We start from the raw sequence: 144179 nt of genomic DNA, 5'->3' as shown, positions 1-144179 counted from the left end.
TTTTGACATGGTTTTGTAGAGGAAAAAAGCCAGTGCTTGATCAGGGATGGGCCGCGCGCGAACAGATGTCACCATTGTCGCACCTTGTGCGGCACAATCGGAGCCAAATTCAGCCTCCCGCTCGGCGTTCAGAGAGGCATAGCTCGAAATTACATTCGTCAATCCGAACAGGAGTGGACGCGTTTGAGAGGACAAGCGCTCAGCCATATCGTATAGTTATAATCCACCAAATGCATAGTTACGCTCACGAGGCGTCATAAGAAGGGTGCGATTTCCTGCGGAAGTTCGACGGTTGCTCGATTACGCCGCCTTCGTGTTGGACCCGCTGTATTCGGAAATAGTGCGGAGCGACTCGTGCCGCAAGACAGAAGGAAGCGAATTCGCACCCACCACCTTTGACCTCGACGGGACCACTGTACGATCAGGGAGCGAGTTTGAGGGCATGATTAGGCCGTAGGCGTCCTCGGCTAGCTGTGTCATAAGTTAACCGCGTAAAGGCTTTGAAATGCGGAAATAAATGTCATTTGTGGATTTGGCTACGTCGTTTCTGTACCCTAGTGACCACATACACCCTCCAGCAACACGCGCATGATGTGGCTCTGGCAACAGTGTTCACGCCAAACTTCTCAAGATTTTGCAAGTTTTCTTTCGTGAAATATATTTCAATACTTACACAAACAAACATGCTAGATGATGCTGAATTGGTGGATGTGGGGAGAATGTAAAGAAGTGGAACTGAAGAAACAAAGCACAAAAAGAATCAACGTCTCTTGCCATTTGTCTCCATGTACGAAGAACTTCCAAGAAATCGACATTGCTTCACTAGGCCTCTCTTGCTAGAAGCATAAAGTTTAGAGAACCTAGAGCATTATGGCGTACAGTTTTCAACAAGAATTATTTGTGAGAGCTCTGCCATTGCAAATTGTTCAGCTAATGGGCAGTGACAGCTGGTGCGTGAGTTTGTCTCATCTTCGTATTTGTGGCTTCAAACGCTATTTTGACGTAATGCGTCACCTTTTATCTTTCAGTTAAGCACTGATATTAATTTAAATAGGGCAAGGCAATGAGCCTGTTAAGGAGGACAGCGAGGAAATAAGGAGAGAAGGCAGGGATGTTAGACAGAAATGCGTCTGGTTGGCTACGCTATTCTGGTGGACAGGAAAGAGGGAACAAAAAGACAAGACGACAAAGAGAGGAAGGGGAGTGGGAGGGAAGCCGCGGTGAGCTCGCGCACGCACGCGGAGGGCCTGGGCGAGTCAAAGACATGCCCATAGGCCAGTCGCCGTCAAAAAAGACAAAAGTGCCTTCGCTGCTTTGTTGGCTGACGAGCAATGTATGCCCTTCAAGAAGCACCTGCATAGACAACGGCCGATCGTCCATTCATCGCAATGCGATAGATTATGTTCGTGCTTCCGACTGAAATCGATGATCATGGCACAATAAATGTTCGATCTTCTCTTACACGCCGCAGACTACGCCTGTTAAGGCGTGCGTAATCATTGAATACTGCGGCATTTCCAATGTAATATGTCGTTGAAGATAATCCTAATGGCAAATTCCCCAAACCGTTTAAAGCCAGAAGGACGAACTTTAGGCAATTCCGTGTGGTACTACTCGTCATGTCTAATGAACCTCTGTTTCCAAAGGGCCGGAATGGCCGCTTATAGCATTTGTAAGAAACTCTATGCATTTTGAGACCTCACTCCGACGGACGCGTTCCCACACGGATCGCAGTGATTATTACACCTGAAGTGGCCTGAGACATCCGCAATCATCGGCAATGTTCTGGCACCGAGCACATAAGAGCATTGTAGAATCGGTTTGCAAGCCCAGGTGGTGTGGAAGGATGTCGAAAACCTGGCGTTAAAAGTGGTACACGCAGAAAAAAAAAGAACATCAGTCAACGATTTACTAACAAAAATATTACCGCAGAACTCATCTCACGAAGACTATCGATGGTAATGCGGTTAGCATACGAGCCACTTAGCGACACACCGTATTCAAGTAGCTCTGGCTACATGCCACATACTCCCCACCCCCCTCCAATATCGCCACGCTTTGCTGCAAAGTTTTCCCCATCAGCACAGCGGAATCACGGTGACTATATGACGCCGAAGCAGTGACCACGATGGTATCACAAAAAAAAAGGGAACGACGTTGACGGAACGACAAAAGGCGGCATGACGATGACGGCACGACGACGGTGAGATGACGATTCGTAATTCGTGTTAAGACAGACACACAAGATGAACAGGAGCACAGACGATTTCTATTGTGTGTCTGTCTCTTTTAACTGCCGTGCTGTATTTCAATTCCGCTATTCCAACTGGCTCCAACGCAAGTCTTAATCGACGGTCCTAAAATGATGACAATGGTATAACTCTAACGACAGCGCGACGACCACGACATCAGAACAGTGGTAATGGTGACGACTGTATGACGACGGTGGCGTGTCGACGACTGTATCACGAAGCCTGTATGAAGACGACGGCCTGACGAGAGGCGGACGACGAAGATGGAGTGAAGACAACGCAACGTGCTCGACGACCTGTCACGACCACTAGCGTATGAATTGTGGCCCCCAAGCTTACTAGACAACTTGGGCCACTGGGTCGGCGAAAGGGTGATACAGCGAAAGTCGAATCACCTTCTTAAATTACATGATAAAAGTTTGAAAAGAGTACAGGAAAGGAAGGAAGCACGATATTTCTGAAGTGCTTCATGTGGGGAACATTGGGTAGCCGAAAACATACCCTAATGTGCATCACCTCTTCGGGAGCAAACAACCGGAAGCAAACAACCGGGAGCAAACAATCCAGGAGCAAGCAAACAACCGGGCGCAATCAATCCGGGAGCAAACAACCGAAAATAAAGCTAAAGCACCTCCTTTGTTTTCGCAATCAGAGTATGCCAACAGTTCTGGTGTCCTGCAGCGATGGCAAACAATGAACAGTGCTAAATGCATGCACGCAAAGACCCTTTTTTCGGGATGTATTGCATATTACCGCAGCTAAATTATTGAACTTACTATTTACCAGGCTTGTTCCCGTGAAAAGGCGCGATATTCACTTTACGCAAGGGCCGTTAATTTCCAAAGGTTAACGAAACTGCAAAGCACACTTCCACCCAGAAATCGCATTACGCGAAACGGGTCGTATTTGTTCCGCTATATCACTTAGAGCCCTTACGTGCACTTAATCTTACAGCAAAAAGCAGAATACTATTTCATGAATTGATAGGAAGAATGTCTTAGATTCACTGGGAGCATGTTGAAAAGCAAATAACACGTGTGATTATTATTTCTACAGTTTTCCCGAAATTTTCATTTAGTGATAGACATGGTTCATGTGACATCCATTTTGTAAGTGAAAAAAAAAGAACGATCGGAAGGATAAGCTTTCGCATCAATTAAAACAAGAGTTCCCTTGAGGTGTTCAAATATCTCATCACCCTGGGTTCGCATTTGATGCAAAAGAAAGGGTGCAAGCTTGTAACAAACTGATGTTTGTGGTATATCTTTCTAATATTTTTTTGTTTTTCAAATGAAGCTTCTAACAAGATTAGGTTTATTCTGACCAGGACGATTATCGGTTAATATCAGTCAGCAAAAAATATTTCGGTTGCACAGTGAACACTAACCGTGTAATATTTTGGGACACTGCCAATAATTAGTAGTTCGTGGATGATGGTCTGAGGCATAAGAAATATTCAGATTCTTTTTTTCCTGCTAAAACAATCTTCTTTGTGGAAAGAGTAAGCTTGGATTCGATTTTTCTGCCACACGAACTGTATCATGAACTTTTTGTCACGTAATCTTAAACTATCAACCGTGCATGGTTGGTGGATCTTATCTGAAACCAGCCCACTATGAATCTTCTCTGCCATAAGAAACTGTACTCACCAATGTTGCCTACATGGTCATGGTGTGTGGCATCTAGTGCTGAAAACGCGCGGTGACATCTGCATTTTAAAGAGTTTCCGGCAAAAAAATGCGAAGGAAATTCGGGATCTGGTGTCCATAGGCGCCGAGCGGCCGTCGAAAGGCACCAGGGGCGTGCGCGCGGAGGTAGGATGGATGCTATGAGCGTCCCCTTTGGAACGGTGTGGTGGGTTGCGCCACCATGCTCTTGGTATTATATTGCCTAATGTTCTACCTATCTTAAAAAAAAGAAAAGAAAAAGGAAAAACAACGAAGAATTCCTATCACCAAATTTTATTAATCTCTATTGGGAAATTTGTTTCATTCGCCACCGTTGTTGGTCGTTTCTCTACTTTTCTTCTATCAATACTCCAATCGCCTCTTACTAATCTCTTTTGCGGACATGCTTTCTTTTGCCCAGCTCTTGCGAAACCAAAGAGCTTCAAGGAAACCAGAGGTGCCTAAATTGACCGCTGGGCATATATGTTCACTTTACAATAAAACATGCTCCATCGTTTCCTTACCTTTACCGCAGCAAGCACATCGTTTTTCTTCCTTGTTGTATCTTGATTTTTAAGGGCGTGCTGTAAGGCATCCTGATCTCGCTTCGGGAAGTAATCAGCTTTCATTTGAGTTATCATAATTTGCTTCTTTGCTGATTTCCTTTTTCATAGCAGGTTTCTTTTCCATTGCCAACACCCATGAGATTATCTCAGCCTCTCTGACTTTCCGCTTGACGTTCTTTGTTGCCATGTTGCTCACCATACCGGTCGCACAGTTGCTGTAAGCTTCCTACTTCTTTTCCTCCTCTCTAAATCAATGTTTTTCTTGTACAAATATCTGAACGCTCTACCGGCCCATATAGTTTTTTGCATATTCCTCAGTCGTTCTTCATAATCAATTCCGCTCTGAGATTCCCTCACTTAAAAATTTTCCCAGCCCATATCACCATGCCCAGCTTCATTTGTAGTCTTCCTGTAAGCGCCCAATGCGAGGTGTCCCATTTACCTTTGGTTGCCATTGAGTCGTGATTGTACCCCTGATTTTATTTATTTATTTATTCAGTTACCTCACAGGCTTCCGAAGAAGTATTGCGTGAGGGGAGGATACAGGGAATTAACAAAAAAGAAAGAATAAAGAAGAAATAATACATTGTTAGGGAGCCAACATGAAAGAAAAAAATATCTAACAATATAAATAACGCAATAAATGAAACAAAACGACTGTGTGAAGTAGAAAAAAAGGAGTACCAAGAAAGTATACAAATAGTAGCTGGTGAACATGAAAGAACAAGTCTATAAAAATGTTAAAGCAATACAAAGCAAACATCCAAACAAAACAACCAAAAAGTATACAACTTCACTAAAAGTTTTTACTTAGGTGCTCAGTAAGGTTTAGTTGTGATGAATTATGGAATATGCATAAGCGTGCTTTGGAGGATACAGGGTCAAGAATGTCAACTATATCATTTGGTAGGTTATTCCAATGCTGAATGGCACGTGGTAACGCGGAAAAATTGAAAGCATTGGTTCGGCCAGAAATTCGCTGAAAACTAAGGTGATTATGCAGACGCCCAGATGCACGAGGTGGACGAGTGAGCGGTAGGGCGGACGGGCGCGTGCTATGGACTATTTTGTGAAATAGACAAATCAATGCTATGGTTCTTCGGGGTTCAAAGGATGGGAAGGATAAAGATGACTTAATGTTAGTCACGCTATAGAGTCGCGGTGATAATCTCTGACAATGAAGCCGTCGGCGCGGTTTTGGACTGATTCGAGAGTCGCGATTAGGTAAGCTTGATGAGAAGACCAGACAGGGGCTGCAAATTCCAGTTGTGGCCTTACGAAAGCTTGATAGGCGATTTGACTGGTGAGGCAGGAGGATCACGCTGGTTACATTTAAAATAACCAAGTGTACGTGATGTTTAGCAGTTATTTTTTCGATGTGCGCAGACCGTGACAGGTAAGGTGTAAGGAGAATGCCGAGGTACTTGTATGAGTTGGTGCGTGCGATGGGGTTCTTATCAAGTGAGTAATTGAAAGCGGAAAATGTCTTTTTGCGGGTGAACGTGATTAGTTCGCATTTATTAGTCTTTAGGGCCATTTGCCAAGAAGAGCACCAGTTAGTAATACGGTCAAGATCTCGTTGGAGAGCGACGTAACCGGAAGGTGAGCAGATTTGACGATAAGTCACACAATCATCTGCGAACAAGCGAATGGGTGACGTTATTTCGGATGGCAGGTTTTTAATATAGATAGGAAAAAGTAATGGTCCGAGTACGCATCCTTGTGGTACACCAGATGTTACATCGCTGATACTGGAAATAAAGTTATCGACGTCGGTGAATTGCTTACGGAACGACAAGAAATTTCTAATCCAAGATAGTGTTAGGGAATCGATGTTTAAGCATGAAAGTTTAGCTACGAGACGGCAATGAGCAACGTCATTGAAAGTCTGAGCGAAGTGTATGACCGCATTTCCAAAAGTAAACCGCATTTCCGCAAAAGTAACAACCGCATTTCCAAAAGTAAGTCCTGGAACCATTACACCTTTGCGCATACCCCGAAGCACCTCGTACCTATTGTATCCCCATAGCGCTCTTTGTTTCATTATGGCCGCATTTCTCTTCCCCTTTCCTGTTATTGTTTTTTCCTGTGTTTCCATATATCTAGTGCCTTCGTTTATCCATACACCAAGCTATTTATATTCTTTTGCGCCAAGTATTTTCTGGCCCTTTATTGACACTGTTTTTATTATATATCATCATGCGTGATTTTTAAACGCTAAATTTCAGACAAATTCTCGTATTCCTGTCCACAGATTCAAGCACAACACTGCACATCACTTTGATCATCAGCTATCCACACAATGCCGCCCGCATAAAACCAGAAAGCTGCGGCTCTACTACTGTACCCGCCTGTCTCCATGAGAGATTAAACCCGATATTACTTCCTTCTAGCGCCCCCTCCATCCTCACCATGTACATCATAAACAGCAGTGGGGATAAAGGGCACCCCTGCCTCACTCCCTTGTTATCAACTTCTCATCCAGCTCCTCATCCCTTCCCATTCAACGCAAACAGTATTTTCTTGGCAAATCCCTCTCAAAACTGTAGACAGTGGTCACCTATCCCTTCCCCTTCCAGAATATACCACAAAATGTTGCGGATTACGTTATCACAGGCTGCGGTAGCAGACTCCTTTCTTCCTGGATATTTCAACTGCGCAAGGACAAATAAGTAATAATCCACATGATTGTCGATTCTGAAGCCATACTGAAGTTCTCCCAATATGCCATTATTCTCTACCCATGCTTGCAGCTTTAATCTAATCCCCTGCATTGCTAACCTTTATATTACCGATGTAATGTTCCACGGTCTCTATGAGTCAATTATATCGTTTTCTCCATTACCTAAATAAATTAAAATGATTTTACTTTCTCGCCAACTATAGTTTCTGCTGCTGCTTTCAACAGAGCTTCCTTACTTTTTTGTTCTATTTCAGTAATCAGCCAAACGCGAACCTCGTCTAGCCCTGTGGCTGGGCGCTTAAGAATTTTCTCTTGGCTTTCTTCCAGTTGAAATTTATCAGCACCAGTTTCTTTCCATCTGGTTCTCTTTCATGCTCCCTTTTTTTCTCCACAAGTACAACCTCGTCAATGCCTTGGATAGATTCGGCTGTTATTTTTTTATGTAAATTAACGTCACATCCCCTCCCCGCTTCTTTCCATCTTTGTCCAAGATATTTTGTCGTATTGTTCCAGACTTCTTGCCTAATAACTTTATGTGGTTCGAAAGTATTCTAAGTGCGGCCTTACTTTTCTCACGTATTTCTTACAATCAACGTTCACTTGCACCTTTTATTTTTGCTTCAACCAGTATTTGAACCATATATTTCGTCTAGCGGTATATTTCCCATTTCCTGGCTACTTCATCCTGAGGCAACTGCGCCTTTTTTTGCTTGCCTTTGCTCTCGGTGTGCTCTCTGTCGTTCGGCGATCTCTTCAAGTTTCTACATGTTCCACCACCTCTTCAGTTTCTTTTTCTCCTTTCCAACGAGCGTGTTGCTTCTCCTTCCGTATTTCTGTCGTTATTAGACTTCTATATACAATACAATACAGTTTTGTTCGCCCGTTTTTTCATACACATGAATCTGCTGGTCAGCCTGAGCACATAGCGCTTGTCGCCAGACCTGGCAGCTGGTGGATACATCAACAATTACAAGGCTGAATGATATACAGTACCAAGACCAGATAGCAGGATCCCGTCCTGCGCGACATAAAAAAGATATAGAAATAATGAAAAAAATTAATTAAATAATGGGGTTTACGTGCCATAACCACTCTCTGATTATGAGGCACGCCGCAGTGGAGGACTCCGGAAATTTCGACCACCTGGAGTTCTTTAACGTGCACCTAAATCTAAGCAAATGGGTGTTTTCGCATTTCGCCCCCATCGAAATGCGGCCGCCGTGGCCGGGATTCGATCACGTAACCTCGTGCTCAGCAGCCCAACACCATAGGCACTGAAGAACCACGGCAGGTTGAAATAATGAAAGGAATCGATAAACAGGAAAGCAAGTATAACTTGACAAGCTGCGATAAATAGACTAGACTCATGACGTAAGAGTAAACATGGAACGGATCATGACCCTGAAGCCCCACAGAATTGTCATTCGTGTATTTTTAATAAGCACCACTTTCTGATCTTTTTCACCAGTGTTGTTCTTTTTACAATATTGCATAAACCGTCACTGAGATCATTATAGAAGCTCAGCCTATCCCACTCGTTGCTTGGCCATTTGCAAACTTTTTTTCCTCGACCCTTCGGACTATACTTGTTATTTGTTCAGCGTTCAAATTTGAACTGACCATTTTTCGTTCCTTGCTCTCTTTCCCAACTACATATCCCATTCTCAAAATGATGCGTTTATGGTCATTCCCTATGCTGCTATACCCTTCCTCGTCAATGAACATTTCTCCCAACTTATCGTAAACCTCCTTTGTCATCAGACAGTAATAAATGGTCAATTGTCGGTTTCCTGCTTCCCACGTGGTCTACCCATCACACTTAGGCGCTGTATTCATGATTACGTGGTTAGGCAGCTCACAAAGGTCTAGCACTGACTTCTCTTTGTTATCCATATAGGCATCTAGATTGTATATGTGGGCCTTCATGTCACCTATTAGTATAATTTCGTAGCCGTTCACGAAACCTCGAATATCATCACTTATGTAATCCACTAGCTCTTGATTCTTCTCTCTACTATTATTTCGGGTCCAAAAATGCGTTTCACTCAGCCAAGTTTTCTTTTCACTCATTTTTCATAATAACAGAAAATGCTCTTGACATTTTAAGTTTACTCTTTTCCATTTGGCTCGCTGATGGATGAGCATTCCGAATTCCCCTCCCTTTCTTTGCGACTTAGTTCTGTTGCACCCTTATCAAACATGATTCTCAATCACTGGCAGCTCTTCCGAGTCTGAAATATCCGTTTTTGTAACCGCATACACCCCTATTTGTTCCCCTATCTCTACCCACTTTTCTTTCTTCTGCCGCCCTGCAGTTTTATGCAGTCTACTGCATGACGACCTCTCTTTCTTGTTTTCCTCTTGTTGATGTTACTGACGGCGATGGTACCCTGAGGTTTCCTTAGGAGACGTTCTTCATTATTACCTACCCTTGCCTCCTGAGCGCCCAGGGGGTACCCAAAAAGCAACGGCGCGACCAGGAATTCGTCAGCCCACTTCTCGTCCAAGCATGGGATTGAAGTGGATCCAGTCTCGTTGAAAGCCACCATAGCTTCCCTGATTACTTGTACAACCTCGAACCCTTTATCTCGGCTCACTCCTAATATAGCCTCATTTGCAGCCACAGCAACTCTTTGTAATTTAGTGTCCCATAAAGGCTCCTCCTGCACCGTGCACACCGCAATCTGCGCTTGAGGGTACATATGGCGCAAGTCGCCTACCCCGTTCGTCAGGCACTGTGCTAGTCCTTCCCCCTTTTCTGTCTAACACGTCACTTAGCCCGTCTGCTACGACTGCAAGGTTGCGTCCGCGGGCATTTTCCGCCAACTTTTCTTTTGCTAACTCAATGACAGCGCCCAGTGTCCGCCCTCGAAATTTCCCTACTGCCACTCTCTCGTCGCCTTTCACCCTCTCCACAATGGGCGCGTGCCAACGACGTGTTGGCGAACAGCACCACGCATGAAGCAGACGACGGGACGAAAGCGCCTCACGGTGCTTCCAGTGGTTGCTGACGGCGGGTTCGGGGACCTGACGTGCCGCAAAACGCATTTTCTTGTGTCTGCTTTTGAAAAACGTCGGCACTTGTACGAAGCAGGCCACACTCGTTGCACCACATAATTCATATAATGGACAACTAGCGCAAATAGCGTTGCAAATGCGCCTCGCCCGCAGTGCTCACCGCGGTAAGCTAAGAGGTGGAGCTCCAGCATTTATGTTCCATATATGTTATTTCTCTGTGCAAGTTAACATTGTCACGTAGTTAGTTATTCATGTAAATAGTGGAAGACCACAAAAAATTCACCGACGATGTATGATAAATTTATTTATTTATTTATTTAAAATACCTTACAGGCCCATTTAAAGGCATTGGGTAAGGGGGGACACAAAGTAAGTGTTTCAACAGGAGTAAATAATATAAACATGAATACAGGCTTTCACAAGATAAGTAAAGCGAAGTTCAATAAATGTTTGTCTAGGCTAAGCTTTAGAGAGCGTAAACACAGTAATATACTCATGCTCACAAAAATGTAAAAAGACAAGTGTGAAAAACAGCGAAGGAAAGCAGGTCAATAACATCCTTATACAATGTTTCTACAGGAAATTCAGCAATGCTTCGCGAAAAGCGTCACGATCTGTTATGCTCGCAATGTTATCAGGAAGGCTGTTCCATACGGTTATGACACGTGGCAGTGCTGATGCGTTAAATGACAGTGTATTACCGAATATGCGCATGAAACTATGGCTATTGTTAAGGCGACGTGACGTGCGCGCTGGTACTTCAAGCGGCAACACATGAGCTCGATTACCATGGACGTATCTATGGAAAAGGCAAAGAAGACTTATCGTGCGACGAGTTTCAAATGACTGGAGCGAAATATCTGCTTTGATCTTGGTCACGCTGCAAGTTCTGTCGTAGTTACTTGTGATGAAGCGCAATGCCCTGTTCTGAATTTTTTCTAGCATATCAACTAAATAATTTTGATGTGGTGACCATACTGATGACGCAAATTCTAACTGTGGGAGAACAAAAGTCTGATATGCTAATTTACGAACTGTAGCAGGGGATTTACGCAAGTTCTGTCGAAGATAACCCAGAGTTTTCGAAGCTTTTGCGCAGATAGCCGTTATATGTGTACTCCAGGAAAGATGAGTTGTGAGTTCAATGCCAAGGTACTTGTAGGACAATGTCGGAGGTACGGCGGTGTTATTTAGGACGTAGGAAAAGTGAGAGTTTGAATGTTTATGCGAGAAGGACATAACTTTACATTTGTCTGAGTTCAGGGTCATCTGCCACGTACTGCACCAGAAACTGACAAGGTTAAGGTCGTTCTGCAATACTAAATGGTCATCAGATGTTTTTATTGTACGGTATAAAATGCAATCGTCGGCGAAAAGCCTTATCTGCGATGATATGTTTTGTGGAAGGTCATTAATGAAAATTAAGAAAAGAAGAGGACCAAGGACACTGCCTTGCGGTACGCCAGATGTAACGTCAGAAGTAAATGTATAAAATATATACCATTGGCTATGCACCCGGATCCTAATCCCTGGGCAAAGGCGGCCAACCTCCTTAGGCAAATACCTGTGATCAGCGACAGGTCAGCTTTGAGGATGCCGCCTCTTGTAAGGGATGTAGGGCTTTCACCACAGTCTCAGTCGATGATCGGCGAAGAATCACCAATGCTTCCTCAGTGCGGACAAGTGGTTCGGAAATTCCTGAACAAATGGCTATTGCACTAGCCCTGCTGGATAGCTCACGGGATGTTTTCTATAGCGTTTGAAGGTCTGTAGTTTGCGCATTTTAAAAAAGGCACTGTTTCCGAAGAGGCCCTCAGACTTTTGGGGGGCAAGGAAATCACGCACCACTTCATTTATTGGTTTCCCTCACATCAAGGTCAGATAGAGGGTGCTCCTCCCAACCTCAATGAGTCGGCTCACGGCGCTGAGCGCGAACTTGTCCACCACGCTACCCACGACCAATCTAAAGACGACTCCAGAGAGAGCAAGGAGGTGACCCTTACCTGCGACGAGATTAATAAAAGCTACTACCTAAGCCGTAGAGCCTACATCGTTCCTCATCCGCGAATCAACACAGCTCAAGCACTAACGCTCCGTCTGCTGGAAACGAGTACGTATCCCAATCCGTCGCTCTTACGCACAATCTATCCGGATACTTACACCGATGATACTTGCCGTGATTACGAATAGCCACGTTAGAACACATGCTCTGGCGGTGTGCCCGGTCACGCTCTATCATCGATAACAGCTCGGCCAGATAGGAGGCAGTCTTCCGCAGCCTTCTGCTGGCTTATCAACTCTGGGCTGTCCAGAAGGCCGACAATGCGGCCGAGAGGCTTGGCCTTCCGGTTACCATGTGGGAGCAGGCCGCTCTGCGATGACTTACAATCTGCAAGACCTCAATAAAATTTTAAAGCGAGAGCTTTACTGGCCGAGAAGTTCGATTTCGCCATCGCCGTGCAGCGAGGAGGCAGAGGACGTCACACCGCGTTCCTCGTAACACGCGTTCCTCGTCGTTGCGTTCGCCTCCGCTCGCTTCGTCAGCTGCGTCGCATGACCGATAACATGTCGAAGGATGGAAAAGGAGAGCTCGCGTGCGCCGCAACCACAGTTGTGGCGGCAGTATGGACGGCGACAATTCTTATCAGCAGAAGGCAGCCTGGAATCGACATCGGAACGACATGAAGAGGAAACGAATCGCCCAGGAAACACACAAACAGGGCGCCGTACGACTGGCTAAACGCCGCAATAAAGCTAGACAAACAGACTAACCTAGACTTGCGATCAAGATTAACCAAGGCTAACCATGCAATGCCTTAGCTTTCGCTACGTGTAACCTGACATAGCCGAGCAAAGCCACTGTTCGTCCTCAACGTATACGGCGCTCCACATGAAGTCCCGAAGCTCGATGCGCTTTTTCGTGCAAATTAGGGTCGGCGTCGTCGTTGTTTTTTTTCCGACTCTCAAAAAGTACTTTCTTGCCAAAAATTACCTTCAACATCCCGTTTGTGCTCTTTAAGGGCTTTGAATGGGAAATATTGAGCTAAGAAGTCTTCGCTGCTACTGAAGCAATGCATGAAGGCTGTTCTGGTTTTCTGGCTATTCATACACTGCCGAAGTACTTCTCAGAAGACTGCAAAGATTGCCAGAGTGACTTCGGTTGTTATGCGCGATAACGTGTTGGCGTGTAAGTGTTTCGCTGGGCTCCAGTGTCACTGCAGGTGCTTGATAGCCGCAGACATGGACGGTGTGACAACACCTCTTAACAGACATAGCAGTGCGATGACGCCAACTACAGTCGAGCATCGCTATATAGAGCAGAATCATGTGTTCTTGTCTGAGGAGCGCGACCTTAACAGGAAGTGACACATTCGGAGACCCCAAGAACTTCGTTATAAAGGCGTTCGACAGCATTACACTTATTTGACACCACTGGCGCGTATAAGTCACGTCGCACATAGCACGAGCTAAAGCACTTGTGTGCGCTGTAGCTTCCTTTTGGCTACCAGAATTGACTTTTTTCCTTGCGTCACGAGAGGGGGTGTGTCGGTCTGTCCCATTCTCCTCTCGTGGCAGCTAACCCTTTGGGACACTGTGTTAAACTACACCCCGTCTTCGAGGCGGCCTCTCATTCCGCAGTCCTTTTCTGGTGGCTTAACGCTACGAAGATGCTGCCAGACATTGTACCGCCTTCGGTTTCGGCCCAGGTTGTACCGTTTCCTCTTGGAGTAAAAAATTCGGCTACGATTACGACATTTCCTAAAGCAAAATCTATACGTGTTTTTGTTTCATCTGCGATGGCGTTGCAGTAGCCATGGCGGAAGTAGGTAGACGCGTTCCAGCAGAGTTCTGCAAAGGGTTGAACTCGGGCGTCGGGCCTAGCAGGGGCCGACTGTACCGGTGAACAGGAGTTTCGACGAACGAAGGTGATTCCGATTTCGAGGTATGGCTCCGCGAAGGGGTGCCGAGCATGAGGCAATCCTACCCCGCACCTCCACCAGTGTCGCAGCCTATAGTAGGAGACGGGAAAGCCGGTGTAGAGGACGTATGAAAGCATTTTATCAGAGCAGTCAACGCGACGTGGTTGTCGTGTCTGTTTTTCTTCTCGCGCGCAACTTCAGCATCGTTCTCATCGCCTGTCACATACCCGCGGCTACCATATAGGTTGTGGCAATATCACTTTGTTTTTTAGCTAGCAACACAATGGATGGATGGATGCATGGATGTTATGAGCGTTCCCTTTGGAACGGGGCGGTGGGTTGCGCCACGAAGCTCTTGCTACTATACTGCCTAATATCCTACCTAGGTTAAACAATGAAAAAGAAAAAAAAAAAACACTATGAACTACCACGCCCAAATTTTCTGATACCCTATTGCGAACTGTGCTTTTGTACGTCTCCGTCTTTTGTCGTTTCCCTACTTTTATTCCACCAATCCTCCAATCGCCTCTTACTAATGTCTATGGCGGACATGTTTGCTTTGCCACTACTCCCGCTGAACCCAAGGGCTTTAAGGAGGCCAGTGGTGTCTAAATCGACCGCTGGGTAGAAGTCTTCACATTCTAATAAAACATGCTCCGTCGTTTCCCTAGCTTTACCGCAGCAAGCACATGTTTCTTCGTCCTGCTTATATCTCGCTTTATAGGTGCGTGTTCTAAGGCATCCCGATCTCGCTTCGAAAAGTAATGAGCTTCCCTTTGAGTTATCATAAATGGTTTCTTTCCTGATTTCGTTTTTTCCTCTTAGGTAGTCACTCGTGGCAGCTTTCTTTTCCATTGCCGTCACCCATGAGATTAATTCAGCCGCTCTGACTTTCCCCTTGAGCTTCTTTGTTGCTGTGTTGCCCACCCCGCAGGCCGCAGACTTGCTGGTAAGCTTCCTAGTTCTTTTCCTCCACTGTGAATCAATGTTTTTCCTGTACAGATATCTGAACACTGTCCAAGCCCATTCACTTTCTTCCATATTCCTCAGCCGTTCTTCATACTCAATTTTACTGCGAGCTTCCCTCACTTCAAAACTAGTCCAGCCCATATCACCCTGCTGAGCTTTATTTGTAGTCTTCCCGTGAGCGCCCAATGCGAGGCGACCTACTGACCTTTGGTTCCCGTCGAGTCCTGATTGTACCCCTGATTTAAAGCAAACAACCGCATTTCCAAATGTAAGTCCTGGTACCATTACACCTTTGCACAGCGTCTTGAACTAAAGCGCCGTCTGGTGGCTCCCCAACTTTCGTTTTTGCGTCTTTTGCGGCCTTATAAATCCTCCTATTGGGGTAAGTGTGGCTTCTTTTTGCTCGACTTATTCACTCCCGCCCCCTCATCTTTAGCGTCCCCTTAAGAAGCACCAAGACGTCAAAATTAATGAAGTACCTTGCACAATGGCGTCTCGCATAAACTACACCCGTACAAAAACAATATTGAGAAGGCATTGAATTATTATTGGTCAATGTTGATTTTTTCATTGATGAATTGTGGAAATTTTGTTGGAGAATTGTTGGGCTGATTCTTGAGTGGCCTTGAATATTGGCCACTGAAATTTAATTGGGACACCATTGGGTGTCTCAATGTTGAATAATTGTTACCATTGAAATTCCATTGCGCTTAGACGGCTCCTTGTGTTCATTTTGGGGAATCATTTTTGGGTTACCATTGATAATGCATTGAACTGACATTGTGGTAGTTCTGTTGACCTGTTGTTGAGTCATTGTTGTCACAGCACTCAAAAGTGCGTTGTGGCTCAGTTGAGATGGCATTGAGATTTCAGAAGTGGCCATTGAAATATGAATGACATTTCGTTGGGCTAGTGGATTTTTATTCATATTATAAAGGAGGTTTATTCGGGTCCGCAGCGACCGCCGGTTCTACGATGAACCGAGCACAGTCCCCGAGCTCGAGCTTCTGCTGCGCGCTTGATGCTGCCGATGCTGCTGACTGCGCGCCCGTTCGTCATCTTCCTTACAATGGCCCCGCGGAAATAAAGGAGCCATCCTGGCGACTTAGTTTTCTGGAAGGACTGTAGAATCGTGATACGGCTTGAGACGCTGAACGTGAACGACTTCGCGGTTACGACGTCGCATGTCGGACGGCGGCGTTAGCGGCTCAACCAGGTAATTAACGGTTGATGTTCTCTCGAGAACGCGGTATGGACCGTCGTACTTCGGAAGGAGCTTTGAAGCGAGCCCAGGCGTGCGGTGTGGCACTAACAACCAGACGAGAGCGCCCGGGAGAAAAGTGGGAGTCGAGTTCTGGGCATCGTGAACGACTTTTTGGCGGTGCTGGTCGTCCGAGGTGAATCGGCGGGCAAGCTGCCGACATTCCTCTGCTTGTCTGGCGGCTTCCGAGATCGGCAGGCATTCGGATGGGTCCGGCCGGTAGGGCCGAATGGTGTCGATGGTGTGCGAAGGATGACGGCAGTAAAGAAGGTAAAATGGTGAGAATCCGGTAGTGGCCTGAGTCGCGGTGTTGTAGGCGTAGGTGACAAACGGAAGAACTAGGTCCCAATTAGAGTGATCAGGTGAGACATACATGGCGAGCATGTCACCAAGAGTTCGATTAAAGCGTTCCGTGGTACCGTTAGTCTGTGGGTGATAAGCAGTGCATTTACGATGAACAATAGCGCATTCAGCAAGCAGTTGTTCGATGACTTCAGATAAGAAGGCGCGGCCTCTATCGCTTAAAAGTTCACGTGGACCCCCATGACGAAGGAGAAATCGGCAAAGTAGGAAATTGGCGACCTCCTGCGCTGTAGCATTTGGTAGAGCAGCAGTCCCTGAATAACGGGTTAAGTGGTCTACCGCAACGATTATCCACCTGTTGCCGGCAGGAGTCAACGGAAGTGGCCCGCAGAGATCTATGCCCACGCGATCAATGGGTCGGGATGGGCATTGTAAAGGCTGGAGTTTACCGGCGGAGTTGTGCGGTGGCGCTTTCCGGCGTTGGCACTCATGACAAGAGCGGACGAACTTTCGAACGAAATTATACATTCCGCGCCAGTAATAGCGGTGTCGAAGTCTTTCGTAGGTCTTGAAGACTCCCGCATGGCCACACTGAGGGTCGACGTGGAACGAGGAGCAGAGCTCTGATCGCAAGATTCGCGGAATGACGAGTAACCAGGTGCGTCCCTCTGGGGCATAGTTGCGTCGATATAGTAGCTGGTCGCGAATCGCAAAATGAGGCACTTGGCACCGAATCGTGCGTGACGCTGGAACTTTCAACGTATCCGAGAGAAGGTCGAGCAGAGATGCAGTCCAGGGATCATTACGCTGTGCAGCAGCGATAGTGTCAACGTCCAGAGAGGATAATGTGCACTCGCAGGGGGAGTCGTGACTGGCCTTCGGGAGAAGCGGTGATCGGGATAGCGCGTCAGCGTCGGAGTGCTTTCGCCCGGAACGGTACACCACGTGGATGTCGTATTCTTGGATTCGCAATGCCCAGCGGGCAAGGCGCCCCATGGATCTTTGAGCGTCGACAGCCAACACAGTGCGTGGTGGTCGGTCACTCAAAAGATCGGCCGTATAAATATGGGCGAAACTTGCCAAGCGCCCACGCAATGGCCAAACACTCCTTTTCGGTAACGCTGTAATTGGTCTCCGCCTTGGTTAACGTGCGACTCGCGTATGCGACGACGTATTCTGGGTGGCCAGGTTGACGCTGTGCCAACACAGCGCCAAGGCCTACACCGCTTGCATCGGTATGGATTTCGGTTGGCGCTTGTGGGACAAAATGGCGAAGAATGGGTGGCGTCGTGAGAAGACGGCGCAAGGTTGTGAAGGCGTCGTCACACTCTGGAGACCATGATGAGATATCTCTGGCGCCACCAAGGAGCTGCGTGAGAGGCGATATAATTGACGCAAAGTTTCGAACGAATCGCCGGAAGTAAGAGCAGAGTCCGATAAAACTGCGTAGCTCTTTCATAGTAGCAGGTTTTGGGAACGCAGTAACAGCCCGTAGCTTCTCGGGATCCGGGCGAATGCCCTCCTTTGACACGACATGGCCTAAAATTGTTAGCTGAGGAACAGCAAATCGACACTTCTTCAAGTTAAGTTGCAACCCGGCGTTGGTCAAGCAAGTGAGTACGTGCTGGAGGCGGAGCAGGTGGGTTGGGAAATCAGGGGCGAACACTATAATGTCGTCAAGATAGCAAAGACATATTTTCCATTTGAGGCCACGTAGTACATTATCCATCATTCTTTCGAACGTAGCAGGCGCGTTGCAAAGTCCGAAAGGCATGACGGTGAATTCATACAAGCCGTTTGGTGTAACGAAGGCAGTTTTCGGGCGATCGGCCTCTGCCATCGGAACCTGCCAGTAGCCTGACCGCAAATCCAGCGAAGAAAAGAACTCGGCTCCCTGCAAACAGTCCAGGGAATCATCGATGCGTGGTAATGGGTAGACGTCCTTCAGCGTGATCTTGTTCAACCGTCGAAAGTGAACACAGAAGCGGATGGAACCGTCTTTCTTTGTGACGAGGACCACGGGAAAGGCCTATGGGCTTTGGGAAGGTTGAATGACGCCTCGACGGAGCATGTCATCGACCTGGTCTGCAATGACGCGACGTTCCGTAGCGGACACGCGATATGGTCTTTGTCGCAGGGGTGAGTGAGTGCCAGTGTCGATATAATGCTTGACTGTCGATGCACAGCCAAGGGAGGTTTGCGCAACGTCGAAAGAAAGGCGGAAGTGCTGAAGGATTGCGACAAGTTGAGATCGCTGCGAAGGCGTCAGATCTTCGGCGATGAATGGGCTGAACACACCAGTCGATGTTGAGTCTGGTACGGAGAGTGCACTCAGTTCATGGGCAGCAGTAGAAGACACTTCGTCGAGGACAGAGACAATTCGTGTGGAATCGACCGACTCGACGTAACCAAGGCATTCGCGGCGGAGCAGTGATAGCGGCGATGAAAGATGATTGATAATGGGCATCGCGCTCACACCGGCGGCAAGGTCAAGAGCTGCAAAGGGCAAAGGAAGCGCTTTTCGGGTGACAAAGTGATGAGAGAGCATGAAGACCGTCCCATCGGATATGGTACTACAGAAGACTGGTACGAATGCTGACGAGCACGGGGGGATACAGGTGTCTTCTGTCACAATTCTAGCGGCAGGATGAGCAGCGACCGAGGCCAGGTCACCAAGGTGGAAAAGTTCAATCTCAGCCCGAGCGCAATTGATGATGGCATTGTGGCGTGAGAGAAAATCCCATCCTAGAATAACGGCGTGGGAGCACGATGAAAGAACTATGAATTCAATCGTGTACAAAACGTCCTGTATGATCACACGGGCAGTACAAGCAGCGGTAGGGCGAATGGGTTGAGCACTCGCCGTTCGGAGCGACAATCCAGACAGAGACGTCGTCACTTTACGAAGCGAACGGCAAAACCTGGCATCCATAACTGAAATAGCGGCACCGGTATCGACTAAGGCGACTGTAGCGACATCTTCGATAAACACATCAATGACATTGGCAGGAAAAGGAGGAGGACTTCGGCATGTCAACACTTGCGCAGTTCTTGCCTCAGGAACTGCGTCGTCTAGTTTCCCTCTTCGTTAGAGACGGGTCGTCGACGCATAGGGGAAAGCGATCGACGACGTGGGGAGGGTGAAAGGAGGCGTTCGAAGCGAGGACGGCGATCAGTCGGGCAGCAAGCTGGTGATGGGCCGAAGGGTGCGTAAGGCGCATTTGCATCAGGCGGTACATAGGGCACTCGGCGATCGTCGTGGAACGCCTGTGGTCGGCGGCGGCAGAACCTTGCGACATGACCGGGACACCTACATGCGAAGCATATAGGGCGATTGTCCGGCGTACGCCACGGGTTAGCGACGGCAGTGGTGGTCCAGGGGACGGGAGGGGGAGGGTGGTGCACAGGCTGCTGGAAGCGACGCACGGGCACACTGCGAGGGGCCATTGCAGCAACCGTAGCATAAGTGACTGGTGTAGTCACGACATCCTGCTGGTGAACAGCCGGCAGCGCTTCCGCGACCTCTTCATGGATCACGTTACGGATGTGAGACGGCAAAGTGCTGGCAGACTCCTGAGTTACGGACACCAGAGATAGCTGTCGTGCGACTTCTTCGCGGATGAAATCCTTGATTTGCGTTATCAGGGAGGCTTGTTCTGGGCCGGTGGTAAGGCTGCAGAGTGATTCGCATTTGGTGTGGGATGTCGCCTTGTAAGAGCTCGCTGCTTACGCAATTCATCATTGCTCTGGCACAAGCTGATGACGTCGCCAACAGTGCGCGGGTCCTTGGCCAGAAACATTTGGAACGCGCCATCGTCGATTCCCTTCATGACGTGCTTGATCTTTTCCGCTTCCGTCATGGCAGCGTTCACGCGCCTGCACAAATCGAGAACGTCTTCTATATAGCTGGTGAATGTCTCACCCGTGTCCTGTGCGCGTGTACGCAAACACTGCTCGGCTCGGAGTTTCCTGACGGCGGGTCGGTCAAATACTTCTGTAATGGACGTCTTGAGCGCCGACCACGTTCGGATATCCCTTTCATGATTTCTGAACCAGAGACTGGCCACGCCCGCGAGGTAGAATGAGACGTAAGCCAGCTTGTCCGAGTTATTCCATTTGTTGTGAACGCTCACCCGTTCGTAGGACGACAGCCACTCTTCAACGTCGTTGTCGTCGGTTCCGCTGAAAATGGGAGGCTCCCGCTGGCGAACGGTGCCAGCGCAAAGGACGGGTGGCGATGCAAGAGTCTGCTGGTCGGCGTCCGGCAAGGCGGAGGGTAGCATCCGAGAACGGAGTTCCAGGATGGTAGAGTGGAACGTTACCCAGCACGGCTCCACCACTTATAAAGGAGGTTTATTCGGGTTCGCAGCGACCGCCGGTTCTACGATGCACCGAGCACAGTCCCCGAGCTCGAGCTTCTGCTGCGCGCTTGATGCTGCCGATGCTGCTGACTGCGCGCACGTTCGTCATCTTCCTTACAATATATTGAAATTGCTTTGCTATTCACACTTGCATGCCCTGGTGCCTGCTCATAACTTTCACAAACAAAAGCAAAGGAGAGACTGATCAATTTTAAGTACCTTTATTTACACTAAAGATGCGTGCCCATGAAACATTATTACAGTACATAAGGCACCACTACATCGAACCTGGAGACATAGGCTAGTACCTACAGCACTCTTAACAGTGTAAATACATCTAAAAAAACCTATACATATGAATTAAATCAAAACGATCATTGTGGTCTTCCCTTGCGACTTAAGTTTATGACTAGAAGGCAAAGCGACTCAAAAGGCAGGGCTTAAGCATACCCTTTTAACAACCAACTTGAACACATGAACCCTTGAAGCTGCTTGCGAGTGAACACACACATCTGAATACGTTACATTAAAATGTTTCGCACACTATCCCATCACAGGAACAGTTACGGCTGATTGTGAGAAGGCAAAATAACAGACTTGAAACAAATGACTTCACGTAAATATATACAAGATTTAGCACACGTCTTTGACCACGATTAAAATTTAATGAAATACCAAAGTAGACTTTTCTCAACTTTTTGTCTTCAAGATCTATATATTTTCAGGTTGCCCAATAATTTTATAAAATAACATCACTCAACTTAGCTATAAATTGATGAGACATCTATTAGAAAGTTGTCTGGCATGGTGAACACCTGAATCATGTTTCTGACGAGCGAGGTTTGCAAGAACAGTACACCATTTGTATATATTAAAGTGAGGTACAGAAGTGTTTGTTGGTGGTATTTCCTAAATTTAGTGAGCTCATTTTCAATTAATTTTTCTGGACTTGCACAAAAGCTACTTAAAGCACTTTTTGGGGCCGTTTTCACTATACCCAGCAACTAAGTGGTACCTCAGTCAATAAAAAGCTAAGGCAAGGCTAATGCCTTGAACGATAAGAGAAAACATAATTATTTAGCACAGAAAATTGGTAGTAACACACGGTTAACACAATTCCAAAAAGCCAAATAGATGGTCACCTGCACTTGCAATATCAAGTACCCCAGAAATCGTCATAAAGGATGGGAAAAGGTTTCAATGACTGGACAGCCAGATTGGTGAGAAAGTGAAAAACGCAAATAAATGCATGTACGAAAAACCAATGACCTCAATTGCGCAGGTAAAATGTTATTAAAATGCTACCAGAATTTTAATGAATAAAATACATAAATGTTGCAAGAAAATTGGGACAAAGGAGTAACAAAGACGGAGGGAGATACAGCACCCGTGTTGAAAAGAAATTTCAAGTGATATACATGCATATTTAGGCTCAAGACAATTTTTTCTCCAATATTTACAAAAAGAGCCCATGCACTGACGGCATAAAAGAAGGTTCCTGCGCCTGGAGAATGCAGCACAGTACACAGCAGCGTCATGAGAACCGAAAACTAGAGCTTAGTATGTTTAAAACGTACGAATACTTACATACCTACAGGCTTGTGACATGTCATGCCTTGAATGGATGAAATTCATAAATCTCACACAAATGAAGTTACCATCACTCTTACTGGCTTCCTCAGGGGACCCCTTAAAGTTGAACTAGAAGAATGTACATCAGTGTTAAAAACAGAGAAGACCATATAGCGTTCTTCCTGAAATAAACAGCGCAAATATTTCATGTATCAATTCTATGGACACTTCGCCAATTCGGTGTACATTTATGTTTGACAACCACCCAAACACAGACGAAAAGGACGAATTAAGGTAGGAACACACATGAACGCTGACTCAACTAGACGTTTATTCGTGAAGACAAAGATTTTAAACACATTGGCCAGCTTCACAAAAAAAAGCCATGGATGCGCAGCAGAAACAGCCCGGCAGAACAAAAAAGGACCGAAAGACATGTCCTGTAGAACAAACATGCGCGTCAAAAGCAAAAAAAAAACACATGAAAGCTGATAGGTTTGTCCTGTAAGTGATATTAACGTGAAATACTGCAGCAACTCTTTCCCACTAAGGGTCACAGAAATCTTGCTTATGAATTTTTCTTCGTTATAAATAAATAATTCTTCCATAAGTCCTCTTGTGTTCTAGTCTTTGTGATGAAACAACCGTTCTTTCTGCTCTATACCTCAACACCATAGGAGTTCCAGAAGCAATATTTATTGATCACAAACGAAACAAATGCATAACCAAGTTATCTGTTGCCCTTAGTGGGAAAAACTTGCAGTTCTCAAGAGTATTTCTCGTTGGGTAGTATCACTCATCGGACAAATATTTCGCTTTTTCGAAAAATTTGTCCGATAGTTCTCGTTTTTCACGCACGTTTATTCTACGACATGGCTTTCTCATATATTTTTTTTCTTGTCGCTCGTGGCTGTTTCTGCCACGCATGCACGGCTCTTCACCTTTGTCAAGTTGACCAGCGTCTTTAATACCCCTGTCTTCAAAAATAAACTTAGCTGAACTTGCGCTCGTGTGTGCTTTTATTTTATTTATTTATTTACCCACAGCGCCACAGTGGCATTACAGTGGGGGGGGGGGGTTGTACAAAAGAAAAAAATATTACAAGGGCAGTCACAATGACAATGCAAACACTTCATTGTCAGTAATATTAACAAGAAATGAAGATAAAGCATTCCATTCTCGAAAAGTGTGAGGAAAAAACGACATCTTGAACATTTCGGCTCTTGACCTGAGTTCACGCACTTTATGATTATGATCAACCCGCTCGGATCTATAGTGTGGATGAAAAATGTACTTCTCCCTAGGAATAGCAATCTTATCGTAATATATGTTATGAAAAAATTTAAGCCTTAGCTTTCTTCTTCTTACTTCAAGGGGTTCCCATTATAATTACTGTTTTATGCCAGACACACTAATGTATCTACTATAATTCCCAGAAACACAGTGGGCCGCTAAGTTCTGGATTCTTTCTAATTTTTGTCTGTCGGTCTTTGTCGGTGGATCCCATACAGTACAAGCATATTCCGACGAGGACCTAATATACTTTTTAAATAGTAAATCCTTAGAGTCTTGCGGAAACATTCTCATGTTACGGCGCAAAAAACCCAACATTTTGCATGCTTTCCCAGCAACATAATGAACATGTCGATGCCAACATAGTTTTGAGGTGATGTACACACCTAAATACTTATATTCGAGAACAGTTTCCAATAAGTGGCCGTTTATGTTATAGACGTAATTAGGTACATTCTTTTTCCTCGTGAAACACATGTGCACTGTTTTTTGCAAATTTATATTCATATGCCACTGTTCGCACCACCGGTGCAATGTATTTAGGTCTTCCTGCAAAGCAAGCGAATCCTGGGAATTTTTCACTTCTCTGTAGACTACAAAGTCATCAACGAAGAGTCGCATGTGGGAAGTAATATTCTCTGATGTCATTATTGAACACAAGAAAAAGCAACGGTCCCAAAACTGATCCCTGTGGGACGCCCGACGTGACGGAAGTTACGTTTGATTTGGCTCCGTGTATTGTGACATACTGACACCTTAAACTTAAATATTCCCTAATCCATTCAACAACCTTCTCATTCACATTTAAACAGCGCAACTTGTGGACTAAGAGACCATGATCTACTACGTCAAAAGCCTTTTTAAAATCTATTTTAAAATCTTTAAAACCTACCTATTTCGTCGTCCGTCGTCCGCCTCTGTTCGCGCTGCTGTTTCCAGTACGCACGTATCACTTGGTTAGGCTGGTAAACATTCTCGCAAACAATAGGAAATACCTCCCTAAAAAGGTAGCCCGCCTTTCACTACTAAAAGCCAGAGCAAATCGAAAGTAAGCCTTCAGAGCGTCCATGCGGCAGCTAGTACACCACAGTGCAGCGCAAAAAATAGTTAAAAATCCCACTTGATGGAGAATGGAAACAGAGATGCGAGTTTGCTAGTGAATCAGCACATATCAACGGGTGTCTCTTGCACGACGCCAAGCTGCTCTTGACGTAGAACACTTTAGCATCTTGGCATTTGCTGCATGTGTAAGGAGTGAATGCGGACAGAAAATGAGATTGCGCGGATTCAGAATCTGCCACACACTGCACATAACTACGCACAAAATAGAAGTACACACTATACTGGCAAGTAAAGATTTGCGACTCTTTACGAGTGCTGTCTCGAAAAGGAAGAAATGGGTCACTACGGTAAATGTTAGCTAAGACACGCAGAGCGATGTTTCACAGCGGGGATAAATATTCCCGGCTCTCTCGCAGAACCAAAGAGCACGCGACAGTGCCTAGCCGATACCAAGCAGATATCGAATCTTTGGGTAGAAGTCCAGCAGCTGGAATGACCTAAAGATACGCCGAGAGTGATGCGAGCGTGAGCGTGCCTGTACGAGTGAGAACATGCACTGCTTCTTTGAAACTAGCCGCTCCGGCGTGTCTCCGATCATCCCACGCGATTTGTGTGCAGAACGTCGCGTACACGCTCTTGCGCGTTTTGCACGGTAGCGTCTGCGCAGTGAGCTAGCTTCAAGGCAAGGGACACAACATTAGGGTCGTTGGTGCCGAAGAACCGGCATAGTTCACTTGATCGCGGCAAAAAAAAAAAAAAAAACTACAAGATCATCGGTCGAGACATCTACCCTGGAGCATGGAACAGATTCCTTTTATTAGAACTACAATGGCGTTTCGGATAACGTAGTGCAATGCGAAAGGGCTAATTCAAAGCCTTGATGACCTTACTAAACTAATATTTAAACATAAGCCTAAGCTATTTTTGAGTCCAAGAGACGCATATAAACTCTACCCAATCAAACTTCCTCCATTGATAGGCCAACTTCTGAAAACACCGTGACGATGACATTGCCTCATTGGCTGGAGTGTCAATCATTGTACAGACATGTCACTTATAATCCACAACTTAAGGCGTCCCTCGAGACAGCAGCTATACAAGTAATTCTAAATGATAGATTGGTTACAGTTTCTTCTGGTGAGCTTTAATCTAAATGCGTATTGATAAAATATTAGTTTATTGCTGTTGAGTTAAATGCTCAGCGATTCGTAGGGAGACTCTCGGTGCGATGCGACAGGTAAACGCATGGAGCAAGGTGTCGTAACCTTCGGTGAATGGTTAATAAATAAAGAAGAGACCACCTGTTGCAATGTATCGCAAAATTCATATTCTTCTATTGATTCAGCGCTTGGTTCGATATGGCTCCTTCCCTACTTGTATAGGAATGTTATAAAATCATTTTCGGCAATGACCAATTCACAGTAGCGTCTACTATATTGCAGCAACACACCTCTCCTCCGCATGTTCCTATATTGAAGCGAGCTTGGGCCACTTGGTCGTATTTTAAACAATCAACATGCTTAATTAGTTCTTTGATAAGCGAACTTAGCATAGATGACGCATTGTCATACCTTAGCACTTTCATTACTGACGTATTAAAACAGGTCATTGTGCAAGCGAATGGCAATACATGCAAAAATGAGGAAATGAGGACTGCGAAAAGGCGCGACAAAAAACAAACAAATCAAAGCATGGAGCTCACTTCATCGACACCCAAGCACGTATAATTTCATCGGATTGAAGAAAGTAAGTGAAATTGCAGGCCGACGCAAGGGCAAACTGGAGAACAATCTGGCGCTGTTTCTCTCTGGCAAATGTCCTGCACACACGAGATACAAGTATGGCATGGTTTAACAGGCTTACAATAGCAGGAAACTCATCTGGAAATCATGCTGAATGGCTGAGGAGGGAGCTTAAAAGACCAGGAATATGCTCTGGGTTAACACTTCGAGCACGTGTCTAGCACTCTGGCGAAAATTCAGCCATCTTTACCTTTCCGCAAGCTCTATTACAGCTTCCCTAACCTACAAAAAAACACTCCCGCAGCCCCCGGCACATTCATTTTGCCACGTTTTCAACTGGCTTACTTGTGCATTAATTAACTAAGGCTTTTATTGAATCGTCTCTACACCCTGCATTTGAATCATCGAGAGAGAGAGAGAGAGAACATTATTCAACGCCCTTGCTTGGGTCAAGGGAGACAGGCGGCCGGGAGGCTAGCCCCACCGGAGCCTCCCTTCCTCAGCTGGAGGCCAGAACTTGAGTCTTGGCGGCACCGTCGGCCAGGTGGACTAGCCAGATTTGATCTCCGGGCATTGGCTGAGCAGTATGTCTGCCCTTGTTTTCTCATTTCATCATTTTGTGTATCAACTCAATTCAGTGGTGCTGAGTGTGAAACATAATTTATGACTTTGTTGTCATCATTCCGAAGGATAGCAACCTGGCTTCAGTGTCCGCGGTCTGGCACCTGTTCTTCATTCGTAGGGTAGCACATGGCTAAACATAGAAACAAGAGAAACGCGTCTCACATGACCAGGAGCAGTGGATTAACTCCAAGCAAAGGCCAAATAGGGATTCACGAAGTCTCATCCATATCGAAAGACAATTCAGGGTGAGAGCTTGCAATTGCTGTATTTTTTAACGGATGCTTTTTTAGCAAACCATCCCGGACTTCGTTGTTGATCCTGGCCTCTGCTGTGCTACGGAAAAGTCACGTGCTTCACGGCGCTTCGCACGCGCGCACAGTGCAGTTTCCATCACGCCACGAGCACACTGATGAACCGAGAAAAAATGACAGTCAGCCTTACATCAGACATTAAAAATTAAATTATGGGGTTTTACGTGCCAAAACCACTTTCTGATTATGAGGCACGCCGTAGTGGAGGGCTCCGGAAATTTCGACCACCTGGGGTTATTTAACGTGCACCTAAATCTAAGTACACGGGTGTTTTCGCATTTCGCCCCCATCGAAATGCGGCCGCCGTGGCCGGGATTCGATCCCGCGACTTCGTGCTCAGCACATCAGACATTACAGTCTCATACTTTACCCTGTACATACCTGTCCTTACACAATGCCGACATGTGCACTGGGTGGGCATAATTTTCTATTCCTTTACTTATTTTTAACCGCGAGTAGGCACATCATTCTAGACTGCTTCCGATCAAGATTTGTTACCACGTAAAAAATAAATCTTTAGCGAAGATAATTTTTATGAGCGTCGCCGCGTTTGCGTGTGCGCGGCGTGAAGTACTTTCAACTTTAATGTTACAGCTGTGCGGAGGGATTAGGCTTAAGTTTTCAACATAGCAAATTTAGCGGCAAAACATGAATCTAAATAAAGTGCCCCTTTTGAGACACACACAGTTGAAAAAAAGGAAAACCTAATTTGTGTTTCTACACTTTAGAGAACGCATGCTTTGTCTGAAAGGTAAGCTCTTCCTGGAAAGGCCGCTCATATGAGAACGGGGTGAAAGGCATCACTGAGGCAGTAACAACGAATTTTACTGGAAGGACAACGTTTCCTACCAGTATATTTCGTTGTTTTAGCTTTCTTACGATGCATCAACGTGAATATAGAGCACCTTGCGATACGACGCGAGCAAGCTCGTCGTTTGAGCGCACTTCAAAAGCTGTCTCCCCAAAGAGGGCATTTACTGATGCGGTCCTTCGATTCTCACCGCAAACGACCACATTGAAGAATGCTCGCTAAGTGTACATGTAGGTTCACTTCTTGAGGCTAATGTATTACAGTTCCCGCGTTTAGTCAACTTCGATGCTCTGTCAGCTCCAGATGCCGATAGAACTTCCTTGTCTTGTCCGCGATAGCACAAGCATTTATTTTCAAATTTTTCTTCTACGGCAGCTGCGTCTGTCAAGCATTAAACTTGTACCATAAGATACCATTCAGAAATGTGGTCCTGTGTGCACGGTTCGGACAACTACATTTTGCAATTCCGTTCAGGATTATCTCTCTGATGATATGGAGAGATTATGATTGTCTAGTAGAATAATGTGGTGACGCAGACACGTGGGGAACGACCATTCCTTACGCAGGATTTTTGCAATTCAAGCAGCAGTGCCTGGTGGATCGCGACGCAAATTGACGGCAGGGCCTGTCTTACTAGAAAAGGAAATTCTGGCAGCCACAACCTATATTACTTTCTGCAGCGAAACCGGTGACCGCTCTAATGTGGTGCCAGCTGGTCAGGTGTGCAGCAGGAACGACACGGTGGTTGTGAATGAAATATTCTATTATATTGAAGTAACGTCGCTTGCACGTTAGGGCCAACTATCTTTTACGTTCGGTTATTAATTCCGATTCCAGTGCGGCAACACAGGTTTGAGATGTCTGAGCGGCATGACTGCAAGAGGCCTCGGGGGGCTTCTGCTTATGTTCCTCGAACACGGTTGGGTGGAAAAGATTTTTCGGTTGAGGCATTTTTGCAAGAAAGTGTCATGTAGCATTAAGTGAAGGCTCTATACACAGCCCAAAGCACACTGAAGCAAGCAGTAGCAAGCCTGTGCTAACAGAGAGCACTGGCGTCACTTATACGTGCCTTGGATGTCTAACGTCAATCGTCCCTTGGATAGCTACACACCAAGGGCTAACGCCAATGTCTACAATATGCCCACGTGGAAGAAAATGTTCAGTCGAGAAAGCATGTCTAGAGGGGATCTTTCAAGCATTAAAAGATTCCGCGATGTTTCGCGGCACCTCGGGCACTACCTGGGCGCTTGGCGAAGACGGTCCGACAGCTGGCAGGAAAACGATGCTACGCTGGATAGGAAGGCACAGAAACCAACATTGGCTAACTTCAGCTGTCTATTCGGGCAACCCTGTTGCTGCTTTATAACGCACGGACATAAGAGCAAACGGAGCACGACAACGCACTGTGCACTAAAACCAGGTAAAAGCAATCGAGCTATGACAGTTACGCAACTCTTTCTATGCAAACGGGTTTCTCGCGTGGCATTTACTGTCTACCACGCTCCTCCCATGTATAATCGCGCTCTGTACTACCTCCCGATGCCGTTTGCACGACAGCAACAGGAGCGCAAAGAAACAAGATGAACTTCGATTTGAAATACACGGACCACACATCACGGGTCTCCTAATGGCAAGATACCTTCGTCAAATACCAACTAACTAGTTAAAGAATGGCTTCTACCCTTACGGAATATACAGTGGGGCAAGAGACACCTGCAAAGCACGGCCACGGATTCCTATAACGCTGCACTTCCTGACGCACACACGGAGAGAGCATAGCATCAGGTCAGGAGGCATATTTACCCATTAGCAAAATCGGCGGGTTTTCGGCCGCATCGGGATGTCAACTCCCTAACTCTGGCGTGCGAGCTGAGTACAGGAGGCCTCAATCATTTTGTATCGCTAAAGAGCTGTACAGGAGAGAAATTAGCAGCCCTTCAACTTTTACTACTGGGAATGGATATGTTCACTTCGCATATACAGCCGTAATTTGGCTTAAAAAATCAAGGAAAAGACTTCTTGATTCATCTCGTATAAACGTTGAGTCGGCTTCTGTTCATTCTACGCATTCACTAATTGGGCCACAACTGCCCACACGTCCCGGGGAAGGCTTAGCACTTCTGCTGATTGTGGCACGATGCGCCCTGGTTCGTGAACAAGGGAGGGCTCGAGGCACCCTCCGTTAGACGGACGCTCCACAGCATGGTGGTGATGAACGATGACTGACCGCCGAGCAGCTGTGCTCGTCGGTGTTTATTGCAGTGTCGTTACCATTGTTGCCTACCAAGCCTGGCAGGCCACGAAGCCTGGCGGGCCATCGAAGATTATGCCCGAGGGAGCGTCACATGCTTGTTACATCTCCTTACCCCCAGTTTGTTTATCGATAACAAACGCCCAAGTTCAAAGTGCGAGGCTGTGCCTCCCTCCTTGCCGGGTCGACGGTGCCTGCTACCCAGGCGAGTAACGGTCCGGTGGCGTCCACCGTCGAGTACTCCACCTGGGCACCGGCGTTGGCGGGCCGGGTGTGGCAACGCCTGGTGCTGCCTGAGCCAGCTTCCCTCCATCCGGAGGGCTCGTAGTGGTCGGTCTTGTGAGTGGTGCCGGACTTCACACGGGCCCGACGGGCGCCGCACCACTGGCAACGTTTGCCGCCTCCGAAATGGGCGGTGCTCCGCTGGAAGCGACTGGTGTTGGCGCTAGTCCTACAGGCTGAAACTCTGAAGTGGCAGTCGAGGTTGCTGGTCAGGTCCTGAGATGAGGCCTGACATGGTCGGCGTGTCTGTTCCATGTAGCCCCATCTGGCACGCGGACGAGGAGGGATGAGGCGCTGGCAGGAGACGCCACCTCTCCGGCAGACCAGGGAGGGCCAAGACGGAAGTTTCTGGTGAAAACTGGAGCTGCCGATTCCGGCAAAGGCCCGGGATGGCACCCTTGGTCTTCTCCACGCCAGGATGACTCGCTCGCAGCAACTGCAGGACCCTGTACCGGAGACTGTGGGATCACCATCCCGGAACCCCACAGTAGGCAGCCCTGCTGCAATCTCAGCTCAGCGGCCTTGTGGCTAAAGGCCTGCTGAACCAAATCCTCCCCACAGAACACTGCCTTGACCACCTGAGACAGGACTGGGTCCCGGCTGGTCGCTTGCGATACCGCAGACCTGGAGAGCACCTCCGGTTACGTGTGTTCCAACATGAACACTTCAGCAGATTCCGGAACAGCATGAGGCACCTCTGGCAGGGCCAGGCGGCTCAGGGCATCAGCATGTCCCAGGACCTTTCTCGGATGGTAAACCAGCTGTGAACTGTAAGCCGCGAGCCTCAAGGCCCCGCGCACCCCCTTGATGAAGTGATGCATGCACAGGAACCGACGTGATGCATGCGCAGGAACTGCGTTGTCGGGCTCCAGCAGCCCCAACAGCACCTTGTTGTCCGTGACTCCCTCGAACTTCCGGCACCACAGATACTAAAGGAAACGTTAGGCACCGAACATGAGGGCCGAACCTTCTTTGTCCAGCTGGCTGTAACGTAGCTCTGCAGCATGAAGCCGACGAGAATCAAACGACACAGGGCGTTCCTGGCCATCCCTGTCCCGGTGTGCCAGGACAGCTGCCATGCCGTACGGCGACGCTTCTACGGTCAGGACGACACGCTTGGCGGGATCGAATTGTACCAGCACTGGAGACTTCATTAGCTCCTTGCTGCACTGGAAGGCCCGGTCCTGCTCCTTCCTCCAGATCCTTTGCTGACCATCTCAAAGTAGAAGATGGAGCGGCTGTAGATGCTCCGATCGATTTGGCAGGAAACTATTGTAGAAGTTGACAAGACCGAGGTAGCTCTGAAGGTCCTTGTTCTGGGGCTTAGGTGCCTTGAGCACAGCAACAACTTTGCGGGGAGCCCGGGCTAGGCAAGCCTGGGAAATGACATGTCCCAAGTACTCAACACTGGGGGCCAGGAAAATGCACTTTTCCAGCTTGAGCTTGAGGCCCGCGTCCGGCAATTGTGCCAGGACGTTGTGTAGATGGTCACGGTCGTCGCTGCCAGTAACCAGGATGTCATCCAAGTACACCGCCAGTTTTCTCATGCCCCTGAAGAGTTTGTACATCTCGCTCTGAAATATGGCTGGGGCTGAGGCCACGCCAAAAGGTGAGCGGGTGTACTAAAAGAGCCCCAAAGTTGTCGATATTGTGACACTTCCCGGAGGCATCATGGAGCACCCGCTGCTGGTAAGCATCTCTGAGGTCGAGCTTGGAAAACTTCTGTCCACTATACAATGCTGACAAAAGATCTTCCATCCGGGGCAACGGGTACTTCTCGATGGTATCGACGGGGTTGATGCCAACCTTGAAATCCCTACAGATCCTGACACTTCCGTCGCGTTTGAGGACTTGCACGATGGGAGCAGTCCATTCAGACCTCTTGACGGGCACCAGGATGCCCTCTCGCCGTAACCATTGCAGCTCCTAGGGGACCCCGTCCTTCAGGGTGGATGGCAGTGGGCGAGGCTTGAAAAAACGTGGCTGAGCTCCCTCAGGTGCATAAGTGCCAGCCGTAGTGCTGGCGGATGTGCCCACCCCTGGCTCGAACAGGCACTTGAACTCGGTCAGTACACTTCACTACACTACATACAAGCTGGCTTCCTGGTACTCTGGCATACGAACGCCCAGTGCATGAATCCATTTTCGGCCCAGCAGCGTCGGCGACGACCCCTTGGTTAAGTAAAGGGGAAGGGTTGCCTCCCTGTCGCCAAAGCGAAGGCTAACTTGTGCCTGACCCTGCACTTGGGAGAGCTGCCCGTTGGAGCTGCGCTGCATCACTCCCGAAGCCTCCACGGACACACCGGGGAAAGTGCGCCTGAAGACTTTCCCGGTCATGACCGAGACGCTGACCTCTGTGTCCAGCTCCACGGAAATGGGGTACCCGCACATTTTAATGGTCAGCATGTGCGGCGGCACAGGCGACGGTACAAAGCCTGCGTGCCACATGTCGAAAATAGCCTTGTCTTCGGCCGCTACGTGGAGCCTGGCCACGGAAGACCTTGAGCCTGCCGCCGCATGCGCCCGCCGCGTACCTTTGCGACGGCTACCCTGGCCACGCGCTTGTGTGGCACCTGGGCTTGAACCAGGAGGCTGTTGGCTGTTCGTCCTCCCCCTTTGGCATACTCGTGACAGGTGTCCAGTTATCCCGCACGTGAAGCATTGTGCTTGAGAGAACTGGCACCGTGAGGGCGAGTGGGCACCACCACGGCAACCGCAGGTACTGCCCTTTGTCGCCAACTTCTTGACCGCAGCTTCTTCCGACAGTGAGCCATTGGCACGGGCAATCTCGCCCGCGTCCTTGGCGGCAGCTTCCATTGCAAGCACTGCCTTCACGGCGTCGTCCAGCGAGGGGTCGGGAAGCTCCAGGAGTCGCGTCTGCATGGCGGGGTTGATGACGCCGCTGATGAAACGGTCCCGGAGCAGCGAGACCAGTTGGTCCCCGAAGGCGCAAGCACTCGCTAACCCTCGTAGCGCATCAACGAACGGCCCGAGGGTCTCTCGTTCCCGGTGGCTGTGGTTGTTGAAGCGGAACTGCCCCATTAGGGTGGACGGTGCTGGGTTGAAATACGTGCGCAGTATGGCGAGGAGCTCACTCAGCGTTTTCTCATGCGGCGTGGCTGGCTTGAGAAGGTCGAGCAGGAGACTGAAGACTCGAGTCCCGCAGCTGGACAGGAAAATGTCGCAGTTTGGCCTGGGGGTATCGTTTGCCCGGAAAAACACGTGGACTTGTTCCTGGTAAATTGGCCAGGCGGACCCATCTATACAGCGGCATGGCGGCAGCAACGGGGAGCATAGTTTCGCCGCTCGCGACGGCGAGGGACGATCGGTGGGTACACGTCGCCACCCTCGTCGTCAGTGTCACGATCCGCCCGGGTTCGCGAACACGGGTGGGCTCGAGGCACCCTCTGTTAGATGGACGCTCCGCAGTGTGGTGGTGATGAACGATGACTGACCGCCGAGCAGTTGTGCTTGTCGGTGTTTATTGCGGTGCCGTTACCAATGTTGCCTACCGAAGCTGGCGGGCAATTGAGGATTATGCCCGAGGGGGCGTCACATGCTTCTTACAAAAGAAAACAGCAATAACTACATGTACGTGTCTTTCCGTATTTGGCTGGGTGAGGGCTTTAGTTAAAGTTGCTTTTGGGATTAAATATTAGTAGAGCACGCGTCACTGGGGCGCCTCTTCTAGTGTTAGAATATTAGCACTTTAGCGTCGACATAGTGGCGCACTCTATCGTCTGTTTTATCCAGATGGACTTTACAATTTCATTCGATTTGCCCATATGCCCAACGACTTATTGGTTCCCTTTCGTCTTTGACACACAATGCGCATGCGCGATCATTAAACAGCGCTCTGTATCAGAAAGACGCTAGTACTCCGGAGTGTCAGCATCAGCCATGACTGAAGAACGAAATGGTGGACAGACGCCTCCAGCGTTTACCTTCATCGACGAAGCAACCGCGGGTACAAGCCGTGAAGGCGGTGAGGCTGCTTCAGGCACTTCCGACGATTACACTACGTGAGTATTCCCGCTTGTGAAATTCTTGTTGGATATTGTCAGCCGCAGAAACAACCCGGAATAGAGACTTCAAAAGCTATTCATTTCCTCCCACATCGAAGGGGGCGTTTTCTAGAACAACTTGCAGTCAGCGTAGTTGCCGCTGTTTATGGTCATGGTAAAGTGAAGTGGTTCCACAGGAAGCAAATGTCTTTATCTGTATATATGTATATATATATATATATATATATATATATAGAATGCGTTTGATAACCGCATCACACACTTGTAGCAGTAGCACATTGCCTCGTATGTTGCGCTGCTTAGCTCGACATCACGGGTAATGTTCCTGGCGCAATGACCTTTCACCAGTGATTGTGATGTGCAAATAACGCACCGATACTTTCGTTTAGGTGCACATTACGTAAACTCAGGTGGTTAAATTTATTTCCGAGATTCCTCCAAGACGCTGTCATAGCGAGGTCGAGGTTTTCAAATGTGAAACCCAAGGATATAAATAAACAGAGCAGTACGTTACTCTTCCTTTGGCGTTCGAGTGAGCATAGTACAGGAGGCTCAGGAGAGATCACAGAAATAGTGCAATTTACACAAAACGCAAAAAAATAATTGTGTGACCAAGAGAGAAATTCTTGCTCTTATGTGTTTTTCAGGAAATACTAAAGGTGTGATTGAGCAAAAACGCCATATGGTTTTAAATGAGCACTGTGTTGATTTTTACGGCATGTTCGGATCAATCGAAAGGTACCGAGTGCCGCGATAACCGCGTCATTTTGGCGCAACTGCGAACAGCCGTGTTGACAGAGCGTGCGAACGTAATCGACAAATGAGCGTAATGAGCCGAGTACGTAATGAGCGAAACTTGTTTCGATCATTTGGGTCATGTGTCAAACCTCTTGTCAATGTAATAACTTTATGGCGTTTGTACATATGCCTTGTCATCTGCCCTTCCTGCTCGGACCACATGAGGCCTGCAGTATTACGTAAACAAAAAAAAATAAAAGAAATGGCGAGAACAGTTCCCGACTGCCAATCCTAAGATGCGTGGTCGCAGTCTAGGAGAGCTGTTGCGGACGTGGTTGGGCGACCGATTCGGCTGACTGGCGCGGCCCCTGTACGAGAGCTAATAAAACGGAGCCAAACCTAAGATAACCTTGCTTTACAAAAAGCATAATTTTAAGCCATTGTGCAACGTCCACGCTCGCCACTTATGGCGCGGCCGTTTTGTCGCAATGTGTATGGCTAGCGTTTTCCAGTTGACTCGCATGACGTCGTAGAGCTATACGCACGTAGTCTAAAATGAGCGCCTCAGAGGGAATGGCAGTGCGCAAGTCTCCTGTCATCATGAAACAAGTACAATAATTGCGATAAAGAGTATCAGTCCCTGCTTAGAACAACCCGTCGTAACTTCGTCAGTCATGACCGGTCTACTCTGTTGACCAATAATTCTCATCGATTTTCGCGCATCATCAATCCGAGTTCCTATCCTGATGTCGTAATTATTAATGCCGACACACAACCAGTCACTGAAACTGAGTGTTCGCAGTTTCTGAACGATGCATTGTCATCAGTGTTCACCCATGAAGGTATAACTTACTCGCCAATATTAGAGCCATTGCCTAACATTTCCATCCCAGAAATTTTCATCCGTGAATGTGGCATTCCTGCCCTGTTCAATAACCTCAAAGTTACTACTAGCTCTGATCACCTTGGTTACAATAATAAGATACTTAAAAACGCTTCTCTTAACATTTTTCATGTGTTATCACCCCTGTTTTCAGAATCGTTATCATCTGGCTGCATTCCTCATGACTGGCGAATAGCCAAAGTAATACCAATTTTTAAATCGGGTGATTGGTCTGTTCCGCTTAACTTTGCAACATATGCAAACTTCTCGAGCATGTGATACATACACAAGTCATCAACTACCTAGGAGAACATATGATTTTGAAGTACCAGCACGCTTTTCGCAGAGGTCATTTATGCGACACTCAACTCGCCGGATTCACTAACTACATATTTTCAGCATTGAACGAAGAATTCCAAAGTTGACGCAGTGTTTCGTGACTTCTCGAAAGTTTTTGATGGCGTTCCTTATCACAGTCTCCTAATGAAATTAACACACTTAAATATCCACCCACATGTTCTTGCATGGATAAAAGATTTCCTCTCCAACAGACAACAATTCACCTCTGCTAATGAATGTAACTCCTCTTCTGTTCCTTTAACATCTGGGGTCCCCCAGGGCAGCGTACTTGGTCCCCTATTTCTCCTAATTTTTATTAATGATCTACCTGAATGTGTCTCATCTCGAATTCAATTATTCGCAGATCATTGTGTTATATATCATAATATTAATGCTGACGCTGACCGCCTTTCCCTGCAGATAGATCTTGATGCAGTGACTGCTTGGTGCTCCTCGTGGATTGTCTTCAAATACGTCTAGAACCAAGCTAATGTAATTTGCCAACCATTCCACCCGACTTCGTACCGCCTACTTTCTCAATAATACTAACGTAGAACTTGCGCCAACTTAAAAGTACCTTGGCCTTCATCTTCAGTCTGATTTCACTTGGCATTCCCATATTAACACCGTCTTAGCATCAGCTAACCGAGAATTCGGTCTTCTTAAGCGTAACCCGCACCTTCACACTTAAAAAAAACTTGCTTATCTCATGCTGATCCGCCCGAAAATTGAATATGCTTCTGCCATATAGGATCCCGATCAAGCATACATTATCAACAACATTGAATCTCTGCAAAATCGTGCTGTTCGCTTCATCTTTTCCGATTATTGACGCTTTACCAGCGTCACATCTATAAAACAAAGTGCCCAGTTGGAACCACTATGACGTCAACGCCAGTTTGCTCGCCGAACCTTATTTCATAAACTTTATCACCATTCCACGCTTCACGATGACTTCTTTTCACCACCTCCTGCAATCTTCCCGCGCCTTGATCACGCTAACAAAGTAAAACGCATAACGTGCCCCTCATCACTCTACGCAAGGTCATTTATTCTTCGCAATTTATTAGAATGTAATAACATACCATAACGCATAGCTACTAAAGTTAACTTGCTATCTTTCGAAACCTTGTTGCAAGAAAACGGTTAGTGGTAGCAGATTAGTTAGTGCTTATTGTTATATGTACATATTAACATATTGTGTAAAAAAGCTCTTGTGATTGAATGAATTAATGCATATACCCCCTGTTCATGCCTATTTATTTTATGTTAATTGTGTCTGTGTTTATGTCATGTAGTTTTATTTCTTGTGTATATTTCATGTTTGTGTCCCCCCCACTATGTAATACCCTCGCATGAGGGCCCTTAGGGGTAATGTAAATAAATAAATAAATGAATAAATAAATATCTCGTAATCTTGCAACTTAGCACTTTCTTAACTTGTTTCTAGCATCATGTGTTGCCTTCACATATTTCTTGCTTGATGTCATGATTTAAGAAATTGCGCAATAATATAGTGTGCAGTTCACCTTATGCCAGCCAGCAAGGGATCATTTTCATAAAATGATTCCTTACAGGTATTACCTTCAATAACGAAATAGCAGTTTCCCTGTTGCAAATTCAGTTTTCTAAAAACATTCTTCAGATGTCTTCGGCTCTACCTGGAAGCACAAAGTCAAAGGCCAATACGTATGCCTGATTCTAGCATTTGTGACGGATACATCAATGATGCGTGGGAGGCGTTGAACAGCCGGACCGATGCTACTGACGTCAATGGTATGTACGGCATGGCCTTTAACCATCGGTACCACTCGCGAAGATAGTTAACAACGCACAGAGGAGGCAGAATTTCCATCGATCATGACGGCGGTGCCTTTATTGGTCGTACGGACAACTTATTAGCGTCACCATGTCGGTTACGACTTATGCAGTCAGCGTGAAATTAATGCAGATGAACTGAGCGTTTATAGAGATAACACTATGCATGTTCTACATGGCTCAAGTTTCGAATCAATTCATTTTCACCGCGATGAATTCATACGTAATTGCAATCGATGTTTCTCGATTTTCTTCGATTTCGTGTTGGAATGGGGTCGAAGTACCAAGCTTCGCAATGTGTAGTAAGCCAACCGCGTGTTTGACTTTTCGCGTTTAATGCTTGCTAAAGGAGCCTGTCGTACAAGGACCCTTTGCCAGGCGCCATTGCAAATAAAATTTACGCGCTGGAAATCGCCAATGCGCCGTCAATGGAACGTTTTGGTAAGACAATTTTTGTAGCGCATGCGTTATGGGAGACGATTCATGACATCGAGCTGCCTTGATACTGTGCCATGAACAGGCGGCTGTCACGGTCTACAGACATTCTCCCGCTCTGCCTCGAATGGCATCCTCAAGAGGCGTTCCTCCCTTGCCTTCTCCCATACCGGAGCTATGGCCCTACTTCATGTCAACGTGATGATTCCCGCCCCCTTTCTTATTTCTATACATCTTTCACATATGGCACATCCATTTTTGCGTATTCTGTCATTGGGTGATCAACCAAATTCCCGTGCAGTGGTCGGTACCGTTGCAAGCAGTTCGCATTGAACCGATGAATTTGTTCGTGGGATCTTGGCCGGCTCTCCCAAAGCGCGGCTCCTTTCAGAGGAAGGGAACGGGGCCTACCGTGGAACATTGCAGCTGTCTCCTGCCGCGCAGCCGCTTATACATTGGAGACGCGGTAGCCACCACTTATTCTACCAGCCTCGCTTATGTATTTACAACAGCTAAACCTGGTGAGGGTACCTTTAAAACGACTCTCTGTCTGCCTTACGGATTACCAGCTACGCCATATTAGTACTCTGCAAAACATGCGCTTATTACATTTAACGCAGCGTGCCGAGATTGCTGCTGTTGCATCGTCTAATGACACTGTCTTGTGCACTTGTAATTCTGCAAGTCTTTCCCATCTTCTCAGATGCCAGCAACACTACCCTCACATATGCGCATTGGGAGACCTATCTTAGTTTGTGTGATAGTTATCGAAGGGTTGCAGAGCACCTACGCCATTTCTTTATTATGAGTTGTTAAACATGCTCTGCTAACTGTAAATGCATTCCTAGGAACTTCAGCTACAGACGTATGTAAATATATGCATGGAATAGCCAGGCTTTTAGAGAATAGTCCGCTATCAGTTTGAGCTTGCATCTGTCACATCAAGACAAGGTTTTCCTGGGCATACTTCTAGCTTCAATGCAGTTGTGCCCTTGTCCTGTCGCCTTTTCCTTTATACACGACCCGATTAGGCTGTCTACGGCTAGCAATGAATAGGCGGTATGGAAAACGTGCCCGGGCACTTTTGCACACGACCCATTGACCTATATAATATGGTTGTTGATATCGGGGTACAAAGTAATGAACGTGCCAACATGCTGGTTGGTGACATCATTCGCCAGTCATCCTTTCGCTGCACCCCCAAGCTTTCGAAACAATTTCCTTTTCTATAGGAAGCTTCGGCACCGGGACATTCCAGATTTTCCTACTCAACTTGTAAAATGCATAAATGTCTTGACCAAAAACTCTTAGACTGACATGAACGATGTTTGTTGCATTTGAGAAAGTTCTAGCTACTGTAGTCCGGGAATCATATATATAGGGCTTGGATGGTATGCAGAAATTTCCGGAAATTGACATGTTTCTAAAAATTTGAAACACCGTTTGCAATTTAGTATCTCTACTCCTAAAACAAATATCGCAGTCCTGTGAACCGATTGGTTTAGAATATCTAAAGCGGCCAATTTTTATTTATGAATTACCAATTTACAGAAATGAAAAATGTTTCCAAGCGTTTTTCAAATGTAGGAGCTACAACATTCTGGTAAATTTCAGACCGGTATTACCTTTGTCGATTTACGAGTATAATCGTTCTTTTCAGAATTATGGTATCGTTTTTATTGCTCAATTAGAGTTGAAAGCTCGATGTTCTTCTTTATATATTTTGGCTGAATCAGTAATCTTTAGACGGACGGTCACAGCTAATCATGAAGTTTGTTTACGGCAGCCACAAGATTTCATCGTTTTCATTCACATTCGATTGCCTCCATCAAAGTTGCTGCAAGTGTGACAGAGAAAAACAATATCCCTACTCCCAAGTACTTAGACAGAAGCCTCCGCGCTGAAGTTTTCTTTTGCACGTTACTAACTAAGCAGCTTTACATCAACGAGAACGCGTCCCTCTCGGTAAAGGCAAGTTTGGTCAGTGCCAACGCCTCCTTATTGAATTTATCAAGCGTTTCATTGCGATCTTGGTGCATCATGGAATACGCTTCTTGCTGGAAATTAGAAGCAGAGATTTGACCTGTGTAGCGCAAAAAAAATTGAGACGTCTTTTCCTTAGAACGCTGTTGTGTTCTATTCATCATCATCATCATCAGCCTGGCTACGCCCAATGCAGGGCAAAGGCCTCTCCCATACTTCTCCGACAACCCCGGTCATGTACTAGTTGTGGCCATGTCGTCCCTGCAAACTTTTTAATCTCATCCGCCCACCTAACTTTCTGCCGCCGCCTGCTACGCTTCCCTTACCTTGGAATCCAGTCCGTAACCTTTAATGACCATCGGTTGTCTTCCCTCCTCATTACATCTGATGTCAAGATGTCATTACCTCACGTTTGTTCCCTAACCCAATCTGCTCTTTTCTTATCCCTTAACGTTACACCTACCATTCTTCTTTCCATAGCTCGTTGCGTCGTCCTCAATTTGAGTAGAACCCTTTTCGTAAGCCTCCAGGTTTCTGCCCCGTAGGTGAGTACTGGTAAGACACAGCTGTTATACACTTTTCTCTTCAGGGATAACGACAACCTACTGTTCTTGATCTGAGAATGCCTGCCAAACGCACCTCAGGCCATTCTTATTCTTCTGATTATTTCCGTCTCATGATCCGGATCCGGCGTCACTACCTGCCCTAAGCAGATGTATTCCCTTACCACTTCCAGTGCCTCGCTACCTATTGTAAATTGCTGTTCTCTTCCGAGACTGTTAAACATTACTTTAGTTTTCTGCAGATTAATTTTTAGACCTACTCTTCTGCTTTGCCTGTCTAGGTCAGTGAGCATGCATTGCAATTGGTACCCTGAGGGAAGCAAGGCAATATCATCAGCGACTCGCAAGTTACTAAGGCATTCTCCACTAACTTTTATCCCCAATTCTCCCCAATCCTGGTCTCGGAATACCTCCTGTAAGCACGCTGTGAATAGCATTGGAAAGATCGTATCTCCCTGCCTGACGCCTTTCTTTATTGGGATTTTGTTGCTTTCTTTATGGAGGACTACCGTGGCTGTGGAGCCGCTATAGATATCTTTCAGTATTTTTACCTACGGCTCGTCTACATCCTGATTCCGTAATGCCTCCATGACTGCTGAGGTTTCGTCAGAATTGAACGCTTTCTCGTAATTAATGAAAGCGATATATAAGGTTATATTCCGCACATTTCTCTATCACCTGATTGATAGCGTGAATGTAGTCTATTGTTGAGTAGCCTTTACGGAATCCTGCCTGGTCCTTTGCTTGACAGAAGTCTAAGGTGTTCCTGATTCTATTTGCGATTACCTTAGCAAATACTTTATAGGCAACGGGCAGTAAGCTGATCGGTCTATAATTTTTCAAGTCTTTGGCGTCCCCTTCCTTATGGATTAGGATTATGTTAGCGTTCTTCCAAGATTGCGGTACCCTCGAGGTCACAAGGCATTGTTTATACAGGGTGGCCAGTTTCTCTAGAACAATCTGTCCACCATCCTTCAACCAATCGGCGGTTACCTGATCCTCCCCAGCTGCCTTCCCCCTCTGCATATCTCCCTAGGCTTTCTTTACTTCTTCCGGCGTTATCTGTGGGATTTCGAATTCATCTACACTATTTTCTCTTCCATTATCGTCGTGGGTGCCACTGGTACTGTATAAATATCTACAGAACTCCTCAGCCACTTGAACTACCTCATCCATATTAGTAATGATATTGCCGGCTTTGTCTCTTAACGCATAAATCTGATTCTTCCCAATTCCTAGTTTCTTCTTCACTGCTTTTAGGCTTAACTACAGCGTATTCCTTTTCAGAAAAAAAATCCACATTTTATAAATTTTACCGTGCTTGGCCCTTTCGTCCATACGAATCTCTTGTTTGCACTTGGCACCTAATTTTAGAATTTCTGAAAGAAAAAGTATTGTATACGCAAACACAGCCGCCAGCTTTCCCTAACATTAAAGCTCAACTAAAACGTTTTGCATGCCACCATTTTTCAGCGCTCAATTTTTTTGCTCTTTGAATTAGCTTTGCACAGCGGTGAGTGAACACCTCTTCTGTTTTTTCGTGCCATGCAGATGCCACTGACAGCGGAAGCACCAATTACGCACCTGCAGTAACCACCGACAGGACCGATCACGCGAGGCCCAGTACGAGTCGTGCTGGCATCGAGAAAGTATCGTCCACTACGAAAGACATCGCGAGGTGAGCCAACATTTCGAAATATTTCTTGACATGAAACAACCTAGCCATTTAGGGAACTGCGACAGCAACCATACCGCTCACGCCGGACCTTATCCTACATAATAAATAGAAAAATAGCTCATAACTATAAAAGCAACTGAAAACAACTGCGCCGAAGGCGTGTGAAAACGCTTCAAGGACGCCTTATGACGCTTTAGAGACTCCTGAAGACGCTGGAAGGATACGTGGAGATGTTTAAAATAAGCATGAAGACGTTTCTGAGAAGTGTGGATACACGTTTAACAGACGTGCGGTGATGGTTCGCAGACATAGGGGAGACGTTTCGCAGAGGCATGGAGACGTTTAAAGGGCGCGTTCGGACGTTCTATGGATGCGTGAGGACGCTTGAAGGATGCGGGAAACCGCTTCTCATTTCTCCATACCATAGGGTATGCTGACGCGGCGTGTAAACAGGCAGTTCTGCAGCAGCTTCGCAGACGAGTGCAGCCAATGTTGGGCAAGCAGCCCCTTCGGCGGGTGCAGCCAGCGTTGCTCCACCTTCCAAGAAGAGCCCATCAACTTCTAGGTTCCTTGCATTTAAAGATATTGTCACTCAAGGGTCGATGTTGCCAAGGACCGCTTACAAGAAGGTCGCTGAATACGATTCCTAGTCGAACGGCGCCACCGTTTCACTTGGAGTCGTGTAACCCACACAAACCCTGCGTCATATGGAACGAAAAAAACTTTGTAAACTAAGTAAGCTGTCTTATATTTCACACGAAGTACAAACGTCTTCGGCAATATGTACTCACAAATATTTCAGATGAATGTAAAGGGACGTCTACGCAATCTAGATGATTTTAAAGAACTTATTTAAAACTTAGTCCTAAACTAATGTCACCCGTCGTCGCTGCGTAGTGGTTAAAGTGTTCGACAGGAAAGCACGAGGTCGTGGGATTAATCTCCTACCATGGCAGCCGCATTTCGTTGGGGGCCAACTACGAAAATACCTGAGTACTTTGATTTAGCTCCAAAATAAGAGCCCCTGGTAGTCCAGTTATGCCGGAGTCCCCAACTGCGACGTGCGTCATAAACAAGTCGTGGTTTTGACACATAAACCCCCATAATTCAGCAATGTTGAACTATATTGCGTTGAGGAAACACACCTAATAACTATACACACTCTCATAGACAATGTTATTTTTAACAACAGATTGCGACGATGGTCTCCTCTCGTCGGTTGGTGTGGCTACAATAGTAGACAAAGGGCTTCCCTACGATCAATTACAGCTTCTAATGACCTTTGAAGCAGTTGCTGTTGGAGCACTGCTGCTCGATATGATGCTGACAATGACTTCCATTGGCATCCCTCCCAATCATGAGCTTCAAGGAACCGTTTCAGAGCCCTATGATGAACGTCCCGAAATCTATATAGTCTTGCGAGATGATAAAGCGCATAGTCCCCTTTGGGGAGATTCTAGCTGTAGTTCGCACTGTAACATTTTTTCTCCTGTGGACACATCTTTATTAATAACGAGTCAAAATTATTTCGCTTCAAATAAAACATTCTCCTCGATAGACATATGTATGGTATCATGTACACTCCTGCCCTACTTGGAGGAGAACGTACTAAAAAGCCTGTGAGAAGTCTGTTCCCGGAACTGATGAGCCTATGTACCCAATAATAAAACACCTGCACCTTGATATACAAATTGCTCTGTGGCCCCTTTTGAACACAATGTGGGCAACAATATTAATTTCTTTAGCATGGAAAGACGCTATTTATGTACCCATCTTAAAGCAGTGTAAGGATACATCTTCTATTGCAAGTTACCAGACTATAGCATTAAGAGGCTGCTCGTGTAAGCTATTTGAAAAAAATGATCAAACGAGAGGGCGGACAGTAGACTCGCCCACATGCTAGAAGCCAAGTAATCGTTACTGTAAAGATGGAAAGGGCAACGCCTGAACCATCGGCTGTGAGAGAAGATTGCGGAGCTAAATCGGAGCATCGAGCAGCACTCCTCCACACTAGTTAGGCAGCAATGGGACGAGATCTGCAACATGACTGACGGGCAGGTACGCAGAGGCGGCTTTTGGAACCATCTGAAACACCTAATGGTCGGCGCAAAAGCTAAGCCGTCGCGGAAGGACGCGATGAGCAATCTGCTATATGAGGCATGCAAGGCCGAAACACCGGACGAGCTTGTAGCAAGACTGATGGCCAGGCACCTCCCCGTGGCGCATGCGGCAGCTACCGAGGACGCGACCTCCCAATACTCGGGTCGACCTAACGCGGAATTTAATGCCGACTTCACCACGGAAGAGATAAACAAGCACTCGGAGGTCTCAACAGCCGATCCGAACCGGGGGCGGATAACATCACGAACTGGCCCTCCGCTATCTGGACGAGAGCTGCGCGGAACAGCTCATTGCGATAGTTAGCGAGACGTGGAGTTCAGGCAAAGTTACCATAGAATGGAAGACGGGAAAAACGGTCCTAATACCGAAACGCGGCAAACCTCTCATCATGGATAATCTGCGCCCAATCCCGCTTACGTCGTGCGTGGGTAAGACCATGGAGCGTGCGGTGCTTAACCGTATGAAGCCTCACCAGGGAGAGAACGAGATATATCCTCAGAACATCACTGGCTTTCGTCAGGGGCGTGCGACGCAACACGCTATGAAGCTGGGGAAAAGCCAGATGCTAGACAACACAACAAGAGGCGTCAAGTGCATCCTAGGCCTAGACCTAGAAAGGGCCTTTGATAACATACGGCACTCCTTCATTCTTCAACAAATCTCAACACTCGGAGTTGGTCAATGTCTCCATGACTACATCCGTGACTTCCTCAGGGGAAAGCAGGCCTCACTACAAGTCAGGTCCCTGCAGTCGGAGCCAGTCGTACTGGGCGACTGAGGTACCTCGCACTCCTACACTCTTCAATCTGGCCATGATAGGACTGTTCAGGGAACTGACTCGATTCGAGAACCTCCACCATGTCATCTATGCAGATGACGTGACCATGTGGGTGGCAAATGGTAGCAAAGGACAAATCGAGCACACTTTACAAAATGCGATCCGAACCACTGAGAAGTACCTCAAACCAACAGGCCTGTGGTGCTCGCCGAGCAAATCTGAGCTGCTGATATACAGACGCAAGAGGCGAAGTCCCAAACTGAAGGGATGGGACACAGGCGCCAACCTATGCGTCCGCCTGTACACCGCTGAAGGCAACACGATTCCGGTGGTCGGTCGCATGAAGATGTTGGGCACGACAATAGAGGCGAATGGCTCGAACACCATCGCAGTCACGAAGGTCACCACGAAGGCAGAGAATGCCACATGCCTACTGAGACGGGTGGCCAACCGGAATTACGGGCTCAAGGAGGGCAACCTGCTTAGACTGGCACAGGCTTTCATAATCAGTCACTTCGTGTACATCGCCGCCATAGACAAATGGTTCAAAGTGGAGAGAGACAAGCTTGACACGTTCCAGCGTAAGGTCGCCAAGAGAGCCATGGGTCTAACCATGCACAGGAGCACGGAGGCACTGGACGCATTAGGCATGTAGAACACACTGAGCGAGATTGCGGAGGCACAGGAACGGGCACAGATCACCAGGCTGTCCGGCACACCTGCGATCGGGTGGATCCTACGTGAAATCGGCGTCGCACCTCGTGAGATAGTGTGTAACAGCCACGGGCTAACACCCGACCAGGGGAAAAAGATCAGGGCAGCCCCTCTGTCCAGGTGTATGAGCCTAGAGCACAACATCGACAGAAGACTTGCTTGAGCCAAAGCACTCCTCCAACAGGCAGCCGACTCCGAGAAGGCATGCCGCTTTACGGACGCAGCCAAATATCCTAGACGATAAATAAATAAACGACGAGTCTATGTAGCAGCGTTGGTCAGCAAAGATGGCACGGTCATTAACGCGTGCATGGTCCGCACTGATAGTCCTGAGGTGGGCGAGCAGGCGGCCATCAGCCTTGCACTCCTAGAAGACGATAAAAGCTTGGTATACAGCGACCCCAAGAAGGAGATTCTGTCCTTCGGAACAGGGAGCATATCCGCGATTGTCGGGAGAACAATTTACTCGTCCCCTCACCCCAAACTACATCAATTGGTTCCTGGAACCCATGGGACCAGTGGGGGGGGGGGGCGCTCCCCAAGCTCAACAAGACGGCACACGAGTCCACGCGCGACTTAACTCACCGTACGAGCACGGACTCCTTCTCGGCAGCATCAAAGAGCGAGCTCGACCCCCTCGTCACTTACAACGATCTCACCCAGCATTATAAGTTAGTCAAGAGAACCATGCCGCTACTGTACAAAGCACTCAATAAAGCACAAGAAGCCACGTGCAAGCGGCTTAAGACGGGCACCTACCCATGCCCAGCCTTCCTGCACAAAATCTTCCTGGACGCGCACCCTCACAATGCGTGTCGCTACTGTAAGAATATATCTAGCCTTGCCCGCATGCTCTAGGGTTGCCCCCTGGCGCCGGGGGCCAGGACCACCAAGGAAGAGTGGGACCAAGCTCTACGCAGCTCGGAGTTGAAGCACAGGTCTGGGCTGTCCATCGGGCCCACGACGTGGCAGAGGGGCGTGGCCTGACGTGGGTGCGGTCCGCTGCGCACTAATCGAGCGCACCGACGGACCTCAACGAAGTTATTCGTCCATCCCTCCATGAAATGAGGGCAATTGCTTTCTTGAATGAGACCTATTGCTTGACCTTCATCAACGATGAGTTAGCTGACCATCTCGTGTAGATTCACGCTTACATCCGGGAAACTTCTGTTTAAAAACACTTCCTTCTGTTAGTGTTCCTTGATATGCAAACCTGGCCCCACGGAAGCTTGCGACATCTCTCGGTAATGTGTATTCGAGGCAACATGCTTAGCTTAGTAGAAAGTTATTTACAGAGCTGGCAATGCTCTGTCGGTGCAATTATTCCAGGAAACTAGATTACAAGAGGCTCGAGCACTTATTTATACCATTGTGATCCTAAAAAATGATTTTGGTGCTATTATTTACTCCACAACCGATGTTTTATTCCGCTTGTGTTGATGACGAGCAGATTGAATTTAAATGAAGTAATCTCGCAATGTATGAAAGCGTAGTTCAAACTGGCTTGAAAAAGCGTCGACAGAGGCACAGGAGAATTTATTTGAATTACATTTCTTGAAAAGCTCCTCCCTGCTTTCTTTTCGAAAGTGAGGCGCGGTCCAAGACCTCCATATTGATGTTCATGTAAATGCTTACCAGTGAAAAAAAAAGAGCAAAATTTGAAGGCATCATTTTAGGCCCGAAGTTAGCCTTCACGCCTGAGAGTCACAGGAAATTGAAAATTGATAGACAGGAAGGTCACCCAACATTTAGTCAAGTTGGATAACCTGAACTGGACAAAGGGAAGAAGGAAGGGAAATTATAAAAGTCTACGGTGGATATCGCTGACCTAGCAGAGTTCTCTGCTCTATACCACAACTAGTCACTCAATCGTGAAGTACCTTAAAAACAAATGCAAGAAAACAATGAAGATTCTTAAACTTCTGTCACAAACAACGTGGGGCTGTGACTGGATGTTCCTAAAACTTCTTCAGAAGCCTCATTGGAACACGCCTGCATACGGTGCCATAGAGTGTCACTGTGCTCGATCCTGAGAATCACCTAGCCATCCGGCTGACCCGTTGTAAGTACTGTATCAGTTAAGTTGACAGTGTTCGTGCAAATCAAGTTGCTGTTCTAAATATAGCGTATGAGCGCCATGCATCAGACATTGCCGTGAGTGGGTTGTGCGTCCTATGCCAGCTAGCGCAGTCTGTCATTCATGAGTCCGAAACATTTGAGATAGCGCGTTTAGCAAACACAACTTTGCTCTTTTGGAACTTGCTTTTATCAAGATAACTTCCACCTTTTGTCACAGTTGTAAGTATCTCATATCAATTATTTTATTATTTGCAGCAGTTCTGACGCATTCTGGCGTTACCAGTCAAACACGGAGCGCAAGCCGATAACCGACCAGATTTACAACCTCGACGGTACGTAGGCGATGGTCTTTCGCCTTTACAACAAATATGGGAGAGATGCCGTACGTCGACCGTGGCAGTGGTGCATTTATTGCACATAAAGGTGCGCTTCACTAAAGCCGCCAAGTTGGTTTCCGCAGGAGTCATATTATCACTTTCCTTAGTAAGCAATTTGTTTAGATGCGTGCAAATATATACACAGCCTATGTAGCAGAACTTTTGAATGAAATTATTCTCACATCAGTGATATAGCGAAGGCACCCTCCTAGGTTATCGAGGCGGAAACCGAGACTATACATTCTACGCAGTCATCAGTTGAGTCATAATTGGACTCGGCGCTTCACCATAGGTGTATAATTTTATTTGTCAAGCAGCATCTGTGTGTTTGTCGTGCTGGCACCATAATTTTTCTCTTAAACTGATGGCACTTTGTTGACAAAGATAATGCTTAGATACCCACCGCGGTTGCTTAGTGGCTTTGCCATCGCGCTGCTAAGCACACCGTCAAGGAGTAAAATGGCGGTAGCGGCGGCTGCATTTCGATCGGGGCGAAATACAAAAATACCTGTGTACAGTACATTGGGCGCACGTTAAAGAGCCCCAGATGACCAAATCAATCTGAAGGTTTCGGCACGTAATGCCCCACAATTGCAGTTTAATATGTTATGAATCAAATGCACAGAAAGATGTACACTTAGGGCTGTGTTTCAGATGGCTCTACCGGAAGGTCGGAGCTGTACTACACGGGCGATCACACAAGTGTACCGTGCTACAAGCAGCCGACGTAATCCGCTACGGCTGACTGCAAAAGTTACGCATATGAATTGGGGCTACTAAAGAAAGTTTATATTGAAGCTCTAGATTCTAACAAGCCGAGCAACAACTTTATAATTTCTGTGAAAATTTCGCGCAATGACATACAAAATTGTGGGCAAGTTGCTTAAGCTCTGAAACTATGAATCTACCCAAACTAACATAACAATACGCTTCTCAGCAACCTCTATCTCTATGTCCATATTAAAAAGCGGCCTCCTATAATATTAAAAGCGGCCTCCTATAAGTGTATCACTACCTAGAAATTACAGCGTGTTGGCAACAAGAAAGTCCGCGACATGAAGACACCACTGCTTCCCAAACTAAATACGTTCTCTTTTTGTAAGGGGATTAGCACTGTTTGCTTCCATGAAGCATTTTTTGTTCTTCCAGTATCCGTGCCACTTCCTTCACTGCTCTGACTGATATTAGTTGCGATTTTAACGGTGCTCCTCATAAAAGTAATGACGTTGGAATTTGAATCTGTCTTAACTATTCACGTGCGCAAGAACACTATGGTTCATTAAAATTCAGAGATGCTAAAACTGGAAACTTTATTACCAGTGCTCGTTAAACCGGTATTTATGCTTTCTGCTGCACAGTTAAGTGACATTGCCTCGCAAATTAACACTTCATTACTTTCCAAGCTAATATGATGACTGCAACACGATCCTTACATATACGCACTGAGTAATCTTTTAATGCAAACCATTGTTTGGTCAGAATTTGCTACTTTGACAGCAGCTATCCGTCTATCTATCCGCCAAACACCTTGATAATTTCGCGGTAGTTTGGTATGCATGTTTGGCATGAACTTGGTATGTACCAAAATACGCATAGTATGACAAGAGTGCACGAAGAACATAAATTATTGGTCATGACATGCATATTATGACATGCGTTTAACGTAGGTTATCAAACAGCCGTCTACGTCTTGGTGCTCTCATTGTAGCTTCGTTAACTTGGTAGGCATCAAAATTGGCATAGTATGACAAGAATGTATCAGCAACATCATTGATAGGGCATAATATGTATATCATGGTATGGGTGTCAGGATGGTCATGAAACGGCCTCCTAAATCTTGGCGCTCTCATGTTTGTTTCTTTAACTTGGTATCTACCACAATTGGCATGGTATAACAAGACTCTATGACAAACATAAATGGCATGTCATGACATAAAAATCACGATATGCGTGTCATGTAGATCATCAAACAGCCGCCTACGTATTGGTATATGTATCAAAATTGGCATAATAAGCCAAAAGCGTATGACGAACATGAAAACTTAGTGCCCTTCTACTCTATTAAGAAGGGTGGCCAAGGGAGCTGCGTATGTGGGCCCCTAATGGAGAAGTGCACCTCCGCCGTGGGACTGCCCGGCTTGCACAATCTTTGTGATCGGCCCACATATGGGCAGCTCTCAACGCCGCCTGCTTCCCCTCCGCTGCGGGTCTTCGGGATTTTGCGTCTACACATGGGCACGATCCTGGGCGAACTAGCGCTTAACAGCTCTGCTCTAAGTCTTTGGTTATGTCGTGAGTGAATTTCATGAAGTGCTTGTCATGTAGGTCATCAAACATCCGCCTACACCTTGGTGCTCCCACGGTCGTTTCATTAACACCGATTAAAACAGGGCATTGGATGCGCCGCATTTTTTAATGTTGCCTAATAGTCTATGGATTGCCTAACCAGGGATGTAAAGGACGACAGCCGTTTGAAGTACGAAATGCATGTAGCTCCCGTTGTCGGCAACCTTCAGGAGACCTTGAGCAAACCTCCGGAGCTGTTATCCAGGAAATCAAGACGAGAATGGGACGTGAATGGGGTGAGAACAAAAGGAGAACAAATTGGCATCGTTGGGAGAGTAAAACGATTTCATCCGGGGAACCAGTCAAAACGTAAGAAAATGCAGTCTCCTGGCTTCAACTCTTTGTACAGGACCGCATTACATAGGCTAGTTACAGCGCAAAGAAGTTAAAAAAAATATTGGTTCAGATTGCACCGATAGAGAGCAGGAGTGCCCGATTAGAGGGGTTCACATGCCAGTCTCGAACCGCTGGGCGCTTTGAGAGGTAGCCCTTCTCAGCGACGACCTCACCGATCAACATTAGAGCGTCCGGCACGCCGATGATGCCGCCCGTGTCAAAGGACTCGAGGCGGCACCTAGGTTCGGGTGGTTATAGCCCCACCCCGCCCCAATCGCCGGCCATATTGAATAAAGTTTTCACTCACTTGCTCCTACTTCTTGCTCATGCCCGCTTGCAACATCACTTTAGCTGTAATTTCTTGTACGCTGAAGTACATAGTGGCGTAGTGCTCATTTCATAGTGGCATATAGTCGTGATTCCAGGAGCATCAGCAATTGTTCTTTCCGTAATGAGCTTCTACCAATCTATTGCTTGTAGCCTGTGTTTCCTTAAGAACTTCATATACAGGAGTCCTCAAATGGGATTCAGATAACCGGCTTCTGAAATGCGAGTACGTTGTTGACAGACGCATGTATGAGTCGTAGCAGGCCTACAATTTCTGTTCAGTCTTCGAAGAAAAATTTATAATACCTAGTCTGAAATATGTCCTCTCAATTTCTCTTTGTCCTCGTTTACAACGGGCTATGTCTGCTGCTTATAACAGATGAAAAAGAGCAAGAACACTGTGAAGCATCTGATGTGCCTATTACTAAATGATGCGCCAGAAAGGTTGGGTCAAGGGAAGCGCGCTGAAAAAAACAGACGTGTCCATTTTCGCTTCGTACACTATCTTGTTCGGCCCGCGGTATGTGATGGAGTGTAATAATCTTCCGAAGAGGCCAACATTGCAGAATCTTGAGTGGTCAGCTCCCTTATGGCCACCAACTCTTGTATGGATTCAAGAGAGAGTTTTATAATGAAAACTTCACCGCATATGCAAGCACTGTAATACGGTTCCTCTACCACTAACAGCTTTTGGCTCGACAATAAAAAAAATTATTTCTTGTGAACTGGCGTTGCAGAGCTGGCAATTAACACTTCTTGTGTACTTTGATACCATACAGGTGTATATTCCAGCGGTAGCCCTAGTCAGCTGCACCTGGGGCCCACAAGCAGCGTCAATCCCACAAAGCCTAGCACAAGCCGCACTGGAATGTTGGAAGCATCAGAAAGTTTACTATATGGAGCCAGGTAAGCCGACATCAAGAAAAGTTTCATTGCTAAACCACTCCGAGACTACATGGAATGCTTACCGGAGTGCAACTGTACCTGCCCCCTCTAAATATTCAAGGGAAGCGCTAGCTCTGATTTCTGAAACAGGAACTGCATCAGCAGTTTTGAGCATTCGGCAGGCGAAGCTGGCGTTAACATTCTTCGTGGATGCAAGAGAGTGACTCGACACGGAGGGATCCGAAAGCATAGGGTTTCCTACAATATACTTGAGAGTACTCGGGTGCTGCCATCGTTGAGCCACCGTCGGAATGACGTGAATTACATAGATTTATCTGAATTTGTCTGCCTTCTTTGTCGTAAATTTCAGAGCAATCTATACACATCGAATTGCGGAAGGCGCTGCAGGCACGTACAATGGGTTCTAATGGAAACTAGTGAGCTTGTCGAGGTGGCCCAATGGGAACGCCCCAGGTGTCTCAAGGCACTGGCTTGCCCGCGATAATTAAATGAGGGCGTTACACATCCCTTGTCGATGCATGCGTCTGCGGTGTAATATCTTCAATATACGGCCTGTTTCACTAGAGGCCCTGTGTTCAAATTCTCCCGCCCGAAAAGTTTAATATTTTTTGTTCAGTTATTTATTACGCAGCACAATGTCCAAACCCCGCAGGGGCGTCTGCGTCAGCAGGCGTTTGGTGTGTTGCGACACCACGGACCCGAGCACACGAGGGTTGGACCCTCCCGCGTGTAGCCGTGCGCGGCTTAGCCGTGTCCGGGGAAAGGGGGATCCTGGGGGTTGAGCCGATGCCGGGTGTCCGGACCTTTAAGGCCCCCCGGCGGAGGCAACACACCTCTTTGGCCTCTGCTTCACGTAGACGGCACCCCCGGACTGACCCACCCGGGGGAAATCGGTAGTTGCCTTTTCCTGTCTCTCTCTCCCTACAACCTTCGTCTTTTTCTTACTTTCCACCTTTCCTGTCTCCTTCTCATTTCTTTATTACTTCCGACCTTCCTGGCAGCAAGGGTTAACCTTGTGTGACTAGCCAACCTTGGTTATGCCATATTGGGTTATAGTGGCAACGTACAGCTGGCGTTTGCAGGCCCTGTTTTTCAGGCCCTGCAGCGTCCCCTTGTTGGACTCCATGGTGGGTGGCTGGCGTTGCTGCCGAAAACTACACGTCCACACATGGCTACTTCCTTCCCTCCACTACTTGATCGCCCTCAGAAAAGAGGGCGCACCGATGAAGTCTTCCAATTTTTTGGCCGCCAAAAAGAATCCTTCCCGCGCTTCCATGTTATCCATTCTGCAAAACCAGATAAACCAGTAAGAACTATCTCACCCTTCCTTGTCTCGAAGTCATTGACTGAAGCCTTTGGTCCTGGATATAAGGCGTCGAGGATGGCAAGCGGGGATCTCCTCTTGGAGCTCCACGATCAAAAACAATATGAAAAATTGTCAACACTAGTGTCATTTGGGGAAACCCAAATAATTATAACCCCGCACCGCACGATGAACACCACCCGTGGTGTTGTCTCTGACGATGACTTGATGGAGCTCACTGAGGCTAAACTCTTGGAGGGCTTCAGTGACCAGAATGTAATAAATGTTAAACGAATTAAGATGAGGCGAGATGGAAAAGAGATCAAGACGAAACACCTGATACTCACCTTCGGCTCAAGTGTCCTTCCCGAGTCTATCGAAGCCGGTTATATCAAACTTCGTGTTCGGCCATACGTTCCCAATCCTCTCAGATGCTTTAAGTGCCAACGTTTCGGCCACAGTTCACAGAACTGTCGAGGCCGGCTGACTTGTGCCAAGTGCAGTGACAAAGAACATTCTTCCGAAACGTGCCAGAACACTCCACATTGTGTTAACTGTGATGGCGAGCACGCCGCGTACTCGCGGTCGTGCCCTGCCTGGAAAAAAGAAAAGGAAATTGTTACAATCAAAGTCAAAGAAAACATAACTTTCAAGGAGGCACGGAGGCGGGTATCATACCTGCCCAAGAAAACCTTTGCCGATGTGGCGCGTCAGGGGGCAGCGTCACAACGGCCTCCGGCGGCTGTCCGGCTCACAAGCAGTGAGTCGGCAGTTACGCCTTCTGCCCCCGCGGCGGTTGCAGCTAGCGCTGCTCCGTCAACCGAGCAGAAGGAACCATCGACCCCGAAGGAGGGCGCAGCCGAGGCTGCCTCAACTTCCGAGGTTCCTTCATGCGCTGGCAACGGCCGGCGTAGCCAAATCCCTCTGGGAGCCCCATCGACCTCCGGGCTGGTGGGCGTAGGGGTCTTGCCCTCCAAGGCGGGACTCCCTCTGAAATCTTCCCGCTCGCAAGAGCACGTGTCCGGCGCCTCACAAGAGGCAATGGACACAACACCTATCCTCAAGGCGCACCAAGCGCCTAAGGAGCGTCGAGGTTCCCTCGAACGCTTCAAAAAGAGTAAAACCCCGGTTACAGGGCCTCGAAAGGGCCCTGTAGTCTAAGGCATACCTTACGTTTCCATACACACAGCACTTATTTACACTCAATATGGATACACAAATTATTCAATGGAACGTCAGAGGTCTCCTTAAGAACCTTGATGACGTGCAAGAACTCATACAAAAACACAATCCAAAAGTGCTGTGTCTACAGGAAACTCACTTAAAACCACAACACACAAACTTCCTCCGACCGTATGTCAAGTTCCGCAAAGACCGCGATGATGCTGTCGTGTCATCAGGCGGTGTTGCCATTTTTATTCATAAAAGTATTTCCTGTCAGCGTTTAGAGCTACAAACGCCCCTTGAAGCAGTGGCGGTTCGAGCTGTTCTTCTAAATAAACTCGTCACCATTTGCTCGCTTTACGTACCCCCACACTACAAATTAAACAAACAGGAATTTCAGTCATTTATAGATCAACTGCCAGAACCTTATGTTGTTCTTGGCGATTTCAATGCGCACAGCTCCCTGTGGGGCGACTCTCGTATAGATGCGCGAGGTCGTCTTGTTGAACAGTTCCTTTTTTCTTGTGGTGCGTGCCTTCTGAATAAGAAGGAAGCCACATATTACTCTCTAGCAAACAGAACCTTTTCTTCAATCGATCTCAGCATAGTCTCTCCTTCTATTCTGCCCGAACTCGAATGGGAAGTTACAAAGAACCCTTATGGAAGCGATCACTTCCCCATACTAATACGAACACCTCAAGAAAACGAATATCCACCACAGGCACCTCGGTGGAAGATTGAGACTGCTGATTGGGACAAATTTCGAACTCTTACTGGTATCTCATGGCATGACATCTCCTCGTTAGAAATTGATGCAGCTGTGGAGTATTTTACAGCCTTTATAATAGATGCCGCATCTAAATGCATATCACAAGTAAATGGCCTGTCGTGCAAACGGCGTGTTCCGTGGTGGACCGACGATTGTAGGATCGCACGTAAAAAACAGAACAAAGCGTGGGGTTTGCTACGCGCTTCTCCCACTGCAGAAAATCTTATCCACTTTAAAAAAGTAAAATCCGAAGGCAGGCGAACCCGCCGACAGGCCAGAAGAGGAAGCTGGCAGAAGTTTTTATCGGGCATCAACTCGTACACAGATGAGGCCAAAGTCTGGAACAGGGTTATTAGGATAATAGGGCGACAAGCGCAATCACTCCCTCTGATAAACACACAAGGCGATACCCTGCAAGATCAGGCAGACTCACTTGGGGAGCACTTTGAGAGCGTCTCGAGCTCAACCCATTATTCTCAGTCCTTTCTTAAATATAAACAAACAGAAGAATGTAAGCGAATAATTAGAAAATCCACACAGAATGAACCCTATAACCGGCCTTTCAGTATTGCCGAGCTGAGAGCTGCCTTGAATACATGCAAAACCACTGCACCGGGACCTGACAGTCATGTATGACATGATCAGAAACTTACATACTGACACGCAATTTACACTACTTACACTTTTCAACACTCTGTGGGCTGCGGGATACCTCCCATCTACATGGAAAGAGGCGATTGTGGTTCCTGTCCTGAAGCAGGGAAAAGACCCCTCCTTAGCAGCAAGTTATCGTCCGATAGCTCTTACCAATTGTCTGTGTAAGCTCTTTGAAAAAATGATTAATCGCAGACTCGTACATTTCCTCGAACTCAACAATATACTCGATCTCTATCAGTGTGGCTTCAGACAAGGGCGGTCAACAAACGATCACCTTGTGCGCATTGAAGGAAATATCCGCGATGCATTTGTACATAAGCAGTATTTCCTATCGATATTCCTTGACATGGAAAAAGCTTATGACACGGCATGGCGTTACGGGATTTTGCGAGACCTGTCCGAAATGGGCATCCGTGGAAATATGCTGAACATAATCGAAAGCTATCTGTCAAATCGTACCTTCCGTGTAAAAGTCGGTAATGCACTGTCACGTCCTTTTACGCAGGAAACTGGTGTACCCCAGGGAGGCGTGCTTAGCTGCACTCTCTTTATCGTTAAGATGAATACACTTCGTTCTTCACTGCCCCCAGCCATTTTTTATTCCGTCTACGTAGACGATATACAGATAGGCTTCAAATCCTGCAACCTTACAGTATGTGAAAGGCAGGTACAGCAGGGCTTAAACAAGGTGTCCAAGTGGGCAGACCAAAATGGATTTAGAATTAACCCGCACAAAAGTACTTGCGTTCTCTTCACAAGAAAGAGAGGCCTGGTACCTGATCCCTGTATAGAACTGGGTGGACAACAAATTCCTGTTAACAAAGAACACAAATTTCTAGGTGTTATCCTTGACTCCAGGCTTACCTTCATTTCACACATAAGATGTCTTAAAGCAAAATGTCTAAAAACCATGAACGTACTTAAAGTTCTATCCCACACTACATGGGGTAGCGACAGGAGGTGCCTGTTGAATCTTTACAGGAGCCTAGTTAGATCACGGCTAGATTATGGTGCCTTAGTATATCACTCTGCTGCACCAAGTGCATTAAAAATGTTAGACCCCGTTCATCATCTGGGTATCCGCCTCGCCACTGGCGCATTTAGAACAAGCCCCGTTGAAAGTCTATATGCAGAGTCAGACGAGTGGTCACTACATATTCAGAGAACATACATCAGCTTCACCTACTTTCTTAAAGTGCGCTCTAATAAGGAACATCCGTGTTTCACCACAGTAAACGACTTAACGTGTGAAACACTCTTCCGTAACAAACCCTCCATGAGACTTCCTTTGTCGCTTCGTGTAAGAGAACTTAGTGAAGAAATGGATGTTCCAGTTCTCGAACATCGCTTAATGGCTCCTGCTAATCTATTACCGCCCTGGGAGTGGCAGATGGTAGAATGTGACACATCATTTGTAGAGGTCTCGAAGCACGCTCCTGAGCTTGAAATTGCTATGCATTTCCGAGAGCTTCAATCGAAGTACTCCTGCTACGAATATTACACAGATGCGTCCAAATCCCATGCTGGCGTATCCTACGCTGCTGTTGGTCACTCTCTCTCTGAATCTGACGTGCTGAACCCCTTAACGAGTATCTTCACTGCAGAAACATATGCCGTACTGTCTGCAGTAAAACATATAAATAAATTAAAACTCGACAGAGCAATAGTATTTACAGACTCGTTAAGCCTTGTAAAAGCGCTGAACTCTTTACAAAAGCATACAAATCCTGTTTTCATAGAACTTTACTCGCTCTTATGCAATATTTATCTATCACACAGACACGTAGTAATATGCTGGGTACCTGGCCATAGAGGAATCGAGGGAAATGTGCTTGCTGACGAGATGGCCAAATCAATGGCATCGCAGGGTACTCGTTCTGGTGCAGTCCCTGCTACAGACATGAAGCCTTTCCTCAGAAACAAACTGCGAAGCTACTGGCAACGCTTGTGGGACGCAGAAACGAGCAATAAGCTTCACGTAATTAAGCCTAAGTTAGGTTTCTGGCAGCCAACAACGAAAACACGAAGAACAGACGTCCTATTCACTAGACTGAGAATAGGACACACATTTGGCACTCACAATTTTCTCTTGACCGGTAACGAGCCTCCAACCTGTGGTAGATGTGGCGACCGGCTGACCGTCCTCCATGTCTTCCTGGAGTGCCGGGAAGCCGAAAGAGACAGGAGGAAACATTTCCCGTTTGCATACCGCCATTGTATTCCCCTGCATCCGGCTATGTTTCTTGGTGAAGAACCGCTTTTTAATACCAAAGCAGTCCTCGCTTTTTTAACAGATGTCGTACTACATGTTACAAGCCCATTCATTTCTTAGCGCACCCTCTTTCCAGAGGATATCGCTAGGATAGATTCTCTGTACAGCACATGCCTCTAGGCCCTTGCGTTTCAAGGGCCCTGGTGAGGCAGTAGTGCTCTAGACAATATTATACATCTAGACAATAACATATTTTATATATTGCATCATCCTTTCTCAATACATTTTTATGTTCATAGTACACGCCAATAGTCATTCCCATAATTTTATTACTTCTATATTTTATGGAATTTGCATCAACTCTTTTAGGCCCCTTTACAGCCACGGCGCATTAAGACCATAAAACCCATCAAGCACTGCGAACTCATTAATCATTAGCATGGCGCTCTTTGGCCACATCTGGCCCTTGCGCCATTAAACATCAAATATTCATTCATTCACAATGTCCAAAATAACGAGTTTACAAAGTCACTACGCCGTTTGAAGCCAGAAGGAGAATGTTTAAGCAAATCTATGTACCTCCCATAATTCCCATGCTCCCGTAGAAACTAGCGCCAGATTTCCGTCTACTGGTTATTGTATGAAACTATAGCAAAAAGGAAGGAAACACCAAACTGCGCAATCATGAAGCTGCAACAACTCGCCAGATGTTCACTCAGGTTAGCACGCTGCAATATGCGGCGCAGTTGAAGGCTCGTTGCCTGCTTACTCACTACACCTTAAAGAATTCATATGGATAGTGAAGAGAAAGATGGTAATCTAAATCAAGGCTCACAAAATGAAGCAGTGTATCTAAGTTTACTGAGCGAATGTAGCGTGTGCTCAAAAAAGAAAGCTTGCCCTAGAGCGACAAAACCGGTTGTAGGCGGTTGGCCGGGACGCTTGAGAAATGACTCTTCTTCGTTTCCCAGACAGTTAAATTTGTGTGCGTGTGTCCGCCATGAACAATCGCTAAATGACCGGCGTCACCGTTTTGTTGTGCGAGCTTTGAGATTATCGGATTGCGACGAGGCTTATTGTCGCTAACGACGTCGTCCAACGCTAGGTATATCAAGGCAATGCAAGGGCTTTCCGTAGCACGGGGCTAGCTCGCGATCACGGCACGGTCCTTCGTCTTCCTCTTCAGTTGGTACATACACAGGGATGCGTCTGCTTCATTACAATGCCCCGAGAGCCAAGCGTAGCCATCGTGGCGACTCCGGGCGTGGAGAAGAGCAGGTCTTAATACGGTTTCAGGCGGTTGACGTGTACTGTCTCTCGCCCACGATGACACAGGTCTCGTGACACTGTCAGCGGCTCGACGATGTAGTCGACCAGTGAAGAGGCCTCGATGATACGGTATCGACCCTGACAACGCGCCAGGAGTTTGTAACAAAGGCTGGCAATGTGGGCTGGTATCCAAAGCCACACAAGCGAACCAGGAGCAAAGTCGTGTGGTGGTTGATCAGTACGGTCATGTCTTGTCTTTTGACGTTCTTGAGTCTCACCAGTCAAAGTGCGGGCCAGCTGACGGCTATCTTCAGCATATTTGGCGACTTGGGAAAGCGGAGTATACTCTGTAGCGTCAGGTAGGTACGGCAGTATGGTGTCCAAAGGGCATGAAGGCTCACGGCCATACATAAGGGCAAAGGGGGAAAGCCGGTGGTCGTTTGCGTCGTGGTGTTGAATGCGAACGTAACAAAGGGGAGTACGGTGTCCGAGTTCGAGTGGTCGGTTGAAATATACATCCACCACATGTCGCCAAGTGTGTGATTGAACCGCTCGGTCAGTCCATGTGTTTGGGGATGGTAGGCGGTCGATTTGCGGTGAATTATCCTGCACTCAGCGAGGAGAGCTTGGACGCCCTCCGACAGGAAGACACGGCCCCTATCACTTACTAGTTCTCGGGGAGCACCGTGGCGAAGAACAAGATTGCGAAGAATGGAAATACCAACCTCATTGGCCGTCGCTGCTGGCAGAGCTTCAGTTTCAGCGTAGCGAGTAAGGTGAACTACACGGACAATAATCCACTGATATCCACACCCGCTGCATGGAAGCGGGCCGTAGAGGGCGATGCCGAAGCGGTCGAACGGACGAGACGGGCATGGGAGCGGCTGTGAAACGATAGGAAGGTGTCTTGCCTTGTTGGCATCTACTACAAGTCTGAATGTACTTTTGCACAAAGTTGTCCATGCCTCGCTAATAATAATAACGCTGACGCAACCTTGTGTGTGTTTTGAGTAAGCCGGCATGAGGACTTAGAGGATCAACGTGAAAAGACACGCAGATGTCAGAGCACATATGACGAGATATAGCAAGGATCCATTTCCGACCATCGGTCATGTAGTTGCGGCGATATAGACTGTTGTCCCACACGGAAAAGTGGGTTATTTGGCGACGCAGTGCTCGTGTCGAAGGGACATCAGCCGGAGCCGCAAGGTAGCCAAGTAACATTGCAAGTGTTGGGTCCTTGCGCTGCTCTGTGAGTATGTCAGTGATGGGCATGGTGACAGGTTGGACGAGGAAGCTGACAAAGACGCCAAATCAGGCGTCAGTGGGGAGCGAGAAAGCGCATCAGTGTCGCAGTGCTTGCGACGAGAGCGGTACATGACGCGAATATTGGATTCTTGTAAGCGAAGCGCCCAACGTCCCAAGCGGCCTGACGGGTCTTTCAAGGAACAAAGCCAACAAAGGGCATGCTGGTCAGTAACTACAGTGAAAGAACGACCGCGAAGGTGTGGGCGAAACTTGTTTAGTGCCCAGGTGATCGTGAGGCACTCCTTTTCTGTGACACGCAGTAATTTAATTCTGCTTTCTTTAGAGTACGGCTCGCATACGCGGCGATGTATTCATCGTAGCCAGCTTTCCGTTGCGCTGAGACCGCGCCAAGGCCAACTCCGCTGGCGTCAGTATGAACTTGCGTGGGAGCATCAGGGTCATAGTGGCGAAGAATCGGTGGTGACGTCAATAAGTGCCGCAACTGCTGAAAGGCAGCGTGACATTCAGGTGACCACGCTGCTATGCCGATACTGCCGGAAAATAAACTTGTCAAGGGCGTCATGATGGATGCGAAATCACGTACGAAGCGACGAAAATAGGAACAAGAGCCAATAAAACCTCTGACCAGCTCTGGGCCGTCCGGCAAGCCGAAGATGCCGCCCGAGTCCAAAGACTTCGAGCCGCCACCGGAAGCCACCACAACAAAACTGCCGGACCATTCATTAATAATGTTTCTTCTCTCTCTGAGGGTTTTGACTGACGTGGGCGTTGGGAAACCTGAAACGGCGGGGTGCTTGTCTGGGTCCGGGAGGACGCCGTCTTTTGAGATAACGTGACTCAAGGTGGTTAGCTTGCTTGCACCAAAACGGCGCTTTTTGAGGGTAAGCAGTAGGACGAGAAAGGTCAGAATGTCATGCAGGCGAGCGAGGTGTGTCGGAAATTGGGTTGAGAAGACGACGATGTCGTCGAGTTAACATAAACAGGTCTTCCATTTGTAGCCGCGAAGGATGGTGTCAATCATACGCTCAAAAGTAGCAGGCGCGTTGCACAACCCGAAGGGCATTACGTTAAACTCGTGTAGACTATCGGGTGTAACGAATGCTGTTTTCGGGCGGTCAGGTTCGGCCATTGGAACTTTCCAGTACCCACAGCGTAGATCCAAGGAACTGAAATATTCTGCGCCTTGTAAACAGTCTAGAGCGTCATCGAACCGAGGCAGTAGATAAACGTCTTTTCTTCTTATCTTGTTTAGGCATCCGTAGTCAACACAAAAGCGAATGGAGCCATCTTTTTTACGTACCAATACGACAGGTGAAGACGAAGGACTTTGAGAGGGACGGATTACTCTACGTTTGAGCATGTCGTCCACTTGCGCTGTGATGATTCGGTGCTCTTCGGCGGAGACACGATACGGGTGCCGTCGCAAGGAGGAGTGGGAACCGGTGTCGATGGTGGGAGAAACAGCGGTGCCCAATCATGGAACTGTCTTTTGTCTTCCTCTCCAGTCGGCACATACACAGGGGCGCGTCTGCTTCATTGCAGGATGAACGTATTCCAAACAGTCTCGATAGTTGCAGGGCACCAATCAATGGCTTAGGTTAGGTTCTGGGCTACTTACTGCATGCGCAGAGTATTACTTGGTGACCCTTTCTTTAACGTTATTGTGTACACATTGCGTCAGTTCTCTTAACGTATTCAAAGTCTGTTTGGTGAACCCTGAGGAAAGGTGCCTGAATTAAGACGACTATGTGTAATTAGGAATATGTGTATTTATAATAGCGGCCTACGCTGGCGACTTTTGCCACATTCATAAGTTGTGTAAATTGACTTTTTTGCCCGAAGCCAAATCACAGTAGGCGCTTAAGAAAGAACGCAATCTTTATTGCTTGCAAAACAGAAGCTATGCAGGTACCGACTATACGAGCACTAGTTTGTTACATGCATTGTAATGCGCGATGGAGTGGCTTAGGATCAGCATCGTTCTCGCAGAGCCTGGACAGTTTCAACGCACGCCTGGCAAGTGAAGTTTCACCTTTCCACTTGCTTCATTTCTTTTCCTATGTCATTACGTAACGAACTGCCTTTTCTTTATTGCTACATACACAAAAATATTACTGAATCGGGAGGGTTTGTGCTTTATTTCCAATTGTTAGGAACCACGGTATCAGCAGGTCGCTCAAGTTCCAGAACGGAGATTTCCGTAATCAAGTTTGTCATTGTATGCTAGTGTACTGTAGGTGAGAAAACTTTAACTAAAGATCTACTGCCGATGAATAAAAACATTTTACGAATGTTTCATTTGAGGAAATCTATATAAAGGTAGCCATAAACATGTTTCAGGTTATGCCACATTCTAGATAACGCCTCGGACTCCCATAATATTCCGACATTCCCTAGGCGTGAACATGTCCGACAAGAAACTCGCACCCGCCGTGGTTGCTCAGTGGCTATGGTGTTGGGCTGCTGAGCACGAGGTCGCGGGATCGAATCCTGGCCACGGCGGCCGCATTTAGATGGGGGCGAAATGCGAAAACACCCGTGTGCTTAGATTTAGGCGCACGTTAAAGATTCCCAGGTGGTCTAAATTTCCGGAGTCCTCCACTACGGCATGCCTCATAATCAGAAAGTGGTTTTGGCACGTAAAACCCCATAATTTAAAAAAAATATATACTCGCATACACGATGTCGCCACATGTCCTTCTAGGTAATATTGCGAGAAAATTTGATATTGATTGTAGACGCCGTTGTCGGCGTCTACAAGAAGACGAGGTGAAGCGACGCTCGAGAGAGAAGGCCTTCCTGATATCCCGTTTAGAACGCGGCAGTGGTTTTTATTTACCCCAGGGCACAAGTTGGCCCACAATAAATTGTTGTATCTGGATTCCCTTAACTGTCCGTTACAATATGGACTATATAGGCCTGCTCGTAATCGTCACCAACACCGTTCTGTCCTAAGTATAACGACCCATATGCAGCCCAGGCAGACTCCTGGAAGTCCCGTGAACATATGCGAGTACAAGGGCGGCCAAGAGGCGGCGAGCAGAGAAATCCTTGGTACACACTGGCTTCCCGCTCACCCATTGTTGTAGGTGGCCTCATCTGTGCTTCGGAAATCACTTGTGGCTGTGGCATCAAGGAACGTTCGCTTTGGGACAAGCACCTGTAGCTTCCTTCGCAGGTTCTGCTCATAAAGCCATCGCTGTGATCGCCAGTATTTGTAGACGTTAGGTCAGGTATTAGACGTGTTTTCCGCGCACATGTAACATTAAGTGTTCGGTTAATGAGCAAGTCGTTATTTGAATATACGCTGTCTGGAATAGCATGATACTTGCTTTGTTTATTGATCTAATACCTTTGTATATATGTAATAGCTTGGCCCTTTGTCTTTCCAAATATATTTTTTGTTGAATTCAATCTCGTAGCTTGCAGTATATTGTATTAGATCAATGTAATGTGTAGCTTCTGTTTGCCAGGCGCAAACGTTTCAAAAAGGGGACTTGTGCTCATGAGTTGCCTCAACTTGCCGCAATTGCCTCAGAAACAACCTTTGTTCAGCCACTGTTAACCACCGCAGACCTTACTGTTCGTTTGTTTTGTGTTCTAGAAATCCTGAGAGCACTCGGGTTCACCAGCGCAACACGCAGTACCACCCGACAGAAGGCACATCCACCGTCTACGGTACGTGTTGGAAGGTATTCAGATGTTGGTGTACCACGCCTCGCCTTGCTGGTGATTGAGGAAGCCGTGATTTCCGGTATCGCACACGATACATTTCAACAGCATCCCCGCTTGGTCTCAGGCACACAGTTTTGCACATGTAAATCTGAGCTGAACATTCTAAATTGAACTGTCGTCCCCGGTACTTAGATTTTTCTTGTGACAAGGTCTAACAGAATATTCGCTGCGTGCATAAGGCTGTACGCATCTGTACGATTATGTTCTAATCACTAAGATGGTTCGTTGATTATACTTGAGGAATTCCTGATGGCCATTTTCCAAACGTATAACAGCAACATGTGCACTTGTCAGGTAGAGGGCTCCAAAAAAGCGGCAGAGCGCAACATGCGCCAGTGGACACTACCTGGCCATGTGAGGTGTGTTTGTCGCAACTACGAGGCAGGTTGTCCCGGTTTGCTGCTCAACATATCATGTCCGTGTCGCGACGAATGAAATCAGTGGTAATGCTCCTAAAGCCTTGCATTAGTAGCAATGCTTGTTTTCAGAGCTCTTTATTGAAATGAACGATTGTATAATGAGTCGAACTCGGCTGCACATCTAGTTGTTACCATAGACTTGACGAAATAAATCCTGCAATATAGTCGTAGTAGTTGGATGGAGTCTAAAAACGGCCGACGCGGATGAAGACAATTGTGCATTATTGAATAGCGCTATATTTTAGCGGAGATTACGTCACACTACGGGCTCCACTCGGTAACGTCGATTAGGTACATCAGCAGAACCCAGTAATGCCCTTGTAAAAATTCGTGTCAAATGTTTGCCGTATTCAAGTGGTTGCCACTATACGATCGCCTTCAACGTGGTAGTCTTGACGCTTTCGCCACACAGTCAAATAATTGATTTACGCCGACACAGGGTTTCGCGCCGCTCCAAACACTGCTGGGTGGCCAGGTCACATGATTTCGTGCAGTGCGTGGTATTTCAACAATTTCTTCTGCAGATAAAAAATGGCTTTAAAAACCGGGCGCTACGCTCGACCCGCCCTCGACATGACCTCGTGTCCGAAGCTGAGCTGAAGTTCTTGAAGGAATGAATTGTCCCGCATCTGCCTATACCACAGATGTACGGGAAAAAACGATGCGGGTTTCTGTGAATGAAAGCTTTGCAGTTTACAAAAAATAGTTTTTTCAACAGCATGACAGATGAGGACAAATCTTTCTTGCGTGGCATATGACAATCTTCTTTCATAAGCCTTTCCCTGCCGTTTGAGGTAAACATACATGTTATATGGCGCATCTTGTGCGAATGACTTGGAATGCGAAAGATGGAGTATATTTTAAGTTCGCGTCTGCCTACCCGACGTGGTTGCTCAGTGGTTATGGTATTGGGCTGCTGAGCACGAGGTCGCGGGATCGAATCCCGGCCACGGCGGCCGCATCTCGATGGGGGCGAAATGCAAAAACACCCGCGTACTTAGATTTAGGCGCACGTTAAAGAATCGCAGGTGGACGAAATTTCCGGAGTCCTCCACTACGGCGTGCCTCATAATCAGAAAGTGGTTTTGGCACGTAAAACCACATATATAAAGTTCGCGTCTGCCTAAACCACAACCTCGATCTTCCGAAAAGCTTTCACACTTAGTGAGAGAAACTGAAGATAAGCAGCCAATACGAGTGCAAAAACTTACTATGAAATCATGCGGTTTTCCCGGCGTAAAATTTTTCAATAAAAGCAGAACACTAGTATGTAGCCTTTGGTCCGTACATGCATGTTCAATCTTGTTGTAGGACAAGCCAACGCGATGGCTGACGCCTAGTAATGTATCGCGGAAATAATGCTTTATCCAAGCACCAGAAGCGAGCAAACAAAATCAGGCTTTGTAAGATCAACCAAGCTCTTGTCTAGGCATCAAAGACCAAGAAATAAAACAATGAAGAACTCGCAATACGCGTACTTGTCTCTTTCGTAGCGTCACGTTGTGCCTTCTGGCTTTTCTTGCTTGCATTTAGAGAAGCACTCCAGACGGAAGCAGTGCTGTTAGGATTTATTACCATTAAGACTTTACGAAAACTTACTGCTCCCCTCGGGTTCCTGGCAGGGAATGAGATGCAGTGTGCGCCTTTGATTTCAGGGTATGCACACAACACCGAAACTCGAAGCACCGAATTCACACTTCCGGCCTACAGCAGTAGCGGCGGCGGCAACGATGCTGTCGCCAGTACAAGCCACGCGGGCACACAGGAAGCATCAGGCATTCCGGGAAACGATGCTAGGTGAGCCAAATTTCTGTAAGAATTCAGTTCAACAGAGCAACTCAATTAAACGGCACGGAACGCCGTTTAAGGCTCAGTTATGCTTGCACTGACGAACTTGTGCGAGGGATTGAAGTTCTGATGCCTGAAGCTCCAAGTATCAGCTGTGTTTCTCGCAATACGGTACTGGTTTTAACAGGAATCTTTATCTGGGGATCTGCTACCTAGGTAGTAAATGCGAGAAAGGAAACCATCTTGCTCTGCAATCAGCGCAACAACAATGGTAAACCTTGTGGCGTTTTTTTAAACGTCATAATATTGAAATTACAGCAATTCCATTTTCGATTTGTTAAGAAAAATTGAGAAACTCAAGTAAGAAAATGGCAACTTATTTGAGTTTTTAAAAAATGTCAGGAATATCCAAACTGCGCCTAATATAACACTAGTCCTCCACTACGGCGTACCACATAATCAGATCTTGGATTTGGCCCATAAAACCTCAAAACTTAATTTTATATTAAGGAATGAAATTTTAAGGAAGGAATATTTTAAGGCAGTTTGTCGTGTGCGTATCATGGCTACGCACGCTTATATCGCATTCCGTTTCTCTACCACGGGTGCGCTTTAAAACCACGGCGCTGCAGTTTTTGCTTTTCTCTTCTTTCTTCTTCTCCGCCCTTAAACTGGCTCTCTTAACTGTACTACACGCAGAGACAAAGAAACAGCGCGCGAATGCGATCCCATAGATGAGATGAATATATATATATATATATATATATATATATATATATATATAGAAAACTATCAGTCATAGCTCTCGTAGTATAGCCCTCTGGGCCGTTTCCTTTTTTTTTCGAAAGTAGTCCTATTAGGGTTATTATAATTACACGAAGGTACTTCGCCCTCATCAGCAGCAGTCCTTGGTATAGTTATTCTGGCGGCTAGCTTCCCACGCTATGCGTGCCGCCATCGCACCTGGTTAAGCTTTTCCTAGACGCTAGAGCTATGCGTTGTCCGCGCAACCTTGAGCGATCGGAAAGCACGTTTCCCCCTCTTGGCCGGCGGAGAAGGGATGCTTCGTTCCGGCCGCGAAGCTCTCCACATCTCTGTAAGGTGCCTTGTGGATGTCTCGCGCTGAAGATGCCCTCTCGGTGAGCGCATATTTCACCCCTCATCTTTTAAGAGGTTCAATACATACGAGCATTTGTCTAGCAAACCAGATTTTTTTTTCAAGGGAATTTTCCACGTCTCAGTAATTTCTCTCGTCGTATTCGAGTGCTGATTGCCGTGTTATAGTTTGTTAACGAAGCTTTCCCTCAAGTCTAAATATTTTAAGGCAGTTTTCCTAGCCTCTAAAGCCGCTCGAGTTCGCTCTTCTCCTTGAGCGGCCATTTTTCCTAGAAAGTATGCCTTCCAACTACTCTGCCCTTAAACTGGCTCTCTCAACTACTACACGCAGAGACAAAGCAACAGCGCGCGCATTAGATCCCATAGATGAGATGAATATTTACAATTAGTATTAGGGTTAAAATTATATTCGAGTGATGATTGCCGTGCTATCGTTTGCTAACGAAGCTTTCCCTCAAGTCTAAATATTTTAAGGCAGTTTGTCGTGTGCGTATCGTGGCTACGCACGCTTATATCGCATTCCGTTTCTCTACCACGGCTGCGCTTTAAAACCACGGCGCTGCAGTTTTTGCTTTTCTTTTCTTTCTTCTTCTCCGCCCTTAAACTGGCTCTCTCAACTACTACACGCAGAGACAAAGAAACAGCGCGCGCATTAGATCCCATAGATGAGATGAATATTTACAATTAGTATTAGGGTTATAATTATATTCGAGTGCTGATTGCCGTGCTATCGTTTGCTAACGAAGCTTTCCCTCAAGTCTAAATATTTTAAGGCAGTTTGTCGTGTGCGTATCATGGCTACGCACGCTTATATCGCATTCCGTTTCTCTACCACGGGTGCGCTTTAAAACCACGGCGCTGCAGTTTTTGCTTTTCTCTTCTTTCTTCTTCTCCGCCCTTAAACTGGCTCTCTTAACTGTACTACACGCAGAGACAAAGAAACAGCGCGCGAATGCGATCCCATAGATGAGATGAATATATATATATATATATATATATATATATATATATCTATATATATATAGAAAACTATCAGTCATAGCTCTCGTAGTATAGCCCTCTGGGCCGTTTCCTTTTTTTTTCGAAAGTAGTCCTATTAGGGTTATTATAATTACACGAAGGTACTTCGCCCTCATCAGCAGCAGTCCTTGGTATAGTTATTCTGGCGGCTAGCTTCCCACGCTATGCGTGCCGCCATCGCACCTGGTTAAGCTTTTCCTAGACGCTAGAGCTATGCGTTGTCCGCGCAACCTTGAGCGATCGGAAAGCACGTTTCCCCCTCTTGGCCGGCGGAGAAGGGATGCTTCGTTCCGGCCGCGAAGCTCTCCACATCTCTGTAAGGTGCCTTGTGGATGTCTCGCGCTGAAGATGCCCTCTCGGTGAGCGCATATTTCACCCCTCATCTTTTAAGAGGTTCAATACATACGAGCATTTGTCTAGCAAACCAGATTTTTTTTTTCAAGGGAATTTTCCACGTCTCAGTAATTTCTCTCGTCGTATTCGAGTGCTGATTGCCGTGTTATAGTTTGTTAACGAAGCTTTCCCTCAAGTCTAAATATTTTAAGGCAGTTTTCCTAGCCTCTAAAGCCGCTCGAGTTCGCTCTTCTCCTTGAGCGGCCATTTTTCCTAGAAAGTATGCCTTCCAACTACTCTGCCCTTAAACTGGCTCTCTCAACTACTACACGCAGAGACAAAGCAACAGCGCGCGCATTAGATCCCATAGATGAGATGAATATTTACAATTAGTATTAGGGTTAAAATTATATTCGAGTGATGATTGCCGTGCTATCGTTTGCTAACGAAGCTTTCCCTCAAGTCTAAATATTTTAAGGCAGTTTGTCGTGTGCGTATCGTGGCTACGCACGCTTATATCGCATTCCGTTTCTCTACCACGGCTGCGCTTTAAAACCACGGCGCTGCAGTTTTTGCTTTTCTTTTCTTTCTTCTTCTCCGCCCTTAAACTGGCTCTCTCAACTACTACACGCAGAGACAAAGAAACAGCGCGCGCATTAGATCCCATAGATGAGATGAATATTTACAATTAGTATTAGGGTTATAATTATATTCGAGTGCTGATTGCCGTGCTATCGTTTGCTAACGAAGCTTTCCCTCAAGTCTAAATATTTTAAGGCAGTTTGTCGTGTGCGTATCATGGCTACGCACGCTTATATCGCATTCCGTTTCTCTACCACGGGTGCGCTTTAAAACCACGGCGCTGCAGTTTTTGCTTTTCTCTTCTGTCTTCTTCTCCGCCCTTAAACTGGCTCTCTTAACTGTACTACACGCAGAGACAAAGAAACAGCGCGCGAATGCGATCCCATAGATGAGATGAATATATATATATATATATATATATATATAGATATATATATATATATATATATATATATATATATATATATATATATATATATATATATATATATATATATAGAAAACTATCAGTCATAGCTCTCGTAGTATAGCCCTCTGGGCCGTTTCCTTTTTTTTTCGAAAGTAGTCCTATTAGGGTTATTATAATTACACGAAGGTACTTCGCCCTCATCAGCAGCAGTCCTTGGTATAGTTATTCTGGCGGCTAGCTTCCCACTCTATGCGTGCCGCCATCGCACCTGGTTAAGCTTTTCCTAGACGCTAGAGCTATGCGTTGTCCGCGCAACCTTGAGCGATCGGAAAGCACGTTTCCCCCTCTTGGCCGGCGGAGAAGGGATGCTTCGTTCCGGCCGCGAAGCTCTCCACATCTCTGTAAGGTGCCTTGTGGATGTCTCGCGCTGAAGATGCCCTCTCGGTGAGCGCATATTTCACCCCTCATCTTTTAAGAGGTTCAATACATACGAGCATTTGTCTAGCAAACCAGATTTTTTTTTCAAGGGAATTTTCCACGTCTCAGTAATTTCTCTCGTCGTATTCGAGTGCTGATTGCCGTGTTATAGTTTGTTAACGAAGCTTTCCCTCAAGTCTAAATATTTTAAGGCAGTTTTCCTAGCCTCTAAAGCCGCTCGAGTTCGCTCTTCTCCTTGAGCGGCCATTTTTCCTAGAAAGTATGCCTTCCAACTACTCTGCCCTTAAATTGGCTCTCTCAACTACTACACGCAGAGACAAAGCAACAGCGCGCGCATTAGATCCCATAGATGAGATGAATATTTACAATTAGTATTAGGGTTAAAATTATATTCGAGTGATGATTGCCGTGCTATCGTTTGCTAACGAAGCTTTCCCTCAAGTCTAAATATTTTAAGGCAGTTTGTCGTGTGCGTATCGTGGCTACGCACGCTTATATCGCATTCCGTTTCTCTACCACGGCTGCGCTTTAAAACCACGGCGCTGCAGTTTTTGCTTTTCTTTTCTTTCTTCTTCTCCGCCCTTAAACTGGCTCTCTCAACTACTACACGCAGAGACAAAGAAACAGCGCGCGCATTAGATCCCATAGATGAGATGAATATTTACAATTAGTATTAGGGTTATAATTATATTCGAGTGCTGATTGCCGTGCTATCGTTTGCTAACGAAGCTTTCCCTCAAGTCTAAATATTTTAAGGCAGTTTGTCGTGTGCGTATCATGGCTACGCACGCTTATATCGCATTCCGTTTCTCTACCACGGGTGCGCTTTAAAACCACGGCGCTGCAGTTTTTGCTTTTCTCTTCTTTCTTCTTCTCCGCCCTTAAACTGGCTCTCTTAACTGTACTACACGCAGAGACAAAGAAACAGCGCGCGAATGCGATCCCATAGATGAGATGAATATATATATATATATATATACATATATATATATATATATATATATATATATATACATATATATATATATAGAAAACTATCAGTCATAGCTCTCGTAGTATAGCCCTCTGGGCCGTTTCCTTTTTTTTTCGAAAGTAGTCCTATTAGGGTTATTATAATTACACGAAGGTACTTCGCCCTCATCAGCAGCAGTCCTTGGTATAGTTATTCTGGCGGCTAGCTTCCCACGCTATGCGTGCCGCCATCGCACCTGGTTAAGCTTTTCCTAGACGCTAGAGCTATGCGTTGTCCGCGCAACCTTGAGCGATCGGAAAGCACGTTTCCCCCTCTTGGCCGGCGGAGAAGGGATGCTTCGTTCCGGCCGCGAAGCTCTCCACATCTCTGTAAGGTGCCTTGTGGATGTCTCGCGCTGAAGATGCCCTCTCGGTGAGCGCATATTTCACCCCTCATCTTTTAAGAGGTTCAATACATACGAGCATTTGTCTAGCAAACCAGATTTTTTTTTCAAGGGAATTTTCCACGTCTCAGTAATTTCTCTCGTCGTATTCGAGTGCTGATTGCCGTGTTATAGTTTGTTAACGAAGCTTTCCCTCAAGTCTAAATATTTTAAGGCAGTTTTCCTAGCCTCTAAAGCCGCTCGAGTTCGCTCTTCTCCTTGAGCGGCCATTTTTCCTAGAAAGTATGCCTTCCAACTACTCTGCCCTTAAACTGGCTCTCTCAACTACTACACGCAGAGACAAAGCAACAGCGCGCGCATTAGATCCCATAGATGAGATGAATATTTACAATTAGTATTAGGGTTAAAATTATATTCGAGTGATGATTGCCGTGCTATCGTTTGCTAACGAAGCTTTCCCTCAAGTCTAAATATTTTAAGGCAGTTTGTCGTGTGCGTATCGTGGCTACGCACGCTTATATCGCATTCCGTTTCTCTACCACGGCTGCGCTTTAAAACCACGGCGCTGCAGTTTTTGCTTTTCTTTTCTTTCTTCTTCTCCGCCCTTAAACTGGCTCTCTCAACTACTACACGCAGAGACAAAGAAACAGCGCGCGCATTAGATCCCATAGATGAGATGAATATTTACAATTAGTATTAGGGTTATAATTATATTCGAGTGCTGATTGCCGTGCTATCGTTTGCTAACGAAGCTTTCCCTCAAGTCTAAATATTTTAAGGCAGTTTGTCGTGTGCGTATCATGGCTACGCACGCTTATATCGCATTCCGTTTCTCTACCACGGGTGCGCTTTAAAACCACGGCGCTGCAGTTTTTGCTTTTCTCTTCTTTCTTCTTCTCCGCCCTTAAACTGGCTCTCTTAACTGTACTACACGCAGAGACAAAGAAACAGCGCGCGAATGCGATCCCATAGATGAGATGAATATATATATATATATATATATATATATATATATATATATAGAAAACTATCAGTCATAGCTCTCGTAGTATAGCCCTCTGGGCCGTTTCCTTTTTTTTTCGAAAGTAGTCCTATTAGGGTTATTATAATTACACGAAGGTACTTCGCCCTCATCAGCAGCAGTCCTTGGTATAGTTATTCTGGCGGCTAGCTTCCCACGCTATGCGTGCCGCCATCGCACCTGGTTAAGCTTTTCCTAGACGCTAGAGCTATGCGTTGTCCGCGCAACCTTGAGCGATCGGAAAGCACGTTTCCCCCTCTTGGCCGGCGGAGAAGGGATGCTTCGTTCCGGCCGCGAAGCTCTCCACATCTCTGTAAGGTGCCTTGTGGATGTCTCGCGCTGAAGATGCCCTCTCGGTGAGCGCATATTTCACCCCTCATCTTTTAAGAGGTTCAATACATACGAGCATTTGTCTAGCAAACCAGATTTTTTTTTCAAGGGAATTTTCCACGTCTCAGTAATTTCTCTCGTCGTATTCGAGTGCTGATTGCCGTGTTATAGTTTGTTAACGAAGCTTTCCCTCAAGTCTAAATATTTTAAGGCAGTTTTCCTAGCCTCTAAAGCCGCTCGAGTTCGCTCTTCTCCTTGAGCGGCCATTTTTCCTAGAAAGTATGCCTTCCAACTACTCTGCCCTTAAACTGGCTCTCTCAACTACTACACGCAGAGACAAAGCAACAGCGCGCGCATTAGATCCCATAGATGAGATGAATATTTACAATTAGTATTAGGGTTAAAATTATATTCGAGTGATGATTGCCGTGCTATCGTTTGCTAACGAAGCTTTCCCTCAAGTCTAAATATTTTAAGGCAGTTTGTCGTGTGCGTATCGTGGCTACGCACGCTTATATCGCATTCCGTTTCTCTACCACGGCTGCGCTTTAAAACCACGGCGCTGCAGTTTTTGCTTTTCTTTTCTTTCTTCTTCTCCGCCCTTAAACTGGCTCTCTCAACTACTACACGCAGAGACAAAGAAACAGCGCGCGCATTAGATCCCATAGATGAGATGAATATTTACAATTAGTATTAGGGTTATAATTATATTCGAGTGCTGATTGCCGTGCTATCGTTTGCTAACGAAGCTTTCCCTCAAGTCTAAATATTTTAAGGCAGTTTGTCGTGTGCGTATCATGGCTACGCACGCTTATATCGCATTCCGTTTCTCTACCACGGGTGCGCTTTAAAACCACGGCGCTGCAGTTTTTGCTTTTCTCTTCTTTCTTCTTCTCCGCCCTTAAACTGGCTCTCTTAACTGTACTACACGCAGAGACAAAGAAACAGCGCGCGAATGCGATCCCATAGATGAGATGAATATATATATATATATATATACATATATATATATATATATATATATATATATACATATATATATATATAGAAAACTATCAGTCATAGCTCTCGTAGTATAGCCCTCTGGGCCGTTTCCTTTTTTTTTCGAAAGTAGTCCTATTAGGGTTATTATAATTACACGAAGGTACTTCGCCCTCATCAGCAGCAGTCCTTGGTATAGTTATTCTGGCGGCTAGCTTCCCACGCTATGCGTGCCGCCATCGCACCTGGTTAAGCTTTTCCTAGACGCTAGAGCTATGCGTTGTCCGCGCAACCTTGAGCGATCGGAAAGCACGTTTCCCCCTCTTGGCCGGCGGAGAAGGGATGCTTCGTTCCGGCCGCGAAGCTCTCCACATCTCTGTAAGGTGCCTTGTGGATGTCTCGCGCTGAAGATGCCCTCTCGGTGAGCGCATATTTCACCCCTCATCTTTTAAGAGGTTCAATACATACGAGCATTTGTCTAGCAAACCAGATTTTTTTTTCAAGGGAATTTTCCACGTCTCAGTAATTTCTCTCGTCGTATTCGAGTGCTGATTGCCGTGTTATAGTTTGTTAACGAAGCTTTCCCTCAAGTCTAAATATTTTAAGGCAGTTTTCCTAGCCTCTAAAGCCGCTCGAGTTCGCTCTTCTCCTTGAGCGGCCATTTTTCCTAGAAAGTATGCCTTCCAACTACTCTGCCCTTAAACTGGCTCTCTCAACTACTACACGCAGAGACAAAGCAACAGCGCGCGCATTAGATCCCATAGATGAGATGAATATTTACAATTAGTATTAGGGTTAAAATTATATTCGAGTGATGATTGCCGTGCTATCGTTTGCTAACGAAGCTTTCCCTCAAGTCTAAATATTTTAAGGCAGTTTGTCGTGTGCGTATCGTGGCTACGCACGCTTATATCGCATTCCGTTTCTCTACCACGGCTGCGCTTTAAAACCACGGCGCTGCAGTTTTTGCTTTTCTTTTCTTTCTTCTTCTCCGCCCTTAAACTGGCTCTCTCAACTACTACACGCAGAGACAAAGAAACAGCGCGCGCATTAGATCCCATAGATGAGATGAATATTTACAATTAGTATTAGGGTTATAATTATATTCGAGTGCTGATTGCCGTGCTATCGTTTGCTAACGAAGCTTTCCCTCAAGTCTAAATATTTTAAGGCAGTTTGTCGTGTGCGTATCATGGCTACGCACGCTTATATCGCATTCCGTTTCTCTACCACGGGTGCGCTTTAAAACCACGGCGCTGCAGTTTTTGCTTTTCTCTTCTTTCTTCTTCTCCGCCCTTAAACTGGCTCTCTTAACTGTACTACACGCAGAGACAAAGAAACAGCGCGCGAATGCGATCCCATAGATGAGATGAATATATATATATATATATATATATATATATATATAGAAAACTATCAGTCATAGCTCTCGTAGTATAGCCCTCTGGGCCGTTTCCTTTTTTTTTCGAAAGTAGTCCTATTAGGGTTATTATAATTACACGAAGGTACTTCGCCCTCATCAGCAGCAGTCCTTGGTATAGTTATTCTGGCGGCTAGCTTCCCACGCTATGCGTGCCGCCATCGCACCTCGTTAAGCTTTTCCTAGACGCTAGAGCTATGCGTTGTCCGCGCAACCTTGAGCGATCGGAAAGCACGTTTCCCCCTCTTGGCCGGCGGAGAAGGGATGCTTCGTTCCGGCCGCGAAGCTCTCCACATCTCTGTAAGGTGCCTTGTGGATGTCTCGCGCTGAAGATGCCCTCTCGGTGAGCGCATATTTCACCCCTCATCTTTTAAGAGGTTCAATACATACGAGCATTTGTCTAGCAAACCAGATTTTTTTTTCAAGGGAATTTTCCACGTCTCAGTAATTTCTCTCGTCGTATTCGAGTGCTGATTGCCGTGTTATAGTTTGTTAACGAAGCTTTCCCTCAAGTCTAAATATTTTAAGGCAGTTTTCCTAGCCTCTAAAGCCGCTCGAGTTCGCTCTTCTCCTTGAGCGGCCATTTTTCCTAGAAAGTATGCCTTCCAACTACTCTGCCCTTAAACTGGCTCTCTCAACTACTACACGCAGAGACAAAGCAACAGCGCGCGCATTAGATCCCATAGATGAGATGAATATTTACAATTAGTATTAGGGTTAAAATTATATTCGAGTGATGATTGCCGTGCTATCGTTTGCTAACGAAGCTTTCCCTCAAGTCTAAATATTTTAAGGCAGTTTGTCGTGTGCGTATCGTGGCTACGCACGCTTATATCGCATTCCGTTTCTCTACCACGGCTGCGCTTTAAAACCACGGCGCTGCAGTTTTTGCTTTTCTTTTCTTTCTTCTTCTCCGCCCTTAAACTGGCTCTCTCAACTACTACACGCAGAGACAAAGAAACAGCGCGCGCATTAGATCCCATAGATGAGATGAATATTTACAATTAGTATTAGGGTTATAATTATATTCGAGTGCTGATTGCCGTGCTATCGTTTGCTAACGAAGCTTTCCCTCAAGTCTAAATATTTTAAGGCAGTTTGTCGTGTGCGTATCATGGCTACGCACGCTTATATCGCATTCCGTTTCTCTACCACGGGTGCGCTTTAAAACCACGGCGCTGCAGTTTTTGCTTTTCTCTTCTTTCTTCTTCTCCGCCCTTAAACTGGCTCTCTTAACTGTACTACACGCAGAGACAAAGAAACAGCGCGCGAATGCGATCCCATAGATGAGATGAATATATATATATATATATATATATATATATATATATATATATATATATATATATATATATATATATATATATATATATATATAGAAAACTATCAGTCATAGCTCTCGTAGTATAGCCCTCTGGGCCGTTTCCTTTTTTTTCGAAAGTAGTCCTATTAGGGTTATTATAATTACACGAAGGTACTTCGCCCTCATCAGCAGCAGTCCTTGGTATAGTTATTCTGGCGGCTAGCTTCCCACGCTATGCGTGCCGCCATCGCACCTGGTTAAGCTTTTCCTAGACGCTAGAGCTATGCGTTGTCCGCGCAACCTTGAGCGATCGGAAAGCACGTTTCCCCCTCTTGGCCGGCGGAGAAGGGATGCTTCGTTCCGGCCGCGAAGCTCTCCACATCTCTGTAAGGTGCCTTGTGGATGTCTCGCGCTGAAGATGCCCTCTCGGTGAGCGCATATTTCACCCCTCATCTTTTAAGAGGTTCAATACATACGAGCATTTGTCTAGCAAACCAGATTTTTTTTTCAAGGGAATTTTCCACGTCTCAGTAATTTCTCTCGTCGTATTCGAGTGCTGATTGCCGTGTTATAGTTTGTTAACGAAGCTTTCCCTCAAGTCTAAATATTTTAAGGCAGTTTTCCTAGCCTCTAAAGCCGCTCGAGTTCGCTCTTCTCCTTGAGCGGCCATTTTTCCTAGAAAGTATGCCTTCCAACTACTCTGCCCTTAAATTGGCTCTCTCAACTACTACACGCAGAGACAAAGCAACAGCGCGCGCATTAGATCCCATAGATGAGATGAATATTTACAATTAGTATTAGGGTTAAAATTATATTCGAGTGATGATTGCCGTGCTATCGTTTGCTAACGAAGCTTTCCCTCAAGTCTAAATATTTTAAGGCAGTTTGTCGTGTGCGTATCGTGGCTACGCACGCTTATATCGCATTCCGTTTCTCTACCACGGCTGCGCTTTAAAACCACGGCGCTGCAGTTTTTGCTTTTCTTTTCTTTCTTCTTCTCCGCCCTTAAACTGGCTCTCTCAACTACTACACGCAGAGACAAAGAAACAGCGCGCGCATTAGATCCCATAGATGAGATGAATATTTACAATTAGTATTAGGGTTATAATTATATTCGAGTGCTGATTGCCGTGCTATCGTTTGCTAACGAAGCTTTCCCTCAAGTCTAAATATTTTAAGGCAGTTTGTCGTGTGCGTATCATGGCTACGCACGCTTATATCGCATTCCGTTTCTCTACCACGGGTGCGCTTTAAAACCACGGCGCTGCAGTTTTTGCTTTTCTCTTCTTTCTTCTTCTCCGCCCTTAAACTGGCTCTCTTAACTGTACTACACGCAGAGACAAAGAAACAGCGCGCGAATGCGATCCCATAGATGAGATGAATATATATATATATATATATACATATATATATATATATATATATATATATATATACATATATATATATATAGAAAACTATCAGTCATAGCTCTCGTAGTATAGCCCTCTGGGCCGTTTCCTTTTTTTTTCGAAAGTAGTCCTATTAGGGTTATTATAATTACACGAAGGTACTTCGCCCTCATCAGCAGCAGTCCTTGGTATAGTTATTCTGGCGGCTAGCTTCCCACGCTATGCGTGCCGCCATCGCACCTGGTTAAGCTTTTCCTAGACGCTAGAGCTATGCGTTGTCCGCGCAACCTTGAGCGATCGGAAAGCACGTTTCCCCCTCTTGGCCGGCGGAGAAGGGATGCTTCGTTCCGGCCGCGAAGCTCTCCACATCTCTGTAAGGTGCCTTGTGGATGTCTCGCGCTGAAGATGCCCTCTCGGTGAGCGCATATTTCACCCCTCATCTTTTAAGAGGTTCAATACATACGAGCATTTGTCTAGCAAACCAGATTTTTTTTTCAAGGGAATTTTCCACGTCTCAGTAATTTCTCTCGTCGTATTCGAGTGCTGATTGCCGTGTTATAGTTTGTTAACGAAGCTTTCCCTCAAGTCTAAATATTTTAAGGCAGTTTTCCTAGCCTCTAAAGCCGCTCGAGTTCGCTCTTCTCCTTGAGCGGCCATTTTTCCTAGAAAGTATGCCTTCCAACTACTCTGCCCTTAAACTGGCTCTCTCAACTACTACACGCAGAGACAAAGCAACAGCGCGCGCATTAGATCCCATAGATGAGATGAATATTTACAATTAGTATTAGGGTTAAAATTATATTCGAGTGATGATTGCCGTGCTATCGTTTGCTAACGAAGCTTTCCCTCAAGTCTAAATATTTTAAGGCAGTTTGTCGTGTGCGTATCGTGGCTACGCACGCTTATATCGCATTCCGTTTCTCTACCACGGCTGCGCTTTAAAACCACGGCGCTGCAGTTTTTGCTTTTCTTTTCTTTCTTCTTCTCCGCCCTTAAACTGGCTCTCTCAACTACTACACGCAGAGACAAAGAAACAGCGCGCGCATTAGATCCCATAGATGAGATGAATATTTACAATTAGTATTAGGGTTATAATTATATTCGAGTGCTGATTGCCGTGCTATCGTTTGCTAACGAAGCTTTCCCTCAAGTCTAAATATTTTAAGGCAGTTTGTCGTGTGCGTATCATGGCTACGCACGCTTATATCGCATTCCGTTTCTCTACCACGGGTGCGCTTTAAAACCACGGCGCTGCAGTTTTTGCTTTTCTCTTCTTTCTTCTTCTCCGCCCTTAAACTGGCTCTCTTAACTGTACTACACGCAGAGACAAAGAAACAGCGCGCGAATGCGATCCCATAGATGAGATGAATATATATATATATATATATATATATATATATATATATATAGAAAACTATCAGTCATAGCTCTCGTAGTATAGCCCTCTGGGCCGTTTCCTTTTTTTTTCGAAAGTAGTCCTATTAGGGTTATTATAATTACACGAAGGTACTTCGCCCTCATCAGCAGCAGTCCTTGGTATAGTTATTCTGGCGGCTAGCTTCCCACGCTATGCGTGCCGCCATCGCACCTGGTTAAGCTTTTCCTAGACGCTAGAGCTATGCGTTGTCCGCGCAACCTTGAGCGATCGGAAAGCACGTTTCCCCCTCTTGGCCGGCGGAGAAGGGATGCTTCGTTCCGGCCGCGAAGCTCTCCACATCTCTGTAAGGTGCCTTGTGGATGTCTCGCGCTGAAGATGCCCTCTCGGTGAGCGCATATTTCACCCCTCATCTTTTAAGAGGTTCAATACATACGAGCATTTGTCTAGCAAACCAGATTTTTTTTTCAAGGGAATTTTCCACGTCTCAGTAATTTCTCTCGTCGTATTCGAGTGCTGATTGCCGTGTTATAGTTTGTTAACGAAGCTTTCCCTCAAGTCTAAATATTTTAAGGCAGTTTTCCTAGCCTCTAAAGCCGCTCGAGTTCGCTCTTCTCCTTGAGCGGCCATTTTTCCTAGAAAGTATGCCTTCCAACTACTCTGCCCTTAAACTGGCTCTCTCAACTACTACACGCAGAGACAAAGCAACAGCGCGCGCATTAGATCCCATAGATGAGATGAATATTTACAATTAGTATTAGGGTTAAAATTATATTCGAGTGATGATTGCCGTGCTATCGTTTGCTAACGAAGCTTTCCCTCAAGTCTAAATATTTTAAGGCAGTTTGTCGTGTGCGTATCGTGGCTACGCACGCTTATATCGCATTCCGTTTCTCTACCACGGCTGCGCTTTAAAACCACGGCGCTGCAGTTTTTGCTTTTCTTTTCTTTCTTCTTCTCCGCCCTTAAACTGGCTCTCTCAACTACTACACGCAGAGACAAAGAAACAGCGCGCGCATTAGATCCCATAGATGAGATGAATATTTACAATTAGTATTAGGGTTATAATTATATTCGAGTGCTGATTGCCGTGCTATCGTTTGCTAACGAAGCTTTCCCTCAAGTCTAAATATTTTAAGGCAGTTTGTCGTGTGCGTATCATGGCTACGCACGCTTATATCGCATTCCGTTTCTCTACCACGGGTGCGCTTTAAAACCACGGCGCTGCAGTTTTTGCTTTTCTCTTCTTTCTTCTTCTCCGCCCTTAAACTGGCTCTCTTAACTGTACTACACGCAGAGACAAAGAAACAGCGCGCGAATGCGATCCCATAGATGAGATGAATATATATATATATATATATACATATATATATATATATATATATATATATATATACATATATATATATATAGAAAACTATCAGTCATAGCTCTCGTAGTATAGCCCTCTGGGCCGTTTCCTTTTTTTTTCGAAAGTAGTCCTATTAGGGTTATTATAATTACACGAAGGTACTTCGCCCTCATCAGCAGCAGTCCTTGGTATAGTTATTCTGGCGGCTAGCTTCCCACGCTATGCGTGCCGCCATCGCACCTGGTTAAGCTTTTCCTAGACGCTAGAGCTATGCGTTGTCCGCGCAACCTTGAGCGATCGGAAAGCACGTTTCCCCCTCTTGGCCGGCGGAGAAGGGATGCTTCGTTCCGGCCGCGAAGCTCTCCACATCTCTGTAAGGTGCCTTGTGGATGTCTCGCGCTGAAGATGCCCTCTCGGTGAGCGCATATTTCACCCCTCATCTTTTAAGAGGTTCAATACATACGAGCATTTGTCTAGCAAACCAGATTTTTTTTTCAAGGGAATTTTCCACGTCTCAGTAATTTCTCTCGTCGTATTCGAGTGCTGATTGCCGTGTTATAGTTTGTTAACGAAGCTTTCCCTCAAGTCTAAATATTTTAAGGCAGTTTTCCTAGCCTCTAAAGCCGCTCGAGTTCGCTCTTCTCCTTGAGCGGCCATTTTTCCTAGAAAGTATGCCTTCCAACTACTCTGCCCTTAAACTGGCTCTCTCAACTACTACACGCAGAGACAAAGCAACAGCGCGCGCATTAGATCCCATAGATGAGATGAATATTTACAATTAGTATTAGGGTTAAAATTATATTCGAGTGATGATTGCCGTGCTATCGTTTGCTAACGAAGCTTTCCCTCAAGTCTAAATATTTTAAGGCAGTTTGTCGTGTGCGTATCGTGGCTACGCACGCTTATATCGCATTCCGTTTCTCTACCACGGCTGCGCTTTAAAACCACGGCGCTGCAGTTTTTGCTTTTCTTTTCTTTCTTCTTCTCCGCCCTTAAACTGGCTCTCTCAACTACTACACGCAGAGACAAAGAAACAGCGCGCGCATTAGATCCCATAGATGAGATGAATATTTACAATTAGTATTAGGGTTATAATTATATTCGAGTGCTGATTGCCGTGCTATCGTTTGCTAACGAAGCTTTCCCTCAAGTCTAAATATTTTAAGGCAGTTTGTCGTGTGCGTATCATGGCTACGCACGCTTATATCGCATTCCGTTTCTCTACCACGGGTGCGCTTTAAAACCACGGCGCTGCAGTTTTTGCTTTTCTCTTCTTTCTTCTTCTCCGCCCTTAAACTGGCTCTCTTAACTGTACTACACGCAGAGACAAAGAAACAGCGCGCGAATGCGATCCCATAGATGAGATGAATATATATATATATATATATATATATATATATAGAAAACTATCAGTCATAGCTCTCGTAGTATAGCCCTCTGGGCCGTTTCCTTTTTTTTTCGAAAGTAGTCCTATTAGGGTTATTATAATTACACGAAGGTACTTCGCCCTCATCAGCAGCAGTCCTTGGTATAGTTATTCTGGCGGCTAGCTTCCCACGCTATGCGTGCCGCCATCGCACCTCGTTAAGCTTTTCCTAGACGCTAGAGCTATGCGTTGTCCGCGCAACCTTGAGCGATCGGAAAGCACGTTTCCCCCTCTTGGCCGGCGGAGAAGGGATGCTTCGTTCCGGCCGCGAAGCTCTCCACATCTCTGTAAGGTGCCTTGTGGATGTCTCGCGCTGAAGATGCCCTCTCGGTGAGCGCATATTTCACCCCTCATCTTTTAAGAGGTTCAATACATACGAGCATTTGTCTAGCAAACCAGATTTTTTTTTCAAGGGAATTTTCCACGTCTCAGTAATTTCTCTCGTCGTATTCGAGTGCTGATTGCCGTGTTATAGTTTGTTAACGAAGCTTTCCCTCAAGTCTAAATATTTTAAGGCAGTTTTCCTAGCCTCTAAAGCCGCTCGAGTTCGCTCTTCTCCTTGAGCGGCCATTTTTCCTAGAAAGTATGCCTTCCAACTACTCTGCCCTTAAACTGGCTCTCTCAACTACTACACGCAGAGACAAAGCAACAGCGCGCGCATTAGATCCCATAGATGAGATGAATATTTACAATTAGTATTAGGGTTAAAATTATATTCGAGTGATGATTGCCGTGCTATCGTTTGCTAACGAAGCTTTCCCTCAAGTCTAAATATTTTAAGGCAGTTTGTCGTGTGCGTATCGTGGCTACGCACGCTTATATCGCATTCCGTTTCTCTACCACGGCTGCGCTTTAAAACCACGGCGCTGCAGTTTTTGCTTTTCTTTTCTTTCTTCTTCTCCGCCCTTAAACTGGCTCTCTCAACTACTACACGCAGAGACAAAGAAACAGCGCGCGCATTAGATCCCATAGATGAGATGAATATTTACAATTAGTATTAGGGTTATAATTATATTCGAGTGCTGATTGCCGTGCTATCGTTTGCTAACGAAGCTTTCCCTCAAGTCTAAATATTTTAAGGCAGTTTGTCGTGTGCGTATCATGGCTACGCACGCTTATATCGCATTCCGTTTCTCTACCACGGGTGCGCTTTAAAACCACGGCGCTGCAGTTTTTGCTTTTCTCTTCTTTCTTCTTCTCCGCCCTTAAACTGGCTCTCTTAACTGTACTACACGCAGAGACAAAGAAACAGCGCGCGAATGCGATCCCATAGATGAGATGAATATATATATATATATATATATATATATATATATATATATATATATATAGAAAACTATCAGTCATAGCTCTCGTAGTATAGCCCTCTGGGCCGTTTCCTTTTTTTTCGAAAGTAGTCCTATTAGGGTTATTATAATTACACGAAGGTACTTCGCCCTCATCAGCAGCAGTCCTTGGTATAGTTATTCTGGCGGCTAGCTTCCCACGCTATGCGTGCCGCCATCGCACCTGGTTAAGCTTTTCCTAGACGCTAGAGCTATGCGTTGTCCGCGCAACCTTGAGCGATCGGAAAGCACGTTTCCCCCTCTTGGCCGGCGGAGAAGGGATGCTTCGTTCCGGCCGCGAAGCTCTCCACATCTCTGTAAGGTGCCTTGTGGATGTCTCGCGCTGAAGATGCCCTCTCGGTGAGCGCATATTTCACCCCTCATCTTTTAAGAGGTTCAATACATACGAGCATTTGTCTAGCAAACCAGATTTTTTTCAAGGGAATTTTCCACGTCTCAGTAATTTCTCTCGTCGTATTCGAGTGCTGATTGCCGTGTTATAGTTTGTTAACGAAGCTTTCCCTCAAGTCTAAATATTTTAAGGCAGTTTTCTTAGCCTCTAAAGCCGCTCGAGTTCGCTCTTCTCCTCGAGCGGCCATTTTTCCTAGAAAGTATGCCTTCGAACCACAAAAACCGACTATCGCGGACAACATGAGTCTCTTTCCACGTAAGTGTGAGGCTCGGAGGAGGAGCTGTGGCGCTTGAAAGTAGCCTGGGGCCTGACGAACCAACCGACTGAGCTATCTTTCCGGGCAACATCGAAGGGTCACGAGTTCAAATCACCTGTTATGTTCCGTTTTTTTTTTTTCCGCCCCTTTTTCTTTCTTTTTTTTTTCTTTCTTTTAATGTCTTTTCCTTTATTTTATCACTGTACGGGAACCCTCCTAAAAAAAAAAAATAGATATATATCTTCAAATATGTAAGGCCTCACATGTGCAGGTCATAAATACGAGGTTCTCTAGCGGAGTGCCATCCATGCGGTATAACCGAGCTCAGATTGGTCCACCTTGACTGACCAAGTAGGGCACCACTGTAGGTTAAATGAGGCGTACAACTCCTGCGGGACCCGCCGTGGTTGCTCAGTGGTTATGGTGTTAGACTGCTGAGCACGAGGTCGCGGGATCGGACCCCGACCACGGCGGCCGCATTTCGATGGGGGCGAAATGCGAAAACACCCGTGTACTTAGAATTAAGTGCACGTTAAAGAACCCCAGGTGGTCGAAATTTTCGGAGTCCTCCACTACGGCGTGCATAATCAGAAAGTGGTTTTGTCACGTGAAACCCCATAAATTAATTTTTAATTTAACTCCTACGGGGACGGTAGAGTATCCGTCTCCAGTGCAAGAGGACCGTGATTCAAATCCCGGTGCCAAACACAAACATTGCACAAACAGGCCTGGAGTGCGGCCTGATCCCGGTGACCAGAACCGGTAACACACTCTCTCACCAGAGCAGGATTGGCCACCCTGGTGCAGTATTTGGCCACAACCTCCTATATGAATACAACAATCGAACCCCGGCCCTCAGTCCCCAGCAGCCGCGAAGCAACTGACCACGGCGGCGGTCAGATCTGTGACGCTGCAGAGGGTGCTAAGAATACCTGGCTCCGGACAGGCCGCCATTGGAATCTGAACCTGGCAACGTTTAACGTTAGAACGCTATCTAGTGAGGCGAGTCTAGCAGTGTTATTGGAGGAATTAGAGGGTAGTAAATGGGATATAATAGGACTCAGTGAGGTTAGGAGGACAAAAGAAGCATATACAGTGCTAAAAAGCGGGCATGTACTGTGTTACCGGGGCTTAGCGGAGAGACGAGAACTAGGAGTCGGATTCCTGATTAATAAGGAAATAGCTGGTAACATACAGGAATTCTATAGCATTAACGAGAGGGTGGCATGTCTTGTTGTGAAACTTAATAAGAGGTGCAAAATGAAGGTTGTACAGGTCTACGCTCCTACATCTAGTCATGATGACCAGGAAGTCGAAAGCTTTTATGAAGACGTAGAATCGGCGATGGGTAAAGTCAAAACAAAATACACTATACTGATGGGCGACTTCAATGCCAGGGTAGGCAAGAAGCAGGCTGGAGACAAGTCAGTGGGGGAATATGGCATAGGCTCTAGGAATAGCAGAGGAGAATTATTAATAGAGTTTGCAGAACAGAATAATATGCGTATAATGAATACCTTTTTCCGCAAGCGGGTTAGCCGAAAGTGGACGTGGAGGAGCCCGAATGGTGAGACTAGAAATGAAATCGACTTCATACTCTGCGCGAACCCTGGCATCATTCAAGATGTAGACGTGCTCGGCAAGGTACGCTGCAGTGACCACAGGATGGTAAGAACTCGAATTAGCCTAGACTTGAGGAGGGAACGAAAGAAACTGGTACACAAGAAGCCAATCAATGAGTTAGCGGTAAGAGGGAAACTAGAGGAATTCCGGATCAAACTACAGAACAGGTATTCGGCTTTAACTCAGGAAGAGGACCTTAGTGTTGAAGCAATGAACGACAATCTCATGGGCATCATCAAGGAGTGCGCAATAGAAGTCGGTGGTAACGCCGTTAGACAGGAAACCAGTAAGCTATCGCAGGAGACGAAAGATCTGATCAAGAAACGCCAATGTATGAAAGCCTCTAATCCTACAGCTAGAATAGAACTGGCAGAACTTTCTAAGTTAATCAACAAGCGTAAGACAGCGGACATCAGGAACTATAATATGGATAGAATTGAACAGGCTCTCCGGAAAGGAGGAAGCCTAAAAACAGTGAAGAAGAAACTAAGAATAGGCAAGAATCAGATGTGTGCGTTAAGAGACAAAGCCGGCAATATCGTTACTAATATGGACGAGATAGTTCAAGTGGCTGAGGAGTTCTATAGAGATTTATACAGTACCAGTGGCACCCACGACGATAGTGGAAGAGAGAATAGCCTAGAGGAATTCGAAATCCCACAGGTAACGCCAGAAGAAGTGAAGAAAGCCTTAGGAGCTATGCAAAGGGGGAAGGCAGCTGGGGAGGATCAGGTAACAGCAGATTTGTTGAAGGATGGTGGTCAGATTGTTCTAGAGAAACTGGCCACCCTGTATACGCAATGCCTCATAACCTCGAGCGTACCGGAATCTTGGAAGAACGCTAACATAATCCTAATCCATAAGAAAGGGGACGCCAAAGACTTGAAAAATTATAGACCGATCAGCTTACTGTCCGTTACCTACAAAGTATTTACTAAGGTAATCGCAAATAGAATCAGGAACACCTTAGACTTCTGTCAACCAAAGGACCAGGCAGGATTCCGTAAAGGCTACTCAACAATAGACCATATTCACACTATCAATCAAGTGATAGAGAAATGTGCAGAATATAACCAACCCTTATATATAGCTTTCATTGATTACGAGAAAGCGTTTGATTCAGTCGAAACCTCAGCAGTCATGGAGGCATTACGGAATCAGGGTGTAGATGAGCCATATGTAAAAATACTGGAAGATATCTATAGCGGCTCCACAGCCACCGTAGTCCTCCACAAAGAAAGCAACAAAATCCCTATAAAGAAAGGCGTCAGACAGGGAGATACGATATCTCCAATGCTATTCACAGCATGTTTACAAGAGGTATTCAGAGACCTGGAGTGGGAAGAATTGGGGATAAAAGTTGATGGAGAATACCTTAGCAACTTGCGATTCGCTGATGATATTGCCTTGCTTAGTAACTCAGGAGACCAATTGCAATGCATGCTCACTGACCTAGAGAGACAAAGCAGAAGGGTGGGTCTGAAAATTAATCTGCAGAAAACTAAAGTACTGTTTAACAGTCTCGGAAGAGAACAGCAGTTTACGATAGGTAGCGAAACACTGGAAGTGGTAAGGGAATACATCTACTTAGGGCAGGTAGTGACCACGGATCCGGATCATGAGACTGAAATAACCAGAAGAATAAGAATGGGTTGGGGTGCGTTTGGCAGGCATTCTCAAATCATGAACAGTAGGTTGCCACTATCCCTCAAAAGGAAAGTGTACAACAGCTGTGTGTTACCAGTACTCACATATGGGGCAGAAACCTGGAGGCTTACGAAAAGGGTTCTGCTGAAATTGAGAACGACGCAACGAGCTATGGAAAGAAGAATGATGGGTGTAACGTTAAGGGATAAGAAAAGAGCAGATTGGGTGAGGCAACAAACGCGGGTAAACGACATCTTAGTTGAAATCAAGAAAAAGAAATGGGCATGGGCCGGACATGTAATGAGGAGGGAAGATAACCGATGGTCACTAAGAGCTACGGACTGGATTCCAAGAGAAGGGAAGCGTAGCAGGGGGCGGCAGAAAGTTAGGTGGGCAGATGACATTAAGACGTTTGCAGGGACAACATGGCCACAATTAGTACATGACCGGGGCAGTTGGAGAAGTATGGGAGAGGCCTTTGCCCTGCAGTGGGCGTAACTAGGCTGATGATGATGATGATGAAAGCCGTACAATGGCGACGGCATGACGACAATGACAGGCGCATTCTTAAGTCATGATGATGGTATAACAAGGACGACGTCATGACGACGTCATTACGACGGTAACGCAAACGCATGAAAAAGCGATAATGACGACGACCGCCTCACCAAGGCGGCACGATGACAATACCGTATGACAACGAATGCATGATAGCGTCTGTTGGACGACGACGCAATGACAATGATGGCATGACAAAGGTGGCCTAATCCTGACACAATGGCGACAGCATAACTGCCGCAGAATAAAGAACAAAAAATGACTTCGACGCTTCGGCGAGGATGGTATCACGACGGTGGCATGACGACAATGGGATTACAACGCTGAAGTATTGAATACGGCGGCTGTGGTGAATCGCACCTCGGCGTCACCCGCGCACTGCCTCTCGCGATCTCCCATTTAGCGAGGTAGTCGGGCCACTCTTGTCTCCGTTTGCAACATGCCGCACGAGACACTGTCCGCACCAGCCAATAGATCGCGAAATGAAAACACGTATAGAGCTGCGCTGAAATAAGGCATTAGGATGTATCATAATAGTCGGTGCAACTTTTTGTAAGATAAATAAAGAGTTTACGCTTGTAATGTTTTTATACTGCGGACAAGTACCCAGAACTTCTGGTCGCATTAAGGTCGACGTTGATCGTGAGAATTCTGCCTAAATGTTTATTTATATATTTCTTCAGGTAACATTTCTGTATTCTTTATAAAAATGATAAATATTTGCTTAATTTTATCTATTTATTTTATGTGGCCTATTTACCTCCTTTTACGTAAGTACATATTGCGACATAGATACCACATAAACCAGTAGAGTTAATGAGCAAAACGAGAGCAAGGTGAAAGAAGGAGGCCACGTTTCTACAAGTCGACTTGTCTACTCCCGCCTTCGCCGTGTTTTTCAGTAGAGTTAAGAATGACTTACAAAGCAACATCACGTGGATTGAATCGTAGCACATATTTGGCTGAGTCGCGTCAACAAAAGTAGCAGAATAAATGCGAATACACACACCTAATTCTGAAACAGCGCCAGGCGCGCTGCCTCTGAAGGGTAGACTTACAATTATATTACCACATAATCTCGCCCAACTGTTCCTACTTTCATATACAAATGTATAACATATAGAAGGTAAAAGTAGTAGCTAAAAATTTTCAGTATTTTAATGAAGAAAAACAAGTATGTGCCACCAAAGCAAGAGAAATAAGGAAATGTACAGGTTATCTATGTTATAGTAAAGCAGATTGCAATGAGTGTTGAAATGTATATTCGAACAATTAGATTAAAGAAGCACAAACATCGCTTGGCATATTTCATCCACAGTGCGTTTAAAGATGAACGTATTTATCTTATTAGCGCACGATGTGTATGATGCAATAGATTATGCACACGTCGGTCGTTTCGTGTGCGGGAGCGGTAAATTGTACGCATGTGTGTCAGTGTTAACCAACTTGCTGCAGAGATATCAGAGACATTAAATTCCGGTAACCTAAACATAATCCCAATGAAGGGAAAGCCACAGTTCGGTTTAAGACGGTTCCTTGTCGTATTGCCTGTTGCGTAAGGGCCACCATTGTATTTTAAAGAGAAAACAAGCCTCTGGGCAAGCTCACCCTTTTCCCGCTCGGAGTAGTTTGGCCAATGAAATCATTTCTGGTATTGTTTCTAAGGGTTCTCTTACTACTAAAATTTAGATTACAAGGCTCCGAATCGTTTTAAAAAAAGCAAACTTGCGCGACTTTACACAACAGCGATCAAGAAGTGGAAAGTGACAATATGCTGCGGTACCCTTTACCATTTGTGAACAATTGCAGAAGTACGTCGCGTTCTAGCAACGCTCTCTGAGCAGTCTACGCGCCATCGGACGTATTTAAGGCGGAAAGCCTTAGATCTATGTTTCAAGGTCGGCTTGCGATTGCACGGAAAATCGCAGTGCTCGTGCCACTGCTCGCTCTTTCGTCGTCGTCTTCGTCCGCATCGCTGCCACATCGACGCCCCTAATCATACCCAAAAAGACACAGTTAATTATTGCAGAGTTAATTAGGGCACTCGAGCATACTACTTTTGATAGGAGTCGTACCCACGACATTTTGTATTAGTTAGGGTGAATATGACTAAGGCGCCGTTAATTAAAGTAGCTTAAATTAGGGCGCTCGAACCCACGACCTTTAGTTAGAAGACGAAGCAATAAGAAGCAACAACGCATTAGAATGAAAATGTCAATTAATTTGATGGATTTCTCTAGAGCGTGCAGACTTTCACCTCCACCATCTATGGCGTATGCTAAATAAGGGTCATTTCTATATGATGTGCGTAGTGGGCAGCAGCACATTTTGTTTACCGACAGCACCGCTCGTCGTGCCGGAAGTGAAACGCAATATGCCACTTTGGAGCACTCATACAAACGGTTCCCAACGTGAGGGGTCTGGCTAAACCATTGCTACGCACGGCGCACGCGCGTTAATTACCGAATAATCGCTCGAAGAGCGAAGCAGCTGTAGTTCTGTATTGCTAGGGGTTAGCGAAGACAGCTCTGCAATTTACGGGCAACAGAACAAAGCGAGCGCCACCCTTCGGGTGATAAGAGCTACCTGCTTTATTTCAGCTGAGCCCGAGAGTGCCCCAGCAGTGAGCAGAATTCTGGCATCTGGTAATGATATGCTAGTTAGGGCCTACTTAGATTGTATACCTCCTGCGCTTCCACGAGCGCTTCCACGAGCGCTTCCACGAGCAACAATTTCTTCCCAGCAAGATGTGCACTTCACTTTGAGAGGTGCATGAAAGATAGGTAGCGATATCATTCGATAAATGTACTTTTTTTTCGTAGTAAGTGAGGTTTAGTTTGGTTAAATGATTTAGCGGAAAGAGAGCAGGAGTAATCGGGGCGCCTCTGCTCGCGTCCAAAAATTTACACATTAGCGTCAAGCTAGTGGCGGACTCAAACGTGTCGTTTTTTCAGATATGCGGCATCATTTCAATTGAAATTCTGAATTGACAAGTTTTATTAGTTTCCGTTCTTTCTTGGCATTGAGTGCGCATGCGCGCTGATTATACAACACGCATTTATAATAATACAAGAACGCGCATTATAATATCTGTGCATTTGTTCCCACCTAAAACGGGTCTTTTTGACAGCGAGCTAGAGCTTTGAAATCGGACGTTTTCTTAGGTCAAGACGCTTCAATGCATGGGCGGTGCGAAAGTATTGCCATTTTCACCGCAAAGTCCACTGTTTAGCGCCCAATATAAGATTTTTCAGAACATGAAGCAAGCGTACTTACAGAGGAAAATATTTTTCATTTGTGAATTAATACTGCACTGCATACCAGCCACGGCATGCTATATAGCTGGAAGATCCGGGTTCAATTCCAGGTGGGACCGCCGAATTTTGATGAAAGCACACTGCAAGAAGGCCGCTGTTCCCTTGTATTTACGTGCTTGTTGCAGAATCTATGCGGGTGAAAATTTATGCTCAATTTAATACTGTGGCATGCATTTTATCGTGGTTCCTGAGTGAAAAACGTGGTATCGTAGTTCCTGAGTGACGCAGACGCCCCCGCAGGGGCGTCTGCGTCAGCAGGCGTTTGCTGTGTTGCGACACCACGTACCCGAGCACACGAGGGTAGGACCCTCCCGCGTGCAGCCATGCGCGGCCTAACCCAGTCAGGGGAAAGGGGGATCCTGGGGGTTGAGCCGATGCCGGGTGTTTAATGCCTTTAAACCTTTAAGCCGGGTGTTTAAGCCTTTAATGCCTTTAAGGCCCCCCGGCGGAGGCAACACACCTCTTTGGCCTCTGCTTCACGTAGACGGCACCCCGGACTGACCCACCCGGGGGAAATCGGTAGTTGCCTCTTCCTGTCTCTCTCTCCTCAAACCTTCGTTTTTATCTCTCACTTTTTGATCCTTCCTGTCTTGTTTTCTCTTCCATTTACTTCCTTCCTCCGCGGCGGCAAGGGTTAACCTTGTGTGGCTATCCTACCTTGGGTACACCGTATTTGGTTATAGTGACGGCGTACGGCTGGCGTCGTGCAGGCTTGGACACAAGCAACGCCGCGTCCCCTCGTTGGGCTCCGTGGTGGGCGGTCGGCGCTGTTGCCGTACACACACACTTTCCTATGGCAGCACAAGCCTCCGTTGTTTATGATCGGCGTCTGAAGAGATGCCGCACCGAAGTACCATTCCAATTTTCCTTTCGGACAGACCCTCCGTCATTCCCCAAGTACTCTGTAGTACACAGTGCAAACAACACGCCTGTTAGAAAGCTCTCACCATTCCTGGTAGCCAAATGTCTGAAAGATAAAATCGGACCGACATACAAAGCCTCCAAAATGTCTAGCGGGGACCTCCTCCTAGAACTGAATGCCAAAGATCAAGCAGATAAGCTGTATGAACTTACCAGCATTGGCGACGCCACAGTAACAATTTCACCACATAGAACACTGAACACAAGCCGGGGTGTGATATGAGAGGAAGATTTATTGGCCTGAGCGATGGGGAACTCCTTGAGGGTTTCCAGGAGCCAAACGTGACAAAATTACAAAAGATAGTCATCCGCAGAAATTACCAAGAGATCCCAACAAAACATGTCATACTTACATTTGGAACAAGCATAATGCCTACCTCTCTGGATGCAGGGTACGTAAAACTAAACGTCAGACCATATATCCCAAACCCAAGAGGGTGTTTCAAGTGCCCAAGGTGAGGACATGCTTCGCATGCATGCCGAGGCCAAAGAACCTGGGCTAAATTCAGCTGAAATGATCATCAATCTGAAAACTGCACTTCTTCCCCACATTGTACCAACCCCAAAGGAGACCATCCAGCCTACTCGTGGTCTTGCCCATGCTGGAAAAAGGAAAGGGAAATCATTGCACTAACTGTCAAAGAAAAAATTTCGTTCTTTGAAGCCAGGAAGCGGCTATCATACCTTTCGCGAAGAAGTTATGCCGATGTGACGCAGGCGGGGGCAGCGTCACAGAGGCCCCCGGAGTCCTCCGAACACACGCGCGGTGTTGCCGCAGTGACTCCTCCCGCCCTCGTGATGGAAGCAGCCGACGCTGCTCCATCGTCTTCAATGACCCTGCAGACACCAGTCACGCAGGGCCCTAAGATCAAGCGTACTCCAAGGCCTGAGACACGTGTGTCGGCGCCAAATTCTCGGTCCTCCAGCGCCTCAGGGAGAGCGATGGAGGTTGATAGGAAAACCCTGGTCTCATTGACACCGAAAGACAAGCGCTCTCTTGAGCGCGGTAAGAGGGACAAGATCCCAATAACCACCCAAAATAAGAAGGCGATAAGCTGAAGGTTATCGCTCCTTTGTATCACCCTTCCTGAGATCAACGTCACCTAATATCTTTCCTATCTCCAATTCAACTATTAAAGCCATTTTTTACCCTTCAATTCCATAATGGCTTTTATTATTCACTGGAATTGTAGAGGTCTTTTACATAACTTAGGTGACATTAAAGACCTGTTATTTACCTTCTCTTCTGTGGCCTTATGCTTACAGGAAACAAACCTAGGTGAAAAACACAAACATATCTTAAAAGGTTTCACTGTTGTACGGCGCGACCGTACTCAGATGAACCGGCTTTTGGGTGGTGTAGCCATTGTTGTGCAGGGTGGTATTGCAGTTAGAGAAGTTGCGATTACCAGTCACATAGAAGCCGTTGCTGTCACTGTTATAACTCACAAAACCATCACCATTTGCTCGCTGTATATCCCACCCCACACCCATTTTACCACTAAACACTTAGAAAATATAACAGGTCAATTACCGGAGCCATTTGTTTTAGTGGGGGATGGTAATGATCACGGTACTCTTTGGGGCAGTAACAAAACTGACCAAAGAGGGCAAATAGTTGAGGGTTTTATTCTATCAAATGATATCTGCCATTTAAATTCAGGTGCACCGACATACTTTTCACCGACTTCCCGCACTTTTAGTTGTTTAGATTTAGCTTTTTGCTCACCGTCTCTTTTTAACGATCTTAAATGGGAAACCATCGACAAGTTTTATGGCAGTGATCACTTGCCCGCAATCATCAAATTTTTATCGTCACCGCCAACCTTACTCACTAGGCCACGCCAGTGGAAATTACAGCTCGCTGACTGGCCGCTTTTTACGGAAAACGCGAGACTGGAAGATGTCTTTTCACAAGAACTAAGCATTGATGAACTTAATAAAAAAATCACTGAAGTCATAATCTCTGCAGCAGAAAAGGCAATACCCCAGTCATCTGGTATTGTACACAAAAAGTTAAATCCCTGGTGGACGAACGAGCGTACCGATACCAAAAAGGAACAAAATAAGGCCTGGGGAATCCTACGTAGGCACCCCACTTATAGAAACCTTTTAAATTTCTACAGGCCAAAGCCAAAGCACGATTTATTCGAAGGCAGGAAGAGAAATCATCATGGCAAAACTATTTATCTTCAAATAATATTACGGTCACGTCAAAACTATTGTGGGCCCAGGTAAGGAAGTTTAGGGGAGAGTACACATCATACACAATACTGCTACTCACATGTCCAGGCACACAAACAACTCTGCACGACCAGGCCAACTTATTAGGCGAACATTTTTACAAGGTCTCAAGCTCAGCAAACTACTCAAGTGATTTCTTCAAATATAAAATGTCAGCGGAGAAACAGAAACTTCCCACTACTGGGGCTTCAAATGAACCTTATAATAACGTCCTCACAATACAAGAATGGAACAGGGTTCTCTCTACCGGTAAAAAAACAGCAACAGGTCTTCACCGTGTCCACTACACCATGTTGGCACACCTCTCTCAAGCATCAGCCGAAACACTTCTTAATTTTTTCAACAAGATCTGGAAATCTGGAATAATGCCCACAGACTGGAAAAATGCAGTTATAGTGCCTTTTTTGAAATCAGGTAAATCCACAACGTCCCCAAGCAGCTACAGGCCCATTGCCTTAACAAGCTGTCTAGCCAAATCCTACGAGAGTACCATAAACATAAGGCTCACATTCATCCTTGAATCAAGGAATCTAATAGACGTGCACCAGTGCGGATACTAAAAGGGCTGCTCGACAACTTACCACCTCGTACGACTAGAACATGAAATACGTAACGCGTTTCTACACAAACACTGTCTCACAGTATTTTTCGATCTAGAGAAAGCGTATGATACCACGTGGCGGTATGGAATTGGGAGTGCGTGGCAGAATGCTGAACTGTCTATCTGATTTTATGGCAAATAGAACATTTCAGGTGCGTCTCGGCACAGTACTTTCACGCACATTTACACAGGAAAATGGCGTTCCACAGGGTTGTATTCTGAGCAAGACACTCTTTATAATCAAAATGAACTCTGTTAATAAGATCGTACCATCCTCTGCTATGCACTCTATATATGTCGACGATCTGCGAGTGGCTGCCACGCCTCAAGTCTACCCACTTGCGAAAGACAACTACAAATAACCATAAATAACCTTACAGAATGAGCTGACAAAAATTGATTCCGTCTTTCAACAGACAAAACTGCTACAGTTCTCTTCTCCAAGAAACGAGGGTTACACGTCAATCCAGTTCTCACTTTGCATGGTACAACGCTACCGGTCAAAGAACACTATAAATTTCTAGGCGTAACGTTTGACACTAAACTGAACTTCCTGGCCCACATTAACGCAACTAAAATTAAAGCAAACGAAGCGCTAAATATCCTCAAGGTTTTATCACATAAGCACTGGGGATCTGACCGAACATGTCTACTACGTATATACCGATCCCTTGTACGTAGCATCCTCGACTACGGTAGTGTAGTTTATGGGGCAGCTATGCAGTCCTACATTATCATTAAGCGACTTGATGCAGTTCACAATCTTGGCCTACGACTGGCGAGCGATGCCTACAGGACATCGCCTGTACAAAGTTTATACGTTGACTCTAATGAGCCTTCATTACAGCACCGCAGCGCACAACTTACACTTTGCTATGTATTAAGAATTCGGTCATCACCACAACATATATGCTACAACGTCGTAACACAGTGCCCAATCACGAATACACTACACAAATAAACCAAACATGATTCGGCCACTCATCTTAAGACACGAACAATATTGTCGGATCTATGATGGTCCTCCCGAAGCCCTGCAGGTTGCCGAAAGGCCACCAAGGTTGCCCCCGTGGTGCAATTTTACACAGCTGTGTGACTGGACGTTAACACATATAAAGAAAAAAGACATTCCACAAGAACATATAATACAAGAGTTCCGAGCTATCCAAGAAAAATATAAAAATTACACAGAATTTTACACTGACGGCTCTAAAACACAAGAAGATGTAGGTGTCGGGATCGTAACAAAAAATTGGGAAAATAGCATTCGCATAAATAATTTTTCTTCAATCTTTACCGCCGAAGTCTATGCGATATGCATGACAGTTAAAAAAATTACTTCCGACAAGCACAAGAATACTATTATTTATACCGACTCGTTAAGTGCCCTAAGAGCCCTTGACTTAAACTCCGTGTCTGAACCCCTGCTTGGTGATATCTTAAACATAGTATTCAACAAGAAAAATGAAGGAACCATACGATTCTGCTGGGTCTCAAGCCATGCTGGGACAGCAGGGAATGAAGCTGCAGATAGAAGCGCATCCATGGCAGCGCACAAAAGCATAACACACATAACACTTCCATACTAAGACAGTATCAGAGCGGTTCGTAAGGCCCTAGAATCAAAATGGCAACAAGAATGGAACTCGTGCGTAAATGACAAGTTACATATAACTAAACCCCTGCTTCGCGAGTGGAAATCATGCACTCACCAAGAACGGTTCTATGAGGTAATGTTATGTCGACTTCGAATTGGACCCACGCATCTAACACACAATTTTTTACTTCGAAACGAAAATCCAGAAACATGCGAGAAATGTCACGAAACGCTCACAGTAACCCACATCATTATGTTATGCCCACACAGTGAAACACAGAGGCGGAAATATTTCAAAAATTTGTATCACTTACATATACCTCTGCACCCTGCCTTAATGTTGGGCGATGACCCACTAGTGCCATTCACTAACCTGTTCCAGTTTTTAAGTGAAACCGGTTATCTACATCGACTTTAAGGAAACACAGCTATAGCTACCTTAACATTGGATCTTATACTGTCCTGTGACTGGCGCAGCATTGCCTAAGTCGCTTTTGCGCCATTAAACTCGAATTAACTAACTGAGTGAAAAACATCGAAATTAGTATCACCCTCTATGAACATTTGGTGTGCCGAACCGTGTTTACAAGACAACTTGTCAAATTGTACCACAATACTGTCATTTCCCAATTAAAACAAAAAGGTGTGACAAGAGTGGTAGTGTCCGCACAAGGCTTTTTCTTAAAAAGTAAGCACGGTGCATGAAAAGCCAAAACTTGGTTTAAAATGATTGCTCTTCAGTTTTCATGTGTTGATAAGGGCAATAAATGCGCATAAAAACAAAACACACTTTCTCGTTCGGAGTTTCGTGGCCAATGAAAGTATTTGCTTCTATTTTTAATATTTTTTGACAACCTAAATTAAGATTGCTGGGTTATAAATCGCTTTTTCTTTCCAAAGAGGGAACTGGGGCGACTTTAAACTACAGCGATAAATAAGTGGAATGTCACAGTATTCTACGGTACCATTTACCATTTGTGAGCAAATGCAGTAGGACGTCGTATTTTAGCTATTTTCTTGCTAAGCATTGCATCAGTCAGGATATTTTTCATGCCGTTCTCACGATAAACTTTATCCTTCAAGTAATTGTTACAGGCTCATGCGAGTGACATAGAAGCAAACTTAAATCGCTTGAAAACAAATATTTATGAACTTCATTCTAGTTCATCATTATTTCTTTCGAAGTCATATTCAAATTATTACTTGGCAAAGAGGCAGAAACCTGCTTGTATTCCTCAGAGCAACACATTTGAGCCAAAAATTTAGAAATATTACTTTAAATTTGATATATTCCTCATAGCTGACGGATCTATGACTCATGATTGTAATTGGCGTGAAAACGGAACATTCACCACGGCGTGGCCGAATCGCCTCAGGGAAACAGAAATACTAATTATTCTAATATCAGCGCAGGTTTGCATTCTAATTGCAGAAACCATCTGCACAGTGTCAATGTAATACTTCAACCTGTTTTATTAATGACAAAAACATGTTACATGCATTAAAACATTTTATTCCGAAATTACTGTTAAGATTCTGCCGCTGTAGCAAGTGGAGCAAACATTTTAAATAGCAAACTACATAGGACACATACTAAATACTTCAACGGTTAAACTGACAGTATTCGTGCAAGTCAATGCGCCGTTTCGTCTATCGCGGATGAGCGTTCTGCGCAATGTATTGCCACGGGTGTGCCGTTCGTCCTGTGTCAGCCAGCATAGTCGGCATTTAATGAGAACGAACCATCGCGAGCAGCGCCTTTACAAAACACGACTTTTCTTTTTCCGACCTTTGCTTTAATAATACATAACTTCAGCTTTTTTTGTCATAGCTAGAAACTGTCTGACCGATATTTTATTGCAGGTTTTGCGAGGCCGCCTTGCGTTACCAGAGGAACACGCAGCACACGCCGATGGCCGACGAGACTTGCAACGTCGACGGTACGTAGGCGATTGTCACTCGCCTTTCCCACAAACATGGCAAATAGCCACCACAAACATGGCAGATAGCCGCTACGGTTACCATAGTAGCGGTGCATTTATTGCGTATAAAGATGCACTTAACCAGCGCGGCTAAGACGGTTTCCGCGTCAGCCAGCTTATAACTATCCTTACTAAGAAATTGGTGCTCATCTGAATATATGCAAATTCATACCAAACCTGTGCAGTACAAGTTTGTGAATGAAGTTGTTTTTGTATCCGTGGGCTGGTAAAGCACGCTCCAAGATAAGCGCTGAACCCGAGAATGTACATTCCATGCAGTGAATAATTCACTTGTAAATGTAATCATCGCTTGAACATCGGTCGACAATTTTGTTTGCACAGCATAATCTCAGTGGGTTTGACCTGCTATCATCGTGATAATGTCTCCCTCAAACCGATCAAGCTGGCTGACAAAGCAATTGCTTTGATGCGAATGCTGTGTGATGTGTAATTAGTGTGACGCGTCAGATGTCTATAACGGAGGGTCTTAACGGCGCTGCTACGTTTTAGGCAGAGTGTGAGAATTGCTCACCAATAGCATGTTACGAGCAGCAGACATATCCAGCTGCGGCCGAATGCAGAAGTTGCAGCGCGCAATTTGAGGAAGCCCAAAACAGTATATATGGCAGCTCTTAGTCTTTTCACACCAAGCAAGCCAAGCGACAGACGCAGCATAAACAACCTTAAAAAGGTAATGAAAATGTAACGCTAGGAGAAACAAAATTGTTGGGTAGATGTTTGCGCTCTGTTGCTATAAATTTTTACCAAATATCCCAACTATATGCTTCTGAACGTAAGCATTATTCGTATTGAAAGATTAACAATCACAGTACCCAACGATTTCCCATGAGGGTGCCGCTACTTGAAAATTCTAACCCTTCGGTAACGAGAAAATCTGCGCCATGCTGAAACACCGGCCTTCCACACGGACCGTTCTTTTTTGTAAAGTGAGTAGCTTTTCTTGGATACGTCAAGCATTACTCTTTCTGACAGTATCTACGCAACCCCTTTCGCAGGCCTAACGAACGTTGCGACTTCAACGGGGCTACTTATAAAGTTGAGAATGCCGGGCAATAAAAAATGAGTTCCTTAAATTAGGCATACGCTATCACACTGTAGTCCATGTGGTTGGGAGTCCACGTTGAAGGTTTTCCGCTGCGTACGAAGGCATAGTCACTAAAGCATGTCGGTGTAGTAATGCCGTAAACATTCATCGTCAACTTCCCCGCCTCTATACACATCGTAAATAAAGGTGCATCCAAAAATATGGCGTCTCCATGCAGTTTTAATGCTAATTGCAGTAGCATCGATGGTCATCCTGAATAGGGTTCCGCCGTAATTTTCGCATTTCACATCTCTCGCGTTTTCCTTTCAGTTTCACGCAAATTCTGCGCTGTTATAGGGAAGATGTGCACCTAGCTTCACTACTTGCAGCGCTATCTATGCAATCCACACGTTTAATGGGCTTTGAGGCTTTTTGTTGCTTAGTTTAAAGACATTGCCCGTGAATTACCAGTCCCGCATTTCTTGCCAAGCTAATGTACTGTCTGTTATACGACTCCTTCCTATGCGCATTGAGCATTATTTCTTGAAAGTAGCCCTGTAGTTTATTGATGGCTTACACAGGAACACTGGTGACAACGGCCGTTTTAGTAGTCGTAATGAGGTGGCAAAGCTGCAGTGGTTATGAATTTCAGCTACAGGAGTCACCAAATGGCACTTGGGTAACGAGTTCCTGAAAGGCGAGTACGTATTTCTATGACGCGCCTATTTGTCATAGAAGGTCAATAAATTAAGGGCATACGTCAAACCGGTAGAAGCTAAGATTCAGTACGAACTAACAAATCTTCGGCTCATATTAGATGAATAATAAGCAGGAACTTTGTTAGGCAACTATTGTGCTTATTACAGGATAGCACAGCAAATATAACGGGTCAAGGGTTACACGCACAGGAGACCGACATGACGTTCCTCACTTCGAGCACTGCCGTGCACATGTTATTCTCCTGGCTTGAGACAAAACGTGATGATCACCACAAGACTCGAACACTGCGCAATGTTGATGGTGCTCGGCTTTTTCATCACCACGAAGTTCTTGCACGCATTCAAGGCATAGTTGCAAAAAGAAAAATCACCGCGTACGGAAGCACTCCGGTAAACTTTGTCTACTTCTCTACCACTAAAAGCTTCTTGCCTTGAACCATAAGCATGAAATGTCCATTTCCCATGAATGGCTCCTGCACTACGGCGGCAAATTAACACCTTTACTATACTTTTATGCCATACAGGTGCCACTGACAATGACAGCACAAGTTGCCAGCACCTGGGGTCCGTCAGGAGCATCGATAACGTAAGGCCCAGCACAAGCCGCGCTGGCAAGGAGAAAGCAGCCGCCAGTTTTAAGGACGGCACCACGTAAGTTCACATTTAGAAAAGTTATATTAAAGAGCAAGTCAGAAAGGTAAGGAATGTTTACCCGATATGACAATGATGCTTCCACTCGGTAATTTATCCTTGGGGGGGGGGGGCTAGCTTTTATGGCTGAAACAGGTACAGCACAGGACGTTTTGAGCGTTGAGCCGGAGCAGCCGGCCTTGACATACTTGCTGGTTTAAACAGCGCGACCGGTCACCAGTGTCCGCTCCACACCCACACCTTAAGCTGCAACCACGAAGCAACACAAGCCCGCCCGATTTTACATCCTGTTAACACGCCTGCACGTGTGGTACACTTGCAGTTTTCTAGCCTGCTTACTCACTCTCCATTAGGGAAAATGCAAAGATTGTGAAGGAGTGACGCTCATCGGAGCCGAATCTCGTGACATGAAACAGGGTTTTTGTGTAACATTTCTGTTAGAATTACGCTGGCACTGACGCACTTGGGCGAGGGATAAATGGTGCGATGTGAGTACATTGCAAAAGTGAAATGAATGTTCATGGCGAGACATTCTACGAGTATTGAAGCTTGTGGTATTTAAAGAACAGTGATAGTATCACAACTGAAGCAGTTGCATTTTAGATTCCTGAAATATTTAGGAAAACGTTGGCAAACACATGTACATAATTACATATTTATAACTTAATGAAAACACCGGAATGATTCAAATAACTAAACCAAATGACACATTTAAAACGGTCAGAATTCATGTATTACATAGCGCTCTGAAGTATTCTGTTTTATTGGTAGATCATTCGCCCCTCCTCGGACACATTGTGCCGATTTCAAGCAAATTGCAAACGAATATCAAGAAACTCGCCACCTTAGGATGCTCCGCAAGATGCAGCTAATAAAACTGCGATATATATATATTCATCTAGCTAACCTTGTAAATTCTAAGCTTCTAGTCATCTTAAATTTAGTGATTTTATAATTTTCCCACTTGCAAGCCTGAAACACTGGTATGATGTATAATTTGCCGGCATTTAACTGGCTCTATTAAACGAAATTTGATTGTTTGTTAGTTCTAATTTCCTCATTTAATAATCCGGTCTTGATGCCGGCCAAGCTGGCATGATTACAAACGACGTACAAGGTAACACCAAACGACTAGAGCCAAACAATAACAATGCATGAGTCATGTAAAAAACCATTACAAGAATAAATAAAAGTATACAAGTAAAAAGCTATTAACGCAAGAATAGCGACCAATCTTCATCTAGTGCTTAGCGTAGATACTTAAATAAACAACAGGCTGCACAAAAGACATGCGCCATACGCGCTGTCTCTGCTCTTCTGCCCGTTGTATTTTTCTTCGCTTAACGGTAAAAATGATGTCTTACCAGCAATGCCTTAACTCAACGGTTGCATTGTTCATTATCTTACCGAGAAAAACAAAAGAAAATACTAACTGCTTCGGTAGCATATTTCATCCATTGTACATGAAAACACTGAAGCATTTGATGTATCTTTGCTTGCTACGGATGGGGGAAATGATTGCGTGTGTATCATTCTCACAATACCTTCGGTAGGAACGGTGTGCAATTCGAATGCGAGTCAAATATTAAATGACTTCACACAAACATTGCAGGCAATCTTGAACCCGCAAGTTGTTCATTGTATTCGATGTGAAGGACCTAATTCCACCTACACTTGTCACAATTAAAGGGAATAGTTCGCCTTTGCGTCATTTCCATTTCTTAATGTGGAGCCTCAAACGGCTAATCGCAATGGCTTATACCGGCAAGAAAGCCGCTCTAGTGCAGTGAGAGAAAAATATCATCGTGGTTATATCTGCTAACTTTCTTATCTAAGCACGCTTACCATTTTTTTTCCGTCCGAGTAGCAAGAAATACCAAAACCAAGCTTTACTTATTACATTATGTATAGCCTATGTGAGACAGGTGCGGGTCTTTCTGATTTTCAAGTTTAGCCACACAGATGTACTATCAAAGGCAGCAGTGTTCAGTTTACGGCAACCTAGAGCCTCAATCGAGCGCCAAAATTAACTACTGCAAGTTCCCGCTAAGGATTAGAAAGTCGGTTTATCATTACCGCAGGATTGTTTGTCAACCTCTCAATTGGCAAGATGTGTTTTTGTCCTTTCGTAACAAGAGCCGGCCGTTTTCACCTTCTTTGTCCGTGTCTTTGCAGGAATGCTCCTGGAACCGGAGGAAGGGAACAACGAGAGTTTTGTGGTGTCTGTGGCAATGTTTCCAGCAGACCGAATGCCTTACACGGACACGCCAAGGAACACACGGATGACACAACCCATATTTGCAGAGCCTGTGATCAATCGTCTGTGAAGATGTCTAAATCTGTAGAACATTTCCGCAACCGCACTGGCAAAAAACACAAATGCGAAACCTGTGGTAAACAGTTCCACTGGGCTCATGATCTAACTCAACATCAGCGCACGCACACAGACGAAAGACCCTACAAATGCGAAATATGTGAAAAATCGTTCCGGCAGTCTGGTCACCTATATGACCATCAGCGCACGCATACAGGCGAGAAACCCTACATTTGCAAAACATGCGGAAAAACATACACGCGGCCGGCAAATCTCCGTAAACATGAGCACACTCACGCAGAGGAGAACCGCCATGCATGCCAAAAATGCGCTAAATCATTTGAAAACAAATATCACCTCAAGAGACATGTAGACTCGCAATGTGGAAACAAGGCTTTCATTTGCGAAATCTGCGATCGATTCTTTATGAGCAATTCAAATCTTCTTCGTCACCGCCGAACAAAGCACGTGGATGAAACACCGTACGAGTGTACGCAGTCCGGATATCGTTTTGCAGACAAAGAAACATGCGATAGGCATGCGTGCCAGAAGTAATGCAAGATGTGAACGATGCCGTCTGGTTTTTCTAAATTTCGCGAGAAAACCTCGTCACCAAAAGTATTTGGAGTGCTGCAGGTTCTGGCCAGTGCTCACTGTACCGTGAAGTATGTTGTTGGTGAACGTTGCTTAATCAAACCGATTTCAAGAGAAACCTTAATGGGCTGCAATATTGTGCTTTGTGTAACTAGAGGGTTGATGGAAATGTCCACAAAAGATCGTTGACACCCATTTGGTTAGAGAAATTTCTTGTGCAGGTCTTTTGACAGTGAACCAGCTAAGAAGCTTTGATGAACCATATTCGTAGTGGTTTTGCAGCGTAAATAGAATGAAAAATCTCTCTTTAGGAAGCAGTTGAGAAAGGAGGTACTGTATTCTTGTCAACTAAGTAATTTCTCCCGTTAATCAAGGTCCAAAAGCAAAGTTGCCTTCCAGAGAAAGCACTTGCAGATGCTTTTACGACAATGCATAACTACATCGTACGGGTATGAAAAGTACCTGCTTGAAAGTTTGTTCAAAGCATTCACTGCTCTTTGGCGCGTGTATTCATACCGAAAATGTTTGTTCTATACCACAAAATAAGCCGATGACGATAGTGCGACAGTACCAGATTATACGACATGGTTCCCCACTGGGAAAATTTTTAGTTGTTTTATTGTGGCGAGACACTGAAGTTTAATGGAGAGCTTTTTATCCACTCGGAAGTCGTCTGCTTTGACTCGGACTGGTCTCTAGCTGCAGCTTTAAAATCTTTTTAGCCTAATGTGACAAGTTTCTGCGCACAAATGACTACAAAGGTTTGTCATGACAAGAAAATTTTCATACATGTTTACACACTTACTTGTATATATTTTTCCTGTGAACGCGTTTCACCGGCTAACAAATGTTAGGTACCGCTCAGCGCATGACGCCCTTGCTTGTATCAGAACCTTCTGGATCTTTCTCACCAATTATACAATTTTTCTATGCTGTAGTCGAACCTTTCGTAGTCGAATTGCAGGCGCAATATAAATACCAATGTGAATTCTTGAAGGCTTGCAAGCACCAATGATTGGGCTACAATGTTCAACGAATCATGCATGAATATCCGACATACGTTGACGTCTACGCTCGCAACTAGCTTTCTGCCCGAGTGTAACTCGTTTTCTGGTTTCCCGTGCCCCGATAAGTTATTTGCGTGACTAAAGGTTCTTACAAGTGTATTGTCCACCGTCACTACAACATGGAATCTCGTAGAGGTGCTTGTTGTGACCGGATACACCCAGCGAGCCATTAAAAGAACGTGAACATTGTCATCGGTTAGCGAGCTTGCCACAACATACGACTACCGCACGAGTAAGCTCATGTGGCCGAGAATACCAGGAACATCATGGCCGAATCAGCAGTCCCAATGACAATCTTTGTTTTGCGAGTTACGATCTCGCTGCAACAGCAAATGGAGCCACTGTTCTTCCATAGATCGTCGTTTAAGATCCGGAAAGCTGGCTAACCGAAGCGTAAATCGCTACATGTAACAAATGAAAGTGCGACTAGCTGCGTCACGACTATTTCTCATTAATAGACACCGCTAGGATGTGGTTTAAAAACGAGACTCCGGCATAACAGCCTGGGAGCTGCTTTGCGGGGGCTTCATACAAACATTCACAAGGGCCGTGAGCAAGAAGCCGGATAAAACCATGATATAAAAGTTTGTGCAGCTATGGACTGAGCACATCGCGATCTTTACGGAAGATATTAACCGTCCGTTTGCACGCCGACCCAGACAGGTCGGATAACAAAGCGTGTTTTCTCATGCGCAATTTGAGGCAAGAGATTTACGCCGGACTGATTCGTAAACCGGCCATGACCGTCGCGAAATTCCTAAAAGAAGCTACATCAGCAAGACGCTGGAAATGCGCACTCGGCAACATTGCCGCCTAGTACTTTCCCTGAAGTGACAAATACAGGCGCTAGACTCCGACAAGCTTCCAAAGCCCATCGGAGCCGTTGTACGCGAATAAGTGCCTAGGATGTTCGTTTCGACGCTGTCTCAAGTAGCCTGAATTGCGGACATCGCCTGAGGGCCTATCCAGCAGTTATGATGAGTCCCTGGTTTTTCGCAGCTCAAGCAGGATGGGATGACCTACGTCGCTCTCATCTGCCGTCGACGTCCCTCTCCGCGCCGGCACCCGAGTGCTGGAACTCTTGAATTCCGTAGCCTAGTTGCCGCCATGAAGCCAGCCGCCCATCACCTCAATCAACTCCCTGAGGAACAGACACGTATGGTGTGCACCCGATCACTGCCCGCTCTGCTGTCACTGCGGACATGCCGGCCACGTCTACTGTCGATAACCATACCTTAACATGGTACTACCATGCTTCGCGCGCTAAATCTCTTCGTCCATAACGAGGCCAGAGACCACGTTAAATTACCAACTACTTGACTGTAACTCGGGAAAGAGCCCGACGATTTTCCCGATCGTCCTGGCCGTGGCACAACCTCTCACTGCAGTGCCCACAGTACACTGGCCCAATACGTGGCCAAAATTTTGATGAGCCCATACGACGTAGAAATCTGCACGTCGTAGCAACCACACGCTGCAATTTCGACGTACCTCCGAAGGAAACACACGCCACCTACAGAGGATGCGACTTAACTGCGAGGCAATGCGATCCAGACTTCATTCGACGCTACGAAATAACTAACGCAGCAATAATGACTAGCAACCTCGACGTGTTTTTGGATGTTCACACAGTCCCCGCGTTAGTGGACACAGCAGCCGACTACTCCGTGATGAGGGAATCGTTCACCGTGCAGTCGGTGCAACTTGTGATTACATAATGCCTCGGAATCCATGCAGCTGGAGGTCAGCTGATAACGCCGACATGCTATGCTACCGCACGTCACCGCAGAAGAAAATCTCGACGTTGTCACCTTACTACAGCGTGCCGAAGAAGCACTACAACCTGAGCGCCTACCCGTCAAGTACAAGCCAATGACCGACAGCCGAAGCTACAGTCTTGGAGGAAGATATGAGAAGCAGCAGCCCAGCGATAGTGTGTGGGCTTGGACCCCAATACACCGACGTGGACTGAGCGAAAATCTGTGAAACGCCCGCATGTATCAGAACATTCTCGGTCATCTTCACTGACTGTATCTGTGGCGTACGTTTTAGTGGGACCTGTTGTAGTTAGATGCATGCGTGACGCGAATAGTGTTGTACATTCTAGAAGGCACACGAGCATATACGATTACGCTGGAATCTTCGAATAATCCTTTATAAATAGCCGACGCACTTGAGACGCAAATCAGCTTTACGACAATCGACACATGTGCTCGGCGCTTATATATTACTTGAGTGTGACTTCTTTATGGACACATGTTTGCCCAATAAAGAGTTTATTCTCTGACTCACGCTGATTGCTACTGTGTTCCTCACCCTCCCTACAACGGGAAAATATCGAGGAATAGCGATTATCATAGGGTAAATTTATTTGGTTTATTCGGAGTTTCTAGGCTATGACGCCTTGCCAGACATACCAGATTGGCTCGTTTTAAGGGATTGCCATTGGCATGCCCAGCCCCCGCCTTTTGTATGTCTTTTTTAGCTCGTACCCGGCGCCTGCCGACCGCTTCGGGGTCGGTCGACTCGCACTCGGCTTGCCGCCGCTTGCGGTGCTGCTCACCTCTTCTCACTTGGCGCTCGGTCTCTCGATCGACAGGCGAACAGATACATCCATAGCGATCACAGATCCCGGAGCAACAGCCAGGGGATACGAACCCAGCGTTCCTCCTTGTACGTGGCCGCACCACCGCGCACTTCTCTGTACCTCCAAGCGCCCTCCTCTACCTGCGCTCGGTTCCCTGTCGCAGCTCGGCAGCCTGCGACTTGACCTCGCTGATTTCAACAAGTGGACTTGTACGCTTTAGCGTAAAAATCACTCATCCAGGTGGAACGCATCTGCGTTCAGTCCCAGTGCTCTAATTGCAGATGTACTACTGGCGTCAAATAAAACGTGAATGCTGGCGCGCGTATCCGCTTTTATTTTCAAGCGAGAAAGCAAACGTCAAAGATAACGGAAGCGACAATACTTCAGTATAGGGCGAGCGTCATCGCTCAGTGCGGTGCAACTGAGTGTGCGCACCTGTCATAGGTGGTGACTGGCCGACGGCTTTTACTATACCTACAGTTAAGCCTCGAACGCGCTGTCCACTGTTCGCGTCTCATTTGACGCCAGTAGCACAATATTTTAGCGCGTTTTTGCAAGGGTGAAAACGGGACATGGACTGCGAGGCAACGAGATGCGTAACTATGCTTTGTTCAGTTTGCTACACCAAACATAGAGATCGGGAAAGCATGTGCAATAAAGTAGTAAAGCAGGAAACGAAGTCTTTTCCTTGGATATGCGAATCGTTATGATGCGATTTAGAAACATTGATAAGCGAAAAGAAATACGTTTTCCGACTAGCGCTCACTCCGAATTTCACGGTAAAGGAGATTTTTCTGTAGAACGCGTGCTTACCAGGTCCGCGATACTGTGATGGTCGTCATGCGGTTGTTTGCGATGCATTGTGGCGCCATCGTCCGGTGGCAAGGAGAAACAATTTGGCAGGCCTCGCTGCGAGCCGCGACAGCCATCCCACGCCAGACTCGCGACCAAACAAGAACCGCGTGAGACAAAACCGAAACAACGCGTACGCGCCATCATATTTTGTCATCGTCTGCTAGCCATTGAGCCCGCTCATGAATGCTTTTAACGGAGCTTTCTTCAGCAGAACAAATGGCTGCAAGAAGAGTTTTGGCAACGCGTTACAAGCTCCTCCCTGTTCTGAAACCACTCCTGTGGCATTAAGTGAATAAGTAATAAAACAGTATGAGTATGCACAAAAATGCATGACTCGCATAGGGCATGAGGTGAATAGGAATATCAATAGCAATCGCAAGCAATATCACCTTTCACCACGGCATGTTTTATGGTGTGCCATGTGCTAGGCGTAACTACATACACAGGCAGTGGGGAGGCCAATAGAATGCCAAGTTGCATACGTTATTTACTCGCAGAAAGTGCGTGCACATCTAGAGAAATGCCAAAATATGGTCAGAATGACCATTATCGGTGATACCCCCTGTTTGTGGGGCGACCCGCCATGGTTGCTCAGTGGCTATGGTGTTGGGCTGCTGAGCACGAGGTCGCGGGATCGAATCCCGGCTAGGGCGGCCGCATTTCGATGGGGGCGAAAACACCCGTGTAGTTAGATTTAGGTGCACGTTAAAGAACCCCAGCTGGTCGAAATTTCCGGAGGCACCCACTACGGCGTGCGTCATAATCAGAGAGTGGTTTTGGCACGTAAAACCCCATAATTATTTGGTGGGGCGCCTGCCTTCCTTTTAAACGCGCCGCGGTACGAACATAACGGTCGACTGCATCATTTTTTTTTAACTGGTGCGTGCACACAGACGATGTCCGTATTGTGAAGCAGCAATGACGGCAACGAACATAGTAGCAATGCTGTGAATGATGGAATTAACTTTTATTGGCTGAACCTGTGCCCTCAAAACCAGGCTACACTTAAAGCACAACGATAGCCGCGAGCACCGTCGGCGATTGTCGAAATCTGATCAGCGAGTCCAGCGCGTCAGCTTTTATACATGAGCCATCGAACGTGGGAGAGCAATCGCTGGTGCCCGCGTGTCGCAAAGAAAGTTCTACATCATTTACGTCGCCCATACATCCAATCAGATTACACAAGGTTCGGTGACAACAGACAGCGGATAGAACGATCTATCACATTCTAGAAGATTCTGATGCATGCGGACGCGTCCCGCGCTAAGCCATAACATTTGTTTGGCGGTCAAAAGCGGTCACTAAAAAAGATAAACAAGTACGCGTGTCAGTATGAGGTCCCTGGGCGACAGCGAAGGCGCCCCTTAAATGTGTCAGTTACATAATATAAGACGCGCCACTCCAGAACACACCGCACAGGAAAATGAGCCTTAGTACATACCGTACTAAATCCCAATTCGCTAAACAAAGGTAAAAGCCTTCTGCAAGTAAATATCACTTGACTTGGTGCCGACAAGAACGACGAAACGACAACTAGCAACGATTGCTAAATAGCACTATCAGCTACTTCCACATTGCACGCTGTTTCCCACATCATTCAAGCAGTGCAAGTGAGCGTGGCTGCGACAGATAACTACACCGACATAACAGGCATTCGCTGACCGTTTATACAGCTGTAAGTCTAAACGGTGTGAAGTTGCGAAATGATGGCGTTCTACCGACGGACACACAGAGACGATAGAAAAAAAAAAACACTTTGCGTTTCACACAACCAGGTCGCACGAGCTCAGAGATCATTTGTTTCACCCGCTCAAACATACATTTGTGTCTTCGTCGAGATTATTCGTACGAATCAGTAATTACAAAAATAGAGGTAAACTGCATGTGTCGATACATACCTGTCACAAAGTGCAGCCCTAATCCGAGACACGAGAAACGACATTAGCATCTCGCCAAATTTAGATGGCAATAATGTTCGAAAGGCGTTCCGTGCGCGCGGTAGCGACAATGGCAAGGCTGACAAGTGAGTCAAATTACTTTATTGAAGTTCCGGCGAGTTAGGCAAACTCGTCGCGCACCCGGCTAGTCCCATGTCGGGAATGGTAAGTCGACCTAGCCCACCGGCCGGGTCACGGACACGCCGGACAGCCAGGATACGCTTGTCTAGAGTGAGGCCACGCGAACGTGAGTCCTACTCCTCCTTGCTAAAGTTAGGGTATCTCGGCCCGCACTCCCTTAGCATGTGTGCTAGTGTGGAGGTCTGCCCGCTGGACGGGCAGGCGTCGTCGCCATATACGTCGAGGTAAACCGTGTCGAACGGCCAGCCACGAATATGTGCCTGTCTGTAGGAGTCCAAGAGAAACGACTGGCGTCCTATTCCAAGTGCAGCGTCTGCCACGGCCGCATAGGGAGGAGCGAGTCGAGTCCGGCCGCGCGCCTGCCAAAGTGCTTTGGTCATCAGCCGCTAGGGCATTCCGCATGCGCAGTTCGGCGTCGCAAAAGGCGGATTGTACAGCGAAATGGAAATGTCCACGCATATGCCACCGGGCATGCTGCAGTATATCCTGGAACGTGCCAGAGCCCCAGCAAAGCGCTGAATTTTGTTTCAGTGATGAAAACGTATTCTACTCGTTGATTTAGTTGTCGATATAAATTATTGCCGTGACATCATCTGCGCCCAACCACTCTGAAGATGAAGACGACGACCTCGAGTGTGCAAGCGAGGTGCTAGAGCAGAAGAAGCCTGAACTGAGCGCTTGTCCTAATTATCTCAATTAAATGCCGCTCTCCGCTCTTGTCTCAAGTGAGCCGTGACACTGGTGGAGGTGAGCGTTACCGCATTACGCCTAATGATAGGGACGACTCCTGCGGGTAGCCCTGCATCCAGCCCTTCAAGACATCGTCCACGCGTCGAGACACCTGTGTGCCGCGCAAGCCGCCGCTTTCAATGTCTGTGCCCGGAATCAGGCCTCTTGCAGAGAACTTTGTCAGCGACCTCGCCGACTCAGGAAATGGCGCTTGCAAGTCCAACGCCGGTGACGGTTCAAAACAATCTATTGCCCACAAACTTCAACGGTGACACGTATGAAGACGCCGAATACTGGCTGGACCAGTACGAACGCGTAGCTAAGGTCAATCAGTGGTGTCCGAACCTGAAGATTTCAAAAGCTAAGCTCCGGTCGCGCGCCGTCTCCATTACTTTATTCTTCGCCGAACCGTCGCAGTTTCGCGGACGTGGTAAGAGCTCCAAGCCCACGGCGGGCAAATTGAAATCAGCGACCTCATGGCGTAAGGTTAGAAGTCGTCGAACCGCCGCAGATTCCGCATTATTGGTGAGAAATGAGCAAAGCAAGCCGGAGAAACGGAACGCTGACAAATGTGTGAGTTCCGACCTACTCTTGAAGTTTGAGGGGCACGATGTGACAGCTTTTGTTTATACTGGGCAGACATTTCTAGAATGAGTGAGCAGTTGATAGACCGGCTTAATAAATTCAAAATGCAATGGATGGGTCCTTACATTTGAAATGCGGGAGGCCAGATAATGACACCTACAGAAAAAGGCACTGCACGACTCCACATAGACAATATAGCTTTTGTCGCCACCTTTATGATTTTAAAAGAGTGCTGCAGATCACTCATCCTTGGAATGGACTTCTTACAGGAGCACGGCGCCGTGGTTAAAACATGGTGCGCCGAGATAACCTTGTCAACTAGTACAGACGCGAGCCACAATGAAGAGCTCCAACGTACATCGTTACGTGTCGTCGACGACGTCTACATACCACCACTATCATGCAGTCTTTTCTCCGTCACTTGCGGATAACGGTTTAAGAAGGACGGTGTAGCCCAACAATTAACTGCACTTCTGTCCCGTCAGGGTGTTATATCGATACATGTTACATCATATCGTCAGTCTAATCGGGGGTCGCACAGAGGTACTTCTGACAAATTTCACCAATGGACGCCGGCACACCAGTAAAGGCACCACTGTGGCATACCTTGACGTAATTGACCACCTTCAACACTGCTTTGCTGTAAAAGAGGAATCGACCACCGATACGATAAATTAGTCCTAAATGTGGTGTGTAATATGCCCCTCCCCTCTGTAATGGGCAAACCCTGAAGGTAAAATAAATGAGTAAATAAATAAATAAATAAATAAATAAATAAATAAAACAATTTCTTTTACTAGTATAATACGGCGTTCCGAATAGTGTATTCAAATGAAAAGAACTAATTCGCTGCTTTGATGGACTTACCAAAACTATTATGTAAATATAAGCCTAAGGTGCTTGTGCAAGAGCAGTCAAGCTTTCTCCGGCAATATTTCATCTTCCGAAAACACCGTTAAGATGGCGCTACCTTATTCGGTGGTGTCACACTCACTGTATAGAAAAATCTGTCACATAACATTTACAACTTCAAATGCCCCTCGAGGCAGTGTCTAAGCGAGTAATTTAATTCGTAGATTCTTTACAATTTCATCTCTTCCTTTTTAATCCATAATAATAAAGATTTGGATTTTTATTGTTAGCGGGTTCAGTGATGCACAATTTATAGAGAGAATCTCGGTGCGGTACGACAGGTAGGCTCACGTAACACTTACATGTGACTTCCGGTGCATGCTTATTAGAAGAGGAAGAGGCCATCTATTTCAATGTATCAAGCAATTCATATTCTTCCATTGATTTGGCGATTGTCAAACCACGCTTCTCCACAACTTGGAGTGGAATGCTATTACATTCCTTTAGAAACGACCCCTTCCCAGTAGCATTTACTTTAATGCAGCAACTCGCCTCTTTTCCGTATGTCGCTAGGTTAGAACTGGTTTCAAACGATTGGTCGCATTTTGATTTGAAAGCGTCAAATGGCCCATTGACGAAAATAGACGGCGTCTGTAGCAGCGAAATGACACCTATGTTCCGATTTGCTGCAGCGTCACGTCACGTGCGCGTCTCGAGGAGCAGAGAGGGTGAAGGGAACACCTGCTACTGCGCTGCCGCGACACGTGTTGCGTGAGGGGAGAGGGCGTCGCCGCGACGCCACGTCATTCTCGTTCTCATGTGCCTGCTTTCTCAGAGGTCAGGGTCTGGCCTGCATCCAAATTTTGCCTCGCTAATCGCTAGAAAGAAAGTAATGTATAAAGAGCAAATAAATCCGAAAGAAAAACGTTCGAGGTAGTCAGTTTTGAAAGTACGACCCCAAGCTCCGAAGACGACTGTCTTACCCACTGGTATAATACGGCGCGTCCTAGATAACAGGCCCGTGCACTCTGCATTATGATATTAGGCCACTTGGACCTAAATTTTCATTGCCGTGCCATGCGTGACTAATGCGGGTACATCAAAATTACTGCTGCCTCCTCGATGGCGTCCACTTTAGTTTCTATGGCAGTGGGTAGACGTAATATGATGTCACGGAACGAAGTGCTTCTGCCGAAGGATCACTAAGCACAGCGTTCAATCGGACATTAATACTTTCGTATTCACAACTCACAAGAAGTACTTAGGTGTCCTTGAATATTTAAAGAATAACCATGTCTAACACGCCATTATACAGCCAAATTTAGCATAGACGATGCAGTAGCATACTCTAGTGATTTCATTGTAGACTCAGCAAAAACTTGCAGGACCCTTAAGCTTCGCCTTTAGGAGGGGAACGCTACAGCACTCAAAGAACCCTGACTGGTTCTCACACTTCCCGGCAACTGCAGCATACGTAACCGCACCATTTACCTGGAAACGCTATGCCCGGAGGCGAGTTTTCTCGTAGGAATGCAGCCTCTTGCGTGGGCTAATCCCGGAGGCTGTGCACAGCCACGCCGAAGAAAAAAAAAATTATCAGGTTTCTGTTATTGATTGGCACTGTTACTATTTCAGTCTAAAAAGATTTATCATAAAAGGTATGTGCTGTCGGTGTTTTGTTTCACTATGTTTGTTTGTGAGCTGTCATTCTTAAAATTCTGAGAGAATACCTTGCGATGAATGTAAGACAAGATGTGAGATATTTTCGGGATAGAATTGTTTTGCAGTATCACCCGTACATACAACATGTCATAAGGAATGCGTGGCAAATACACATGCAATAATGTAAGAGCGCGAAATTTCGCTTTAGGGCACGCCTCTCCCGGACGCGTCCAGCGCATTTTCTGCGACACGGGGCCCTTAACGCTATCGCATTAGGAAGGCTCTTTCCGCATACGAATGGCAATACGTGCAGAAGGCTGGTTGAATGAGGATTGCACAAAGACGCCAAACAAACAAAACAAAGCCCGGGGCACACTTCGCCGATACCCTCTCAAGGAAATTTCATGAAATTAAAGCGGTGTCTCACAGACTACGCCAATAAAATTACAGGCTGGTGAGCCAGCTGGGGAAATATTCAAAAGCGAAGGCTTATCGCAAATAATTCTTTAGTTGAGTCAAGCAGGCCATCGTAATGGCAACTTTGGCTACGGCACATTTTTTCTTGACAATCAATAATTTTTTCACCTCGATTTCAACTACTGGATGTCTTTAACTAAATTAGCAAGCATCAATTTTGTCGCAAACGAATAGAAACACTGTAATCACTTATTGTAATGTAAGATATTGCATAAACCGAAGTATTCACTAGATACTGTCATGCAACCGCAACAGTATTACATAGGTTGAGTAAGCGATGTACTTACGAGCTTTACGCCAGTGCGTGAACAATCTACAGCTATGCTTGCATTTGATGCAATGTCCAGCTATGTTTGCATTTGATGTTAATGCTTATTGAGTGTTTATTGAGAAACTTTGAATATGCAAAGCACGCAATGAAATGCCATTACGTTGTGAATTTGGAGCACATATGCCTCTACAATAGCGACACACTGTCACGTATATCGTTTCCGAAACACATTAAGAACCAAGAATGAAACCGGTGTGTGGTAGTAGCAATAAATAAATTACTTGAGGCAAAGCGCATAAAAGGCACGTAGGACAACAGAAGTGAACGAAGACAGAGTGCTTCACTTATGTTGTCCTACGTGCCTTTTTGCGCTTTGCCTGAAGTTATGCAGTACCAGCTAGCCCACCGGTCTGTTTTCTTGACGAAATCAATTACTGCACTACACTTGTACCAGCTAATGAGCGTCTGTGAACTTTCTATGTGACGTCAGTGAATTGCATATGTAGATTGCTGTCCTCATAGACTGCATGTGATATTGCGCTGCATACAGCGCGTTCGCTACAACTTTCCCTCTTACTTACGTAATGTATACTGACATAATTTACTTCAATATATTAGCGTTGTCTGAGCCGATAGCGTGTTAAAATAGCCTGTTGATGCTCAGTATAATGCACTTTCAACTGGCTAAGCTACAGCAAGTACAAATAGCACCCTGAAGCCTGCACGATGTAGAACAAGCTCAGAAACCATGGACGTCATAACTTTCCGCTATTTGTTCTCAGTATTCAGTCGTGTTTGCAGCGGCGGTACCTTTTGTACCGCAACCATTTTCACGAAGCAATAGAAGCACGATTAAATGGCACCTGTCCCCCTTGTAATTCATACGATGGCGGCAACATGAGCGCGAATCCGTTCACGGCGAGAGCACAGAAAAAACTGACTCGACTGTTGACTCGGCTTGTTTCTGCTCGCGGTCCCTTAGTTGCGGTGGCTCCACATTCGCAACTGTCACAAAGAGCTCACACTTGATTCTTTGTTATTCATTTTTGGGTAAAGTTTGTGCAAGACTAATATTTCAAGGCGGGAGTGGGAAGTAACGTATTTTTTTAAAGACAGCAACACTCGTCGTTCTTGGCATCAAATGCAATTTACGACTGTAGAGCAATCACACAAAACTGTCCCCGCTGTGCTGTGCATGACTGAGTTACTGCTATGCACGGCGCATGAGCGTTCGTTACCGAATATTCGCGCCAAGTGCGAAGCAGGTGTAGTTTTGTATTGCTTGTGCTTAGGGAATACAGCACTGCAACTTGTGGGTAACAGAGCCAAGTGAGCGTCACTCGTCAGCTGATAAGAACTACGTGCTTCACTTCAACTGAGCCAGAGAGGCCAACCGCAGTCTGCAGAATTTTAGCATCTGGTAATCATACGCTAACAAGGGCTAACTTAGTTTGTATACCTCCTGCGCTTCCACGAGCGCTTACACCTGCAACAATTTCATCCCAGCAAGATGTGCACTTCACTTTGAGAGGAGCGTGAAAGAAAAGTAGCGATATCGTCCGATAAATGTACTTGTTTTTCGTAGTAATTGAGGTTTGGTTTAGTTAGATTATTTGGCGGATAGATAGCACGGGTAATCGGCGTGCCTCTGGTGGCGTTCAAAATTCTGTACACAAGTGTCAAATAAGTGGCGGACTCAAACGTCTAGTTTTTTCACGGATATGCGGTATCATTTTATACAAAATCGCGAGGTGACAAAAGTTTTATTAGTTTCCGTTCTTTCTTGGCATTAAGTGCGCAAGCGCGGTGATTCCACAACGCCCAGTCGACAATAGGCGCCAGTTATACGACATCGAAACATCAGGCATGGCTGAAGAAAGCAGCAACCAATACACGCCTCTCGATTTAAGCATGAAGGGCAAAGCAACACCAAGTGCAAACCGTGACGGTACCCAGGACGCTTCATCTACTTTGAGCGCCTACACAGCGTGAGCTTTACCACTTGTCAGTTTTTTTCGTTGAATACTGTTGCCCTTAGACATGACCCATATATTTGGCTTTACCATATGTACACTTGTTCCCACCTAAAACGAGTCATTTTTTACAGCCAAGATGAGCTTTGAAATCGCAGGCTTTCTTATGTCAAGTCGCGTCGATGCTAGAGTGGTGCGAAAATATTGCCATGTTTCGCGCAAAGTCGTCTGTTTAGCGCTCAGGATAACATTTTTGAGAACATGAAGCGAATGTATACTTACAGAAGAAAATATTTTTCATTGACGTATAATTCTTGCACTGCACACACGCCATGGGATGCTATAGCTCGAAGTCCGGGGTACAATTCTGAATGGCAACGCCCTATTTCGATGAAACTGCTCTGTAAAAAGGCTCTTGATTACTTGCATTTAGGTGCTCGCTACAGAAGCCTCGATGGTCAAAATTTATGCGCAGCAATACTGTTATTTCCCAAATAACAAAAAAATTTTACCAAGTGAGTACTGCCCGCCCAAAGGTTTACTTTATTAAAATGTAAGCCCCGTGCATGAAAAGCCACAACTTGGTTTAAAACGAGTGTTCTTCCGTTTGCATGTGTTACTTAAGGAAAACAAGTGCGCAACCAAACACACTTTCCCGGCTTGGAGTTGTGCGGCCAAGAAAGGTATTTTTTTTTGACAGCCTAAATTTAGATTACTCAGTTCTAAATTGTTTCTTTAAATAGCAAACTGAGGTGAGGTAGTACCACAGTGATAAAGAAGTGGAAATCATGGTATTCTACGGTGCCCTTTACCATTCGTAGAACGAATGCAGTTGCACGTCGCATTTCAGCTATTTTCTTGCTAAGCATCGCATCAGTCTTAGGATATTTTTCATGCGTTCTCACAATTATCTTTATCATTGGAAGAGTTCTTATATAGGGTCCAGCGAGTGACATAGAACCAATCTTAGCACCGCTTGAAAACAAAAATTTCAAGAACTGCATTGTAGTTCATCATTACTTCCTTCGAGCTCGTAATTTTGCTCGTATGTATTCAAATTAATACTTGGCTAAGAGGCAGAAATCTGGTTGTATTCCACGGAGCAAGACATTTGAGCCCATAATTTCAAATATTACCTGAAATTCGATATTTTTTTAATATGGGGTTTTATGTGCCAAAACCACTTTCTGATTATGAGGCACGCCGTAGTGGAGGACTCCGGAAATTTCGACCACCTGGGGTTCTTTAACGTGCACCTAAATCTAAGCACACGGGTGTTTTCGCATATCGCCCCCATCAAAATGCGGCCGCCGTGGCCGGGTTTCGATCCCGCGACCTCGTGCTCAGCAGCCACTGAGCAACCACGCCGGGTATGAAATTTGATATATTCCTCATAGATGACGGATGTATGAGTCATGATTGGAATTGACATAAAAAAAGCCACATTCATCACGGCGCTGACGAAGCGCCTCAGGGAGGCACCAATAATAATTCTAGTATCATTGCAGGTTTCCATCATAATTGCAGAAACCATCTGCATAGTGTCATTGTTATATTTCAACCTGTTCTAGAGATGCAAAAGACCATGTGCCATGATTTATTTATTTATCCATTAAATATTGAATTAATTAATTATTTATTTATTTTGGATACTTTCCTGGCCCGGAGGTATTACAGAAAGGAGTGGTAAGTGAAAAAAATACAGTACATAATTATACAATAATAGGTATTACAAAACGGCAGAAAATGCAGCAGTCTTGAAATTGCCAACGTCAGAAATGGCAGCGATGGAGGGAGGAAGGTCGTTGCAGTCGGCGCTGGTTTTATGAATAAAAGAACCATGACACATTTTTTTTTCTAGAATATGGAACACCAACTTTAAACATGTGATGAGGACTGGATGGAAGGTATGAAGGGCGAGTAATAAGATGATGCTTTAATAGTGGGTTGTGGTGATAAAGCCTGTGGGAAAGACTTTATTCCGAAATAATTGCTAGGATTCTATCACTGTAGCAAGTGGAGCAAGAATTTTGTAAAGCAAACTACATACAACACGTTGTAAGTACTTTAACAGTGAAACTGACAGTATTCGTGCAAGTCAAGGCGCCGTTTCATCTATCGGGGATAAGTGTTTTGCACTATGTATTGCCCCGACTTTGCTGTTCGCCCTATTCCAGCCAGCATAGTCGGTATTTAATGAGAACAAACAATTGCGAGTGGCGCATATTCAAAACAAGGCTATTTTTTCCGAACTTTGCTTTATTAAAACATAATTTCACCTTTTCTTTTCTCACAGCTGGTAACTGTCTGACCAATATTTTAACAATTGCAGTATTTCCGACGAGGCCTTGCGTTACCAGAGGAACACGCAGCACACGCCGACGACCGACGATAGCTGCAACGTCGACGGTACGTAGGCTATTGTCACTCGCTTCTTGCACAAACATGGCAAATAGCCCCTACGGTTACCATGGCAGCGGTACATTTATTGCGTATAAGAATGCACTTGCCCAGTGCCGCCAAGACGGTTCCCGCATGAACCAGTTTATAACTGTCCTTACTAAGAAATTTGTGCTTCTCTAATTATATGCAAATTCATACATAACCTATGCACTAGAATATTTAGAATTCATTCTTGTATCGGTGGGCTGGTAAGGCACAAAATGATGAGGGCAGAACCCGAGCCTCTACATTCCATTCAGTGATTAATTCGCTCGTAAATGGAATCGTCGCATGATCGTTGGTCTACGATTTTATTTGCCAAGCAGAATCCAGGTTGGTTTGACCTGCTAACACCGTGATAATGTTTTCCTTAAACCAATCACGCTGGTTGACAAAGCATGTGCTTTGATGCCAATGCCGCGTTCGATGTGTAATTAGCGCGGCGCTTCTGATATCTAAACCGGAGGGTCGTAATGGTTATGTCACGTTTTAGGCAAAGTGTGAGAATGGCTCAACAATAGCATATTACGAGCAGCAGACATATCCCACTGCGGCCGAATCCAGAAGTTACAGTGTAAATTTGGGGCACACCAAAACAGTTTATAATGGAGCTCTTAGTCCTTTCACACCAAGCAAGTCAAGCCACAGCCGCAGCATAAACAGACTTAAATATTTGTATTAATGCAACGGCTGGACAAACAAAATCGTTGGGCAGTTGTTTGCGCTCTGTTGTCATAAATTCGTACCAAATATCCCAAATATGCGCTTGTGAAACTTAAACATTATTCATATTGAATGAGTAACAATCGCAGTACCCAACAATTTCCAGTGAGTGTGCCACGACTTAAGAATTGTAATGCTTTGTAAACGCGAAAATCTACGCATGCTGAAACACCGGCCTTCCAACCTGAACGTTCTTTTTTGTAAGGTGATTAGCTTCCCATGGATACGTCAAACATTATTAGTTCTGCCAGTATCTGCGCAACCGCTTTTGCAGGCCTGACGAACGTTGCGACTTTAACGGCGCGACTAATTAAGGAGAGAATGCCAGACAATACTATGCTATCACACTGTACATCATTCAAATTCAAAGAGGAAATTCAAGTCTTTAGTTCCTCTGGTTTGTTATCCGCGTTGAGTGTTTTCTTTAGCGTACGAAGGCATAGATACTAAGGCATGTGGCTGCAGTAATGCCGTAAACATTCTTAGCCAACTCACCTCCCCCCTCGTCATATTGTAAATAAAGACGCATTCAAAAATACGGCGTGTCCCGGCAGTTTCAATGCTAATTGCTGTAGCGTCCATAGTCGTCCTAAGGAAGGTTCTGCCACAATTTCCGCCTTTTAGGTCTCTCGCGTTTTCCTTTCAGTTTCACGCAATTTCTGCGCCGTTATAAGGAATATGTGGACCTAGCTACAATACTTGCGGAGCTATCCCTACAGTCCACACTTTTACCATGCTTGGAGGCTTTCCGTTTCATAGTTAAGTGATATTGCCACGCCAACTACCCCTTTCCCATTTCTTTCAAGAAGAAGAAGTTTATTTTAGCACATAAGCACACTGATGTATACAAAGCGGTAGGAATGGCAGGATAAAAGCTGCATAACGGCAGCTTGACTAGTCCCACCTCCCCATGAACAACAGGCAGCAACATGGCGAGATATTCGTCGTAGATACTTGTGGCAGGGTTAATATATACATATTCAGACTCATATATATAAAACATTTACACATATATATACGCACACACATGCATATACGCATACATATATGCACGAAAACCAGAAATGACAACTTTGAAATAACAAAGAAATACCTTCCAACCAACAAACCAAATACTTAACATTCACAGAAATTTTTGCAGTAATGTGCTCTTGGATATATGGCGCATGTTTACATCACTTATGCTGTATTTGTTAAGTGTTGAGGGAAGACAGTAGGAGAGTGCTTGAAGGCCATAGTTAGTCCGAGGGCGCGGACTTCTAAGTGTTCCGTATATCGATTTAGGCGAAAAGAAGGATTCCGCTGCAAGTTCGCGATGTTTATGATATGATTAGTACCCTTAATCATGTCACGTTTAAAAAAACACATAAGTTGATACTCGTAAAGGTGGTCTACTCATAAAATATTGAACTTCCGGAATATATCACGCGTATGTGCAATATAAGGCAAGTCTGAAATAGCACGTAAGGCATTCTTTTGAACTGAAACTAAATTACCTAATGATTTCTTAGTACTATTTAACCAGACGAGGTTACAACAGCGCAGGTGAGAAGCCAATAGTGCGTTATAAACCATAAGTATCTGGGGTATTGGTAGCAGCCTCTGGAATCTGCGCAACATACCTAACGCTTTACTAAGTTTATTTCGTAAGTAATCGGTGTAGTGGTGCCTTAGCATCAATTCATGAAAGATAACACCCAATGTTTTTACTGTAGTGGAAAGTTCTATTTTTGTCTCATTGAGTGTGAGGCACTGGGTGAGATCACAAGGCGTGGACTTCGCTCTATAGAGGACCGCCTTTGTCTTGGAGCCGTTTAACTGGAGAATTTTTTACAGACCAGTTATATATTGTGTGAAGTATTTCGTTTGCAAAATTCATGAGTTCATTCTTGTTAGTTCCTGAGAAGAATAAACTAGTATCATCTGCGTCAATAATATAGTTAATCAAATCATCAATATTCACAATGTCATTTATATAAATGATAAATAGAAGTGGTCCCAATATGCTACCTTGAGGCGCACCTTGCTTAATAAGTTTAAACGAAGATAACTTTCGATTTATTGATAAGCATTGCCTTCTGTTGGTTATGTACCTTCTAAATAAATCTAAAGCTATTTGGCGTATACCATAACAGTTCAATTTTGCTAATAGTGTTCCATGGTTAATTGTGTCAAAAGCTTTTGAGGAATCAAGCAATACTCCCAATGTTAGTTTCCTCGCCTCTATATTTTTCAAATTTCGTTCTTTTTGTTTAAGAAGAGCAGTTTCAGTCGAGCAGCCTGACCTGAAGCCATAATGACATGGTGTTAAAGCAGAATATTTGTTTAAAAAGACAGTCATCCTAAGGAGAATAATTTTTTCTAAACCTTTTGAAAACAGTGGAAGAATTGAGATTGGTCTATAGTTACTTAAATTTTCCGTTTCTCCGCCTTTGTACACCACAGCTACCCTTGCAATTTTCATCTGCTGAGGAAAAATGCCAGCGGTTAGGGAGATGTTGCAAATGTGAGTGAGGCAAGGGGTGAGCAGGTCAATAACAAAAAGAATTGGTTGTATTTTTAATACGTGCTCCTCCTCACTTTTAGATGGCCTAAAATTTTTGAACACATTTCAAACCTCTATGTCATCAGTCTCATCAATATACAATGATGTGTAAGGGGACTGGGCAAATACATCCAGGCATCTTGATCATAAGTGCTTTCAACTAGAGAGGCAAAATAATCATTAAATATATTGGCGAGTGCTTCATCTTTAAGAACCTCATTACCAGCCTTGAGCTCTTTAATAGTACTGGCGGGTCGCCTTGATGATATAAAAGAATTCAGCTAATTCCAAGTCTGTTTTGCATCAGCGATACCATCGAACATAGAGCAGTAATAGTCGCATTTAGCTTGTTTTTGCAGTTTAGTCAGGTTATTTCGATATTTCCTAAACTCCTTCAACTCACATGGGTCAAGGCCGTTCAAAAACGCATGTTACAGCCTATTCTTTTCTTTTATCATTTTGATTAGCTTAGAGGAGATCCATGGCTTGCGAGCGTGTTTAGGTTTTTTACGTGCCTGTAAGGAAAGCGTTTTTCGTATACTGTGCACACGATCTTAATGAAGCGGTCATAGGCGCTATCAGGTGATGAAGAAGAGAGTATGTCATCCCAGCTGAACGACATTGTTTCGTCACTAAAGCAAGAAAGAGATTGTGAACAATGTCTTGTAAATAAATCTCTGATTTCACCGGTGCCTCTGTTTAATTTCAACCGTAGTAATTAGGCAAATTGTCAAATGATCACTGACAGTGATACTTTTCGGACCAAGGTGTAGTAGGTTAGCAGAATTTGTTATATATAGATCTATCAACGTTGCTGTAACAGCTGTACTGCGAGTTGGGGTAGTTATAACATTTGAAAGGCCATGCAAAAGAAGTAGATTTGACAGGTTAGTTTGTTTGCTAGTGTTTGTGAGCATGTCGATGTTGAGGTCACCTCCGAGCAATAATGTATAATTATTTTCATTAACAAACCAAAAGAATTCATCTAAAAATTGAGGAAAATTGCTGATGTTGCCGTGAGGAGGTCTATACACTAATAAACAGAGTTTTCGAATTTTATACACAGAATTTCAATGCCTTCACAGCATCGAGACCATTCATCAATGTACGGACAGCTGACACTTGTTTCCACATATGTGCATACACCGCCACCTCTAGTTTCTCAATTTATGTAGGCCACATTATACCCATCAATATGCACAATATTGGTGTCGTTGCGGTACCAAGTTTCAGTCAACATAATGACAGAAAATTTAAATTTAAATTCATCTAGAACATTCCACAATTCGTCTTCTTTAGAACGGGCTGACTGTATTTTCAAATGCAGGAAACTGAGTCGATGGGCGCTGATGCGCAACACTCGTGCTTAATTCAGAGGGACTAGTACATTTCAGAGCAATTTTGAAACTTAATTCTCTAAAAAAACAAGACAGCCAGTGCAATGAAGAAACAGTGCCGTTGGCAAGACGAATAAGATGCTATATATGCAAGACCAACTGCTGAAGAGAATATTAAGGGGAATTTTAATTTTGATGTGGGCGACTCCCTCAACTGTAACACTGTAGCAACCAAGAACAAATGAGTGCGACACTGATGTACCATATACTCTAAAGTGTACAATATTGGTCAAAAAGATAACGTTCATTAAACGAATTTCTGTTTCCGACAGTACATTAGAGCTGACATACATAAAGACACTATCAGGCGCATTTGCTAGGTACGAAACCACATAGATTCGGAAACTGTGCGTGGGTGTCTGAAGAAACGCGCCTTTAACTTTTTTCAAAAATATCGAGAAAAGCAAGAAGAACCATAGGTTCCTCGATTGTTCTTGAGCCATTCTATCTGTTGCCACCATGACATAAGTGGCGTTGAGTATGCAATAGCGGGTCCCCTAACGCACCTTGTCTAGGTCCGAGTCACAGGTAACATGTAGGACAGGCGAATTTTCAGACTTCCGCATCAGGATCTTTCCCTGTGACACCCACACAAACTTCCACTCTTTTTCTCGCCTCAGTTGTCGAGCTTTACCCAACAGACGCTTCTTTTCAACGCACAGATGCTCATTAATATATACAGGATTACTCTCTTCAAAGGCTAGGGTCTCAGTGCTTACCTTAGCGGTTCGCGCAGCGGAAAGTACTCTGTCTCGTGTAGACCTAGTCGAAAACTTTATTATCAAATTTGGTTTGTTTTTATCTTCGGAAGGGTCACGATGTACTACATCAATGTCGTTGTCCATGACAACTTGTGCCTATACGTGTGGCAATTTGTCCAACACTTCTCAGATCTTCGCTTACAACTAATGGTAGTTCTTTAACGTCAAGGTTCATGTTCCTGCTCTATTGTTTAAGCTCAACTATTTCTCTCTTTGCTTCTTTTAGTTCTTTACTTAGTTGCTCATTTTCTCTTTTACATCACTGATTTTCAGCCGTCACTGCAGTCAGCTCGCGACGGAACGCGTCGACATCCTTCTTGAATGGTTCGAAACTATCGTTCATAAAGCCAATGGAGTCGCGAATGGCTCCAAGTTCACAGCGAATCTCTGTATTGGAGTTAGCAACACCACCAACGACATTTCTCATGTCCGTCGCAAACGCCTCAAGCTTAGCTGTCAGTTCTACCAACACTTTTCTGACTTCCTAATAGTACCTGGCTGCTTATCAGCAAGAGACTTTGCGGCATCGCACAGGCTTCCAGAGCCAGAACCCTGCATAGCCTAAGGGCGGCACAGATATGGCATATGCGACACTCTAACGAGTAGTCACGACAACGTAAAAGCACTGCAAGACTCGTGGCAGCAACCGCGACGACAGGGGAGGAGCTATGGTACAGCACAGAACAAGAAATGCCATCAACCTGAAAAAATCCAGACAAGTTGATTTAACTGACGTGCGTACATCGCCGCTGCCGCTGCCCGAGTGAAACCAGCTTTCCAGTGAAAACACCGCCCCCAAGACACAAGCGACAGAAGGCCGTGGTAACGGTACAGTCAGGCAGACGGCGGGACACGCAGAACAGTCCTGGTCAGGTATCAGATGAAGCGCCGGCTTCTGCGGAAATCAAGACAAGATGATTAAATGACGTGCGTATGTCACCGCTGCCGCTGCCAGAGTCTAATGTGCTAATGTGCTGTCTGCTAATGTGCTGTAAGCATTAATGTAAGGTAACGTGCTGTCTGCAATGCGACTGTTACATATGCATATTGAGCAATCGTTTTGAAAGTTGCCCTATAGTCTATTCATGGCCTACGCAGGAACATTGGCAAGGACAGCCGTTTTAATGCTCGTAATGAGCTGGTAAACCTGCAGTGCTTACCGCCAGTGCTTATGGACTTCACCTACACGAGTCAGCAAATGGGGTTTTGATAACCAGTTTTTGAAAGGCGAGTAGGTATTTCGATGACGGACGTGTGTCATAGAAGGTCAATATATTTAGGGCATACGTCAAACAAAAATTTTACATCCCTCGGTAGAAATGCGTCCTCTCACTTTTTGCATTGTCGTCTGCGACGGGCTATGGCTGCTGCTCATAATAGAAGAACAATAAGGAAGAACTTCGTGAGGCACTGGATAACACGGCAAATATGTTGGGTCAAGGCTTTCACGCACAAGAGACCGACATGTCGTATTTATTTCGAGCACTATCGTGTTCTGCCTGCGGGTCACGATAAAACGTTGTAATCTTTACGAGAATCCAACACTGCGCAATCTTGATCGTGCTCGGCTTCCCCATCGCCACGAAGTTCTTACATGCCTTCAAGACGTAGTTGCAGAAAGAAAAAGCATCGCGTTCGGAAGCACAGCAGTAAAGTTTCCCTACCACTAAAAATATCCATTTCAACGAATTGCCTTTGCACTACGCCTAATAAACATCTTTTCTATACTTTTAGGTCATGCAGGTGTCATCGACAAGGTCACCACATGTTGCCAGCCACTGGAGCACATCAGGAACATCGGTAAGGCAATGCCCAACACAAGCCGCGCTGGCATAGAGGAAGCGTCAGCTAATTCTGGAGACGGCGTTACGTAAGTTCACATTTAGAAAAGTTCCATTGAAAGCAACTCGGAGACAACAGGAATGGCTACCCATGTAACAATATGCCCCTACTCGGTAATTTCTCCTTGGTAGGGCTAGCTCTGATGGCTGGAACAGCTACTGCATCCGCAGTTTTGAGCGTTCGGCCGACGAGGCTGGCCTTGACGAACTTCATAGTTCCAACAGCGTGACCGGACACCATACGGCAGTGTGTGCATCCCCTACCGCAACAAAGAAGCTACACAAGCTTGCCCGATTTTCCAGCCTGGTAATACGCCGCAATGTGCGGTACTCTAGCAGATTTCTAGCCTGCTGTCAGTAAGCAGGCTAGAAATCTGCTAGAGTACTGCACATCTATAAAGATTGTGAAGGAAAGATGCTAATCGGAGTGGAGGCTCATAAAATAAAACAAGATATTGCTGTTTTCCTGTCATATTACTGCAAAAACTAAGCTGGCACTGACGCACTTCCACGAGGGATAAAAGTTCCGATGACCTAAATGCCAAATATCAGCTGCTGTACAGGCAATATAGTGTCCGCGTAAACAAAAACATCTAGGTCAGGATCTGCTACCTAAGTACATTGGAAAGGATCAAATGAATGTGCTTGGCAACGCACTACGAGTATTGAATCTTGTGGTATTCAAAGAAATGTGACGATATTGTAACTGAAGCAGCTGCATTTTATATTCGTCAAATACCTAAGAAAAGGCTGAGAAACTCAAGTAACAATTTCGCATCTTTATAACCGCCACGATTCAATCAACTGCACCAAATAACACATTTAAAGTGCTCGAAATTCACGTATTTCACAGCGCTCTGAAATTTTCTGTTTTAGAGGTAGATCATTCACCAGACCTCGGAAAAATTGTATCGATTACTAGCAAATTGGAAAAATAATAGAGAAAGTTTCCGCTCTGGATGCTCCAACACATGCAGCTAATAGGACTGCGATATATATTTTTTTCATCTAGTTTACTTTGTAAATTTTAAGCGTCTGTTCTTTTTAGGCTTAGCGATTCCATAATTTTTCCATCTTGCAAACCTAAATAATAGTTATTTGCAGGAATTATTATTTGCAGGAATGTATTTGCCGTAAACCTAAGGGAGCTATTTGCCAGAATTTACCTGGCTCTATCAAATCGAAATTTGACTGTTTGGTAGTTCTAATTTCTTCATTAAATCTTCCGGTCTAGATGCCGACCAAGGTGGCATAATTACAAACCACGTAGAAGGCAACAGCATACGACTCCAACCAAACCATAACATTACATGAGCCATGTGAAAAACCACAACAAGAATAAATACTAGTATACAAGCAAAAACCACTTATCGCGAGTACAGGGACCAATGTTCATCTAGTGCTTAGCGTAGAAATTTCAAACGAGCAACTGGCTGTACAAGAGGCATACACTATACGCGCTGTCTCTGCTCTACGGTACGTTGTATTTTGAGGTATTTTTCTTCACTAATCGGTTGAAAAGATGTCGTACCAGCAATGCCCTAACTCAACGCTTGCAGCGTTCGTTGCCTTACCGAGAAAAACAAAAGTAAATACTAGCTTCTTCGGTAGCATATTTCATCCATTCTACATGAAAACACTGAAGTACTTGAAGAATCTGTGTTTGCTACGTATGCGGGGAAATAATTTTGTGTGGGTCCCTCTCACGATGCATTCGGCAGGAACGGTGTGCAGTTCGAATGCGAGTTGAATGTTAAATGACTTTATACAAAAACTAGAGGAAAACTTGAACCCGGAAGTTTTTCATCGTATTCGATATGTAGGCCTTGAGCTAAGACGTATGATGTCCGACGGGGAGTCAGTCCACCTACACGTGTCAGAAATAAACGAATAGTTCACCTTTGGGCAATTTCTATGTCTTAAAGCGAGAGCATCATGGGGCTAATTGCGATGAATTGCGGAAAAGCGGATCTAGTGTCATGCGAGAAAAATATCATCATGTTTAGATCGGCTAAGTTCCTTATCTGACCACCATTACGAGGCATTTCTTCTCCGTTCGAGTAGCAAGAAATACCAAAACCACGCTTTACCTATTACATTATGTATAGCCTATGTGAGACAGGTACGAGCCTTTCTTAGTTTCAAGCTAAGCCACACAGACCATCAAAGGCAGCAGTGTTCAATTTACGCCAAACTAGATCCCCAATCAAGTGCCAGGATTAAATGCAGCAAGTTAGCGCTAAAGTTCAGAAAGTCGCGTTATCATTAACGTACGATTGTTTGGCAACCTCACAATCATGAAGATGCGTTTTTCTCCTCTCGTAACAAGAGTCGACCGTTTTGAGCTCCTTTCTCTGTGTTCTTGCAGGAGTGCTCCTGGAACCGGAGGACGTTAACAGCGAGAGTTGTGCGGTGTATGTGGCAATGTTTCGAGCAAACGGGAAGCCTTACAGAGGCACGCCAAGGAACAAGCTGATGACACAACCAACATTTGCAAAGCATGTGGTCAAGCTTATGTGAAGAAGTCTACGTGTTTAGAACATTGCCGCAACCGTAGTGACAAAAAACACAAATGCGAAACCTGTGGTAAACAGTTCCGCCGGGCAGATTACCTAACTGAACATTACCGCACGCACACAGACAAGCGACCCTACAAATGCAACATCTGTGATAATTCATTCCGGCAGTCTAATCATCTAGATAGCCATAGGCGCACGCATACAAACGAGAGAACCCACAAATGCGAAATATGCAATAAATCATTCCGGCGGTCTAGCCATCTAGATAACCATAAGCGCCAGCACACAGGTGAGAAACCCTACATTTGCAAAACATGCGGTAAATCATACGCCCGGGCGGATAATCTGCATAGGCATGAGCACGCTCACGCAGAGGAGAAACCTCATGCATGCCAAAAATGTGGTAAATCATTTGAAAGCAAATGTAACCTCAAGAGACGCGTAGACTCCCAATGTGGAAACAGAGCTTTTGTTTGCCAGATCTGTAATCGATTCTTTATGAACAATTCGACTCTTCTTCGTCACCGCCGAACAAAGCACGTAGATAAAACGCCGCATGAGTGTACGTAGTGCGGATGTCGTTTTGCAGACAAAGAAACACGCGATAGGCATGTGTGCCAGCAGGAATGCAATATGTGAAAGATTCCGTCTGGTTTTTAGAAATTGCGGGACAAGACTTCGTCGCCAGAAGTATTTGGGGTGTTTCAACGTCGAAAAATATTGCTGGTCCTGGTCAGCGCTCACTGTTCAATGAAGTATGTTGTTGGTGAACATTGCTTTATGAAAATCATTTCAAGACAAACCCTAATGGGCTGCAAGATTGTGCTTTGTGTAACTAAAGGGCGGAAATGTCCACAAAAAGATTCTTCACCCTTACTTGGTCAGAGAAAGTTCTTGTGCAGGTCTTTTTACAGTGTACCATCAAACAAGCTTTAATGAACCATATTCGTAGTGATTCTGCAGCGTAAACGGAATGGAATATTTCTCTTTAAGAAGCATTTGAGAAGGGAGGTACTGTATTCTAGGCAACTAAAAAGTAATCTCTGAGGTCCGTTATATGAGGTCCAAAGTCAAGTGGCCGTCGATTGAAAGCACTTCCAGATACTCTTGCGACAATTCATAACTACATTGTACGCGCATGAAAAGTATTTGCTTGTAAATTTGGTTCAATGCATTGACTGTTCTTTGACGCGTATATTCATACAGCAGACGTTTGTTCTATACCATAAAATGAGCTGGTGACGGTAGCGAGACAGTACTAGATTCAAATCATTTGGAACTTCAATATACAACAAGGTGTCCCCCTAGGAAAATTTTTAGTTATGTTTTATTGTGGCGGAACTTCTGAAGTTTATTAGATAGTTTTTATCCACTTGGAAGTTGTGTGTTTTCATTCGGACTGCTGTCTAGTTGCAGCTGTAAAATCTTTTTAGCCTGATGTGACAAGTTTTTCTGCACAAATGACTGAAAAGGGTTGTCATGACAAGAAAATTTTCGTACATGTTTACAAACTTACATGTATACATTTTTCCTGTGAACGCGTTTCACCGCCTAACAAATGTTGGGTTACCGCTCTGCGCATGACGCGCCTGCTTGTATCAGAACCTTCTGGATCTTACTCACCAATTATACAATTTTTCTATGCTGTAGTCGAACCTATCGTAGTGGAATTGCACGCGCAATATGAATACGAATGTGAATTCTTGAAGGCTCGCAAGCACCAATGATTGGGCTACAATCTTCAACGAATCATGCATGAATATCCGACATACGTTGACGTCTACGCTCACAACTATCTTTCTGCCCGAGTGTAACTCGTTTTTGTGCCTTCGCATTCCCCGATTAAAGAATTAGTTGCGTTACTCATGGTTCTTGCTAGTGTATCTTTCACTATCACTACAACGTGGAATCTCGTAGAGGTTCGTTTGTGACGGAAGGACACCCAGCAAGCGATAAAAACAACGTAAACATTGCGAACCTGACTACCACCCGAGTACGCTCGTATAGCCGAGAATACTAAGAAGATCATGACCCAATCAGCAGTCATAATAACAATCCTTGCGTCGCCAGCAACGATCGCCCGGCAACAGGCAATAGAGGTGTCGTTCTTCCACATATCATCATTAAAGATCCGAAAAGCTGCCTGGAAACCATAGCATAAATAGCCAAATCTAACAACTGAAAGTGCGACTACCTGCGCCATGACTATTTTTCATTAAGACAACGCGAGGACCTGGTTCGGAAAACGAGACTCCGGGATAAGATCCTGGAAGCTGTTTTGCTGGGGCTTCCTACAAACGTTAACGATCGCCACGTGCAAGGAGCCGGTAAAATATATGGTACAAACTTGTGTGCAGCTACCGAATGAGCACATCATGATCCTCACGGAAAATATGAACCATCTATTAGGCATGCCGACCCAGACCGCTCGGAGAAGAAAGCGTGTTTTCTCATGCGCGGTTTGAGGCAAGAGATTAACGCCGGACTGATTCGTAAACCGGCCAAGACCGTCGCCAAATTTCTAACGCAAGCCCCGTGGACAAGACGCTGGATATGCCCACTCGGTAACGTAACCACCTTGGGCTATCGTTGAAGTGAAAAATATGGTCATTAGGCTCCTACAAGCTCCCAAAGACCATCGTAGCCATTGTACGCGAATACGCGTGTAGGATGGTTTCTTCGACGCTGTCTCAAGTAGCCTTAATTGCGGACATCGTCTGAGGGCATATCCAGCAAACATTATGAGTCCATGGTTCTTCGCATCTCAAGGAGGAAGTGATGACCTACGTCGCTGTAATCCGCCATCGGCGTCCTCCTCCGAGGTCGCACCAGAGTTCTGAAACTCTTTTATTCCGTCGCCATTTGCCGCCACCAACCCAGCCGCCCATCTGCTCACTCAACACCCCGAGAAGAAACACGTATGGTGTGCACCCGACCACCGCCCACTCTGCCGTCACAGCGGAAATCGAGGCCACGTCTTCTGTCGACAACCATACCGTGACATGGGACTATCATATTTCGCGTGCTAAGTCTCCAGATCCATAGCGAGGCGAGCGACTACGTTAAATTCCAAAATACTTGACTGCAATTCTGGAGAGAGCGCGCAGACTTTCCTGATCGCCCTGGCCGCGGCACTACCTCTCACTGCAGTTCCCACAGTACACTGGGCCAATACGTGTCCAGTATTTTCATGAACCCATATTCGGTAGAGTGCACGACGTAGAAATTTCAACCAACCTCCGAAGGAAAAACACGCCGCCTACAGATGATTCGACGTAACTGCGAGGCGATGCGATCCAGACTTCATTCGACGCCACAAAATACCTACCGCAGCAACAATAACTACCAACCTCGACGTGTTCCTCGATGTAGACAGTCGCCGCTTTAGTGGACACACGAGCCGATTATTCTCTCATGAGTGAATCGTTCACCGTGCAGTCGGTGCAAGTTATGACTACATGTTAAGGCCCCCCGAATGCGGGCAGCTGGAGGTGAGCTGAAAACACCGATTGGAGAAGAAAATCGCGATAACACCGCAGAAGAAAATATCGATGTCACCACCTTACTGCAGCACACCGAAGAAGCACGACAACCTGCTTGCCTACGCGTCAAGTACTAGCCAAGGACGGACAGCCGAAGCTAGAATTTTCGACGAAGATATGAGGAGCCGCAGCACAGCGACCGTGTTTGGGCTTCGACACCAATACATCGACGTTGACTGAGTGGAAAGCTATGAAGCACTCACATGTATTAGAGCATTCTCGGTCACCCTCACTCATTGTAGCTGTCGCCTAGGAAGTAGTGGGATTTTTTGTAATTAAATTGCATGCGTGACGCGAATTGTGTTGTACATTCTGGAAGGCACATGGCGTATGCGATTACGCTGGAATCTTCGAATTATCCTTTATAAATAGCCGACGCACTTGAGACGCAATTCAGCTTTACGACAATCGACACATGTGCTCGGCGCTTATATATGAGTGTGGCTTCTTTTGTGGACATATGTTTGCCCAATAAAGAATTGGTTCCGAGACTCACACGTGTTGCTACTGTGATCCTCACTGTCCCTACAACGTGACAATATCGAGGAATAACGATTATCATAGCGTAAATTTACTTGGTTTATTCGGAGTTTCTAGGCTATGACGCCTTGCCAGACATACCGGATTGGCTCGTTCTTGGGGATTCTCATTGGTATGCCCAGCCCCCGCCTTTTGCCTGTCTTTTTTAGCTCGTGCCCCGCTCCTGTCGACCACTTCGAGGTCGATTGATTCGCGCACGACCAGCTGCCGCATATTTTGCTGCTCGCTTTTCTCACTTGACGCTCGGCCTCTCGATCGAGAGACGGACATCCATAGCGCACACAGAGCCCGGAACAACTGCCCAGGAGTTATGCACCCAGCGCGCCTCCACCTGCTATCATCCTCCGCCACGGTCCGCCTCCTTCCACCTCGCTGCGCCACTCCGCGCTCCTCCTCTCTACCTGTTAATGCCCTCCTCTTCAGGCGCTCGGTTCTGTCTTCCAGCTTGCCAGTCTAGGACTTCACCTCGCTGATTTCACCAAGCGGACTTGTACGCTTGCGCGTAAGAACCACTCATCCAGGTGGAAGCATCTGTGTTCAGTCGCAGTGCTTCAAATGCAGATGTGCTAACGGCGACAAATTAAACGCGAATGGCGGAGCGCGTTTCCGCCTTTATATCCAAGCGACAAAGCAAAGTACAAAGAAAACAGAAGCGACAACATTGCACTATAGGGCGATAGTCATCGCGCAGTGCGGTGCAACTGGGTGTGCGCAACTGTGGAAGGTGGTTACTGGTCGATGGCGTGCACTATACCTACAGGAAAAATTCGAGCGCGCTGTCTACTGTTCGCGTCTCATTTGACGCACATAGCACAATATTCTAGCGCAAAATTGCAAGGGTGAAATTGGGGTGCGGAATGAATGGCAACGAGATGTGTAACTAGGCTCTGTTCAGAGAGAGAGAGAGAGAGAAGGGAAGACGGAAAAGCAGGGAGGTTAAACAGACTGAGTCCAGTTTGCTACGCTACACGTGGGGAGGGGAATGGGGAGTGAAAGAGGGAGAGAGAGAACTTAGGTGTAGGATGTCTACAGTCCGGCACTCAAGTCTGTTGCCCTCAGGTAGCGAAAAAGCGCTCGAAGTGCTTTCTGGGCCAATGAACTGTGAGGCCAGGCTCCCAAGATCTTCGCTTCCGTAAATGGCCTGTCATGCAGTTTATTTAAGGCACACTGGAGAGTCTCGCGTTGATTATCGAAGCGAGAACAGTGGCACAGAGGTGACTGATGGTCTCTTCACACTTGCACTTAGCGCACATTGGTGAATCCGCCATTCCAATACAATAGCTGTAGGAGTTGGTGAATGCTACTCCTACCCACAGCCGACACAGCAGTGTTGCGTCACGTCGTGGAAGGTTCGCTGGTAATGTACGTTTCAGTGATGGGTCGAGGCTGTGTAAACGACACTTAGAGTTCTGTGGTGTATGTCAGCAACCTAACGTGATTGTACGAGCGAGATTGCGAAGCTCTCTTGCAGCATCGACTCTGGATAAAGGTATAAGGAGTGTCGGTGAGCCAGCCTGGGCGCGTCGGGCAGCGTCATCAGCGAGGTGATTACCAACGATGCCACAATGTCCCGGCAGCCACTGAAATATGATATGTCCTCTTTAAGAAGCGCAATGGCAGGTTTCGTTGATTTGTGACACCAGATGTTCATAATTGCCACGTCGTAAACTTCGCAAGCTCTGGAGGGCTGCTTTCGAGTCACAAAATATTGCCCATTTGTTGGGCGGTTCTTTTTCAATGTATGCTACACTACGCATAGATATGTGGAAAGCATGTTCAATAAAGTAGTAAAGCAGGAAACGAATACTTTTCCTTAGATATGCGAATCGTCGTTATGTTGCTTTTAGAAGCATTGATAACAAAAGTTTTCCCGACACATCGTTCACATCGAATTTCACGGGTAAAGCACATTTTTCTGTAAACCACGGGCTCACCATGTTCACGATTCTGTGATGGTCGCCATTCGCACAGGGAAACGAAAATGCCTATGCAAATCCCACCCGACATACTGCAGTATATCCTGGAACGTGCAAGAGCACCAGCAGAGCTCGTAATGACCCGCCGTGGTTGCTCAGTGGCATGGAGTTGGGCTGTTGAGCACGAGGTCGCGGGATCGAATCCCGGCCACGGCGGCCGCATTTCGATGGGGGCGAAATGCGAAAACACCCGCGTACTTACATTTAGGTGCACGTTAAAGAACCCCATGTGGTCGAAATTTCCGGAGTCCTCCACTACGGTGTGCCTCATAATCAGAACGTTGTTTTGGCACGGAAAACCCCAAAATTTAATTTAAAACACTTTGCCCAACGAGCGAAGTGACGCATCGAAAAGTGTGGTGCGGTGGGCGTAACCAACCGCAGATGTCCGGTGCAGCATGAACGTCTGTATGGATAGAGAACGTGTTGACGTAACCCCGAAAACTTACGGTAAGCTGTCAACCTTTGAGGTGAATTGGAAGTGGAAATCGCTACGCCGCGTCGCGGGTGGTCCGATCCTTACTTGCTGAACCTCGAAACAGCTCGAGTGTCCACTTTTTACGTAGGTATCTTTCCCTATGCTTGCTCTCGCCATTAACTCTAGGCGTCAACAGAGAGGCAACATCGACGTGATATTGCTAGCTACTTGGCTGCAAGTCAGCGGCGGCTCCAGCGACTTTGCCGATCACCGTCGCCGGGGCACTGCCTCTCACTGCAGCGCCCACAGTACACTGGGCCAATCCGTGGCTTGGATGGGAGCCCACATCCGTTAAACTAAAAGCGGTAACCGATAGAAGTGCGTGGTTGCAGTTCGATCAAATGTCGAAGGTCCTCGACCGCCGATGCCTGATCAGTCTCCACGACATAACGACGACACGCTGCGATTTCGACGAAGCTCCGAGGAAAAATCCACGCTTCCTGAGGAACAACTGACGAGGCGAAGTAACAGTAGGACAGTACGATGCTGCTGTGATCGGACGCAGTGCAAGAGCTAAAGCAGGACCGTTAGCCAGCTACATCGACGTGCTTTTCTATGGCCGCGTAGTCACCGCTTTATTGGACACGGCGGAGCCGTCTGCTCCGTCATGAGTGAACCGTTAACCGCGCAGAGGGGGAAGGCAATGAGTACATGACAAGACCCCCAAATCCGAGCTCTTGGAGGTCACCTGACAAAGATGACTAGAATGTGCACACAGGGCGAACGCAAAGCTTGCGGTGCGACCCTTGTGTACGTAACCTGCGCTAAAAACAGAGCAGTGAAAGAACCAATCGGGACCACGGCGTTCAAGCTAGTCCGGGGAAATTAACATAACTGCGGCTGTCAATGCCACACTACCACACGTCACCGACGGAGAAAGTATCCATGACGCCAGCTTTCTGCGGCGCGCCGAAGAATCGCGACAACTCGCCCGTCTATAGTCATCAAGCACCAGCCAATGACGCACAGCCGAAGCTTCAATCTTCGACGGCACTTTGTGCAATAGCAGCGTGGCTTCCGCGTTTGGGTTTTCACGCCTAAAAGCTGATATGGACCGAGTGAAATGCTACTTCGATTTTATTACGGACTCTACACGGAAACTCACTGAATATACGAACGTCCCTTCGATCTAGTGCCGGGCAGCACGCAATCATAGCGGCGCCACTCGGGCACTTAAGTCAGGCCCATAGTCAAGTCAAGCTCAGGCCTGCGGCTAACGAACTCTGTGATTTCGTTACTTTTCTATACTACGTCTTGTGCTTTTCTCTCTCTTGAGGCGCGCATAGTAATCGGACAATACCTTTAAAGATTGGCGCAATGACAGACGTACTGTTTATCTTTCTTCAGTAGATGCGTTTCACCGGTTAACAAACGCTAAGTTATCCCTAAGCGCATGACGCACGTGCATTTATCAGAACATTCTGAGTCATCCTGTGGTCAGTGTTGTAGTGGAACCTTGCGTTATCCAAATGCATGGGGGACGAGAATAGTGTTTCACATTCTGTAAGGCTCTGGAGCACATGCGATTACTCTAGAATCTTCAAATGAAAGTTTATCCATAACTGACGCGCTTGAGTGGCAGATGAGTTTTCCGACGATTGACGCAGTGACTGTTCGTCACTGTCACTGCAAGATTAAAATACCGACGATTAACTCGCATCTTAGCGGAACCTTATTCGTTTGTAAAAGAGAATCATCTTATCCAGGTGGAAAGTATCTGTGTTCTGTTGCATTGCTTTAGTTGCAGATATTCCATTTTTGCCAAACGAAACGTGAACAACAGAGCCCGTGTCCGAATCAAAGCTGAATGAAATGTGGGCGCCGTCGGCTGTGTCGCTGTGTGTCGCAGTGAAATGTCGCAGTGAAGCGCCAGCATCATCGACCGGTGAGGTCAAACGAGACGTGTCTGCATCAGAATGCTGATCACGGGCAGACGGTAACACTAAACTTTTGTGCTCTGCTTCGGAAACCCGCTCCGCAGTTTGCACCGCATTCGGTGTCGATAGCAGAGCATTTCAGCAAAGGAATGAAAGGAAACCGGTGTTGGCAAACATACGCACACGCCCAAAACCTTTCCCAGAAAATTTTGCTCACTAATTGAATTAAAGAAATGATAAAGAATGACATTGAAATTGGATGAAAGAAATAAGTTGCCCCGGGGGGGGGGGGGGGGGAAGCATCGCACGTCTTCGCAATGCGCGTGCGCTTCTATATAATATAGAAGAAGTTCCGTTCACGGGGACGCCGACGCCAACACAGGATTTTCTGCCACGTGCGGCCCCCCTAATGTTTTAGTGTTAAATTTTATCGTTCCATAAACGAATTACAATACACGCAAAAGACCGGTCACCTGTAGGAATGAGGATTTCTTCAAGACGCGAAAGAAACACAACAAAGCACTGGGCATACTTTGTCGATACCCAAGCACGGAAAATATTATCGAATCGGAAAGGTAAGTCATCGAGTACCCGACACAGTGGCAAGCTGAAGAGCAAGCTGGGGAACTTTCGAACGCGAAGGTTTATCGCATTATATGTTTTTGATGATTCAGGCAGGCCATCGTAATGGCAACTTTGGGTGGGGTACCTTTTTCCTTGACAACCAATATTTTTGTCATCCATGTTTTGCATGAACTGTGTTTAACTCGCGCAGTAAGCATCAACATTGCGGCAAACATATAGGAACATTGTTATCATCCATTTTGCGAGTAAAATATTGCATAAAAAGAGTATTTGCTAGACAGTGTCACGCAGGCGGAAAGTGTTGCGTAAATTGAGGTGAAACTTATGTACGAGAATTACGTAATTAGGCGAACAATGTCCAGCAATGCTAGCACTTGATATCATTGTTTATTGACAGAATTACTTAGAAAGCTTCGAATATACTAAGCACGGAATTAAATGCCGTTTTGTTTAGCATTTGGTGCACATATTCCTCTACGAAGGCTACACGTTGTCAGGCGCGTCGTTTCCGAAAGGTGTGAGAAACCAAAAATATAACCGGTATCCGGTAGTAGCAAGAAATAAAGTACTTGCGGCAACGCGCGGAGAGGCACGTAGGACAACAGAAGTGAACAAACAACGCTTCACTTGTGCTGTCCTATGTGCCTTTTTGCACTTTCCTGAAGTTATACCATACCAACTAGCCCACTTGTGGGTTTTCTTGAAGAAATAAATTACTGCAGTGCATTTGTGTCAGCTAATGAGCACCTGTGGGCCCTATATTTTACGTGAGTGAATTGCGTATGTAAACTACTGCCCTGAGAGGATGCATGTGCTCTTGTGCTGCAATCACCCTTTTGGCGAGATTTTACAGACTTGCTTAACAATACAGACAGACATAATTTACTTCATCAAATTAAAGTTGTCTGAACCATTAGCGTGTTAAAATCACCTGGTGATAATCTGTATAATGTATTTTCAACAGCCAGAGTTACAGCAAATACAAATAGCACACTGAAGTCTTCACGATGTAGAACAAGCTCACAAAACATCGACGTCTTAACATTCCTCGATTTGTTCAGAATAATCATTCATGTTTGCAGCGGCGGAAACATTTGTACCACAACCATTTTTTTGAAGCAATCGAAGTTTGCGTACCTCCTGCTCTTCCACGAGCGCTTCCACGCGCAACAATTTCTTCCCAGCAAGATGTGCACTTCCCTTTTAGAGGAGCATGACAGAAAAGTAGCGATATTATCCAATAAATGTACTTTTTTCATAGAAAGTGAGGTTTAGTTAGATGATTTGAAGGATAGATAGCACGGGTAATCGGGGCACCTATGCTGGTATTAAAGAATTCGTACGTTACCGTCAAATGTCTAGTTCTTTTCAGATATGCGGTATAATTTTATGGAAACCCCAAAGTGACAAAAGCTTTATTTATTTTCGTTCTTTTTTTGGCATTGAGTGCGCAAGTGCGGTGATTCAAGAACGCGCAGTCGACAATACACGCCACGTGTAGGACATCGAAACATCATGCATGGCTGAGGAAAGCAGCGACGAATACACGCCTCTTGACTTAAGCATGAAGGCCGAAGCAACACTAAATACCGGCCGTGACGGCACCTAGGGCGCTTCATCTACTTTAGGCGCCAACGCAACGTGAGCTTTACCACTTATCAATTTTTTCATTGAATACTGTTACGCTTAGACATGACCCATATACCTTTACCATCTGTACATTTGTTCCCAACTAAAACAGGTCTTTTTAAGGCTGGCTTGAGCTTTGAAATCGGAGGCTTTCTTTGACTAAGACGCGTCGATGCTCGGGTGGTACGAAAATCTTGCCATGTTTAGCGCAAAGTCGGCTGTTTAGCGCTCCGGATAACATTTTTCAGAACATGAAGCGAACGTATACTTAAAGCAGAAAATATTTTTCATTGATGTATAATTCGTGCGCTGCAAACACGCCATGGGGCGCTATAGCTCGATGTCCAGGGTACAATTCCGGATTGCACCAGGATAGACAGTTGGGCGAGTTGGTACGGTAACATGATTTTTCTGTGTCCGTGTTTCACTTCGCGCTAGAAGCCAAAATCATGTTACCGGATTGCACCATCATATTTCGACGAAAGCTCATTGTAAAAAAGCTCTTGATTACTTGCATTAAGCTTCTGGTTACAGAAGCCCCGATGGTCAAAATTTGTGCGTAGTCCCCCTAAATTTGGTATGCGATTTATCAGGTCACGGTTCTTGCAAGAAAAATCTCGGAATTAATTTTAACCGCAGGGTACAATTTGTGCGCCGAACCTTAAAGGGCCCCTGAAACGGTTCGGACAAATTTTGTAGACGCGTAGGGTACAGCTTAAGTAGAACATTCACACCACAATTGAAGTGAAGCGTTACGTATTAATGGAGCTACAAGCGATTAGAAGTTACCCTCCTCCCTAGTCATGCTTTTCCTCCTCAACTCGTTCGCCGAGCGATCGGGGCTAAGCTCCGCCTTCACTGGTTTCGCGTCAGGATGCGACGTCACATCGTCCACTTCCGGTTGTTTTGGAGCCCGCCCCCCCCGCGTGAAACCTCTCTGCTAGCTAGCCGCTTGGCCGTCGACCCCCAGCGAGAGCTATCCAAGCAGCGTGCGTTGCGAGCATTCTGTCGTAGCGCCGAACGTGTCTGGTATACCGGTAACCACAGGCAAGCTGGTCATTTCGGCAAATGACTGGAGGCATAAACTCAAGCTGATGAAGGAACTTTAGCGTAGACGTACGTGCAGCCTGACCGGTCTGCACGGTCCAGCCACTTGTTGGCGCAGCACTTAACCAGCCAAACAAAGCGCTAATATTGCTCTAACCAAGTGTAAAACATTCTAAACATTTATAAAAACAAAGTGTTGATGATTACACTCCTGCGAAAAATACACACCAGCAGCCAAAGAAGAATACACTTCGTTACTGCTACTGTGTATGGTTGAGCTCTGTGCCACCAGGTGGCTGCACCGTGCAGACCATTCGCATTTGCGATTCTGCTCATCCCATGGCTCATCCCGTTGCGGCACAGTCAAGCGGCCAGACCCTGTACCCTTGCGCTTGCATTTGCCCTAATACCGGACTCGCGAAACGCTATTGCGTTAGTAATCTTCCGGTGTAAAGTGACGGCCACAAACGCGCAAACCCTGGCGCCGATCGGATAGCGGCAGTCCGATGCGCAGCAGCCAGCTCGCTCTAAGCTGCCTTGCAGAGGGACACGATGTCGCAGCTTGACATATTGCCAGTCGCTACGTTTGCAGTCCACAAAGCAACAAAGCCGAATCGTAGTGCTCGCGAAAAGACTGAGACCGACTCTGACCGCGGAGCTCTCGTCAAAATGGAGTAGGTAGTAACACAAGCAGACGACACTTGCTGTGTGCCGGAAGTGCTTAATTGTATTGAAAAATCGTTCTTGTGCATTCTCTTTATGTTACTTTCTGTTTATAAAAACAAATGAACTAACATTCCAACTATTACGAAGATCATTTGTTTATCATAAAGTAGGAAAAATTATTGATCACACTCCCTGGTCAGCCAATCGGATAGCTCGCCCCACTGACGTCATATGGGTGATTTTCGTCATATGGGTAGGGGCGGCTTAAAATTCCGCCGAGCAGCGTGCTCCGATCGGCAGCGATGTGCATTTTTAAAACCTTATAATAAATTACACGCTTTACGCGGAGCACTTAGATGTGTCAATTAATGATCACAAGGACCTACTCTAACGACTCAGTACGCTTGTAGAAAATCGTCAAAATCGTTTCAGGGTCCCTTTAAGTGTTTCTTAAAGAACTGGTGAAGGTGCGCTACAATACTGTCATTTGCCAATTAAAAAAATGTGACTAAGTGGGTATTGCCCTACGTAATTAGGGTGATAAATATTAATACGTTACGTTAATAAAAAGTAAGGCTCGTGCATGAAACGCCACAACTTTGTTTAAAACTACTGTTCTTCTGTTTGCATGTGTTGCTTAAGGACAACATGTGCGCAAGCAAACACACTTTTTCAGTTTGGAGGTGTGTTGAAAAAGAAGGTATATGTTTCTGTTTGTAATGTTTTTTGACAACCTAGATCTAGATTACTTAGTTCTAAATCGTCTTTTTTTTTCGTATAGCAAACTGGGGTGAGTAATTATCACAGCGATTAAGAAGTGGGAAGTATGGTATTCTACA

General features: G+C 45.7%; 1 protein-coding gene across 2 annotated transcripts; it reads left to right on the top strand.

Annotated features, from left to right (window-relative positions):
* Positions 1 to 34818: 34818 nt before the first annotated feature.
* Positions 34819 to 106419, top strand: LOC129381685 (uncharacterized). Of its 2 annotated transcripts, XM_072285336.1 has the most exons (10): positions 34819 to 34970; positions 38579 to 38709; positions 43284 to 43410; positions 49358 to 49434; positions 53268 to 53394; positions 65642 to 65715; positions 67847 to 67988; positions 100195 to 100271; positions 102602 to 102728; positions 104904 to 106419. In XM_072285336.1, exons 1-10 carry the CDS (start codon positions 34849 to 34851, stop codon positions 105595 to 105597), a joined length of 1698 nt encoding a protein of 565 aa, XP_072141437.1. In that variant the 5' UTR covers positions 34819 to 34848; the 3' UTR covers positions 105598 to 106419. The 2 variants fall into 2 exon arrangements, 1 of the variants encoding a protein (XP_072141437.1); XR_011890985.1 differs by lacking the exon at positions 67847 to 67988 and having other exon boundaries at positions 104904 to 104992.
* The last annotated feature ends 37760 nt before the right edge of the window (positions 106420 to 144179 follow it).

Source organism: Dermacentor andersoni, chromosome 11 (assembly GCF_023375885.2).
Source record: "Dermacentor andersoni chromosome 11, qqDerAnde1_hic_scaffold, whole genome shotgun sequence".
NCBI classification, from domain to species: Eukaryota; Metazoa; Arthropoda; class Arachnida; order Ixodida; family Ixodidae; genus Dermacentor; species Dermacentor andersoni.
The sequence above is the reverse complement of the archived record's forward strand: the minus strand, read 5'-3'. Positions and strand labels throughout refer to the sequence as shown.

Excerpts from the sequence above, each read along its gene's own strand:
- LOC129381685 (XM_072285336.1), top strand. The coding sequence starts at position 34,849 with ATGACTGAAGAACGAAATGGTGGACAGACGCCTCCAGCGTTTACCTTC. Across the intron at positions 53,395-65,641 it reads AGTTTACTATATGGAGCCAG|AAATCCTGAGAGCACTCGGG; the intron begins GTAAGCCGACAT and ends TTTGTGTTCTAG. Across the intron at positions 67,989-100,194 it reads ATTCCGGGAAACGATGCTAG|GTTTTGCGAGGCCGCCTTGC; the intron begins GTGAGCCAAATT and ends ATTTTATTGCAG.